At 31.9% G+C, this 121,896-nt stretch overlaps 3 protein-coding genes across 15 annotated transcripts in view; 1 reads left to right on the top strand and 2 right to left on the bottom strand.

Annotated features, from left to right (window-relative positions):
• The first annotated feature begins 8,117 nt into the window (after positions 1 to 8,117).
• LOC125064025 lies at positions 8,118 to 16,980 on the top strand. Its single transcript, XM_047670797.1, has 5 exons — positions 8,118 to 8,758; positions 10,713 to 10,810; positions 13,948 to 14,019; positions 14,115 to 14,231; positions 14,318 to 16,980. Exons 1-5 carry the CDS (start codon positions 8,545 to 8,547, stop codon positions 14,753 to 14,755), a joined length of 939 nt encoding a protein of 312 aa, XP_047526753.1. The 5' UTR covers positions 8,118 to 8,544; the 3' UTR covers positions 14,756 to 16,980.
• Positions 16,981 to 19,584: 2,604 nt separating this feature from the next.
• Positions 19,585 to 100,996, bottom strand: LOC125063932. 13 transcript variants are annotated; one of them, XM_047670649.1, is made up of 42 exons: positions 100,914 to 100,996; positions 100,195 to 100,342; positions 98,093 to 98,277; positions 97,172 to 97,290; positions 96,677 to 96,807; positions 96,446 to 96,528; positions 94,828 to 94,986; positions 94,430 to 94,560; positions 93,549 to 93,731; positions 91,895 to 92,009; positions 89,024 to 89,243; positions 88,107 to 88,320; positions 87,603 to 87,789; positions 87,263 to 87,319; positions 86,699 to 86,810; positions 78,587 to 78,664; positions 78,191 to 78,241; positions 74,101 to 74,301; positions 71,302 to 71,434; positions 45,155 to 45,303; positions 43,308 to 43,587; positions 43,098 to 43,229; positions 41,350 to 41,532; positions 39,620 to 39,820; positions 38,255 to 38,479; positions 37,858 to 38,044; positions 37,197 to 37,311; positions 34,646 to 34,800; positions 31,869 to 31,978; positions 31,322 to 31,519; positions 30,235 to 30,429; positions 29,879 to 29,987; positions 29,619 to 29,798; positions 29,363 to 29,500; positions 29,132 to 29,289; positions 28,475 to 28,662; positions 27,946 to 28,105; positions 26,647 to 26,733; positions 26,387 to 26,504; positions 25,834 to 25,984; positions 25,452 to 25,555; positions 19,585 to 22,656 (listed from the first exon to the last, which is right to left on the bottom strand). In XM_047670649.1, exons 2-42 carry the CDS (start codon positions 100,302 to 100,304, stop codon positions 22,484 to 22,486), a joined length of 6,165 nt encoding a protein of 2,054 aa, XP_047526605.1. In that variant the 5' UTR covers positions 100,305 to 100,342; positions 100,914 to 100,996; the 3' UTR covers positions 19,585 to 22,483. The 13 variants fall into 13 exon arrangements, with proteins under 13 accessions (XP_047526605.1, XP_047526609.1, XP_047526610.1 ...); XM_047670653.1 differs by having other exon boundaries at positions 31,322 to 31,492; positions 89,039 to 89,243; XM_047670641.1 differs by lacking the exon at positions 19,585 to 22,656 and having other exon boundaries at positions 23,844 to 25,555.
• A 17,831-nt stretch (positions 100,997 to 118,827) lies between these two features.
• Positions 118,828 to 121,896, bottom strand: part of LOC125064285 (protein lin-28 homolog) — a 10,834-nt gene continuing 7,765 nt past the window's right edge. Inside the window, exons 3-5 of the mRNA XM_047671246.1 lie at positions 119,572 to 119,744; positions 119,266 to 119,386; positions 118,828 to 119,077 (exon numbers count right to left, since the gene is read on the bottom strand). Of these exons, the coding sequence (XP_047527202.1) occupies positions 118,994 to 119,077; positions 119,266 to 119,386; positions 119,572 to 119,744 (378 nt within the window). The 3' untranslated portion in view covers positions 118,828 to 118,993. The remainder of the gene's footprint in view (positions 119,078 to 119,265; positions 119,387 to 119,571; positions 119,745 to 121,896) is intronic.

Here is a 121,896-nt window from a genome sequence, read left to right as displayed (position 1 = left end):
TTGAAGTTCGGATGTTTTTGAATTTCAATAGCCTCGCGTATCATTCTAGGAATGAATCTGTGTTCTCTAGCGAGGATCTGTGGTTTATCAAATCGAATAAAATGGTTAGGTTTATCCAGAGCATGTTCACAGACTGCAGACTTTGAAGAACGCCTATTTTTGACATCTCCTATATGTTCCTTGACCCTAGTACCGATACTTCTCTTTGTTTGGCCTATGTAAGATAAACCACACTCACATTCGAGTTTATATACTCCCGCAGTTTGTAAAGTGATATTACTCTTGATAGGTCTCAAGAACTGGCTCACTTTCTTATGAGGCTTGTAAATGGTTTTAATCGAAGCTCGCTTCAAGATATTGCCAATCCTGTCTGTAACTCCCTTCACATATGGTAGAAATGCAGGTTGTCGCTCAACTGTGGGTGGCTTGATACGGCTTCTGCGATGCTGGCGAGGCACGGGCAGCTTGTTCTGGTGGAGTGCAAGCTTGACCTGAAGTAGCTCGTCCTCTAGGTGTTCAGCATCGCAGAGATGGTGGGCTCTCTGAAACAAAGATTTGCCAACGGTAGCTAACTGACTAGGGTGGTGGTGCGAGTCACCATTGAGGTATTTATTAGTGTGTGTGGGTTTCCTATAAACTGTGTGACTTAATGTATTGTCAGGATTCCTGATAATAAGGATGTCAAGGAAAGCTAAAGAATTATTTGCCTCTAATTCCATAGTAAATTGAATGTTTTTATTTATAGAATTGAGATGTACTAAAAATGCAGATGTCAGATCACTAGGTAGTATTGTGAAAGTGTCATCTACGTACCGTTTATAAAACCTAGGCGTTATTGGTCCGGAGCGAAGAGCCCTCTCCTCTAGGTCTTCCATGAATAAATCAGCGACCACGGGGGATACTGGGGAACCCATGGCTACTCCGTCAACTTGTACATAGAATTCATTCCACAATAAATAACCAGATGTGAGGCAGTGATGTAACAGCTCTGCATATTCAATAGGCATGTTGTGTGTCTGTAGCTTCCTCTTGACAATTTCGATGCAGTCTTGTATGGGTAAGGATGTAAACAATGACTGGACATCAAAACTAACCATTGTCTCATTGTTGGTTAATTTAAGGTCTTTGATTTCACCAACAAACTGGTAAGAATCCTTGACATACGCCGCAGTGTGTCCTCGGAGGGGTGATAATATCCTTGCTATGTGTTGAGCCAATCTATATGTTGGTGTATCGATTTGGCTTACAATAGGACGCAGCGGAGCACCAGTTTTATGGATCTTAGGTAACCCATACAGTTTAGGTGGCTTTGCACATGTAGGCACGAGTGATTTTTTGTCCAGATTTAATTTTTCTTGATGTTTGGATATTAACGCGGATGTATTTTTAAGAATATTATTGGTAGGGTCTTTAGTTACTTTTTTATAAGTTTTTACATCCGATAAAATCGCGGAAATTTTCTGGTTATAATCACACGTATCCATCACAACGGTCGCGTTTCCCTTATCTGCTCGGAGGACTGTAATGTCTTTATTATTGCGTAAGTTCTTCAGTGCTATAGATTCATCACGAGTAAGGTTTCTTTTCGGTGGCCGGCTTCGACGTAAAACACTCGAAATGTCCTGTCGAATAGCTTCCGAGTCTTCCTTTGTGATGTTATTTTTGAAAAGACACTCCTCCACATTGCAAATAATGTCTTCAAACGGTATTGTGGATGGAGCCGGTGCACCCTAGTCAGTTAGCTACCGTTGGCAAATCTTTGTTTCAGAGAGCCCACCATCTCTGCGATGCTGAACACCTAGAGGACGAGCTACTTCAGGTCAAGCTTGCACTCCACCAGAACAAGCTGCCCGTGCCTCGCCAGCATCGCAGAAGCCGTATCAAGCCACCCACAGTTGAGCGACAACCTGCATTTCTACCATATGTGAAGGGAGTTACAGACAGGATTGGCAATATCTTGAAGCGAGCTTCGATTAAAACCATTTACAAGCCTCATAAGAAAGTGAGCCAGTTCTTGAGACCTATCAAGAGTAATATCCCTTTACAAACTGCGGGAGTATATAAACTCGAATGTGAGTGTGGTTTATCTTACATAGGCCAAACAAAGAGAAGTATCGGTACTAGGGTCAAGGAACATATAGGAGATGTCAAAAATAGGCGTTCTTCAAAGTCTGCAGTCTGTGAACATGCTCTGGATAAACCTAACCATTTTATTCGATTTGATAAACCACAGATCCTCGCTAGAGAACACAGATTCATTCCTAGAATGATACGCGAGGCTATTGAAATTCAAAAACATCCGAACTTCAATAGAGAAGATGGTTGGAGACTTTCTAACACTTGGGATCCACTTATTAAAAATTTAAAATCCCAAATCCAACAGACTGCAAGACCTAAAGATACAGTTAGTGCCTTCTGCGTGCAACCGGAACGCTACTCAAGATACCAATTAAGAAATCGTTGGCGGTAGTTGTAAATAATATTTCTTTTTAATTCGAACAGACAAATGTCCCCTTAGTCTGCCCGTGACCACGAACACTGCAAAGTGCTCGAAACGTCGGGATGTTAAAATAATTAATATACGCGATTAAATCCGTTAAAAACTAGTTTTATTTCAATGGAGTCCATTGTAAACTGCCAGCTCCTGCGGTATCTAGAGTAGTACCAGCTGATTAGTGACCACCCGTCAGTACGGTTTCCGTCGGGGTCGCTCAGCCGGTGATCTTCTAGTTTACGTTACTCATAAATGGGCGGAAGCAGTTGAGAGCAAGGGGGAGGCATTAGCAGCCAGTCTGGACATAGCGAAGGCCTTCGGTCGCGTGTGGCACAAAGCACTTCTTTTGAAGCTTCCTTCCTATGGACTTCCCGGGAAATTATGCAATTGGATTACCAGCTTTTTGGCAGATCGGAGCATCAAGGTCGTTGTCGACGGTGCATGCTCCGACCAAAAATTCGTCAATGCTGGTGATCCACAAGGCTGCGTTCTATCACCCAATCTGTTTCTTCTGCATATCAATAACTTGTTGCAAATCAGGAATATTCCCTGCTATGCAGACGACAGTACCGTAGACACCTCATACACCGGCCGTGCTAATATTATTTAATATTTTTGATGGTAAAGGAAGACGTCGAGAGAATACCTGTCTATTTTAGCTATTTTCGAATAATATCTGTGAAGTTTAAGGTAACAAACTTTTACCATCATCAAATTGAACTAGACCAGCATGTTGTGTTATAGCCTAACTCTTCCTATACCGAGAAAACTCGTGAATAGTAGTGGGGTGGCTTATAAAAATCAAACTCAAACTAACTTACATTTTAACCATTTTGGTGTTTTATTTCTGTCATTTGGGATTTATCAATTGCTACAGTGTAATTGTGAAATGTAAGCTACTAGAATGAAGACAAACCTGTATGTGGAATGTTAACCCAATTTCTCTCCTTAGGTGTAAAACATCCAAAAACGCTTAAATGCGAATCAACTCATTTTTAATCAGTAGCCCAAAAATATAGTTTCCTGCTTCTAACTTCAAAAATGACGGACTTCCAGACTATCCTATATAAGAAATGTCTACCCAATTTCCCTCCTTAGACGTAAAATATCCAAAAACGCTTAAATGCGAATCAACTCATTTTTAATCGATATCCCAAAAATAAAGTCTCCTGCTTCTAACATCAAAAATGACGGTCTTGCAGGCTATCTTATATACGAAATGTCACCTCTATTTCTCTTCTTAGGCGTAAAATATCCAGAATTGTTTAAATAGGTATCAACTCATTTTTAGTCGGTATCCTAAAAATAAAGTAGTTCTAGTTACTAACTTCAAAAATGACGAACTTCCAAACTATCCTATAAACGAAAATCTTCTCCTTAGGCATAAAATATCCAAAAACGCTTAAATGCGAATCAACTCATTTTTAATCAGTGGCACAAAAATAAAATTTCATGCCTCTAACTTCAAAAATGACGGACTTCCAGACTATCCTATATACGAAATGTCTTAATCGGTAGCCAAAAAATAAAATTTCATGCTTCTAACTTCAAAAATGACGAACTTCGAGACTAACCTGAATACGAAATGTTAAAACAATTTTCCTCCTTAGGTATACAATATCCAGAAACGTTTTAATACGTATCAACGCATTTTTAATCGGTAGCCGAAAAATAAAATTTTATGCTTCTAACTTTAAAAATGACGAACTTCCAGACTAACCTGTATACGATATGTCAACCCCTATTTATTCCTTTAGGCTTAAAATATCAAGAAACGCTTAAATACGTATCTACTCATTTTTAATCAGTATTCCAAAAATAAATTTCATGTTTCTATCTTCAAAAATGACGGACTTTCGTACAAACTTTCAACACTTATTTCACCCCCGTAGGAGTAGAATATGCAGAAACACTTAAATAAGTATCTACTACTTTTTAATCAGTATACCAAAAATAAAGTTTCATGTTTCTAACTTAAAAAATAACGGATTTCCATACAAACGTTCAACCCCTATTTCACCCCTTTAGGGGTAGAATATCCAAAATTCGTTGCTTAGTGGGTGTCATGATATGTTACTTTATAAGTGTACATATAAGTTTTATGCTTCTAATTCTAAAAATAACAATACTTTATACAACTTACAACCTTTCATTCCCCTTTTCAACTCTTTACAGCCCTTTTTTCCAAATAAAAAGTAGCCTGTGTCCTTTCTCAGGCTCTAGACTATTTGTGTACCAAATTTCATTAAAATCGGTCCAGTAGTTTTGGCGTGAAAGCGAGACAGACAGACAGAGTTACTTTCGCATTTATAATATTAAATAAAAGTATATCAAGTTTCCATATTTCACTACAATCACAAATCTTGTAATCACTGATGGATATCTCTAAGGAAAAGCCTCTAAAGTTTTTCATTCCCAATTTAAACTTATTATTACTTTACCACCACTAAAACAACACTACGTAGTATTGTTGTGTTTAGATTTATAGAGCGAGTGAGCCAGTATAATTACAGACAAAAGGGACATAACTCCTTAGTTAGATTGGTTAACTTTTCTTACAGCGCCAATGCCTATGGGCATACCACTCACGATGAGGTAGCCTAACCCCTAATTTCATCTTCAAGACAAAATCTTTTCTTGGGATTCAAGCATAAAGTACTGTAAATGTCCCACTATTGATTACTTACCAGGAAAATTTATATCCACTTGACTTTTTAGCTCAGTTCATACGGTCATATTTTCGGAAACTGAAATCAATACAAGAACAGTAATGTATAATCTCGGAGAGATTAGTTTAATAACATATTATTAATGGTAAGCAGATTATTTATATTATAAATTCCTAAAATATACCAATTGGTTGTATAAAAAACAAATGTATAATTTGAAAAAAGAAGACAAATGATTACCAACCTTAACAACCAAGAGTTAGTATTTATCTATTTAAAAAATATCATAATAACAGTAGCTTTCACGATAGATATAAATCTTCAACGAATGACTTCTTTGTACTTAAATCGAAAATAAAAAGAATAGTAAAAGTGAGCCACGTGCGAGACGGACCTGCGCACCGAGGATTCCTTACAATATATAACTTAAAAGTAAGAAAGGGTTTCGTTAATTTATTTTTCGTCAAAGTTACTACTAATAATTTAGCCGAGATCTGGCCGGTTGTTTCAAATTGAGTTTAGAGCAGAGTAGAGTGTAAACAACACTACTTTTTTTATTTTTTCTATATATACTAAAACTATTAATTTTATACTTATTATCAATAAGCAATATTTCATAGAAAATAGGGATAATAAACTCAGATATTTTAAAAATATAAATGAAATTATTGATGTTGTACTTAAGACTGGATAGGGAAGTATGTACGTTATAGAAGGAGCAACAACCGTAGTGTTTTAAAATATTGACAAACAGACAATCAATATATGTACATCGTTTTAATAATTTGATTAAACAGAAACTGTATTCTATAATCAGCTGTTAGCATATTGTCCACAATAAATAAAGTTTGTACTGGTTACCTAAAATCAGTATAAGCTTATAGATTAATAAATTTGATTAAAACCACGTATTAAACATTAAGTATGTGACGTATTTTAGACAACGTTTAAAGGTTTATTTGTAGTTTGTTTAAGATAAAATATTTTAAAACTTTTGTAATCGGCTTAATCAATATAAGCAAACATTCATTATGTGTTTACAAGACATTATAGTGACACAATAAAATTCATGAAAACAAAAAATAAACATGACTTGGCATTATATTTTTTAATATTTATTTCATTAATGATTCACAATAGTTATTGCAATGAATAAAATGTAAATTATCATTAGTCTTGTCTGTTATAAATAAACATTTAGTTATATTGAAATAATATTAGACATTTATTGTGATAAATAAGATCCGTCCTTGCAGGTGACTTTAAAACAACCTTCGATTTATTGAATACTTTCCAACTGAGGTCGCCATCTTCATAAACTTTTGTATAAGATTGTATAAAATATAAACTTTATAACTGTACAAAAAATTAAGGTTGCCTATAATTTTTCTTATTGAATTAAAAAAATACTTATGATAAACATATAAAAACTTAAAAATGCATCAAGAATTATTATTGCTTATTATTCTCGCTAAAATTCCACTGCATAAGTACGCTATTCTTTGCATCGTGGAGTGATGTATGAAGTGTAGATAGCTTGTGGATATATGTGAAGGCGTTCGAGGAAGCCCCTTAATGCGGAGACAGCTCCGTTGGGACGCTATTGATCGTCATCCGCCGTCAGTGGCCGAGGCGCCCCTATTGATTCGCCGCAATCTGCATGATAACCCGCGCCTGGCTTCTCTACTCGCTACACAACGTATCATTAGGACTTAACTGCTCAACAGTCTGTCATATTGTACCAAAAATATTAACTATAATAATAATAAATTCACATTGAAATACTCATAATATATCACACGTCATTCGATATCGTACAGCTAAGTACTTTAAATTACATTAAAAAAGTATTTAATCAATCAATTTAAATTATTTACTTCCAACATGAAGATTGAATTTCAATTGAAAAAGTTTAGTAAAAGAGTTTCAATTCAAAATTTTCGCGCGTCAAATGTCTGTTTTATATCTGTTAGTACACCGTTTGGCGCGAAATCAGCATTCGAATGTAGATGTAGACATTGGTGTTCAACTATAAATTTTTTAGTACCTGCAATGCTAAAGAACATATTTTTATTGCTAGTCCCTGCTGTAATTAGGTAACAGAGAATCAATAGAAATGTTTATTGATCAATGAGTGAAAGTGAAGCTGTGAACTATGTAGGCGCCCAATATGTAGACCGTAGCTAAAGTTACGTAGTTATACGTTGTATTTATGGCTAACCTCTACTAAATCTTTAATACTAGTGTCTTAAATTTAATTTATTTTCGACTTCATTCCCGAATATCTTAATCATTAAGCCATAAGCACATTCATGATGTAATGTTTGACTTAAGATAAGGTGATTTTTCGAGTTTGTAATGTTTTTTTCAGCGCTTTAACAAGATGCAATTGTAGAGCTGTTATTAAGAAGTTAGACAATCGAATTAAAAGTTTAAAATGACCAGTTTCTCGGAAGGACGTAGGGTGGTGCGTAGTTCGTCGCATAACTATAATTGACCGTAATGTGGGTCACTGTCGCCTACGCGCAATACGATAAAACTTTGCAACTATCATTTACTTACTAGCTACGCACCTAATATTATATTCATTAATTAAATCCGTGTTTATCCGTGTATATACTTACATAAAATTTAAGCCGATGGTAAAAAAAATAAACAACATTAAGCAACTTTCGATGCGTATGTTTCAAAAGCTTCAAGTAATATAAAATTTGCACCAAAAAATTCTAATATGAATAAAAGTTTGTTATGAAAGAGTACCGTTGGAGGGCGAAAGTGTGTACTAATTAATAGTGCAAAGTATTGATCAATTGTTTCACCATGGTTCTAAATATAAAATTTCGTGGAGAAAGACAAAGTTCGCGCGCAATACGGGCGCGGGCAGGTAGAGCGGGCGCGGGCACGCGGCGGCAGCGTATCGATTCCGCGGCGCCTTCAGTCGGCGTCCGTCGAGCGCCGCGCTGCGCCGAGCCGCCGGCGAGCGGGCGTCGCCCCTCCCGCGGCCCGCACCCTCTACCCCGGCCCTCGTTTACTGAATCTCTCGCTGTCGCCGCTTCGCCGGCAAACTCGACCGACCTCTTTTAGCTAGCTAACGTCGCAACCGCGTTCGTTTCCCGCCGCGAAACTGCGTTCGAACTCTACGTGATTTTGCTGCACTGATTTGAACTTTTTAAAGCGGCCAAATTGTTTAAAGTTTTATTTGATTCCTAGAATTCTTAATTCGAACGATGAATATTTTTTATTTGTAATGTATTTGGAGCGCGGCAAAGTACGGTAGTACGGACAGATAATTTAGAGAGCATGAGTGCGATGCGTGTAAGTGCGCGCGGTTGCGGACGAGCATGGCCGGACGCGTTGCCGGCTGCGTAGGCGCAGGCAGCGATGGACTGCTGCAACTACGGCGAGTACCGCGGGCAAGCGCACGCACAGTACGGTGCGAGCCCCGGTTGGGAGGGCTACGGTTACGCACCGCTGCCTTACACGCCCTACGCGCACGCCTACTACTCACCGCACGCGCACGACCCCTATACGCGCTATTACCGCTACGATTATCCCGCGCACCACGTGCACCACAGCGACCATGCCATGTCCATGGGTTGGTATTTTTTTTTAATCTTTCATTTATTTTAATATAATCTCTGAAAGAACATGTACATTTATCAAAATAATCTCTAACATTTCATTCAAAATTCTGGGTATGAAAGTTATTCAATCTAAATGTAATTTTTCATCATTGATAGAAAAAAAATTAATTTCACCTTTTTTAAAATCTATAAATCATGAAAAGATTTTTTACCATTTACAAGTATCAGTACAATATCAGTATCACTTGTTTGTTACTAAAACAAGTTAACAACAAATACGAATATCACATCCATGTAAAACATGCCTTTTGCCAATTTATAAATTTTATATCTAATATTCTCAAAGGCACAATTGATTTCCTAAGTGTAACATTGTGTTTTTTGTATTGCGTAAACTAAATATATTTATGTATTTTAATTTAATTATTGAAGGATTGCAATTAAAAATTTAAGAAGCTTAAAATGCTTATATTTTTATAACCTCTATACCTTTTAATATTTACTCCTAATATATTGTTTGAGAACTAAGATATATTAAATACTAAAATTTAAACGTAAAATAAATTTTACCATTTTAAGTTAAAGGGTGAAAGAATTATATGAATGTGATTTAATAAACGTGTATCTAGAATGTGTAATTATTCGTTACAACCTACGTAAGTTTTAAATTGTGAAAGTTCATTAGATTTATTACTTTACAAATGTTAGTTGAGGTTGTTTCGTTAAGAGGTGATGTTTGTTTACCAATATTCGAGAGATCGGAATCCACGCGCGTGGTGAGGCGACATTCTGTACAATGAAGAATGAAGTAAGAATTAATGTTTACGTTTGGGCGGATTTCTCGACGCGCGACGTCTGCCGCACGTGTCGACGGAGGGGCGGGCGGGGTCGCGCTACAGGTGGTCCCCCGACCCCGCAACCCGCGCTCGGGATTGATTGCCCGCACGGCGCACAGCCACTCTACATATTGACCGGGGTGCTAACACCCGCGTCTCCTCTCACTATGAACTTTACAGGCTACGTGAATACGACCGAGTCAGTTTTGTAACTATGCATCTATATACAAGCAAACGATATGTGTATTACTTTAACTTTGCTCTGTATTCGATTTTGTAAAAGATTTTAGAAATTAAGCTGAAACGAATTTAATTTATTTAACATTAAAAATGTTGAAGTTTTTGTCGCATAAAGTTTACAGCCGAATAAACAAAATAAATGAATATGGAAATGGCATTCCTAGTCACGCGATTAAACGCGAGCTTGACAGTGAGCAATTTGTATTTTAATTTCATTATTTACATAGAATATCTCGCGAAGGAAATTGTGACAATGTAGCGTAAGTTACAACAGATCAATGAAGTATACAATTTTTATTGGCGAGATAAAACGGTACAAAAATATTTATTTATAAGGCTTTGTGTAAGTAATATAAAGCACACAGTTTTAAATTTTATTAATGCTCAAATAAATTATTATTATATTTATAAATTTAAAAAATTTAGAAGTTTTTGAATTACGATTTAGTGTACCTATAACTAAAGAGTTATGGGTTCAATACTTTATACTTAGAAGCACCTTACATGTATTATATATTTTATTTATAGAATATTATGGGTTAAATAATCTCAGTCTGAATAGATGTTTATATTGATGACTAAAACTGTTCATCTATTAAATATTCGTAGCAGGTATTTAATAGACGTTTAAAAACGAAGTTTTGATGTCTATCAACAGACATTATATAATGCAGTGAAGGGCTAATAATAAAAAATATGAATAGTTTCATAATCTTACAGGTTCTAAAATAGATCAAATATAAACTGATTTAATAAGAATAATTATTTTATTGAATACTTAAATCCATAAAATAATTTGATATTTTATTTTATTACAGTTGTTTGACAAGTTAGAAATAAACTTAAGGTAAAAATAAAAAATAATAATTGTGCACTATATTTGTGTCAGATTACGGCGCCTACGCGCTGAAGGAGGCGCGGACGAGACGAGCCTTGGCGAGGCGCGAGCTACGCACGCATCCCGCGCATTTGCCCTTACCGCATACGGTAATTATGTATTATTTATAGTTTATTACTAAATCTGATTGATTATTATGTATTGAATTTAATTGTTTTTAATTTCTCATGAATTAACGTTTATTTTCTCTCGTTCATACTAATTTAATACTTAATAGCTTAATCAATAGCAAAGAAGACTAGTTTTATTTTCTATATTATGTAAAGTCTATTATTGACAGGAGGAAATTTCATATCAATATTTGCTACCTACTTTAGTTTAATTAAACGACTATGTGTTTTTTTTTAAACTGGAAAATTCTACAAAAGTATGTAGTATATAGTACACGTTGCATATTTACAGTTATGTTTTTATAACTAAATGAATATGTTTATTATAATTTAAATCAAAACAATTGATTAGAACAGCACTACAAAACTTCATATTAAGTACTACTAATTACTGCTGCTGTACGCACATTTCGAGTGTGAAATATCGTTGCGGTGCGCGGCGTCCACTCCTGAATATATAGGTCAGTGTCAGAGGACAGTCTACGTTTGTACAATGTCCACGTCGCGAAACTTAACTTCATTCATTCTAATCTTTATTAACCTTATAATTGGCGCTTTAGAGTTCAATTTTGCTTGCTATCTTTTATAACCTATGTATTAGTTTCAGCTTTTTGCCAAATTAAGGTTACTATTTATCAAGTTTTGGCAAATGTTTCATCCGAATTAATCGTATTTAGCTTGATCGGTGTCATTGACATTTTACTGCTACATTTTATCATCTTGTCAGCTGACGGGATGTCTAATCTGTCGAGTAATTATTAGATTTGGGGATGGAGGCTTTTGTATATTCTTAAGACCGCGTATTTTTCTTAAATAATTCGTAACTAAATTAGTAAAGTATTTTTATGACGACGTTTATGAGTAATAAGAAAATGGTCCTACATTATATATTATAATTCCTGTTAAAGTTATCTTAACATTTGAATATTATTGAACAGTTTTGACTAACATAAGAAACAAAAACTTATTTTTTGAGAGATGGGACTAAAAGTTTACAATATTGAACGAAATATTTGTGTACTTAGCTAAAGACTTTATTTTGGAAAACGGAAGTAGTTTTAAAGTGGTATTATTTACGGTGTTATATTATGAGGAATAGAGGTACAAAGGCGCTAATGAGGGCGGCGGGTGGCGCGGGGTGGTAGCCCATGAAAGCTGTCAGCGGTTGATTTTTCCGAGTGTCGTGGGCGCGCTGATCGATAAGTCACGTGGTTCGCGCCGCGCTCGCCGGTTACCGCTCGATAGTTAGCCTCCGCAAATCTCCCGCCACTACTCTAATGTACCGTATGACTAGTTTTCAGCTCCACATGCATTGCGTAATTACGTATGTACAAGGTTGTCCATATAGATATGAACCTTACTATACATAAATAGAATTTTATTAATAATTATTTGCAAGATTTTTTTGCTTTAAAAACTTAATCTAGCATTCTGTCTCCTCGATTTTTATACCTTAGCCACAAGTCTACGGTCTGTAATAAAGTTCTCCGCTATAATATTCATAACCTCCCAAAAGTTCCGTCGCGTTGAATGCTGTAAAAAGTTATGATTTATGAATCGATATAATACTTATATCTGATATCGTTAATAAAAATCTTGTTTATTTGATTTTCACATACATTTCATATGTACTTCAAATAAATATCTTAGTCATCATATACAAATACGTCTTATTAAAATAAATGAATTTGAATTTGAAACTACGAAATATTGTTTATAGAAAACGTATTGTATACTAAATAACTTGGAAATTAATATTAATTCTAGTTAAAGTTTACAACTAAATGAATGTGAATCATTTAATGGCTATATCATACACAAAAATGGAAGAAATATAAGAGAAGGCAAATAAGAAGGTGTAGGGTTTTCCCAAGATGTGACGGATGCAGTACTGCAACGCAGAAGTGCAGAGGGAGTGACGGACATCGATCGTGGCGCGCCGCCCCACCCCATCCAACACTAAACGTTATCTCGTATATACATACATACGTTCTACTAGTTTTATATACGGGTATATTAAAGGACTAATCGTGTGTTTAATATGTGATACTCGATAAAATATTTGTTAGTATTAAGCATCGAATTGTTACCCACTATCGAATGACTGTTCGAGTCCCGCTGTCCTAAGATACGCGTTGAGAATTAATTTGAAATAACGGAAATACAAATAAAGCTCTTATTATGTGTAATTATTTAACGCATTTAGTATTTCGTGTATTTTATTTCGTTACGTTTGATTCTTCAATATTCTTCGATTTAAATAAAGGATGACTGCGCTGAGGTCATGCAAAGACGTTGTCCATGAGTTGTGGACTTCATTCCCGCGTGTCGATGTTACTTGATAGTCTAAACTTACATAGGCTGATACATTTATTTATCAAAAGCATGTTTCTTGTTCATACGAATGAAACGAAATATATCTTGACAGTATATTATTATTATTAAATCTGTTTGAAAGTCTTACTCTATAGACCGTGTTTTTCAAATCTTAAACTATTGAATGTTAGAACGACCTATTTTAACTATTCCTCGTATACACACACCTATGTCTGTATAATGTATTTACATTTCATAATAATCAATTAAAAAATATCAACTCTAAATAATAAAAAATAAAGTATTTTCAAGTTAAAAACTAAATGGCTTATAACGACGGCAGCTGAGTAAATCGGCATTGATTGTGCTAAGTTTATGTTATCGATTGCTCGTTTATCGTCATCAGTTCGCTATGTAACGCGCCGTTTACTTCACTCGAAGCTTGAATCGATACTCGCGAAACGTTCTCTTCGGCCCCTAACAAATGACACACTAGTTTACACCTCTGCGCTCAAATAAATGTATTATGATTTAGAAAATTTTATGTTGTTCTTAGGTAGCAAATATTGGAATGGTTGGTCGTTGCATATGTCATATTGCGTTCATTTCCTTACGGTATTTTATTGTTTATATAAACAAAATTTTGTTTTATGTTTTTATTTTCTACGTGACTCTACTTCGTGAATCACCTGTTAATATCAGTATTTGTTCCAAATTCTATGAATTGTATTTTTCGTAGTCTATTAAGATTATCTTAATATGAATTTAATGTATTAAACCTATTTTATATGTTCTTTCAGCCACCTTTAGAATGTGGCATAAATGGCCGTGGTCAAGGCTACTGCGAACCGCAAATGTGGTCTCCTTACCAGGTAACTGAACATTCTCGTAAAACACATTGTAATGTTACGTAACTTATGCCTGAGTAAAGAACGAATTTAACTGAAGTATTTGATACGTTTTACAGATGGGTATGATGGGAGGAGGCTGGAGTGGGATTAATCCTGCTAACGGTTCATGGGCTTCCCGAAGTATGTGTTCGCGGGAACCAATGCGTTACGCCTCTGATTGTAGATTGATAAAAGTAAATAATAATATTAATAATATATTTCAAAGATTTTCCACATATGGGACAAGAGAAAAATATCATAATATCTCTAACATTTTCAGGGTTCAAACATGCATCATCAAAATCAAGTTTGTGCTCAGGATGGAAGGTCAACGCCTTATCCGACGTACGAAGAACCACATTACAATAGGGAAAATGGACCGAAGCAAGCTAACATTCAAGAGTTTCCAGGGCGAAATATGATACCGTCCGAGGCGGCGCGACCGACTCGCGATCACTTCTATGCAGAGCAGCGACGTTCTCCGCCAGAAGAAAAGCGACCACCAGTAGTCCCTCTACCGGCTTTTCAACAAGCCTTCGGGTCTACTGAGATAGGTAAATTTGCCGAAGCCTTTAGTCGGGCAGAGGTCGCACATGAAACGGAGGATTCCACTGACAATTTTATGTTCGAGTCGTTTCAAGACTGGGAAGCTTCACCCGACCCACAATGGACGTCACAATCGGCAACCCGGGAAATAAAATGTGAAGAAAATTTTTGAGGATAACTTTGTCTTCTCGCTAGTGCTAATTTTGGGCGATTCCGCCTCGTAGTTAATTAGATAATTTTTTAGTTTCACCACCACGTTGCCAAAATGATGTAGTTCGATGTCGGAGATACCACGATATCTTAGAACTAGGATGTGATACCAAATTTTTTAAAGTGTATGAAGTCAACTGAACAAATAGTGGTGTGACTTTTAATCGATATACATATGATATGATATAATATAATAGAAAAATTAGTTATTCCCTTTGACTAGTTTTAGACAGACCTTAAAAGACAAGAAATTAAACTATTAGTGTGGAACGACGGAGGAGTAGGTAGGAATGGCAATGAGTAGGAAAAATGAATCACTTTTCAATGTGCCTTTAATTGGAGAGCCCAGCCGCAGTACGCGCGGCGTCGCGCCCCTCGCCGCTCGCTCCGTGTCGATATCATCATTACAATAGCTATCTTAGGGACCAACGTTTAGACAAATATACACGACCCTGTCGCGTACACGACCTATGCGCAATAAGCTCAACGAAACGAATGTGAACGTTCTCTCAGGGAGTTTAACGAAATTTATAGGAACCCTAGTTGAATGTTATTAAATTACTCGATAAATTAAAAAAACAGATCTAGCTGTCTGTTGTAATTATTAATCTATTTTGTAAAAAAATATCGTTAGTATAACAAAATACAAGTTTATGGTGGTTATTGATTATATAGTAATCGTAAATTTACAAATAACTAATTATTATTATAGCTAAATGCAATACATATGGCATTAGGCGGTTTTGCTTTCGTCAACTACTTTAAATAAAAAAAACGCTGTGAGCTTACCAAAAATAACAAATGAGTTTTGAAAAACTTTTTGTTTTTACATTTTGGTTTTTTTCAATCAAACTAGCAGGATTATAGAAAAGATTTTTGTCATTTGACAACATTTAAATTATAATTTTAAAGGGGCTTTAAAGACGCCGCGCGGTATCATGTAACCTTTGAAATAATTAATGAGTAATGAAAGTCATGTAAGTATATTTAGGTAGGTAAATTTTTAAAGAGATTACTATGAATAAGACAGCTTTTTGAAAAAATGCTAGGGGTCCAATCAAGTTGAAATAAATACCTATTACGGTCTTACATAACAATGTCACAATCTTCTAAATGTCCCGCTGCACTTACTGGATAGATCAATTTTGTGCGTCTTATAAGGACTCTTCGTTTTAATAAAATTGGACCTGATCGTTTCGTGTACTCACAATTTACATTAAATTGCATTAAGTGTTTTATAAAATCCACGAATTCCCTTTCAAATTACTATTATTTTTGTATCTGTGATATATTTTCTGTGTTTTTATTTATTTAAATTTAAAGTGTATGGTTCTGTGCAATCGTTATTAGAGTATTTACATAAATCTCACAAATAGTTAATTGATAGTAAAACATTTCCACTGCTTGTTCGTTTATCATATGCTTAACTATTTCTAAACTTAATGTCTTTCAAATATACATACGTACTCGATGTTATTCGTGTACATTACAAAAACTTCCAATCGTCTTCGGTTTACAATAAGAATCTACGTGTCTGTATCTGAACCTCTTTCGACAAATCTGCAAAATTAAAGGAGTGCCTTATGTAATTATTATAATATGAAACTAGGTGGAAGAATTTTATTCTAGTCTAATTTGATGAAACACCATATTATAGTTAATAATGAAACCTCTTTTAAACCGAGAATTTCATGTATAAGTAGATGTGATAATAAACTTATATAAAGTTATTTGACATATACATGTAATAGCGCGCGTATTATATATATTAAATAATTAAACTTATTTAATGTGTGCGCTATCATAAATTACAATAGATACGAGTATATACAAAGTGATTTGTTATATAATAACAGTTTAATTTGTGTGGATATTTATCAAGTTATGAGATTAAGTTTTAATTTACGTTGTACTGATTTATTTTTAGGAATGTTGTTTTGATTGAAGAGTTGATGCTAACTAGATGTTATGTTGACCTTTACTGATGTAGCTGCTTAGATAATGGTTAAAATTGAAGATTAGTCAAGACTCTTAGTATAAACTGTCACAACGTTTGATTCAGTATTCTACAGATGTAGCATGTTATACAATTATCATACAGAATATACGGAGATTCATGAAATGTCATGACATATTACGTTCATTTATTCTTTTTCAACGTAGACAACTTAAATGCTAATAAATATTTTGTGCGTTAAACATTTTTTTCTTAACTTCTTTTTTAATTGAGATACAGATATATAATTTTTTGTTCGTTTACATTATTATAAAACGTAGTCTGTGCCACATAATATAATGTATATACAATATACATTTCTTTAGATAGTTCTATTGTTATTTATTTAAGTTAGGAGTTTATAATTTATACTGTAGAGAGTTGTACAGAACGTATTTTAAAATATTCTAAGTGTTTCACTTAATATAGAGCTTCCCGATTGACTATCCTACAATTTTGTCTACCACCAGAGTTAGTTTTACCATTATTGTAATATCATTCTAGTTTTCATATCAATTTATTATTTTTAAATAAATTAGCGAATGAATTCAATTTCGTTCATTTTTTATAAGGTCATTTAACATATTTGTCAACTGTAACATTATTTTAAAAGTGTCAAAATAATAGTACAAAAGTACACAATCATCATAATTTATAACCTGAGTGAATTTATAATTTATATATATATATATATATATATATTCAGAAAAATAGAGAAAATACGATTGGTAAATTAGACAATGAATATAAGTTAAGAGTAGCGATGGCAACAAATCGTTCAAAAAAAGATTTATCAAGGAAAATTTCTAAAGAAAAATGTAATGAATACAAATACTTCTAGTTAATGTCATTATTGTAAATATTTAATTATGTTTTAAATGTTTAATTCATATCAATTTAGAGAAACTGTTTTAATAGCAAATTGTAAGATTTTGAATCCAAATTCACTGAAGTTTGATTTAATATTGACGTCGATGTACAATTAAAATAAAACATTTTACTGAACCTTAAATGTAGTGTTATTTAAATGATTTGTAAAAACCTCTATTTATTTAATCTTTTAAAATATATATAAAATTATTTGTCTAACTACTATTTTATAATGAAATATTTATTAATTACCGTCAACATTTTATACCTACGTATTATATAATACATAATATGTAATTAGAAGGTATTAATTATTTTACAAGACAAAAGTTTTCGTAAAAAAATATTTCGACCAAATATGCATGATGTTATCTACGCAGTTTGGTATTTTTATATGTATATCTGTAGTTAGAAGATTAGAAGTAACCGAAGTTTATGAATATCGAAAGCTATATACGAGACAACAATGCTGTCATTTTTATGTGTCTTATTAATTTAGCTACCCACGCAAAATACTCTTTAAAGGCTCTCTCTTATTCACATGTTGCAAAAATAGAATATTGTCACGTGATTGTAGCCCTGCCTATACGGCGCTCAGCAGTTATAGTTTTTGGTCACTTTACTGGCATGTGTATTCTGGCTTTACTCTCATATATTCCCACAAGCGGCAATACGATTGTAGAGAGCTCGAGGATGCATCCAGGGGAGAGTATCGCCGCTTACGTCGTAACTCCATGTTAATAGTTGCAATTAAATATTATTAATATTTTAAGTAGATAAAATTAGAAAAAAAACTTTAATCACAAATATAATTAAAGAATATGGTATTTGTCGATTTTGGATAACGACATTATTATGATCATTATATTTTATTAAAAATTACTTTCAATGCACACTGTTAATTAATTGTTATCATAGAAAATTTGAATGTAATTTTAAATCTCCAAATATATTTTCAGTACTAACGTGATATCCATACATAGTTATACTTAGTCATAAAGGTAGATGGAAAAAAAATTACATATATATTTTATATTTATTCATAAGCAATAAAAAGTAATTTCCATAATATGTGTCACAAAATTGAACTTATCGATACTTACAAAACGAATAGGAATGCATACATCAATAAAATTTACAAATCAATGAATACTAACGGAATCACTAAAATTACGAGAGCAAGGAAAAAACTCAAGGAATACAAACATTTTGACAAACTACTATCAAACCGCACGACGGTAGCCCGACAGATGCGCGTGCACTTACGTTCAGTGTTCACGAAATACGTAAAGGCACTTTTAATTTAGGCGTATTAATAAAATGAATTCGATAATAAAAATATCAAAATGTCTACCAGCGTCCTGTTGTTTCGTAGGCGGACGTTGTGATAGAAAATGTTCGCTAATATTTCAAATACGTCACGCTAATTTGATGTAGTTTGAAAATATTTTAGAGGAACGAGGAGGCGATGTAACTGAACTAACAAACTATATAAGGTTAAATTATAAAAGTACAATACTTATAATAACATTAGTTACATTCGTATTTTACTTCAATAAGTCTTTCTAAATATTCATTCATTTTCCTACGTTACTTCCAAATGTCATTGAAGTATGAAATACAATCGCAATTAATGAGCACATTCTTCATTTCATTATTCACTCATATTTGTTTATTCTTTTTATTAATTATATTTTCTTAGTATAACAATATCTATAAATTGATTGTATAAGTTCGTAATTATTAAATTCGAATATTTTAACATATGTATATTAATAAACAGGTTTTATTTAATAAATCACAAAACAATTTTCGAACCGATACTTAAAATTTGAAATATCATTGCAATATGTGTTTGTGTGATAATAATAATAAATATTACAATATCTACACAGTATTGATACATAATATACAATAAATTTAAAAATTACCGTAAAACATTTAATATAATATTATTAAAACCACAATATAGCATAGTAACTGAACTCGCCGGCGTCGGTGATATGTCCCAACTTATAATTATTAAACATCTTCAATTATAAACAATATACTCATATATCAAATCAATATAAAATTTCAATAAGAACGACCAAAGTCCAAGACCAAGTCAAAAAAAGTATACAAAATTAACATTATAACACAAGGCAAGGAGGTAAATATTGTGTATCTGTCTTCATAAAAACGATACTAAAATATAAAATACTGCGTATATTGTAAAAGCAGTTCAGTTTCGAGTTATATGGTGGTTTTGAATAACATATCTATAATTCAATATCTGTACGTTAAAGAAATGTGTTTTTAATTATTTCTCAACGGGTAAATAATACAAACCGAGACATGGATATATGTTATATAATTCGCCTAACCTATGATAGAAATTTCGAATTTGATCACGAAGAGAAATTATTATCAAAACTACCTAGTGTACTTTTTCCATAAGGTAATGTGCATATTCAACTATAGGGTAGTTAAGTGATTGCGTTGCCAATGTGAGCAAATGAAACGCAAATAGATTACAGCTAACTACTTTCACGATATATTTACTCCGTACTATGTTAACAGTGAGTATAAAAAGCATGGATATGGGTATGTGGAATAACCCAGTTTGGCACAGAATACATATTAGAAATTTCATTTTTGGCAAATACGTTTTTATTAAACTAAGTCAATTGTATGACATTATTTATATATTTAAAAGCGTAGTATCTATAACAGAGACAAATAATTAGTAATAAATGTAAACACATACCTTCCGAAATGAATATACAAATATACTAAATTAATATATTACAATAATTGGCGTCTATTTAGCTATGAATTAGTTTAGTAGATGTGGTTTTGAGTAAACAATATATAGACCTACGCTTTTAAATAATAAAATTTAATTTAATATTATTTTTATAAAATATGAAACCGACATTGTAATGGAAGGTAAATAAATCTGTTGATATTGTCATTTTATATTTACGGGCTTGACTTACTGACTTAAAGAGATTCTCGTTAGACCTAACATGAATAAATAAAACTTAACGCCTATCTGAGACTATTTTCGTTATATTTTAATAAACGGTAATTTCTAGGGAGGTGTGCGATGTAGCACATTCACAATATCAATGAGGGATATTATTTGGGGTAAGTAACCTTATATAGGCAACGGTATATACATATCTATGTGGATACTTCTCAACAGATTTGATTTAATTGAAGGTTTCTATAGTTATTCAATGTCTTCATACCACAGACGAGACGCACACAGTCTTATATTGGAAACAATATAAAGTCTTTGAGCATAAAACAAATTATGTTAATTTTACGGAGAACATATAAATAAGTAAAATCTTTGAGCTTTAAGCAATTGCCGTTGAAAATTTTCTACTGGTACTAAAAACATTATTCTCTTGAATATACGCATTATATCTAAAATATTAGTTTGCAAGTTTAATAAACAAACTGAGTGTTACTTTTTACAAAATTTCTACAATCATGACTCTACCATCTGACTCTACCGACCACTCGTCATTGCCGTGTCCAGAGATATAGTAACGGAGGTGCACGACGCCAATATAAATATAATTAAGTCTTTAATATTGTAAATAAGACGACAAACGTTTGTAAATAAACAATTTTAATAAATATTTTTTTCAATTACTTGCTGTTTTTCTTTTCTATATAATGTGCAATCAATTACTATATTTCCGTGGTTATATTTGAAAATATCCGAATTAAATTGAATAGTTTAAATGTAGTTCGAGTTTAATGATTATTTTTCTTATCGATTAGCTGTATATATTTCATATTTAATTCCTTCCATAATATATATATTTTCATTCGTTTCTAAATTAATACACTTTTCATTAGTTTAGTTACTTTAGTTTCGTAGTCTTTTATTTAGATACTGTAAAAATGAAATAATCTTATATGTCATTGCTTAACATATAAATTGTGCAATATATAGCTGTCATATTTCAAATCCATGGAAACATCGATATGTAATCGATGTATCGATTATCATCAGAAATAAAAGTTCAGTAATGATTTAAAACGCTCTGCAAGTATCTGGCTTATGAGCCTTATTTTATTGTTTATAATATTTAGATGTTTATTTTAAATGCAGCTTTTTAAATCCTTACAGTTATCAAGGTCTGTTTAGAAGTTACGACAAATTTCTAAGTTTACTAAAAAACGCAATGATAGTTAATATTTGCAAGTTGATAATAAATTATAAATAGCAATTTCAAGCAATTAAATATGAGATCATTTAATTTCATAATTGGAAGCATAAGATGGAAGTTATAGAACAAGGAGACGATCCAAGTCTGAGGAGTATTATAGTGGCGGCGTAGACTCGATAAGGTTGGAGCGTCAAGTACCTTTGAAACATTTAAAAACTCTCTATTTTCTTCATAAGACTCATTTCATTTATTTTTATTGAAAATTATAGAAAGTTTTTATTGATATTAATCAATATCATATCAATCGCCGATAATTGTTAATATATCATTCATTCGTTGTTGATAAATATTTTTTTATAAAATGCCATTAATTAAAGGGATATATAAAATAATGTAATTTGAAAGGAAAGGATCATTTTGATTTATATTCACTCTCACGTTCGGAATTGATAGGATATTTTCAATGGTACTAAACTCATACGCCCATCCAAATTTTGAAATGTGGGGTACTAAAATATTTAGTCCGTTCCGATCCGATCCGTGAATAGGATACTTAGTGACCGAAGGTGTCATGCGTGATATAGGTAGGTTGCTCGAAGAAATGGTCGAACCGAATCGGAAGCAGAGGGTAAGGTTCGTTTCGAGTGGCGGTTTAGTGGCGGTGGTCCGGCGCGAGCGACTTGCGGCTGGCGGAGAGGTGCGGTGCGCGGGGCGCGGGGCGCTGCGAGCGCGGCAGCGTGGTGGGCGCGGGCGCGGGGAGCGGCGCGGGCGCGGGGGCCGCGGCCGCCTCGCTCGCCACGTCGCGCGGTTTCCACACGGGCGACCCTACAACACACCAAACACCGAACTCTTTTACACGTCGCTCTCGTCCGTGACGCGTCCTGGACGTTCCGTCGGATTTTTTTGGAATTCGCACCGATCGCCGGGTTGCTGCGGCTCCGCGAAAAGAGTTGAATGTTTGATGAATGTTGTCGTCGTCGCCTCGTCCGCTTGCGCATCGCAATATGTGAAACGAAATCGCGACTCGAAACGTATGGTGCACGTCTCGTGCGCGTCGTGCGCTTGGTGCGCGTAGTGCGCACGTGTGCTCTTGGCCGTGTAAGGACCGTTCGGTTGCGATTTCGTTTCGGCTGCGTTGACACATTGTGAATCGGGCCCGTAAATATGCGAGTGAACGTAGTAGAAAAAGCTAAAAAGCTTTGAAGCTGTGCCCTTAAAGCAGCTAGTCATGATTCGGAGGTCAACATTGTCATCGAACATTCAAAAAGCTTCGGCGGTGTCGTAACTATTGTGATCGATACTATAGGTATATTAATATAATTTATAGCTATGTCATGATTATATATTTTCATAGTAATTATAAATCTAGAGTGCACCAGTACATAGATGTTTGATTAATTTTACTCTTTCACGACACTAAGTTTTGGGAGTTTAATACGTGCGATATCTAGAGGTCATCACACGGATAGAGTGCATATCTAGTTGCTAAGTAATAAGTTATTTTAACGAATATTTTCTCTACTTTTATTAATAGGTTATTATGTCGTTAGTGTATTATTATGATGCACTTTAAATGCTTTACGGCTAGCCTATTATACGATATTTAGTATGATAATTGAGTATTATATTTGTTATAGCATGCACATAGATCATATAATTATCGATTTACTATAATAGTATAAGTAGTTATTTAATTGCAGAAAACACATTAACAGCATTGCTTCATATTCTAGTTGATATTGTAGTTTGCGATAATAGTTTAAATTAGAAAGAAGGATTATTTTAATTTCATGATCGTGATAATAATAATATTTAGCATAGTAAACAGTAAACTTAAATCTAACTTGAGCAGGCACAGAATAAATAATAAAAAAATAAATTAATATTATTAATTATATAGGTATTTCGAAATGGAAGACTTAATGGTACAAATCCATAGCAATGTATGTACGTAATAATAACAATATGCTACTTATATAATGAAATTTGTAATAAGAATATTAGAAGTGAAATGATTTAATAAGATAAACACTAGGACAAGTTGATTAAGGATTATCATCAGTACGATTCCACAGCCATTAAATGTAACACTTAGCTCTTGAGGACTAGAGTAAAGGGTTTTTTTTTTTAAATTTAGATTTATTATGGATCCATTATATGTCTACATATATTTTTAATTTATGTAATTCAACATATTTTACCCTAGAAGGGGTTGAATCGAGTAATGTTATTGTAAATAGTAATGATTACGTATACGTAATTTGAACCTTGCCAGTTGTCTCAAGCTTCATCTTGCAGTCGAGTATTTTCTACGATTAGATTAAATTAGTTGGTGTCATCTACTTAATACGTAGTGAGATTATGTCTACGGTTTAAAACGAATCTAGGAATTTTTAAGTTACTATCTAATCACTTAAAATAACTTTCTTTTATCTTTCTCTAATCAATTCCATTCTTTAGTATTCCATAATATTAGCCCTTGGTCATGTCATAAGCACGAGTAATAGCGACATCGCTTCATATCGACCAATTTCTTTATTCTCGCAATCGGTTTAGATAACTTTCTGATAAATTAACGCCCAAATAAGGTACGTAGTAGTTATAAAACCCAAATTAATAGCGGTTGCAAGCTGTGGACTAAGCGATAAAGGGCAGGTTACAAGTAACCATGATTTATTAAAGTGACATGCATTAGAGCAATCGTTTCATTCGAAAATTAGAAGCCGCTTAGTCAACGGTGTGCAACAGTTGTCAAGAAAATTAAACATGTATTTGATCGAAATCATTCTTCAGGCAATGTCGGGAGGAAGGGCAACGGCCGCGCTCGTGCCCGGAGCCGTCTAGAGTCTCAACACTGCTGCGATCTGATGTTACCAGAATCGATTGAGACGCTAAAGACTTCCGGCGAGGTTTGGGCTGCTTGCCCTTCCCCTTATGCTAGGAGGTTTTACTTTGTTTCTTCCCCGAGAGATAACATTCAACGCAGGTCGGATGTTCGATAGCTTTTGCGATAGATTCGGTCGATTTGGAAACAACGATACCCATTTTTATTGCTTTATCTTCGGCTTTCGCCAGTTGTGAGTAGTGTGTCATTCTATCGAGGGAATTAGTTCCTAGTTTAGCTAACTTTTCCCCGCTGGATTTAGAAGATCGACGACTCGTATTCGGTGATTTGCATGGAGATCTGTCAAAACTAGCCTGTGGAGTGCGCATTATGCCCTTCTTGGGAACTGGTTTTGGCGACTTTGCTCGATCAAGACTACTCTCTCTCGATTTCATTATACTACCACGAGGAGATCTAGAGCCATCGAAGCTCTGTTGAGGTGACCGAGATTTGTCAATTGATTCTCGAGGAGATTTAGATTGATCAAAACTGCCTCTCGGTGATCGATGGAGCGTCTTACTACTTTGCTTTAAGCTAGACTTGTTTGGGGATTTGCAAATAATAACTTTCGTCACACGGTCTCTGTCGGGTGAAATGTGTTCGGTGGATCGCATAGGAGATCTATCTCTATTAATGCTGCTGCCACTTCCTGAGCGGATTACTTTGATCTTTTTCTCTGAAGCAGACGAGCCCCTCCTCTCTGGTGAAGATTTAAGCGATTGAGATCCATGCTTACCTAGCTCTCTGACCATGGTAGGTTGGTACTGGGTAGGTTGATGCGAAGATTGGATAAGTCTGGCCTGGCTTCCCGTACTTCCAGCGCTTAACGTCGATGTCGTGCTGCAAAATATTTTATAAAATTTATTTAAAAAAACTTTGAAATAATATTGACTATTTAATCATATAAAATACAACAAAACAATAGAATCAATGTAAAGATGAGTTATTCTTAGATTTCAGCTATATCTAAAAGGGGTGACATATGTATGAGAAACAAGCGAACCTACGTCACATTACAGTCATAAACATAAATTTAGAGTCGGTACGTGTATAGTCAGCGAGTGGGTTCCAATCGCGCAGGCGGTGTCGGTGTGGTTAGCCCATACATATGTTGGTACCTGAGGGTGAGGTGGTTGGGAGTGCGGCCTAACCCTCGCTTGGCGGGCGGCGGCGGCGGTTCGTCCTCGCCTTCGGACTTGGAGCCCTCGGCACCCGCGCCCGCTCCGCTCGAGCTCGAAGCACTCGGCGCCGACCGCTTGCTCATATCTGCTGGTTAGCGTAAGTCACACATTTCACTTTTTTCAAATTAAAACAGAAATTGGAAGAAGATAAAAAAGAAATAGAGATGCAAGATTAATAATAAATTGTCACAAATTTTAAGGGAGAAAACATGCAGGGTAAATTCTATCCTTTCATCTGTTATGTTATGACCAAATCGCACCGCTGCAAATTTGTATGAAGGATGTCTCAAATAGTAATTGTTTACTATTTGAGACATCCTTCATACAAATTCATAATTATTCATAATTATTAAAAATATAAGAATTAAGTGCTTGTTAACAATACAATATCTCATTTTCATAAATCATTGTCTCTTATAACATCTATTGTAATCAAAAAATATATGTATTTAAATGCTGCTTTGAATTATATATTATATTTTTTTCTTACCTGCTGTATCGCCAAGCGTCTTGCTTCTCTGTCTAAATGTAGTTTCATCTGATGATACCTCAGACATTTGCGGTGGTTCTTCAGCTTCCTGTGAGTTCTCTCTAGACAAATCACCGACCTAGCGAATATTAAAAATATTAATATTAACTAAAATATTAAATATATCTGATTATTAGTTAAATAAAATTATCCAAACTATAGAATATATACATAAATCTACAATAGGACTTTGTTTTCAAAGTGTTTACATTTTTGTATACCTCGATATTGCCAGCAGAGAGGCGTTGTCCAGTAGTTTTGGGTTTCTTCGTTTTTCCAAGTGTTTGAGAACCTTGCATGACCTGCACCTGTAAAATAATAAACACTATATATAATCAAACTGCCTCACAATAAAACAAGGAATACATTTAAGCTTATACGTATAATCAATGATAACATTTACTTTATGGTGCCGCGAAATCCTTTAAACAAAAATAATTAATTACACGAGGTATTTATGTTCTAAATACTTGGACTGAATATTTTTAATGATTTGTCATTCTGTCAAACTCCAATTTAATTATATTATATTTAAATTATACGAAGAATTTTACTAGCCAAGACTGAAATATTGCAAAGGAAACAGAAAAATGTCTCTATCGTAATTATTGTATTATTCCAACATAAATTTGTATGGTTTTATTCGGCTGCAGCTATTATTTCACTACCCTGTTCATGTAACTCAAGAATACCGGTTTTTTAAATCTAAATAAATTTATTAATATTTAATTGAAAGTTATACATCATTTTAATTTTTAGTAACAGTAAAGTAACATTTAAAACACTTTCGGTCATAATATTCGATTTTATATTGCAGTCCAAGTTTGAAAAGTTACCTGAATCTAGAAAAAGTTTCTCCTCAAAGTTTCAGACTGGCTAATGAGAAAAACTTTTTCAGTAATACACATTTCAAAATCTGTGGCTACCCATGGCTTCGCCTATTATTCAAGTCTTGCCCAACAGTCCTATAGAATGAAATGTAAGTATGATATATGTATAGTCAGACGACTGCTGATAAAATTCAATGAACGAAAGAGAATAGGAACTTTGTTATGTAGTAGTCCTTTCTTAAGTGAAACTTTAATATCTATCAGAATACAGATTTTTTAAAGTTCAAAGTACTCATGTTTCTTAGTTAAAATTTTTTAATACCTATCTGCTTTCTGGCTTACCCAAGACTAAACTACAAAAACTTTTTTATAAGGAAATTTCAGTTATCTCTGAGTATTTAACGGCATTACAAAGATAACTCATCTGTCAATGGTATAAGACCCATAAATCCATATTTAATCAAATTAATGGTGCACGATAATGATATGCTACTATATAATATTCTAATGTATTTAAAGATTTGCGTAAAAAATGTACGATATGGGTTTCTTGGTTTAATACTAAAGTACTTACGTAGCACTATAAATATATTTATATATGTATGCATTCGAATAGTAAATAGGTATTAAGTCATTGTACAATTTGCTTTATCGAGACGTGAATTCGTTATTCGGTAGTAGAATCGTCACCTGGTGCTTGGGTCGGTCGAGCGTGTGGTGCGCGTGGTGCGCGTGCGGCGCGCGCGGCGGTGCGGGCGCGGGCCGCGCGCTCGGCAGCGACATGTTGCGGACCGACTCGCGGATGATCTGCCGAATTGTCTTGAGGAACGCGTTGCGGAAGTCCGCAGTGCTGTCGATAGATCTTCTATTTAGCGAAATGGCGCTGATATCGGATTCGGATTATTCGGGGGGAAAGTAGGATTACAATTTTGTTAGCGGAGTTTTTGAGATATTTGAATATTTATCATTATAAAACGCTAAATTAGGTATACTTAGTGGTTCAATTTGTATTCTTTCTATCGTTCATTCACTAAATTTATTTATTTTTCTTCTTGGTTTAATAAATTATATCCTTTTTGAAATTATTAATTTATGACTAAACACTTTTCACGGTCCTTTAACGATTTAATTGGTGCCTTGTCAAGTTTTTTTGTCATAGCTGTCATATTGAAGTATAATTCAAATTAATTTACATAAAGACAGAGCTGTATTATCTTACCTGTTCGATAAAACGTAAACTTTTTCGGATCGTCGCTGGAGCTGACTGCGTAAGTGGATAAGTTCCCACAGGAAGTGGCTGTCCATATCCTTAGCTGAAGAGGCTCGTACTTGTACTTCCGTTACCGGTATCAAAACTTGGTAACGAATTATTTCTACCTCGTTAGAATTATTTTTGGAGGAAACCCCCTACAATTTAATAATGAAGTTTAAAAATCACATACTAAGCTCATCCTAGATCAAATTAAGAATATATATGTGAAAAGTAATATCAAAGTACTTTTAGATAACAAGATATTGCAAAAATACGAGTAATTTTAGACGACAGTAAAACAACCAATGTTTTCGTTTCAGATTTTATATTAAATCCTAAATAAATGTAAAGATCAACAGAGTAAGCTAACTAGAGAGGCGCTGGAAGTTCATTATGAGCCTTTGGTTAACTCACAAATTAAGAGTGCTATGTTTTTTTACAACAAAACAAGAGTTACAAACGCATTTACTTTTCGCTACGAAGTAATCTCAGTTATTTTCAGTGAAAATTGAAGTTTTTACATACATAATTTATTAGAAACTAAAGAACGGGATATAAGTAGCGCAAAATTTGTGAAACGTTCGCAGGAAAAGTATTATAAATATTCAAAGACAAGAAGCTCACCATTAACTTCTTTTTCTGTCTCAGTCTTTCTTTGCATAGGAAGACAACGGCTGATTTAAAAACAAAACACATAGCGTGCAATTCTAGTCCCTTCTTTATTTTACCTAAAAAGTCTGATATATTCAACCATTCTACGCCTCCATAGTACAATAAATCACCTGAAAATATTCACGATAGTATTTATTGCTTATAGGTTTGTTTTATTTTATTTTTATTACGCAATGATCTAACCAGGGCTCAGGTCAATTGGTTGCTTGCAAGACTTCTGGTGTTGTCTAAACAAATGATCGAATATAGCACCGTATTCTTCGTGTATACGTTGCATTTCATTTATATGCTCTGCAACTTTTTCCATTCCCTTTAAGGCTTCTGTAAAATGAATAAAAAATACATCATTTATAAAATCTATTTACAGTGTTTGATAATTTATATGTTAATATTATTATATCGAAAATTAACATGTCTATTGTAATATTTCACCCCTTACCCACTAAATGAAGATGTTCTTCCGAATTCACGTCAGTCAAATTTCGCAACTGTTGCAGAAGTAATGGATATTTGAGGATTCTTTGAATAGGTTTAATTAAGTACGATTCTAAAGTAGAAGAATGTTGTTGTTTTGGATTGCGGGCTGCCAAGAATTCTTGTAACGCTTGGTTACCTTCGTCTGTTAGCAATAAAAAATAATTTATTATAAAAAAATATTTTAAAATAAATTTAAAAAAAAACTTATAGGTTAAAACTTACTCGGATGTAAAACTTTCTGTGCCTTACTGTGACTGGCGCAGAAAGAACTGTATAATTTGAAATGGTTGACGTAATATAGAAAAGCATTTCCCACTGCGAAGAGAACGTTCTGAAAAGTTGTATGAAAATGCTTAAATTTTACGGAAATTTTAAAGCTATGTGTCCTTCTAATGTTGCTTTTAATAAAATTATAATCTAACGTTTTATTACAACTATTAAAATAAACACGTCATTCGATAGTCACAAGTATTTTTTTTAAATACAATTTTATTTGTTTATCTGTCATATCAAATGTTAATAAGTAATAAATATTGAAGGTTCATATATAATAGATTGAATATATATCGTATACACACCTTGAATTGATTAGAGAATTCGAAATGGTTAAAATTGAGTTCAGCCTCCAGCGCTTCTTCTAAGTTTAGCAGGAATTGTCTTTGGAAAGTTACTATCTCCTGAATATTTCCGAACAAAGCGTTGATTTCGGCGTTCGATAAAAAAGTTTCCTTTTTCAGCGGTTCCAAGTAATTCTCCAACAAGTTATTCAGATGCTGTAATTATTGGTTAAGTCTGAAACACGGTCGATAACTCCAACCAGAGCGATACAAATGTTTTATGTAAGCCGACAGTTAGACAGTTGTTCGGGTGTTGGTTTTATAAAGCTATAAATTCACCTCAACTTTAAGAAATTACCCATTTATTTCACATAATTATTATCTCGGAAAATTAAATATTTGCTCGGCCGAATAAAAAAGGCTACATCGATATAAAAAAGTAAACTTTAATATTTTTTCTCACAACACGACGCTCTAAACACCGTTATAAGTTACGCGGAAATTGCTTATAAACTTAATTCCGAGTCTCCGTCCGCAACTTCGTTAAATCTCTCCGTATGTGACGAGTAAGAATGATAATTCTATTACTTTTAATCTTGCTATTTATAAATAGCTACTTTACGAAAGCCATTAAAGTTTTCGACGTAAAAGGAATTGTCATTAATTACGTAGCAATTGATATGTTTGGTGCTTATTAAATAAAAAGTTACATTATTAATAGGCGTTATAATTTAAAGAAATCAAATAAATACAGCTTGAATAGCTGTAAAAGGAATGTTATTGTATTTATTATACAACTCAGAGGAAAATCCATACACGAATTATTGATGTATCAGATAAAAAGGGATGCGAGCGATCGCCCGACAAAATGATATATTTTGCACGTCGTAGATCCAATCGAGTAATCGGCCGTGAAAGCGCAGTCGGCTGAGTATTATGACACGTTTTTACCACCTCAAATCTTTCGATAAGCCGCAACATCGGTTCGTTCGGAGATGCGAGATCGATGATGATAGATAATAACTTACACTGTCGATGGATGCGTCCTCGACGTCGAGTCTCCGAACGTGGATGTATACGGGTTCGGACACATAGAACCTTGACAAACCTTGACGTAAGCGCGCTCGGTGTCGACGAGCTCCATGAGGACCTTACGCAGCTTGTCCGCGTCGGAGAGATGTCGCGATGGTGTGACGGCTGCGCTGGTCAGGCTGCCGGTGGGGCTGCCACGGCGTGTGTCAGCCGGCGACCTGCACCAGCCCGTCACCTGCTCCGCACTCTGCCGCACACGCACACGCCCACACTTCTATTTATGCCCACGGATTAAAAGCTATTATTGCTACGTAGCGAATGTTCAGATGATTACGAAACAATGATTACGGGGGAGGAAACATGCTGGAGCGTTTCTGTACGAAAGTTTGTTTCTTCCGAGTATGATTACTCTTGTACTTGAAACCGTTAGTTCGATCTTAGAAATCGAGACCAATATAAGGTTGATTAAATAATCATTAGGAAACGGATTTCGTATCGAAGCGAGAGCCCTCGAGTAGTCGGCGGAAAAGGTTACGTAGATTGTTGAGACGTCGAGTCAAGCGGGTGAAGGGTGCAGGAGTGAGCAAAGAAGCTTTTTAAGTGAAGTCTTCCTTATTAAGCACCTTGAGGAGGTTCTCGATCTCGAAGGAGTTAGTCCGAGAGCTAACTTTAGGCGGGCCCGTGGTCGTCGCGTCGCCGTGTGTTTCCGCTTCTGGGCTGTACAGTTCTTTACCTGTTAAAATTCAAATTCTTATTTCTTTAAAAGTAAAATATTTATTTTTTATTATTAAGGACGGGCAAATGGGCCACATGATGGTATGCGGTCACCACCGCCCATAGATAAGGGCGCTGCTAGAAATATTCCATAGAAATAACTCATTCCTTACATCATCAACTTGCGCTACCAACTTTGGGAATTAAGATATTATGACCGTTGTTCTGCCTGTAGTTACACTGGCTTACTCACCCTTCAAACCGGAACACAACAATTTTTCATATGGTCGGTACATACCCAGACGGATTTACTTACACATACTTTTCTTATAATTTTTAAAAAATCTTGAGGTTTAAAAATAATCTATTGTAGTATTAATAATAATAAATATTAATTAATTTTATTAAGGACGTCTTATTTTTATAAAATATCTAGTATTTTATACTTGATACACTTTGGACTATAGTGTAAACGCAATAAATTAAAAAAAAAGTATATTACCGTTGCACCCATATTGAAATCGAAAAAAAATTAATCTTAACCAATACCTAATCATATATTGCTCGTTAGATAATAGTGTATTAAAATATATACGGGGGAAATTAAAATCATTCCAGCGGAACGTCAATTATAATTACTATATGATATTCAAAATGTAGTTAATATTGGAATATAACATAAAGTACACAGTGAAATAAAGCCGCCCTAAATTGCTATAAAGTACCACGTCTGAGTCATGACGAGCCTCAGCATCACCGGCGAGATGAAATACGAAACGTAATTATTTATTTGGGACTTTGATAAGGCAGCAGATTTCAACATTAACGGCTAAATTACAACTTACGTACCCAGCTCGTATTGTGATAAGAATTGACACAATGAGTTTTTTGGTCGAGGTAAGTCGACATCAGGGGCGAGCAAATAGCCCAGGGGAAAGGGTCGCGACCTTTATTTGGAGGCCGCGATGAGTGGTTTTTGCTTTCAGTTTTTAATTTGCCGTAACCTATTTCGTAATCTAAAACACTAGGCTTAAGGAACATGTTATCGGTTGTGCTTTGTACGACAAAAATACTATATTTGTTAGTGGTAAATGTCAAAATAATTAATTTAGACCAATATGCGTAGAAATTTTATGACACTTCGATGAAAATAAATTACGTTAAACTTTTGATTTATTATAGTTTTACAGGATTGAAAATTACACAATTTAAAACAAAAGTGTCTCCATTACAGTGATATAAAAGATAAAACTGAATAAGGCTTCTCTGTTTGAATGTGGCAACAATCATAGCGCGTAATAAGGATTTATGCGGTCGATGAGGCTTATTGTTCCGAGTTCATATTCTCTATCGTAGCATCAAGTATCGCCTCGCATGTCAAACCAATACGGTATTATAATTGCCTCTTGTGTTGCAGACCCTCGTACTGAAATAAATCACAGCGACTGAATCAAGAGCGTAGCAATTTCGGGCTTGTTCTAAATAGTGACCACACCGCTACCGTTACAACGATACCGTTTCGGGAGACAAAGAGCTCCATTTGTAATTAACTTTTGAAACGAATTGATACGAGTTCCATATATTTTTTTATTCAAGCCTATTTCGAATGCTTTTATTTAAATTTAGAAGTATCAATAGATAGATCTTTTTTAATTTTATTTATACAAGCTATTTTGTATTACGTTTAAAAGCATCCTTGCCGATAGAATATCTAATTAATACGAATACTACATGATACACAATGATCATGTATTTCTAATTTAAAAAATATCTTATTCAAATTTGACCTATTTATAAAGTACACATAACAATCAGTAAGAGCATATAATAACCAGAACTTTATAGTATAGAAAGTAGCATTGGGAATCGATAACCGCAAATTGAAATGATGCTAATTGTAATACTTCGTTGTACTAATAACAATACTGGCTGACAGCCACGATATTGGAAGCTAATGAAATTTTGGTATAGCAGAATCGTTGCCAAGTATTACGTAGACGAAAAAACTGAAGTTGCTTGTTAAGCATTAATTGTGAGATAAAAATAAAAGCTTTTTTTTGTTCATATTGTTAACAACGAAATAAATTGGTAACAATATAAAATATTTACGATTATTTGCTGCGATTTGAATATTTTATTTGTGATTATTGCGACTCTCATTACTAAACATATATGTAAATGAAGTTTCAGATCAACGAAATAATAGCGTGTACGCTTGGGCATCATATCTCGTCAGTGTAGGCACGGACATGTTCGTTATGCTTTAATTGAATTCTAACAACATAACGCTTCGTTAGTTCGAAGGATTAAGTGTTGCTATGGTCGCTGAGTGTTGCAGGTTGAAAATATAAGAGCAATTTCTATACAACGTGCACGTTGAATGCACGTCTGGATTTTAAATTTTATGACCGTAAACATATAATATCTAAAACATACTGTAATCAATGTAAGGTTTAATGTTGTTTGGTCAGACGCGAAGACCTCGCTGAAATTTAATTATTATTTAAACTCACAATCATCTCGTTATCGTCATATACGGTTCATTTAATGTTCCAGGTAAGCAAATAAATATTCTACCACATCAAACGCTAAAATTTATTATCATAGCCTAAATAAATGCTCTTAAAATCAATATCTGAAATGATCGATACGGGTGTCAGACAAGGAGTATAAACAATGTACTCACTCCAAGCGGGCGCCGGCACGATGAGGCCGGATATCATGTCGTCGGAGATGACGGGCGGTTCGCTGGGCGGTGGCGGGCACACCAACGAATCGATTATATCGTCCGTGGCCGCGCGCATCACGCCGCTCAGCTCCGGCGGCTCCGTCCGCGACGACCTGCGACCAAACCGCTGTGTTCACGATCCCTCTGCATTTATTATTTCCTCGCGATTCTTATCGCGCAGCTGACCGTCTTTCTTTTATACATCGAGAGAAGATTTTAATAGTCAGTTTGTAAGAGGGTGCGATCGTTGGCTAACCTGTGTTCGATCTTGGCGTATTCAAATTAGATTGTAAATATAATTTTAAAATGTACAAACTAAATAAGTCCTATATAAAGTTAATACTTTTATAAATCCCTCTATTTAAAATCTATACAATAAATGTTTTTCACGAGATTTACAAGCGTAATGCTCGTGAAAAACATTTATTGTTTGTAATAATCAGTTATGATTATATTCCGATCTTAATTGTTGATAGAAAAGAAAATAAATAATTGTTATAAATGTAAAATAAATGTAATGCTATAAGTGAAGTAAAAATTTCAGAATTAGATATTATTTGGCAACAAAAAATTTTAATGTATTTTTTTTATATTGTTGTCTATAAATAAAAAGTTTGTCTATAATAAAAATCTAATGAAAATGAAGTCCCACTTGTATTTAAATTTAGGTCCTGATATCTAATTCATTGCACTATTGCTGATCGCGTGCAGGCTGTCATCCATTTCCGACAGTTCCGTGAGCGCAGAGTTGTATGTAAATTGCATCCACTATACAGACATCTGCTCCCTGCGTTTAGAACGCTCTAGTGTTTGAATTAGAACAGCGAGAAAGTAGGTTGGAATAAGCGTAACAGTTTCTTATGTAAGTTCGACTTAATGAAAATGCAGCACTTTAATGCTGTAGAATGAATTTAATTAATCCGTTTATTGAGGCCTAAACCTAGAATACTATTTTAAGGCTCGCTTGCCAAATACATATGAAGAGTTCACATGAATTATGTTATTATATATACACAAAGGTAGTAAGTAAATTATCTATACATATATCATAATAAATCACATTGTGAGCTTAGTGTGGAGTTAGTAGGTACATAGCATAATAATAAAACGGGTACAATAATTCGTATTTTGATAGCATCTTGATAGCATGCATAGTAAGCATTAGAAATACTTATTTTGGAATAAATAACAATTTCAAAAGTGATCTCAATGATCATTTAATCATATTCTCATTTATTATGGAATTTGATGGGCTATCACATCTTAAATTCATATCGGTTCAATTGAAATCGTTAAAGAGAAATTATGTCTTTAATTGATTTTTTTTTTATTATTTAATTTAAGAGGCCTGATTAAATCGGCGGCTTTAGAGAAGAAAATACGTTTGAAACTAAACAAAAGTTTTATTACAAGGACAATGGGTTTGCTTTTGTGAAAGATGTTTTTATTTTCAGGAGTACATAGATAAAAGGTATCATGATGATTCTGCGACGGGGATGCGAAGATTTCGTCACACTTACCACAATTAACTAGACTAATTTCTTGTCAGGTTTAATATGCGGACGAGAAGCTCAGTTGGTGTAAAAGTTGCCAACGCTCATTCAATATGGGGCTGTAATAATAATAATTCACGCGCGACGTCAAGAGGCTCGGCTGCGGCGCGCACAATGGCGTGCGCGAGACGCGGGTGAGGGCCGCAGGCGAGCGATAGGGTTGCCAGATTTTTTCAGGAACAAACATTCTAGACCCAGTGACTTTAGTTTTATGTAGTTATTTATATGCTGATACTTAATCGGTATTTTTTTAAAAGAAAGATTCATTTCTTTTAAAAGTATACCCATTTAAAAATTAAAGATATTATTCATCTTGTAACCGAGGAACTATACCATTTTGTAACATACGTTTTAAGTTGAAAGTAACCTTACTGATTATACTTATTTTTACGTGGTTTTCCACAACTTTAAATTCGTCTTTCCTTAGTAAATGTATTGAAATTATTTTCAGATTTCACAAATTTATTTCAAAGATTGTGGACTTTTAAATAATTAAAATAACAGGTCGATAGTGTTTTTTAAAGGACGTTAAAATTTCTAACTCCTATTCAGTATTTAATTTATCGGCCTCTTGGTTAACCTAGCGAGGGAGCATGTAGGTCGTTGCGAGCGCTTCAGTAAACTTGTCGCGGTCGAAAGGTCAGGTGTATGAGGGCGGGAAATGCCGACGCGAGCCTTCCACCCTGCGAGACTTCCACACAAGGAGCGCTTCGCCACGCTTTGACTTCCGTTTTATTAGGTCCCACGACCCGCTTTCCAGTTACGCTCCGGGCTACTCTCACAAAGCCACGAGAAGCCTTTTATTCATAACGAACTCGACCTCGCTGCATCGAATTATGCGAATCGATGCTAACGAATGCACGCGAAGACCGTTGATTAATGAACAGCGGCTTACTCACCTACCGATCGGCGAAATTGCATGAAAGTGATAATTAATAGACGAGTTTAAACCTTACCTCATCATCATAACCAGCGAGAGTTCCTCTTGTAGCACGCTCTCCAAATACATCATATCTAGGTCAGATACGATCGCTCCATTAATTACCATTATTTCGTCGCCTTTGATTATACCTGACAACAAATTGATTGCATAACATTTTTTAAACAGGGTGTTTGGATTCCAGTGCTTATAGAACGATCTAAGAGTTGCAACCTTGATAATAACTTAATTTATCAACGATTTTCAGTTTTGGTTCCATATCATTGTTAATTTATCAAAGAATGTTCTATCGAGTTTTGAAAACGAAACACCTGTACATATAAATATTTTTTAACAATTCACTGGCCTGATTGTTATATACAATTCAATCACTATTTTGAATCAGGGATCACTAAATGACGAATCGAAAAGAAATAGTATTTGTTACATTATCCTAAGTATATCTTCACACACAGAAAATATAGATGTATAAATAAGTTCAGATTCAGAAAAATACAACTTAAGAGTTTGTCTTGTTTTTTTCAAAGACTAACAAGAAGTCTAGTACTTACAAGTGAGCGCCCTTTCGTATTCTTACCGAACAGAACGTCGTTATCGACCGAAGCATCTTTGCTAGTTATATAAGTTTCTTGTACCTGTAATTAATAAAGGCAATGACTTTGTGAAGGTTATGTTACCATTCTGCATGGCGACGCTCTTGTCCTCGACGCGGCTGACGTAGCAGCAGAGTTCGTCCTGGCGCTCTGCGTTCTCGATGAGCTCGGCCTCCACACTAAAGCCCCACATCTGCTCAAGTGTAGTGCGTTGCAACTCCACTTGATACAGGATTTTGGCGCACACTTCAACCACTTCATGAGTGTGGAGCTACATCAATCATCATGATTAGTTATTGTCATATATAATATTCATTTATTCCCTTTTTTTAATTAAGAACATTGACGTATCAGAAAAAATATAATAGGTATATATTATTAATTTAATATCAATAAATATAAATAGTTATTTTATTAAATAATGTAACATATGTTATAATTGCTTTCGACGTTGTCGATTGAGAATCATAGACGAACTTACATAAGTCTCAATGAGATCACTTCTGTGCGGCACGAAGTAGTTGTGGTCTTCCATGTCACGCCGTTTCTTGACCCTCACGAAGTGCTCGAGCGGGTTGAGCGAGCGCCGGGCGCAGGCAGCCGCAAGGAACTCCTCGACCGACATCCCTTCGCGTACGCCCACAGTTGCAGTGGTACCTTCGGGTAATGAAACCCTCACGGCGGCTTCGCCTTCTTCACGCGACATCTGTTTTACAATAGGAACATCACAAAAGAACGCCCACATAAAAGTCTCAGTCCATATTTTTAAAAAAGCGAAAAAAGGAAACAAAAAACCTTGGCGTAATAGACAAAAGGACTTCCAACGGGAATATATAAAGTTCCTGAAATATAGTGGTTAGTTGTATATAGGGATTGTTTAAAATGCATGGATATTGTAATGACGTGGCTTAAACCTCGTTACCGAATAACCTTAATAAACGTTTTTTATGAATACATCTGCTACTGTTCATAGTTTTGTGTACAAAAACCGTCACAGTAAAACTTAATTTGGGTAGTAAAGCTGCTGTGTTTGCTCGAGGGCAATTTACCGCTTTCCTTAATAGAACCGTGCTCGTAATTTGTTCTAGTAACAAGGGCGAAATGTCTAATGACAGGCAGTCGGCGGCTGCGAGTAACTAAGTAATCGTCGCTTTTCGTGACGGTGTATATTACAAGTTCTTAAGATATTAGGCGGCACGCCACCTCGATATTCTAGAGTTAAAGTTTTCCTAAACTCTGAGGAATGTTTTGTGTTTTTTTTTATCTTTATAACACTGTAGAACATATAATTAGGAACAAAATATTGTTAAAAAATCTTTTGAAAACAAGAACATATATTTATATCATAAACCGCAATTAATAATGGTATTCAAGAATTACCATTTTCAAATAAAATATTAAAATGTTGTAAGCTACTGGACAGCAATGAACAGTGCTTCATCTAATTGGGTACGACAGCCTCAGCGCCGCATTCGCCTTTGTAATTCAATTTTTCACGATAATGGATACTTTATTTATACGAGTAATTCTGTGATGTAATTTAAAATCAAAAATCCAAATCAAAATATACTTTATTTATTCAAGTAAGCTCTTTACAAGCACTTTTGAAATGTCATTTTACAAGGTTAAATTTAATATTAAACTTGCAAGGGTTGTGTATTCGAAGCGGCAAAAAACTTAGTAGATACTCTTTTTAATGAAAAAATATTTACATATATATAATCGTATATCATTATAATATTTATGAATCATCAAATAGTAACTCATGATAGGTTATAAAAAAGGCACACAATATTGAATTTTTAAAAAAATACGTGTGTGAAAATATAGGAAGAATATTACCGACCTGCATGGAACGTCGACTGGAGCCAGAGTTCGATCGTGACAGGTTAGGAGCCCTGCGCTTGGTCGCGCCACGACCAGCGAGCAAGTTGTTCAGCAGCGAAGGGGAGCGCGCGCAGATGAACGCGTGGAATGATGACACGGTGAACACGCCCAGCTTGTTCAGTGTGCTTTTGGTGCCACGCGACACGTGTGTCAGCAATGACTGGAACATTACTTACACTTAGTTCTATGCAACTTATTATCAAACAGATCTACCACAGGATTAACTAGAGGACGAATCGGGTAAAAAAAATCTCGTTATTTCATTCGCATATAAAATTTATAAAAATGTACAAAATATGCATAACTATTATATTGTAGATTTAATAAAATGCTTAACTGTGTTTTAACTAGGCTTTAAAATATTGAATATATAAAATATAGAAAGTTTTAAAAAACGTTTAAACTATCCAAGAAGTTTGAATTTGAAAAAATAAAATCTCCTATAATCTCATCATAAAGATTTACACTGTGATCTGAACTATATAATTAGGTTACTAGATTTATCAGCCGATTGTATTTGCGGTAGACGTTACGCATCTCAAACCTTCCAGAACCATGTCACTCACGCAGCGTGTGTATTGATCGTTATTGTGATTAAAACTATCTTACCCTTAACATTAATGTTAATAACTAATTATATATTTGAAATCTATTTTCATTTCAATAAATTGCTTTTTGTTAGTAATAATGAAACAAAGTTTGAATCGAGAAACTATTTTCTCAAAATATTTCAAATTAAAGTTTAAGTATTGGAATTAACAAAAAAGTTTAAGTTTAAAATGTTAGCGTTTACGGAGCGAATAATTCCGATCAGATCATAGAGATCTTAACTGAGTAGTACTTATTAAAGTGTATATATGTTCCGCCCAGTTACATATATAGCATTATATAAGTGTGTAATATATGAGGATGATTCAATCGAATTTAAAGTAATTACGCTATTCAAACTCCATCAAGCTTGATTTTGTAGCGATATCGCGAATATCTCCCATATTTAAATTGTTAAATGAATGTTGACATAACGAAATCAAAGATAGTATGGATGCGTCGCTGTAATTGAGTCGAGTATTACGTTCGAACGAGGCCGACATATGGAAATATTGTAGTCATTTTTATTCCGATTGTTGAGAGGCAATTTATAGAGGCGTGACATGGGTCGGCGTAACAGATACGATCCTCCTCCCGGTCAACGGATCTGTCAATTTGGGCAGCGAAGCTAACAAATATCACTTTTCTGTCAACTCGATAAAATCATTTCACAACATTTTTATGACTCATATTGATAGGTTCATTTTTTCTATTATGATATTCATAAATCTTAGGGGAGGTATTCGTGACCTTTCTGAAATATATATTAATGCGCATACTGTATTACGTTCATAGCTTGGACTAAACCATTGTTTATTAAAAATGTTTTTTTTTTTTTTATTTTGGACATTGCTGTTGGCCAGAGTGGCCTCTACAGCGTCACCGGGCGGGTGGGCGAGTCGCGGAAGACTCTGCCGGAATAAAAAATGAAACCTGACTATTACATTTTATCTTCAAGGTTGTTTTTTTTTATTATTTCCTTAAAAATACTCAAAAGTAAACAGGTTTATTAAAAATTCAAAAGTTTTCTTATAACCAATGATTAAATGATAGATTCCTAAGTAATAGAGGTTTTTAATTTCGATCAATGGAAACCTTTACCTTAGGATTAGGTAACTCGCCGCTCTGCAGGCTGGCCATGTAGCATCGAAGTCGGAATTGTTCGCAGTGTAGTCTTTCCAGATTTTCTTCCCATTGCAGCATTTGTACTGCCAACTGCGCTCTCGTTTCCGGATCCGATACAACAGATTGTTGCAGATCTGCCATATGTTTCAACTTGTGATCCTAGATAAAATATATTATAGTTACAAAAATGGTATATTTTCCAAATTTTTTTAATATTATTTTAGCGAGTCAATAAATACGTTTTAACTGGGTCCTAAATTATGCAACATACATATGTCATACTTCAGCTACGGTTAAAGATAGCTCAGTATGACACAATTTGTCGGCAGGCGCGGCCCTCAAACTGTACCAGGGCACGAGGTATTCCATGAATATTAATGAGCGCGCGCCACATGCCTGCGATCACTATAACCCGCGATAAACTACACATCTTACACGAAATTTCGGCGGCATTCATTCATCCATCAAATATATTATTATAATCACGCTTTTCATTTTGGTTTATGTTATTATAAGGAAAATTCAATGTTGCTTATTTGAATCGAATGTAATCAAATGGTAGAATATGAAGATAATCGACCGTCTCGAATCGCAATTATGCAATGTAAATGTCAGTTAAGATATTAGGTCACAGGGGTATTACTGTTATTGAGGTATTACTGCTAGGTACATAATCGATCTTAACGATTTTATTGTCACTATATAGTGACATACTATATATTTAAATTTCACTATACATACATATAAATAAAAGATGGAACAATCCTAAACGATATCCTCCGCTAATTCTAATCCAAGCGTTTAATTCAGTTAATTTTATTGTTAACACAAGGAATGTTTATTTGATAAATGTGCGAATGTTTAAATAATAATTAATTTCCTTTTCTAATTTAAATATAGCCCATATGGTAGGATTTCTAAGAATTAAAGCATTTACACGTTTGTGGTGAACGTGTAATGATCAGATACTGCGGCAAAGGCTTTGATGCGTGTTGCGGTTAAGCGATGCGGGTCAGAAATTGGCTCGATTTGCACGAGAAACGTCGTAGACCACACGCCGCTAGCACACGCTAAGCGTACATACACTCTCTGGTATATAACGTTTAAATACTACTTGAAAATATAAATATTTCGTAGTAAATTACTTAATAAATCCGACGGAAGTTCAGGAATGAGAAAGTAATTAATATAAAAAGACAATCTAATCTGATATTAGAGTTTTATTTTTCAAATGTTTACTTTATATTTTTATGCTATCACAATGTTTTTATCTCAGCGTGATATTTAAAATGTTTCTATTATATGTATATAAGTAGGTATTTTTTGCTAACTGGAAGCAAGAATGATATTTATGTGCATAAATAGTGAATGCTTTTGATCCGGTACATTGTACACACTTCAAGTCTTATACCGAACACTGGAGAACTCATATTTATTAAAAAAAGACTCTTCATGCAATGCTTTAAAGTTGAAAATCGTAAGAATCTATATTAGTTTACAAAAAAGTGAGTGATTCCTACTAGTCAAACAATAGTTCTGTTGGTTCAGACCGACGAGCGGTGGAGGTCGAGCCTTGCATAATATCTCAGTATCCGCATTGTATCATTGTATTCAGCACCTTTCGAATGCAGACTGAAGTGATCTATAATCCCTAACATCTAAGCTTACTGCTGTTTTAAATTAACAGAAAATATCTACCTACATTCTTTTTATTATTTACTTACGGATTCAATCGCTTTCTCTAGACGGTAAATTTCTTCTTGAAGTAGGTGAAGCGTTCCCGTTTTGCCGCGATGCCGAGCAAATGCCGCAGCACATGCACTATGTATACTGTTCACCCAGTTTTCGAGCTCAATCTAGGGAATTTGAAAAATAATTCTAGACAAAATTGATTTGCTGTGAATTTCTATTTTTAAATATAAAAGTCAACTGACCTGACACGGCGCTTGAAATAGATATGCATCACCAAAAGCCGTACTCAAACAGAATATGTAATCACGTTTGGGATGTTCAGGTATAGGTTGCATGATGGCTCCGTCGACAATAATGAGATGTTTTGGTGCCGCTTCCACAGAACGGCCTTCACGAGAGTCGCAAGGGTAAAAAAGTAAAGTTGTGCCCTTTAGGCAGACCCAGTAGCCCTTCCATCCTCGCTTACGAGCAAGCTCAATTTGGTGTTTCTTGCGTAGCAACCACTTTTTCACGCTTAAAAATCTATTAGGAATAAATTTATTATATTAATATATACATATTTTTTAAATATTCGAAATCACCATTAAAGTATAAATCAACTACGACTTTATAAATTCAAGAGTGACAAACAAAAAGTGGATTGGAAAGTTAATGTACGTACATTAATTTTAGTCATTTTGTACAAAAAACATTTAATAATTACAATTAAAAATTTGCTTCTTACTTCTAAGTGATTTACTGATATAATGTACATATTTTAAAATCTAGTTATTGAAATAAATATAATTAGCAATTAATAACTGACCATTGTAAGACTAATGTACTGTATTATAAATTTTGAAAAAACAACCAAGATATTTTCTATGAAGTACCTTAATTATATCAAACAATACATTTATTTTATACTAAATGCATTTACATTTACATTTATTTTATACTAAATGCATGAAAATAAAAATAGTTCGCCTTATTCTTTGGTTCCTTTGCTAATAGGCTGATTAATATCTAAAGAGGTATATACAATAACTTTTTTTAATATAGGTTGTCAAATGGGCCACCTGATGGTAAGTAACACCGCCCATAGACATTATCGCCAATGTGCCAAAGACCTTAGGAGTCCAGATATTATGTCCCTCGTGCATGTAACACGGGTTCACCCACCCTTATAACCTGTAACAATACTAAGTATTGCTTGCTACTTGACGATAGAATATATGGTAAGTGGGTGGTACCTACCCAAAGTACTTGCCATAAGTTCTTACACCATTAATGCGCTACAACCATTGATCTAAGATATATCCCGTGTACCTTTCATTATACTGGTTTAGTTGAACCTTGAAATACAGTAACCCGAATGTTTGTGGTTGAATAGTAATAATTTGGTGAAATCGACCCAAACAGGCCTACACAAAGCCTTACCACCGTTAAGTTGTTATGCGAAATATAACATCAGTTTGGTGAAAATTTGTCAAAATTATACATAAATTAACTAATTGGTTCAATTTTGCTGAACACTGTTATAAATTTATAAAGCATAATTTTATGTATATAATTAATTTGAATATTAAATAAAATTCAGAGGCCATTTAGAAAATGAGTTTTTTATTTAGACAAATTACTGAATAATCTTTTATACTGATTAAAAAGGTGCTACTTAAATGACTTTCCGTAAAAGAAATTAGTCCTCGAAGGAACTCGTCGAAGGTAAGATATCCTGTCGTCTTACACAACGTTTTTACAGCGTCTTTGAATGGGTCACGGCTAAGATTTCCCTCCGGTCATTTGGGATTCATGGGACAGGAATTGTTGCCTTAAGGAATATAAAAGACGCTGTAGGCTCTAGGAAACTCGTCAACTTTCTACGATATCACTTTTCTTTGTTTTTTTATCTTTTCCCATCCTTTTACAATAATTTTAAGTCTTAGGATACCCAGGTGCTTTCAGAGCAGTTTTGTTTATATCTATGTAGTGGAAGTGTAGGCTTTCCTTTTAAATAAGAATCCTTTTACTTGTAATTCCATGTCAAAAGTATGGAAACGGAATATTAATTTAATTAATTAAAAATATGGAATTAAACATTGTAAGTTACCCAGCCTTCCTGACAGCACCAGTACAATTGAAAGAAGCGGCAGCGGCGCCTGTCTGTTTGCCTTTGTATGGAGAGTTCATTGCGCTCTCACCGGGTTCCTCTTCATCAGATACGGCTGTGGTCAGCGACATGCGGTCATCATCCGATATCTGTGTAGGTATTAATATAAGAGTGAAATGAGGATTAAACACAGCTTATAGTTTATTAAGGATATTTGGTTAAAATATTACAGAGTTTAAGATTACGATAAGACAATGTATGATAATGTTTTTATGTCAAATATACATAATATGTATGTATATTTTACATATATTTTTTTTTGCATTAGCAGCTCGTATATGTCCCACTGCTGGGATAAAGGCCTCCTCTCCCTTTGAGGAGAAGGTTTGGAGCATATTCCACCACGCTGCTCCACTGCGGGTTGGCGGAATACACATGTGGATTGAATGATGATGTGAATTTCGTTGAAATTACACACATGCAGGTTTCCTCACGATGTTTTCCTTCACCGCCGAGCACGAGATGAATTATAAACACAAATTAAGCACATGAAATTTCAGTAGTTCCTGCCTGGGTTTGAACCCGAAATCATCGGTTAAGATGCACGCGTTTTAGCCACTGGGCCATCTCGGCTCTTACATAAATACTTACGTAAAAAAATCGAACAAGTATATTGCTCTTGTTCAATATTGCTTTATTTAAAACATGTGTAAAGTCAGGACATAATGTAATTTTGAAACGTTTTAAAAATTAATCCAACGAAATAAAGAAGTTTATTTTTCTTTTCGAGCTTAGCGACGCTTATAGCACTGTATTGCTGAAGTCGCGACATTTAATACCATCCTTGAAATTACGTCTTTAGAAATACATAACATGGCCGATAAAACGCTGTACAGCGGCGAAATGAGAGTTTTCCTGGTACTCGTAAGAATTTCTTTAACCTTCATAGGATGCTTTTAAGCATTTGCAGGATTAATTTATTAAAGGCAGCTAAGCCTTGTTACGAACTGCATTGTGTGTCTTCTGTACTGTTAACAAGTAGCATATAGGCGCCCAGCTGTTTTGGCATATAGTAAATATTCTCAAAGATATTTATCTTAGTGATTTATTTACCAATACCTTATTTCTATAATTCATTATTAATAATTTTTTTAATCATCATCGTAATAAATTACGCTGTGAACAATAATTTAACCTTACTAGTATTTTACCCTACCGAATATTATAAATTTAAGTGTGCCAATTATTGGACTGTGTTTTATTTTCATAATACCCATAAAACCCACAAGTGTTAACAGTACGGACTTATATAAGAGTACCTATTTAATGTGAAACGAGCATATTTATTGCATTACCCTTAATACTGTGGCACTCTACACACATAAACACTGCGTCACTATTGGGATCGTGTAACGTAAGCATAAAATAATATCGAAAAATAAATTGTGTTTGTGCTTTATGTAAAAACAATTTTTACTGAACCGTCGTGAATACACACTTTAAAAATAATTTTAAAATGTAAAAATTTACAAAGAAGAAAAACATACGTTTATGTATTCTTGCTATATTTCACAGTATAACGCAATTTACCGGCACTCGCGCCCTCATTTCCAGCACTGAAAATTGTTACCTCTCTTGCCGTCTGCAGCTAGATATAAATAAATACATACTACAGTTAAGTTATAATTTTTATTATAGAATAATTTAATTAAATAATTAATAAATTATTAACGCTGATCCGTGATCATAATTGTGTATCACGTGTGTTATTTTGAAAGTGTGTTAGGCAAACGGTTAATTATACTGTAATATTTTAAATATTTTTGTAGAGTTATTAACATTTAAATCAGATAAACTTACTGGCGTTCTCACAGTAAGTTTATTTGAAAAAGATAAATACTGTTTTATCGTTATTGATTATATGATTAAGGCATAAAATGTATTTACTTAACTAAGAGATTTATTAGCCTCTTATACTTCCTTCCCGCATTAATAAATAACACTACTACTTTACTCTGAGACGAAAAAAAATTAGCAATTGTTATATTACCTTTATATTTACTGAAAAAACTTCATTAATCTTTATATAAGCATAGGCATAAGATTAGTGAAGGCGGACAAGTCGTTGGAAAAATATAATGTAAACGACAACTTAAACGTACATATCGTAATCAAAAACTCTTCAACATTTTAATAAGCGGAAATATAGAAATAAGGGTGCAAGATTTATTTACATACAAAGTTACAGGAGTAGCTTATAAAACGTGTTAATAAGGAAGGTTCTTTTTATAAAGCGCATGCAGGGTTCAGCACCATGCACTCCGCTCGATGGCACTCGACGTCGCTGCCGTACTTTTGAAAACAATGAGATATATATTCCATGTAAAAACCCAAACAAAGTTGACCATGCTATGAATAATTAATAGAAAAGAAAAAAGTTTTAGCTTAAAAGAATTATATATGACGACTCAATATTTCATTCTCATTGTTATATTAGATGTATTTATTCGAGCGAAAAGAATGAGTAGAACTCATACACCGAACATCATAATGACGCAAAGTCGATATTTATCGTCAACTTAATCTAATTTTCTTTTATGCAAAGTATTGTATTACCGTATCAGTCATTCGAATATTCTTTTCCTAAAATTCCTTATAGGAATCCGAAAGAGAGCCTTCATGTTCGCATTTTGTGCTCGGCAGTTAAGGAAAACACCGTGAAACCTGAATTTGTCAGACGACACTCTGCACATGTTCCGAAAATCCAATCCAAGATTAAATTCATCAATATATTTCTATATTTACATGTAAGTTACATTTCATTTACCGAAAATGGAAGGTGAAGTTTTAATGTTTTGGATTATTAGTAACATAAAACGAGATCGCAAATTATTCTGCAACTTTATAATGAAATACCTATTTATAGCAAGCTTAGTTGAAGGCAGAATTCATAGTTTCGAAACTAACTTTTGCATTGCTAAATCGTTTGCGTGTAGTTGAGTAGCTATATATCGTCAAATCCGAGTTCTCAGTTGGTAATAAGTAACGTTTTACTTACAAACCATTCCGCTCCTTAGAAACTTGAATCTGAGAATTTGATTAATTATATGGAAACAACAGTAAATTGTATAATTGAGAAATTGTTCCTGCCAACAAATAAATTACACCTACAGATTCTTTTATTTACAAAAACTTAACTTTTTAAAATTTTATTTTTACTCTCAGTTCTGAAAGATTATATCTATTATACCAATCCTTGTGCGAATGCTCGTAAATTAATAATAAAAGTGATAAAATATATTTTTTTTATATTCTTTCTTGATAAATTGTATAATATTTGGTTATTAAATAGTATATTGCTTATATAATTCAACGCCGGATATCTGATACAATATATTTAACATGTCAACGCGCTACTAATAATTTTCATTTAAATGACTAGTTCAAAAATACTATATATTTTCTTTATAATTACCAGCCAACAAAAGATATTAATAGAACAATTAATAGATTTAAAAAATATCAATCATTAAGAGCTAACTTATTTCAATTCTTTTAGCCGATATTATCTGTGGCGCGAAGAATAGTCGAAAAATGCGAAAAGAGATACTTAGGTTCAGCTATAGAGTAGTAAATAAAAGGCCTCATTAGTAGAAAAGGAAATTGCAGCCTCGTGGAGGAATCTAAAATAAGGTCAAAATGTTAGCTATATTTTACTGGCTTTTATTCTTCAAGCCATCCATTGTAAAGGTTATTGTGAAACCTATTGAGCTTCACAGGTACACAAGTGGAACTTTTAAAGCAACCTGCAGTAGACAATGTGTCTTTATATATAAGACTTAAGCTTATTTTAGCTCACATAAATGTATAACTCATATTACCATCACATTAATAAATTTGTTTATACACAGAATATTAACTTTTTTGCTACATAATATTTTTAATTTATAATTTAGATTAAAAAATTATGAACTCACCTTCCTGAGAAATGCTTCATTGCAAGTTTGGGCTGTTCCTTTCCAATGATAATGTCGAAACCTTACATTCCCTAACAGCTTTGCACCGTGTAACGTTGATACTTCATATACAATTCTTCGTATGTTAAGAACATCAGTACGTTTCTTATACTTGTTTAACTTACGCCGACGAACTATACGTTCGTCTGGCTCGGAGTACTCGCCGGTGCTCGTAAGACCTTCCTCTGCAGCCCACGCACTTAGTACGCTTTCTATGAAACTGAACAATTGTTGCACATTGGGTTCTAATTTGCTAGGTATATAGAGGTAAGGCGAAACGGTTTTCTTTGGTACCAGAGATATTTCTTCACGATCGTCTTCTGGAGGAGGTGCAACATCGTGATAAGGACAGGAGTGTACCTTGTGGTGATGGTGATGATGATGATGGTGGTGGTGTTTTGCTTTGCGCTTTGGTTCCTTTGTTACCGAACCGCTACCGCCTTCTCCTTTGTCTGCGGTTTCGCCACCACTCGAATGAGAGTCTGCACTCCGCTCCCGGTGCGGTTTCGGCCGTCCGTTTGACGTCAGAGCCACGAGGGCACCAGCAGCCAAGCAGCAATGGTGTGCGACACAACAGAAGCGTGCGTCTCCTTTGGTGACACCGGTATGAGCTTTATGACAAAAGGAAATATCCGGCACTCTTGCTCCGAGCGCTGCTAAGTGGGCACGGTCGGCGCAAACCTGCATGAGGAGATTTTCTCCAAAGTGTACAGTCTTGTGGCGTCGGCGGCGGAGGTGCATCACTGTGCCGCTGCCAGATAGCGAGGGTGGCGCGGAAGCAGACGCAGGTTTTCCACGATGCTCGGGCACGCGCGCACATCGGGGCGGCGGCACGCGTTGCGTCTCCACCATCATTGGCGAGGAGCGGCGTCAGCGGCCGGCGCGTGAGCGTCACCTCATCACGAGCAACAAGTAATTCGCTTCTTTTTTCTGTTCTCTCTTCACGTCTACTACACTTAACTTTGTTGTATCACATTTTGCATCTTACAGATATTTTAAAATTTAAAGTCATCTTGAATACTAAGATGGTTGAAGTTTCATTGAAGTGGTTATAAGGCAAGATAAACGGAGCCGTTTCAGTGTCTAAATTGCTGAAAGGCTCTGTGGAATTTATGTACATTATGGTATGTGATCAACGTGACAATAAATTCTGATTATTTTGTGTTATTGAAACATAATTTCAGTAAACAAACATAAGGTATGCACTTATTTAGGATTATTCATGAAATGTGAATTAATATAAAGTAATTAATAAATGGCATTAAAATGTAATATTAAAAAGTACAAGACATTAGCTAAAGACCCGGCAAAATGATTTTAATAAAACATTTTATTTTTGTTTCGATCATTTTTACAAAAAAATGTAATGGAAAATATAAGCGGAATAACAAGTTGTCGAAGACCCAATGCAAAATTTAAGCGGGTCTGCATTTGAAATAGCTTACTCTCTGAAATGGACGCTAACAAGCTGTCAAGGAATTGTGGTAAAGCGAAATAAATCATACAGTTTATAGTATTAATAAAAGATTTCTAACATGGTAATTGTTTTACAAGTTCTCTTTCTTATTGTTGTTTTTCCTATATAAATATATATTGATTTGTTGTTAAAAATACTGTTAAATTAAATAGTTTTTGATGTAGAATAGTACGTCAATATTTATTAATCAAGGTTCAAAGTTAAATAATAAATATATATCTATTTTATATTTCAAATTCCAAAGCTAAAGACGTATAAAAAAGAAAAGGTTCAATAAATATGAACTAAGTCATATTTATTCCCAATTGCGGCTACATAGTCAAGTATTCTTTACTTAAGTATATTATATATTATAAGATTATAATTATTTTATATTATAATTAATATTTATAAAATATATTTTTTCGTTCTTCTTGTTTTATAGACACTTTACATTATATAACATGAGTATATATCGAAGAAGTATTTCTACTACAGTTACTTATGTAATTAAAATTGTTTCAAGTAACTAGTTTTAGAAGAAGACCTTAGAGAAAACTAGACTATGAATAATTACGATGCAAGTCGAGGATCGTTAGGGAAAAAAACAAAACGAACGCTGATGCAAATCGGTCAAATTAGGTGTGCTGCGAGATAGCTATAAATGAATTATAACTTTTTCAAATTAAATGTCATTCTATTATTGAACGGGGAATATTCAATTGCACGTCGTATATATAAATATAATTTGAATCATATTACAAACAATATTATAGATACAATTATATGACTCCACTACAAAAACAGTATTGGTAAGCAAACCTTGTAATATAACCCTAAATATTATAACCAACAAACAAAAATTACATTAGAATATTCATTTGTTTTGATAATTCATAGCATCAGTCTAAATTATTATAATATCTAACAGGAATATAATTTTTTAATAAAAAACTATGACTTCATAATAAGAAATATAAATAAACATATATATAAAGAAAAATAAACATCATACAATTCTTTATCGAATTTACCGTGACGTCATTTACATTTAGTTTAATCTAATAAAGTGTAGTCATAATCATGACTGATAAATGTACGTTTCATTTGAATTTAACAATTTAACTATTTAAAAGCTGTTTCTATGTAATAAATTTGGTATTCAATTTTTTGTTGTGAATAAACGATATTATTGTGAATAAGCGTTCGGTATTCGTTCAGATATTAATCGGTCATTACATGTAATTCAGATTTGCATGTCATTTGAAATATGTATGGAGAATTTGTGTGCATATTTTATGTACAATTAATATTTTAAATAGAAAACTAGTACATTTGATAAAGTAACGACTATTCTGATGTGTGGTCATTTACTAGCTGTATAAAACAGACGCCGCCGCCTTCATCGTGTGATTTATTCCGTTTCTAATTACAACCAAAAAGGACATACTAATTTTACTTCCCTTTTTTGAAATTTATTAATCATTTGACTAAGATATGAGATAGAAATCACGATATAACAACGATATAGAGAAATAATAATAATTTAGAAATGTATACTGTACTAAATAATATTAAATTATATTTCAAGCTTTTAAATGTCGCATAAATTGCAATTCTTATGACAATGATTAAGAGAATAATAATAGCGATTCAACAGGCGCAAATAATGAAGGATTACTCTGATCATGTAAGTTACGTTCTTTATATTATAGTAGTGGTAACTAGATTTATAACCTAAATTAAGTAATACAGAAAAAATCTAATGTGCTATTTTGTGCTCACTCATGGCGTGAAAATGATGTATTTCTTATAGTTTTGTCACGTTTTAATTAAGCTAACAGCCGGCGCGTCCCAAGGGAAGTAGGGCGTGTTATACCACAGCAAAGCGACATTGCATTTGGTCTATCGAGTCGACATCGTGTACGACCTATAAGTGGATCTCAAATCTATTTATAGTATTTCAATAAACAATACATATTTTCAGCTTTATATAGCTCAGTTTCATCTGGTATATAATTTATATATCATTGTAATTGTAGGTTTTAAGTGAGCCCCAAGGAATCACACATCCCAAGACAGCTATTACTGTTGACGATGTCTACGTTTACAAAGTTACAACTAGTTAATTGCTTACAATTTTCATGTAATTAAAGCCAACAGTTAAACTTGAGTTATTGTTAGATGCGGTAGACTGTTTGAAACTTGTGCTTTGTGATGTCGTTAAAATATCGGAAGGTTTTAATTACGAAGCTTAAGGAACAATTGGTAGATTCGTTGCAGATAAGACGCAAGTCTGAATCTAATAGCCTCATTGTTATTTTTAAATGAGTTGAGAATAATATTCAATTACGCTTTTTACTGAATATCGGTAAATTAAATTATTAGCTTTATTTTTAATTAATAAATAGTAGTTAGAAGGCTGAGATGAAATGAGACGTTTTGTTTCGTGTAAAGCCATGTAAAATTAACGTTGTAATTAATTTAATCTTTGTTAAACTTTATGTTTGAGATAATCAAACTGAGTCACTCAAAAATAAGATTATATTGGATTAAAAATATATAGAATTACATACTTAAATGTAATCTTATATCTGTCTTATTACGTATGGTATAATATATATAACTATATGTCCCTAAACAAGTTGTAAACTAACTACTTAAAATAATTATATTTAAATATTCCAAATGTTAGACAGAAACTTTCGTTCAAAATAAATACTTCGTACATGCAATTATATATGTGTCATTAAGTTAATTGGTATAAGGTTTGGTATTTAAAATTGTGAATTTGTTCATTATTTTTATGCCAAATATAAAAACCGGTAATTAAATTTACCTAATTAAACGTAAATTCATGCCTACAACATATGTACATAATTTGATGTCGTTAATTTAAGCCAAATTGTTTATATAATTATGCAATCTATAATTAAACATTATACATATATTTTTGAAAGAAAATTATTATAGAATATAGGCAAAAATATCGCTTATATATTATAACTGGAGTGCTGAATAGTAAATTATCCCGAACAGAGTTATAGAATGTTTGATTCCGTATATGTGAGAAAACGTTATATTATATATTTAAACCTTATGTTAAAGCACATTACCAAATAAGGTTTAATACACAATACAATAACTTATTAACGATAAAAACGGACATAAAGAACGAACACTATATTACGGGGTTTATAAATTAGATTGTATTTAATTTACAATGAATTTTTATTTGAGAAAATGAGTCTCTTACCGTTTCTGATTAGAATCTGCTTTTTGAACCAGTGGTACTTTACATTAAAATTATTCCTGTACATTCATAAATACGTGAGCCTACATGAATAAAGTATTTCTTGATTTTGAATTGACGGAAGTGACCCGGCGGCGTTTTTTTGCAACTAAACTACAAATTGGATTAAAGTGAAGGTGTGCAACGCAAAAAATAAACCTCAAGATTAGATAGAATTCTCTGTGTACGCTTTTAGGTCAAGTATTGTCGCCGAGCTTTGCATCATACAAATGTTTGACACTTGTGTTTGCTGATTCTACACAAGTTTAAAGTGCTGAAAGCTCTTCACTTATTTACGAGATAATCCTGCTTTACCTTGATCTCTCTAAAATATTATCTGCAATTTAAATCTATTATTTGATAATCTATTTTCGAAATAAGACAGATAAAAGATTGCAATTCAAGTAACACTTTACTCAATAAATACATGCTATTGTTTAGTACTCAAAATCACATACTTATTCATTATGAAAAATAGCATTATATTTTTGAAAGGAAATAAATTTATCATTCCTTTGTTTATAATGGAAAATTAAAATCGAACGAAGGGTAACGACTCATTGATTTTATCAAATAATAATTACACTATTGTTGTCTGTAATTTGTATCAATGAGGGCACTGAAACGATCTAGGTGTAAATTTATGTTTTGTATTGTCAAAGGTTCTTAGCTAAGGCATATTTTTGTATATAATTCGAGTGAATTTATTTAAAAACCATTAACAGGTCTGAAAGCTGTGAACAACTATATAGATCTTTTCATACAAGCGTCCTGCATTGCGCCAAATTTCTATTTGTGTTGTTCTATTTGTTCTTTTAATTGGAACAGCAATTACGAGCATGGCCCGGCATGTGACAAATTAAAAATGTTCATTGTATTCCGAATCATTTAGATCGTTGACAAGTTTTTAAACTATTAATTTTATTTGACACGTCTCATGTTATAAAATATGACCTTACGTTTAAATAACACAATTTAAAAAATATATAAATGAATACGTCGATCACAATAAAATTGAAACAACATTTTTGAACGAAATGATAAACCTGTGCCAATGTCTATAGCCGCGAGGATAGGCGGAGGTACACATCACTTTAACACACGCTATCGGAAATTATATCTAATTGGATTTCAACATCATACTCTGCAATTTTATCACAAATGTCTCTAAAGATATTTTTAAGTTGATAAATAAATAAGTTTATTCAGTTACATAACCGAGCACTGGGTACACGGAAAACTGTTCCAACGCCCAGGCGGCCCTCACTGCGACTGGATCCGGCACGCGTCGACAGAGGGTGGCTGCGATCGTCGAACTTCGTTACGATTCGGAGAGAAACGATCGTAAGTCCTCGGGCGGTTTCGGGACACGCGCGCCTGCGGGCGGGCGGCACCGCGGCGCCTGTGTGCCCTGCATTACTCGCCTAGTACTACACAACGCCGACCAAGCCTTTCATTAAATTTCCTTAAATCGAACGATATGAATGTATTACTTATCAAATCTCTATTAAGAAAAGTTAGCTCGTTCATGGAAATTGGTTCATTTTGACTCGACTACATTTTATATATATTTTTTAATTTTGTATATGATATACTAACCAATGATGATATTTACAGAAATGTAATTTTTACTAAAAAGTAAAAATTATGTTTACTAATTTCAATATAAATAATTTATTAAGTATGTCTAATTAGAATTATAGATTTTTTATTATCCAGTGTATTTTGTTTAAATAGAAGGAATAACTCAAACCGATTGTACGTAAGTACCGAAGTGTACAAAAACTGACCGAAGACTAGGTATTGTAAAATTGTCATATAAAGTACTTGACAATATTGATTTACCATGTAATATAAAATACTTTTTATTTGATTATTTCGAAACATAAAAATGTTTCCAAATGAAAGTATTGCAAAAGTTTGTTCGCAAACGACAGCTATAATCTAATTTGCTATAGTAAATTATCTTGAGGCCGTGACATCTATTAAGTGAGGTTCAAACGAGACATAATTTTACTCTCTATTTTATAAAAATAGAAAGCAGAAAGTTATAAAATGGTATTTATATTTGCGAATGAAGGCAGGATGAAAGCATCTGTACCGGTATTTACACAATAAAGATTCATAGAATATATAATACGAACAGATATTGATTGATGTAAATTTTGCCCGTTTTTTCACGTCTTTCGTTTATTATGATCACGATGACATCATAAAAACGGTTGTAATGATCGTTCATCAAATTAAGGTTATCGCCGAGCTTGACATTAAATTTAGGAAAATTCGCAAATTCATGTCTTCAAATATGGTGACTTTATTTCACGAAACAAATTATTACATTAAAATATCACGTTTGATTTTTTAATAAGATATAATAAAACACATAGTGGCGGTCATTATGTAGTGGTTATTATAGTATATTTATATTATAAAGCTCATAATATTATATGAAAGAAAGCTCGAGAACTACAAGTATCTTCTGAATCTGTCCGGTATTTTTTATTAGGTTAAATAGTCGTTAACGTAACTTCTAGTCAATATAATTAAAAATCGGAACGGAATCCATAAACGACAATCAATATAAATGTGTATGATTCCGGTTAATAGGATCCAAATTCAATATAAGTTAACCGGAGCATATCTAGAATAATATAAAAAAATGTATGTCGACGATCGTAGATAAAATACGAGTGCAAGAATATGCACGATAACGGAACATACTTATGTATGTCATAATAATATTGGAACATAATAACATGCATGTGCAGCGAGGCTTGTAAAATGTGTCTGGAAATAAGGGTGGATGACATCCCCTTTGAAAATTTGTTATTATATCTTTCTTCATCCTTTTATATTATTTGTTAAATAGAATAAAGTTTTGATAAATAATTTTATTTATGCATACTGCCTGATTTGTTATAGCTGTCTACATTTTTTATTAAAATGATGTATGAATATAACATAGTTCTTGTTTAAGTCTAATGAAGTATTAAGAGTATTTATGTGTCCCTTATATATCTTTTTGTATGTGGACAGATTACGAGTTTTTATCTCTATAAGCATCTAATATAATTTAACTGATAAATTAACTAATAAATTAGAATGATATGTGATCGTGGTTAACGTAAAATCAAAATATAATCGACATTATCTCATTTTTTTTAGGCAATGTTTTTTTTAAGCATGACTTATTAATTTGATACGAGTATGTATGTGTTTTTAAATATATAAGTCAATATACGATCGGCCATTAAATGGCTATTTTTTTGTTATTATTCACTTTACATGCCATATAAAAAATAATCGTATGAATTTGTACCATATAATGTTTTTAAATGTATGGTTAGAAAAATAAATTGCCCGAGAAATATAGGTCGCTGGCAGGTTGAGCTTGTAAAGTACTGATTAGGGGTCAAATTGAATCAGTTGTTGAGGTCCTTGGATTGACATTATGAATAAAAGTAACTATATTTTTGTGACCTATATAATATAGCTTCATATTAATAATACAAAATACTATCAACTATCAAGTATCAACTATATCTATCTTCATAGGATATAAATACTTTTGAATAAAACTTTGAATTCACGTCGTCATTGAGTCATCTAATATATTAAAGATAATTGAACGAGCAAACGAACCGAAAGTACGTTACAAGGGAATAATATGGCGTTGGTTGCTAAGCGCAGGCGTGAGTTCCTGCCTCCCTGCACCGTGCACGGAGTGAGGCGATGCGACATCAGGCCCACCGCCAGCATCAGAAGCGTCAGAGCCCCCCAACTTTAACACTAACTTGGATTTCGCAACCCACTGCATTGACGCCTAAAGGGAGTAGAAGCGGTAGTACGTAATGAGACTAAATTTAAACTCGAAACCTCATCGAATAACCTGTCAAGTATATTACGTCACAATATCTGCTCTAATTATAATTATATTCTACACTGTATGGAATTAGGTATTATAGCGGCATGTTTATGCCTTGAATTAGATTTTGGCTTGAATTAAAAGATAAATATAATTTTTAATAACTTGCTTTGGCTATTTCATTACAAACGACGACCAGGTGTATTTATATTTTTATTAAATAAATTTAGAAAAATAAAAAACTCGAGTAAAAATTGCAAATATACGATAATACGACTAGGAAGTATTTTATTGACCTTCTTAAAAATGCTTTTTCCTAGTCATGAATATTCAAGCATATTGTTTATTTTCGTCGAGGACTTAAGAAAAAGAAAATACTACAGTACGATTCACTATTACCATTAGGATAGGTAAGCCGTGTCGTATATTTCTAAAAGCTTTTACCATTTGGCTGAAACATTGCCGAAATGTGAGAAAATAAAGAAAAAAAACCGTATTCAGTATGGAGTAGGTACATTCTCTTCGCTCTGGTCCTAACTCAAAACTTTAGTTTTAAAAAAAATAAAATATCATGCGTACTTACAGTTGAAGGTCGATATCTTGTATTTACTTACCTGAAAAAGAGATATATGTAATTAGACAGAGTGCAAAACAAAAGAAAATAAAGTCTAAAAAAGCCCATAAAATTTATACTAAAATTTAACCTAAAACTTATATCTTTAGCAGATAACTAGCCGAATGTAGTCCTCCCATAGATAGCGGCTCGGGCAGAAGATACCAGGGCAAAAACCATATTTTAAACGACTGCATTGATCGCTCGGATCAGTCAAACATGTGATTTAAGATGTGAAAACACTCGTGACTACAATTACAACAGTAATAACATTTCTCACATTTCAAACACGAACACAGCAATACAATGTATTAAACACATTTGCTACTTAGGATTTTACGTCATATGATAACTGGGGTATTTCCGGAGAAAAATGTCTAGAAAAAGCAAGTTTTTCTGTCCATTTGTTACGTCAGCAATAAAAAATTACGCCTATTTGTTTTGAACTCGTACAATAGACATTTATGTCTTCATTTGTTTGTAAGGAATTGTTGATATATTCAGACAATTCAAGGTTTCAATTTAGCTATACATAGGTTTTACTATAACATACAATACTCCATAATTGAAGTCTTTAACTATTACATTAACCTATTAAATAATAATAATTAACTTAATAAAAATACTATTTAATGGTGGTATTCATAAGGGTTGTATATGGGGATGCTTGTTGTAATACGCGGTGAATTGCTTATTCTTGCTATGAAAGCGTAGCTCAGTATATCAAATGAAATCCGTAATATTAAAAATAATCAATTAGTTATTTATTTAACACATAAATACATACCAAAAATACGACACAAACTAAGTTTTACTGTTTTGCGGTATACTGCGATAAGTGAGTGATACCTAACCGGACGGCCTGCACAAAGCCCCATTATCACACATCTCCAATATTAATGGAACCCGTTAAGAGAACAAAGTAATAAGTAAGGAACAAGTTTGTCTCACTAAGCGATCGACTTTTCTATTTAACGTCATTATACAACTTTTTAATATTGTAAAATATAAGTTTCATAATCGAGTAAGATTACGAAACAATTCTCAATATATGCAAAAAACTGCCCTTTCGTTAAAATACATAAATATTTAGTACATACTTTTTAATAACATCGTCACGGTATAAATATTTGTCAACATGAACTTTCGAAAATTCGGACCAAAAGGATCAAAGGAAGGAAGAAAGGGCACGTATCAATGCTTTAAGATTTCTTCGAACAAGAACTTCCGAATGGTGAAACTTATAAATTTAGGAAATATTCATTTCATTTTCAGAAAAAAACTATAAGAATAATATTTTGGTTATTATGAAATTCAAACAAAAAAAAATTAAAAAAATAAGTCACTTATAATAACATATTATACACATGTGTGACTATGTCACCGTCATTTTCAATAGCGTTAGATTATAGTCTCTGTATGTCGAAAAATTAAGAACCGTAACATACTGCTTACTAATAATGTACCACTTTAACACATTATAATATACGAAATAAATAAATGTTATATTGACAATTTTACGTTCAAATTGATAGGTCTACTCTTAATGCTTTTAATACGTCGCTATAGTTTTAAAAGGTTGCTTTTTGGCAAAAACTCCTAATTTCTGAGGAGTTAGTGCGCCCTGTTACTTAAATCGAGAGGACGAATTATCAGTATAATTGAGCCTTAAATTAACAAAGACAAAGGCAAGTTAACAACGACGTTAAGGAAATATGGACGTACAACTTATTGAACTGATTATGAAGATTAATTTTGTACTGCTGAAAGTAAAGGATAAAGTTCTTCTTCATTTTCTATTAAAACAAACATTTATTATTGAATCTGGATGAATTATTATATAATTCATCAATAACTTATTAAATAAAGATAGAGCTAAACGTATCATTTAGGCTTTTGTTTTAACATAAACATGGTTGACATGTTTAATTAAAAAATGTGAAACGTATCAAGTATTTGAAAGGCTTGTAAGAAAAAATAAAGATTAGTTATTTTGCAAGTGATATGATAGTTCGTAAATCAATAAAATGAAAGTTATGTGTTACATTGAATAAATGCTGTGAAGCGTTCAAACTTAGCGGAACTACAGTAAAAGTAGAAAGTTCGTCCGTCTCTACTCGACAATAACATCAATCGAGTATATATATAGCTTATTACTATATGAGAATACAATTATTCTAATTACAAGGTAATTTATGTACTATTTAACAAAGAAATATATTTAAAAGTGTACCTTTATCAAAAGTGAACTTAAATATTCATAGAATAAATGAAAGAAACGACGTGAAAAGCAAACTACGTCGTAACCCTTGCTTCGTTTAATCAAATAAATCTTGTCCGTCGATATCTGTTTTCGACAAGCTCTTTAACAATGCTACCGTAACTGCAAGCGAGGAATAGGAAAAGTAGTCGGATGAATGCTTGTGACTAATACGTCTTTTAAAATCTAAACTCTCTTTGAACAATTTAAATCCGCTTAAAGCAATTTATAGCCATTATAGCTTCTTATACTAACGTTAACAATTCACTATGATCTAGGTTAAATTTTTAAGTCAAGGGAAGGTTTACTGGGGTGTAAGGTTGTCGTTGTGTTGTGTATATAACGTGTATCTTTGTAATAGATAAATAACAAAATATTTCGGCCCGTTTAAAGTACTATCAGCAAGAAACAAGACTATTTTTTTTATTTTAAACGTTGAATAAATTAAGAAGCCATCCTTTACCGAGGGGGTAAATGATAAATTTAATGAGACTATAATAAATAAGTGTACCTTACCCACTTCTACAAAAGATTTATTTTTTGCGCAGTTAAAAAGATATATTTTAAGATGATAAAACAAAAGCTTGATTTAAATTTATATTCTTCAAACGATTCTTTGTTCAAAAAGTTGTCACTGTGTGCAATGGGCTGAGAAACATTATTATTCCGTTTATTAATTAGTCCCGTTCTAAGCGGAAAAGACAGTGAACGGCTCGGTTGTCGCAGTGAAGAAGTGAGATCAATAGGAACCGACCGTGACACAATTTTCAGTATCCGTAAGGCAGACAGGGTTGCGGCGTTCAAAAATAAACATTCAGTATCTATATCCCGTTACATAGCGAACGCTGTCGAACAAAGTGTAATTTTTTCAGTTTGCATAATAGAGTTTGCACTCTACGGTTATTATATTTGTGCGCCTAATATAATGTTTTCGTATATAAAAAAAGCTTTTATTAAGATGAACGATTCAAGAGATTACTCTTTTGAACATTAAACTATAGTTGAGTAACAGAAACTATGTTACGAAGTTTTATAAATATTCGCCTTTTTCTTGTTTAAAATATTCACTTAAGTCGATAAGGAAATACTGCTTTATACAATTTATATACTATGTATAGTCGGATTTAATCAATCATAGTAATCCGGAGCCACCAGGCTGCGAAGCCGGTACTCAGACAGATGTTCCCTAGAATGTATCCTATTCACGCCTCACGTAATTTATCTTATTTGTTTTCCATTTAATATTTTTAAAATACAGTACTATATTGAATAATTTATTTTGATAAAGATAAAGAAAGTAAATAACATATAAATTTGGGTTTATTATTTCAAATACATTTATAAACTACATAGAGATAAAAAAACTACCCGTTAATATACATAATATATTATTTATTGTTATGTAATAACACTAAAAAGCGGTACGTTTGCATTAACCGAAGAATGCGGGCTCAATTTAATGTGTTTAATTTTTGATTGTTAGTAAAAAAACATACAGACGAAGCCCACATAGGTTGGATGAAAATCACACGTATAATATTTACCAATTTGGATAGGTGTGGTGGTATAAGATCAAATCATATACGCAATAGGAGCGAAGGGTTTGCCAAATAGTGTGACATTTACTGCTGTTAGCAAACATTACAATCATATAAAACAATTTCTTTTAACAATATAGTTTGTATAATAAAAGTTTGGATTAACAAATACAATTTGTATCAGAAATTCCCTTACAGAAGCGGTAAACGCTACTCGACTTACCTAGTTTAGGTATCATACAATTTCCAGCGTAACTATATGACCTACTTACATAAACAATGAATAGGTTAATAAAGAGTTGTATAACAGAACCATCACAAGCTATAATGAGACATTTTTAAAATACCTAAGTAAAATTTTGCTTTTTAAGATGAAATAAAAATGTAAATAGCTTTCTTACTTATTAATCAATCTACATCCATTAAAATAGCTTAGAATTCATTTAGAATTTAAACAAATAGAACCGTGTAATATGATATTATTACCTTACACACTCAAACTTCGTGAAATATAACAAAAAATATCACAAATAATAATTAATTTAAATAAAAATCCAGATATATAAATCATAACTAAGGAATTAGTAATTTTTTTATAAAGCTAAAAAACTAAGGAAGGAAATCGATCTCCGTAAAGATAATATTTGGAATAAATTTAATATAACTTTAGTGTATTTTATTATTTGTTGCAACTGTGTAATTCCAGAAAACCTCAAAACTCAAAAGTTCTACGTCAGATTTCATCACGTATGTACGCATATATATTATACATAAACCATGTAATTTACGCCTGTCAAGGAAAATAATAATTATTCGATATTAAATAACGATATAAGTTAAAAGACAACGTCGTTGCATACATTTGAATTTACTCGAAAGCGTTTCATTATCTTGTTATATGATTGGCATTATTATAAGAAGTGAAACAAAATGAAACTAACAGGTGGACCTCATTACGCTCTTAAGTTATAATGATGATGTTCAGGACGCCTGACGCGATATAACGACAAGAGACGGATAAAAGAAAAGGCACAATGGTCCAGTCGGACCAAATGGCAAGAGAATTAGTACAGGACGGCCTGAGAAACGTTGGACAGATGACTAGCTATGGCGGGCGCACAATGGATTATAAAGGCGAAAAACAAAAAACTGGATGAAGCTGGAGGAGTCCTATATCCAAAGAGGGGAAAGTGAAAAGCAAATTCTAAATTTTAAAGTCACCATTATTCCAACCAATGATTTATTTATTATATAGGTTGACGCACGGGCAAATGGGCCACCTGATGATAAGTGGTCAGCACTGCCCATATTAAACATTAGATCGCCAATACACCACCACCCATGTAAACTAAGATGCAATGTCATGTATATTTAAAGCTGCACGTGAAATAGCTTATTCACGTGTATACTGTATGTAGCAATATTAGTTTTCATAAGGAAAGCACTCTACTCACAAATTTGTTCCTTATAATTAGCAATTGTTTATTTCTGTACTTTATATGTTATCCCGTAATGTAATAATTTAATTGTAATAAAAAATAAAGTTTCCAGCGTAACGCGGCTCGCGGCGCTGTTTAACTATTTATACGCTCTACGGAGCGTTTACGGGGTGCTACGACGATTTTAATTTTATCTCACCGCGAGTTGTTTTTAAATCTGTTGTTCTTTTTAAATACAAACTTAAATTGGTGAATACGAAAGTAGTGATTTAAATGAAAAACCAAGTCATCCGGAAAAAATATATACGTAAACTTTTTTAGATATTAAATTTATGCCATGTCATGTTAAGCTGTTGAATAGATATACTATGTTTTCGTCTTTCAAGTCACCATACTTGGATTTCACTAATATCACTGCTTCGTTTGATTCAACGATAATAGATTATATAAAAAATATTATTATTATTTTAATAGAAAAGGTTACATAATTTTATGTATTACTACATTTCCGATTAATAAGGGATCTTCAACTATAAACCTATGAATCAATATAAAAAAACCTAAGAATAGTAATACTGGCACATAATAAGTGTTATTGGAGGTACATTAAAAAAAATAAGCTAATTGCTTGGATACTAGGTGTGGTGGCGAGTATAGAATAACATGGAAGGAGTAAACACTAATTTTCCCATGTTTGTATTTAGGGAGGGTATATGACATAGAGAGGCTTGAAATTTCGGAACGAAAGGACGCACTAAAACAGGTTTATTAATATTATTTTAAGGGGCCAAGCAGACCCTTCAACTTCAAAGTTATAATCAATAGAACAAGATAAACGAACTCACAAATAATTAAAAGCAAACACAGATCGTCAGCTACGTTTCCTTTTTGAATCTATGCATAATCTTTTTGCACCTTAAATGCAGAAACTTTATTTTTCAACGTCGGAGAATTTAAATGTTATATTAGTTATTAAGTTGTAGTGTCATGTGAATTAAAAAGGTTTTATTAATGGCCTTACATTATAAAATATTTAAATAATTATATTACTAAGGGTCATATCACATTTTATTATTAACAGCTATAAATATAAAAGAAATATTTTTATTTACTTTAGATGCTTGATTATTATAGTGGCCATTATGTGTGGCCAGAAAACTTAAACATTTCTAATATACATGTACATACATATATATGTATGTACATATGTGTAAAAAATCAATATTGTCAGGTTCAAATTAATTGCAAATAGCTTCAGTGGAGGTAAAACCATAATAAAGCCAAAGGCTAATTAAAATCATATATTTGATACAAATGACAATAGCATCTGTATAAACCGCAGTTTTTGTATATGTGTATATACACAGTTATTCTATTATATGATAGATTTATATAAAAACTAATCATCAGCTGCTTAGTTCGTTGATCATCAAGTGGTAGGCATAAAAATTTTTAATAAAATTAATCGGCAAATTCAGAAAATATAATTATTATATTTAATGAATAGATTTTACTTAGTATCATATATAAACGATGTGAGTTAAAGAAAACGAAACACACATTTACCGCTAATAATTAAAACAATAATTTAACTTTATCAAAATTAAAAAAAAAAACGCACACACACACAAAAATAAATACTCAGATTAATTTCGAAGGCGGTGTTAGATAAAGGGGGACAAATTTTCGTAATTAAAATCGTCGATTCCTAATGTAACGACTGAATATCGTAGATATTTGACTTTAAACTTCATATTAAGTTACATTTAGTAGTGAATAATACTATTTTATCTTGTATGAATTTGTGACAGACTAGTTGTCGCCCGCAATTGCGTTTGTTTGGTAGAAAGTAGAAATTATAAAAGTAGCCTATTTCCTTCCTTGGAGTTCAAATTTCATCGAATTCGGTCAAGTGGTTTGGCCGATAAAAAGAGCGACAGACAGACAGATTTGTTACTTTCACATATTAGTATAGATAAATATCTCTGAAGAGTACATAGAAAAATATCATATTTAATTTTATTTGAATTTGAAATATATTAACGAAAATAGTTTCATTATAATTACATGAATGAAACAAACAAATATTTCAGATAACGACGAATAAACAATGAACAGCAAAATGTACAAACACGACATAAAGATATAAAATATATTCTACTTAAGAACGAGGTCTAAAAAGAAACTTTTTAAGTACGGCATGTGCTTACGAACATACAAGAGAACTTCCGTACTGTACGCAGTCGCTTTTAAATGCATCACGAATCCATTACAATGATGTACAAAATACTATTTGGCTTAATGCAATACAGAAGAGCAACAATAATGTTCAGCGAATAAAGCGCCCAAAACTACTGTTTCATTACTCAAACCAGCTAGAATGTTTGAATTGTATGAAAATTCAATATAGATTTTATATTACTTTAAATTTATGTATTAAAATCAATCATTTTTATGACTTCATTAAGAATATATATATTAAATATGCTATATGAATAAGGTCATAAAAAATAGTAATAATATATGGATATAGATTCATTAAATAACTTAAAAAAGGGTTAAAGGAGGTTCTCCTTTAACCCTTTTTTAAGTTGTGCTTAGCAGATTTTTGTGCGGTCTTATTTTTTTTTTAATTTATTCAAGAGTATTTTTAGATAGTGTAGAGCATTTTTGTACTTTGTTATATTAAAATAGTTGAATTTTAAACTGAGATATACATAAATAAAAATATAAAAAGTATAATAATAAACATAAGTAATATAGTATAAGTATAGTATAAAAAGCAATCTTGCATTTTGTCTAGTAATAATCATTGTATTTAATATCACATATCAATGACATTCGTACTTCAAAAGTTCACATAATAAATTAAATAATAATTTATTTTAAAAACAAATAGTATATATTCTTAATATGAATAGTGGCACAAATATTATATGTATTTTGATGTTGCATAGCTTATACAAACACAGGAAATAAAAACTTACCCTATTATATCAGTAACGAGTCAGAGATAGTTATTGCTAAAAAGTTTATAAAGGTTAGGAAAACTAAGTTTTTGTTTAATGAGACAAACAAGTTGCTATGAAGATTTAAGAAGATAATGAACAAGAGTTATATTGGAAGTAATTAAAAACGACACAAAGTAAAATTATTACAAGGTGCTTTGATTTTGATTTGGCAAAAATGAATAACTCAGAAATATATGAATATCGAATCTTAAAATTTTATACTCATGGTATACACTATCAACAAGATAATATTTTTAAATATTAAGTGATATTTATACATATTTGGACTTTATTTTGATATAAATATGACGATTATACTCGTTTTACACACAACTTCTCTATATTTAAACATGTGTATACCGTTTCTTTAACATTTACTTTGTTAGATTGTAATATAAATAACGTTTTGCAAATTATCATATTTTTCTTCATATTATTATCGAATGTAAAAAACATAAAGAGTTCCAATGAAAAGAGTTCTTACTTCTCATTGATAACAAGTTACTTAGATTTCTTTTAGGACTTGGAATTTGTTTATTATAGTTTTTCTAACTTGAATGATTGAGTTAAGTTGTTGAGTGAATGTATGAATGATTTAAGATGAAAATGTCTACATTATTAAGAATCATTGTTTACCTTTATAAAACCAGCATTCTTCGATTTGATGGCCCCCATGCAGTTATCATATAATCTTTTTATTAGCACCTTATACTATATATTATTTAATAATATTTCACATATATAAATAAGAACTTTGAGGATAGTTAACATACAACGTTCAACAATAGGTATATATAGAACTATTACACATAAAACATTTTTTTATACTATATTCCTAATTGTTTTAGTTATTATCAATTCCTAATATTAAACGCAATTTAGCATAAAACGATGATTCTAAGGATTTTTTATTGTTTATATTTTTAACGGCAGTCGAAAAGTTATTCACAAAAGTCCATAATCACTTAAGAAAGAATATCACAGGTGGATTAAGCGACATACAAGCGAGACTTCTAATATTTAAAAATCTATAACATTTATTTCTAAACAACTCTACAAGAACACTGTAACATGAGATAGGCCCTACAATTGACGCAGGATATGTTTATACAACACGATAACTCTATAAAATAAATTTTATCATCAGTCTACAGTTCAACTGTATTGTAACAACCATCAGAAATAATATCCATTAACGACAAACGCAGTGAGGATGATAAAATCTTCTTTGTCCGTGCACTTGATAGTAAAAGCTTTGTATTTACACAAATAAAACGTCTCAGTTTTCGGTGCAAAGTTCTCTTTCGCGACATTCGACACGTCAGTGTTTAAACGAATCGAAGCTTTCAGGACACACGTTTGTCATCAGTTCATTTTATTGTGAGTAGAGAAAGTTAACCTCAAAATAATATTTTTAATGCTACGTTTAGGAAACGATTGTGGTGCCTACGGCGCAACGCCGAGCGCCGCGGTCTGCGCACACTCCGCCGAGCATCCCCGAGCTCTCCCAGATCTTACTCCGATATTACCTCGGGCTATTTTGCTAGTAGGTACTTCATCTATTTTATGTAGACATATTAAACGAGATCAGGTAAAATATGAATTACTAGCCTCCACATCGACCCGCCCACCCTCTAATACTGTTATCTGACAATGATATACAACGCTTGAAAAGAAAAATACAAATAAGGTATGTTATAGAAATGACCGCTGTTATTGATTTATCTTTTCAGTGACTGAATAGCCGCTTGAATTCAATGTACATGAAGTACCAGATATTCTGTGAAGGAAGGGATTTGTTTTGTATTTGCTGGACTCAATTAGCTTCAGAAATACACGAATGTATGTATAAATAAAAATTAATACACATTAGGACTAATTTGCATTAAATATATCTTAAAATGTATTTTTTTTATTAAAATACATGTTAAATGCCGTCTTTTATCATCATTTCAATAATTTATGCCTTGTTTTATTTAATTAAGTTTGAGTTTTAATTATGCTATTAGTTTTAACAGCCTACAATCACCATCTAAACTCTACGATTCTTAGGAGTAAGGCGTTAGAAGATTAGATAAGAAAATAATGATATTATTAGATATTTGTGGTTTCAAACGGAACTTACGGCTTAACGTGAGGTCGTTAAGTCCGGATTAAGCTGACCCGAGCTGTAATCAAACCCGCGACCCAACGTATAATCCGGGTTCAGTACTCTGTACATCCTTAGTTAAATTATAGAATAAGCTAGACGGACATTATTTTTCAAAGAATTGTGTGTATCTTACAATCATAGAAATAAGACGTTTACCATATTTTTTACCTTTACATCAAACATCAGGTACTTTTTGAACTTATATATGTCATAAGTTCTTGTTAAAGTATGTTTTTGAGATGTTTATCGTTTAATTATGCTTGAAGCGCTGGAAGGGTTATGAAAACTGACATAAAAGTCGATTATGTGCGAAGTAGGACATAAACTCCCGTTTTAATTTATTTTTATTTTATAAAAAATATAATGTCATTTATAAAGCAAGAAATTGAATTGATCAAGTCTAATATAACGCTTGGGGTTATATATTTAATAAAGTCTAAATCATAATTCATTTCGAAAAAGATTAATATTCTGACGCAATATTACGCCCCGAGGTAAAAATTAATCAGGTTGCGCAATTTTAGGGTTAATTATAACATTTCGGTATATTTACGTATTTTGTATTTTGTTATTTCATATTTACGTGCAATTTTAGTGCGATCGCAAAAATACAAACCGAACTTTAAATATTCTATATATTATTATTATATTAAATAATGAATAACACTACATTTAAATCTTAATTGTAATAAATTATAATATATAATAAATTGTTTAAATATTTACATTTAATAAGGGCTTGTATATGGAGTGAATAATTAAATAAAAAAAAAAACGGACTGCAAAGAGATGGAAGCGTCAAAGAAGCTTTATATTCTTGATTTGGATTACCAAGTATGTCTCACATTAGTAAGACCTAGCTATTCTGTTGAAGAAAGAAAAATTCTTTCGCCTCATCTTGCATCTACAGCTCTAGTTTTGTTCACAGTTGGGATTTTGTTATTTTATAGTTTATGTTTTAAATCAATAATCAAAAATTGTAAATTATGTAAGAATGTATGTTTTATTAAAACTAATCTGTATACATATAGAATTAATAAAAACTTGGAACTGTTCTTTATATACGAGTAAATATTTTAGTCAGTGTATTTAACGATTTTTAATAAAATTTGCAAAAGGACATTAAAGACGGTTGCTAAACTATCCATTTACAACACCTCATAAAACTAATTTCATCGAGGCGAGGCGAGGCTAAAGAGTGTGTCAAAAAAATCGTCATCCATATTTTCTTCTGGGATAGTCGGGTAAATACTCTACAGCGACAAAAATAAATTAAAACTGGTCTTTTTTAGCAACTGATTTTAACGTCCCTTTACTAATATTATTAAAAATTGTTAAGATTCCCTGTCTATTTAATTAATTTTAACAATGCCCAGTATTTATTGAATACCTTTGAAATTGCCATGAAAAGAAATTCGATAAAGAAAAGCGATTCAATATATTTTAATAAATAAAAAAAACAACACAACATAATATAAACTGATATTCAGATAATATTTATGGAAAGAGGATGTAGTATTTTCTTTAATAATCTCTTATTGGGTTGAAAGTAGTCTGAAAGACATCATTCGAGACTAGATTAGAGACCAGAAGCTCACGTAAAGTAATTCAATCAATGCATTGGGATGCTATTTGATAAATGAAGTAGTGTCAAGTGCTGAATTCTCAATTAAACCAATGACTGAATCGTGAGTTTCACCATACACTTCAAGCTGCTTTCTGCAGATAGATTCGAATAGATAATTAAATGGAACGACAAATAATACCCACAAAACAGACTTGTATAATACGTATATAATTTAAATCAATATCAAATGTATATTAAAGAAGAAATTACAGTGTCTAGTCGAAAAGTTATTTGAATAACTTGAGCTCCGAAAGGTTTTATAAAGTAAAAGCCTAATTTCCAAAGCATTTTCTGTCTGCAATTTATCCCTCGTTATGTTCTATTGATGCAAGATAAAATGTTAGAGTTTACCGCATCGCAACCTTTTCTACATGGCTCCGTACGTTTAAGTGCTCATGAGGCTTAATAACTCCATGATACTTAAAAAGGCGCTCCCTATTTTTAGACGTAAATGCGTAATGAAATCGTTTGGAGAGCACTGCAAAATGGACGAACGAGCATTTATCTCTCAATTTATCGAATCAACCAACGACTTATCTAAAAATATTTTATTTTACTAAATTTCAATTATTATTTTTTAACTATATAAATATTTATATTTTGTTAATGTTCGAAAGAATCTAAATAAATAAATAAATACCTATATCTCACAGTAAAATGATACTTATTTTATAAGTAGTATAAGAGAAGTGAATATCCAGTAAGAGGAAATGAATACTACTTCATATTTATAAAATTTCAAGTGTTTGTATTAGGCTGACAATTTATTTTATTTTAGCCTTCGTTGACAGAAAAATTTTGAAACTCATAATACAGATTGTAAGTTTTTAATATAAGTTTTTACAAAAAAATACACTCCAAGAAAAATTGTAACTTACCTCACTAGAAGTCAGGTAACAAATCCTGGAGTCGGTGCTGTCGATAGAGGCTTGCTGCACGATGCCATAACGGGATGACTCGCGATCGCTCGCATACTCCGACCGCACACTGTCTTGTCGATCGAAAACTCCTCTGTAACCAAATTAATTCGCATTTTTCTTCTCTCTAGAATTGAAAGACTTTGAGTTACAAATTAAATAAATAAAAATAAATATAATCGATTTCGGTATTTCACCCAGTAGAAGGAGATTGATTAGAGGTTGAAATCTAAGTGCCTTTATCTACTTATAAAGTATTTAAAATAAAGCATAAGCTGACGTTCTACGAGTTTAGTAATTGCAATTATTTCATTTTGTCACTTGACGTGAAACTGTGTGCGACAATACCGGATTACATCTGTGTGTCCTATAAAATCACACACTGAACAAGGAACGTAATAAAAGTTGGGGTAATGTTCTTACTACGTGACAACTAAAGGAAAATAAAAAAGTAATGGGTATTTTTACAGCTTTCTCCAATACTTCTTTTACTTAGGCTTTATTAGTTTTTGTCAACGTGATGTATGTTACCGTTATTTCTATAAAATTTTGCGTTTCAATAACGATATATTTTTTTATTTTTTATTATAGTAATTACGATAATTGTTTATCTATTTGACTAAACACACTCATTTGCTTGAGAATTTTATCTTCCATTATTCCTTATTATTGTGAATTACTGCAGTCATTGTCACTTCTATTTCCATACAAAATAGAATTCAGTCGGTCAGAAACAAAGATACATATATATAAAGATATATAGCCTACCTATACCAAATCTGATAAAAATGACCACAAATAAAGAAATAAGAAGAAAGTCAAGCATAAGAAGCATGAAGCCGAAGCTTTAAGGAACCATTAAATATACCTATTATTTACATACACGAGAACTTATGGCTATTACACTTAACTTGTTAACTTATTTTATACTCCTAGTCTGTAGTTACATAATCATATATAGAATATATCACAATTGAAATATCTATTTAAGCTTCGTCTTAAGCGTCAGTCATGAGTGGTTTTGGTCTACGAGATAATACGTAGATCGGTTTCGTAGAGCTTCGCAACAAGTCGAGACATGAATTACAGTTCTAACTATTGTTTAGCAAAAGCTGATCAAGGATAAAAGGCTACTATTGTCTTTGAGATTAAATGTAGAAATTCAACCTTTATAATTTTGTAACAATTATTATATATTATAAATAGGTAGAAAGAAGAAGCTAAAAATATAAGGAATACGAGTATAAGTATAAATAATTTTAGAACCTTTATTTCTAATACTTTTCATGAAAAAATCCAAATAAGGCTACGATTACAGAACACGTGTAACTCGCATACACCATATCAATATAATTATTATAAAGTTATCGTTTATATATAAAGTCTACGTAAAATTTAAATCAAATCGGGCTGATGGAAATTGGTTTAATAAAAAAGGTAAAAATTATATTAGCGCGTTTTCCACGTGACACGAACGAGTCGATTGAATTAAGTTTAAGATTTAAGGGGTGTAGCCTTCCTAAAATCAAAATTTTGCTGATTATACTCATGTTGAATTTTACGAAACAAAGGTATATAGTTTAAACTGTTCGTTAACAAACAGTTATTAAAGACATTGTCTTTTACGTATATATTTAAGGCTTGTAAAGTTTTGTGTACCCAACCCTGGACTAGTATGGTTTTGACGGCTTAAGAAATTTATATTCGTTATACCTATATAACATTTATACAACTTTATTATCATATACTAATAAAAGCATGTATATAATATAATATGATCTTGTATTAAGCGACATTCTTCATTTATTTTTACGATTTTTTAACAAAAACGTATTGACAGAAGTAGAAGTATACTTTATATTATGTATAAATGAGTACTTCGCCCAAAAACATGTATTGTCTTTACGGAATTGGAATATTTTATTTGTAGTGTGATCATACCTTAATTTAATATATTAAATTAATTCAATTAGCGGTTTCTGAGCTATCAAGTTTCAGTCATTATGTTAACGAAGGGACCTAAGGGGTAAGTTTAACCTGAGCAGTTTGTTAGTTTACAGTATAGTTTTATTATTAAATGTATACTTCTATTTGCGAACACATCATATTAACCCCGATCAATCTTGCTTATAATGAAATAACGAAATGTCTACATAGTATAAAATAAAGTCGCTTCCCGTTTATATGCTTAGATCTTTTAATCTACGCAATGAATTTTCATTACTACAAGTATTTAAAACGGCATATTTACCATGTATTTTATTTTTATTTGGTGGAGCTCGATATTTCGACATTATCTACGAATGTCCTGTTTACGAGACACACTTTAAAATCTTATATGGATTTTCATGTCGATTTTTATCAATAAATCAAATAAATTCCTAAGTAAGTAAGAGTTCCTTGGCACAAAACTTCGAGAAATTTTCTCTTCAAGATTGTTCAATCTAAAAGTTGTATATACATATAGGTACCCTTACTGTACCCGTTTGAACTATTATCGTCTAGTACACCTAAAACTAGATAATAAGAGGGTATACAAAACATTGTAACAAATTCACCTTCAGTTTCTAAAACGATGAATGAAACTTTATAAAGATTTACAAATCTATGTTAATACTAAACTCATTTGGTGGCCTATTGAGCCATAGGCCATATTAAATTTGACGTTTATTAGAATTTCATAAGTTTTTGGTCATGCAGTCAGTAACTGAAATTTTTAAATAATAAAGGTAAAATTTATTTAATGAATAAAACACTTACCGCTGCTCAAAGCTATCAGCTCTATTGCTTCTATAACCGGAATCGTTGAGGCTTCCTTCATGTCGGAGACTGGGTAAGGAGTCCCACGGTGAGCGACGAGGCCCAGGCGGCGGGGCGCCGCGCCAGCCGTCAGAGTGGCGATACCAAGCGGAGCGCGCCGACTCTCCGATACATGATGCGCAACGAGACGCGCTTACGAAACTAAAACAGATTCAGCAATTTAATGTGTAGTCTTAATAGTAAGTAATATTTTTCGTTTATATCAATACAAATGCAATTTTTTTATTAAAAACTCTTTGAATGAAATTAGGAAAATTTTTGAATAAAAACTTGATTTCAGGTTTCTTTGCTAATAGACGATTAATATATGGGTAGTTCATGTGATAAAAAATTAAATTATTTATGATTGTAAGTATGAACAAATAAAATAAGTAGTACATTGTATTTTGAATATCATATAATAATATACAAATTATTATACATTTCTTTAAAAGCTTTAAACTAAATGGAACTTGAACCTGAAATTTTCACGTAACGCAGGATTCAAGCACATTAATATATTCATAAACTTTTGTAGTTAAGGTGAACAATGAACATTCAATATAGCGCTACATAACAAACCCGAGATGGTTAAGGCGAGATAGTCAAGATAATGCGCTATTTCAATGCATTTAACGCAACCGTTCTCTTTTCCACTCGAATGAGATGACTATACACATGTTCCATATTAAGTCAGTCCATTTTTCAAATGCTTTTATTAATCCAAATGTTACGCTACACGACATAGTCGATTTAGAAAAACGAGGTTATTCATTCGATCTCATTTTGTTTTTATGTGTATGTTAATCGAACGCTTCACTGCTTGTAAGCCGATTTAATGCCCTGAGGATGATCATAGATTAATTAGGAAATTTGATTGTAATTTGTTCTGTTTTCGCAATATATATATGCCAATTGTAAACCAATTTTGGACACCAAATGGAATACAAAACACGTTTAATTTCGTTATACATTCGTTATACATATTTAAGTCCATTATACATAAAGCAACCTTTTAAATATAAATATAATAAAAGGTTTTTTTATATATATTTAAAATAATAAAAATAAACATGCACTGATTTTTTTATAATTCTTGTTGAATAATCAAATACCAATGGATACTATCAAATGAATAATAAAATATAAATTGCGAACTTTAAACTTCTCTAAAAATATATTCACAAATGCAAATAAAAGCAAAAGTACGAGCTTCTATCCCTCCCGTAAAAAGGCAAAGTGAAAAAGTAATCACAAAATAAAATAAAGAGGAAAATCAAACCGTTTCCTACATTGGGTAACCTAATTTAGAATGGACGTTTCGACAATCCCCAAGAGTCACAACAGCTTCGTGTCAGGTTGAAACTCGCTTCGAATCTATTACGAGTTTAACAGCATCGGTATTATGAGAGGAAATGTACGGGCGAGCGCTTCTGTGCCTAAATATACCTTTTACGTGATTTACTCGAAGTGAATTTCATATTTTAAAAATATTTTTCCAATTTCCTTTACAAAGTTGTTTTGAAAAATGCGTTTCTTGTACGTATCGATTTAATTTTATGATTTTACTAATTCCTTGGAATGAATTTTAATATAAACCTTTTTATAAAAAATCATTTTGTGTTATTTTTCATACCAAACTTTGGATTTTTTTAGCAAGTACATACATAGTTTTAAAATAAAAATTCCGTTTTATCTGTTTGTACAATTTATAAGATTTTAGCTATCTATCTCATTCGTGAAATTAATTCAAACAGTCCAATGAACAGAAAAAAATATCAAAACATGTTTTTATTATTACAGAAACTAAAGAAAAGAAGAAAAAATAATTTATAGCGCAAATAATACAGAACCATTAATTAAACATAATACGACGATGATCAATAATAATCATATAATAATGACGAAACGAACACATCTTTATTTGTTATATCAAATATATATATTTTAATTCAAACTGTAGTGATTATTTTTATATCTATTAGCGAATCAGCATTTCTTTTATATTATATTTTTTCTTTAAACGAAGGAACTGTACTATACAGCGTATGATTCAAACATTTTTGTAATACGTCCATTTCTAAATAAGGACAAATCTGAGATAAGAAGGCCGAGTAGCGCCCCGCAGCGGAGACCGTCCTATAAAGAATACGGGTGCTCTTTAATAGAATTGAAAATAGTGTGATGCTTTTTATCCTATTCTAGGGGATTAAATAGCTTTGCGATATAGTTTCAGACACCTTATTGAGTGCTAAGGTTTCAGCTGAACAAAAAATACTGTAAGGTTTTATCGAAGCACTGTATTTACGTTTTAAATATATGCTTTAATAAAAAAAATTGGAAATTTAAATTATGTCAAACATTACTGAGTATTTATATGCGTATGCGTATTTGTATTTAATGCTGAGTAATTATATAATATAAAATAAATTACATTCTTAGCGTGAAAAGGAAAAACATCGACAGGAAATCGCCTTGTGTTGGATGACTACCACTGGTGCTGTAGGAGTATACGCCTCATATCTACTACTTTAGAGAAGTTTTATCCATCATTTTTCTACATATATATTTTTTTAGTTTTAGTTTTAACATCATCGAGTTATATTCAAAAACGCTTCATTGTGAAGTTTACTTGAATAAAATTGTTTTGAATTGAATTGAATTACTAAAGAAATTTCCTATTACAGTTTATTTAAAACAAAAAAAAAGACAAACATTAACATTATTACTTAAAGGCAATGCACGCAAGCGTGGCACTAAACTTAAAAACTCGCATCTCATAAATTATTATTTATTACTAAAAGGTTTCGCTACGTCATGTATCAAGTTATTGAAGTTTATTTACATTCAAGTATTTATTTTATAAAGCCATAATGCAGGTAATAAATATTTTTTATAAGAATTTATTACGAACTTTATTAGTTTGTCTCATTCAAATCTTATTTGATCAGCTGATTTTATGCCAGTTCAATCCAACAACGGATAATGCCAAGAATATAATCACATCAAGTTATATCGACAGGAACTCTGAATTTTGACTACGGCGATCAATCTTAAGGACTAGTCTATTGCAAGTGTATGGTATGTGTAGTGTGTATCGGCACGGAAAGGCTTAAATAAGGTTCTTACATTCTTTCCGACACTCGGGAATGTGAAACTGTCAACTTCCGGGCGGACAGTTTTAACTATTTGACTCGAAATTAGAAGCTAAGGCCTTATATTATACAGCCAAACAAGCTGCCCTTAGAACATTGTGTTCAAGGAGAAAAATATGATGAAATATTTTTACATTTTACATGAAACTGTATCATGAATATTAAGGTTAGATAGAAAAGAAAAGAAATTAATGAATACAGTAAGAAAAGTTTTTACGTTTTATGACGAAATTTGAAAAATACATATCATTAATACTATAGATAAAAAATAAATATAGTCAATTTATAATGGTTTACAACCTTGTAGACTAAAAAATATGTAGCACAGTACTCTGTTTTTTAATGTAGATTTTTTTTTGTATTCATCCTGATCATTAACAGTGATGTCACACAATAGTTTTAACCATTTTCATGATTGTTTTTAAAATTATGTATTTTTAATATTATTTAATATGCATGTCCGATTTTTTAGTCTGATTTTAGTTTTGGTCCAAGTAATGTATTCGTATTTGATATTCGTGTAAATACATTTATGTTTAATTATATTAATGAACTTATTTTTTTTTTATTACAATTACTTACATTGGAATAAATATTTGACAAAATCGAAAGTTAAATGTTTATAACGCATCAAGTATTCCAAGTATGCGTTTTAATAAGATATGAAGCTATATGCTAGAAAAATATAAGCTTTTTTTTATATATGTTGTATAGTTTAAAATTAAGAGAAATTTACCAGCAAATGAGTCGACAAGCAACTCAAAATATTCCAGTAATCGGTTAAAATATCTTCAAAAAATTATATAAATATAATAACAGAGATTTAAGCAAAATTTTACTTTTTTATTGACTAAAGGAACAGTTAAAATAATAATCGACCTTATAATTTCACTCACCTTGACTGATGGTCACTTAGATATCCTTGATCTCGATCTCGTATACGATCCCTATAAAAAACGAGCTGTTATTATATTAATAAAAGTAATAATAAGATAACAATAAAAAAACAGTTTATTTAGAAAAAAATTTACTTTACTTTTGTCTGCAAAATTGATATAAGTAGGAGTGTGCTTGTATATAAATAGATAATATATACTTTGGCTTATATTACATTATTACAATATATTACATTAATGTTTCGTTAAGCATTTTATCGCAACTATCCGATAAAAAACCTTTTAAAGTAATAAATAAAATAAAAAAAACTCTCGATAAGAATTTCTTAAGGAACTAGTTATTAGAAGGAGAAGCAAATTTCTTTGTTTCCTCATTCAGATGGGACACAAACAGACCTCGTATTGTGGTCGCTGAGATAGCCGCGCTCGCGCTCGCGGTCTCTCTCGCGCTCCCGCATCAGCTCGTTGCGATCACTAGAACAATGGCAGATTTTAATCAACTCGTAGATTAAAAATGAATCGATTTATAAGAATAAATACGAAAATTAGAAATCATTACGATCAAGGATGAGATATTGTACGATTTTTTAACGATTAATACAAGTATTTGCGATATTTGCTTTTATTATTCGAAATAACGGAATATCTTATTGTACTTTAATTATAACTCTTTGCAAGTTTCTTTTTATAAGGAGAGTATTCGTCTTCCATGTATTTCTCTATGAAGGTAAAATATCACGACTCTCCTCGAGATTAATTTATAACTAGTGTAGCAAACCATTCTGTTGTTTATAACATATTGCAATTTTATTTGCCGAACAGTGACCACAGAACCTTGAGAACGTTTTAACGTTTTTACTATTTCATTTGTAAGCGTTAATTGGTTAATAATAAAGGGAAATATGAATAAACTCATTTAAATAATACGGCTTATCGTCGTTTCAAGATGGCTTTTGCAATATTAAATCAAAGACGAAATATTATACTTTATTTAAGTAGGCTCTTACATCGTTTTTGTCATTTTACTAAAATGTAAAGGTATTCATTGCTAATGACTATTTAAGTACTTTAAGTAATTATGCTGATTATATAAATATCTTATTCCGAAAACTTTAAATATAACCAATAAACCATTAATGAAATACCTCGTAATTTTCGTATAAAACGCGATATAACGTACTAACCGATAACATAATTTTACATAGTATTATATGATAAATTGTGTAACTCCTTGTATCATCAATACTATTATAACAGTCATACAGGCATCTTTAAAAATATATATCAAAAGTAAAACATTTAAGAATTTATTTTTGTTCTTATTATTATAATTTAGTATTTCTCTGAGTATCATTTATTTAAATTCCTGCGTCGCATCCTCTCAACAATAGTAAATTTTATTCTTTAAAGTTAAGTTTATGATATTGGTATTAGTTATAACTATGAATATCTTTATATGTGTAAATAATCTGTACATACATAAATGTAACTGAATTCCTCCTAAACGGTTGCACCGATTTCCATGAAAACTTTTTCGTATATTTGAGTGGGTCCGTGTATTGTTTAGATGGACTCCATACGTGACGCTGCGATCGGGAAGAAAATAAATTCTTATTTCTCCAGAACGCAGGCGAAACGGGCAGCTAATGTTTCTTCATAAATGTAGTTAGTAGTAAACTTTTTTAATAAAACTAAAGCTCGAACAGTGACCGAAATTCAACTAGAATAATTATTGAAGTTTTGAGGAAAACATATATGAATATGTTTTATGTTATATATATTTATAATATATTTAAGGTTTGATTATATATTTTCCGATTTTATTTCCTTTTTTCATTGATGTTAAAAATGCTGATTAATAGCTACGAAATGATAAAAGAGGAAAATCGGTTGACAAACAGAGAAGAAACTGCTTTGTCTTTGCCTATTTATATATAGATAAAAATAAATAGCGGCGCGCAACCGGGCACCTAAGCTCCTGCGGGATCTAAATTGTAAGAAATAGCTCCGTCTACAGACGTTACATCACCGTAAGCGCTTTAATAGGTGTGAGTTTGAAGGTCAACTAAAAACTTGTATATCAAGACGCTATATTTCCTTATAACATTATGTAAACCATACCCACGTTAAACACGAACTTCTGCGGCTTTTATTTCGTATCAATAGACTCCTGGGGTACAGAATAGATTATTTATTCATAATATACTGTTAAAATACATCAATTTATTCTAACTTAACTGTATTTCTACAGGAGATACAATTAAACAATAAGCATGAATCATACGTGATACACAGATCAGGGAAATAGTTAAAGGATGTTTTACCTACTAAAGCTAAACTCAAGCGTATTTGGCTGCAATTAAAGATATTCTTCTTATTATTAAATTCGTGTAATTATTGCAGCAGTTTTTTTATAGTTATATACAATAACAACCTGATTCGGAGATTGTTTTCAGTGAAAATTGAGAATTTTGTTTATTATTTTTACCCTCTCATCTTCTTAATCTGCTAAATTTGTAAGTAAATATAAAGTTAAGAGACTATGTTTATGATAGGCGTAAACTCCTATAGCCTCTTTCCAAAATATTTAAAAAATAATTTTTAAGAATTATTTCTAGTTTAGTTAGTATTTTTGGATAACTTAAATTGGGAAGTTAAAATGTAACTGTTACGTTAGTTTATCTTGGTTAAACTTGGAAAATATAATTTATATAAGTATGCATTTAAAACACATGTGATTACACATGGATACAGGTTTTAATTGAAAGCAAAAGTACTCATATTAAGCCTTTGCCGGGCAGTGGGACGTTAACAAGCTGGTTTTTTTTTAATTTATAATAGTAAATTCCTATACTAATGCTTATAATTTCAAATTTATACCTTTACAATTAAAGCCGAATATAGGAAAAAAATGGTTCACTCTCAAGGCGCTTATGAATGCTATGTTTTACGAGCCTTGTCATATTAACAAAATTAATTAATAATACAGACTGTAAATAACACAATGAATCGTTAATCTAGTTTTTTACATTATCGAGTACCAACAGTTAGAAATGTATTTTATTTTTAATATACCTTACATAAAATCAACATATCCTAATTCCATGCGGTTACCAAATAGAAGTGTATTACAGTGTAGCATTAATTTTTATGCTAAGATTAATTTAGATAATATTCTCGTTCTCTAGACTGCAGCTAAGATTTTGTTGATATAAAAACTCGATGGGATAAACAGGACAGTCAAATTAAGATTACATTTACATACATACGTATTATTGAAACAAAGTTAAATCACAATTCTAATCTATATTGCCGTTATTTGTATTGCCAAATGTCTAGGGATCTCCTACTAAAGTTCTATTCAACGGAAAAGCCACAATATCACACTCGCCATTATCATGTATCTCGGTTTCTAACATCGAAGTAAGATAAACAATAACCTATATCGAAGTTTATTGCTATATGTACATCCATATATGTATATATACTAGAATATTGTAAAGCAATAATCGAATATAAATACATGTTAGTTTCAAGAGCTGACATGGCTCAGTGATTAGAACACGGGAATCATAACCAAAAGATTTCACGCTCAAACGGGCACGGCTTAATTTTCAAGTACTTATTCTATTTATAATTCATCTCGTGATCGGCGATTATCGAAAACGTCGTGAGAAAACTTTCTTGTGGTGGATGAAAGTCTGTTACCCGCAATTGAGCAGCGTGGTGGAACATGCTGAAAGCTTACACGGTGAAATTTTCGGGCTACTACTCACTTTAATAAAAGTAATAACTAAATACTAAAATTTGAAGAAATCAGTAATTTTGTCGCTTCTAGACGGTGCTAGATAAAGCGAGACAAATCTACGTAATGAACGTCGTTGATTCCAAAAGTAACTGATTTAATATTGTAAATACTTAAATTTAGGAGTGAATAATGACATCGTACCTTGTACAAATTTACATTTAAAAAGCATACGTTCAAGCTTGCTTTATACCAATTTTCGTCAAATTTAGTAGTTTTTCCGTGAAATTGTAACAGATTTTAGTATAGATAACACTTCTTCAAAATGGTACGTAACGTACATATTTCTATATAAAATTTTCATTATGAAGTTGACGAATTTCTTAACATCATCAAATATAATTATCTAGCTTATATAGAGATTATATATACTTGTATATAGTTGTAATAACATTAAATACAAATTTGTAGTATCTTGCATTATTATGTATCTTTCTTATATGTATATATAATATATACTTACATATAAATCAGATAGACTAGATCTAAATTTACAAGAGACTGGTTGCCTCTATTAGATGACAAATTCATTGAACTGAAAGATGATCTGTCTATCCATACCAAACTATAAACCTACGTATCATAAACGAACTGCAATTCGTTTTCCACTGTCTGCCCTCATTCGAGACAGTCGAGACAGTCGAACGAAAATAATTCTTTCATTTTATATTAAAATTATTTATAACAAGTCTAACAACTCCTTTAATAAATCAATTGGATAAAATTAGATATTAAAGGAATTATGAAAAACAAAAATAAAACGATTTGTTCACGGTGAGTGTTCTTTATCAAAAATTGAAGAAGATACACTTTAAAATTGTAAAGGAACGTAGCAGTTCTTATGCGCCAGGTTGTCAAGATCGGAAATGATAAAAGACATTTGGATTTCCATCTTTATAAGTGCCGTCAGTGACTAATATTAAAATATATTAATATTTGACCAATGATGTGCTAGCAAATTTTTGAACTTAGACCTTCATAAAAAGCAGAAACGAGCATTTTGAACCAGTATAGTACATATATGTTTTAATATTTCGTTAATTTGAATTATAAAGTTTTTGATCAGTAACATTTTATGTAAATGTTTGAAATTTTCGTAAATAAACATAATTTTCCGCAAAATTAAGGCAAATTGTAATTTCGAGTATTTACTAATTGGCTTAAAAAACTAAGTATATTTAGGTCATGTTTAAACTTACGGAACATGCAAAGAATTAACGAACAAAAGTTGTTTTCATTTAATTCCATAAGACAAGAACGTTTGATTTTTTTAAATATATATGGTTTGGGGTGTAAAGATCAAATATATTCTTCCCGACATACATAAAAATCAGAATTTGTATAAAAAAACTAAAAGAAAATTTTTTTCTTTACATTTATACCTTTATGATTTTGCACTTAAAAAATTAAATGAGTAATTTAAATGAAAAATTAAACGAAGAAGATTTTGTCTTTAGATTTATTGTATTAAGATTAGCTAGTAACGCAGTGGAATTATAATGACTTGTATAAATACAAATGCTAGTTCTTGAGCACTAAGCACGTTCACCTATTTAAACCAATGTATTAATATATAAATATCAATAATTAATTAAGAGCTAGAGACAACAATTAATATTACTTTTTTGTTTTTAGTTAGGACGTTAAGTGAATAATATTTATTTTCTAAGAGTTGTCCTTTGCCCTTAGACATTCATTACCATTGTATGTGATTAAAAGGAATTAAACCTGAGATGTCAACTCTGATTACTCTAACTGGTTCACCCGAAACGATCGCATCCAGCATTTTTTTTTCTTTTTCTTACATGTACGAATCTACGCTAGTTGATTTATAAAATCAATCATTGGCAGTTGTCAAATTCAGATATATACAATTGTTGAGAAGTAATAATATACAGACACTCGTTCGGCTAATTAGCCACCTCTTCTAGACGACCCAATTAAAGATAAATTCAAATATGGAAACATAAGTTGTGTCACAAATGCACTCATAAATATTTATATTTGAAAAATATGATATACAGCCATCATAAAAATAATTGGAAGCACGTAGATATTCATATATTTGGAAAAATATATATATATATATATATATAAGAACAAAAACAAATCAATCAATTTCCTACATGAGCTATTTAAAGATATTACTTAATTTGAAAAAAGAAATGTTTCAATTGTGTAAAGCCGAATCTCAAAGACTTTCACGACCTGGAATTTTAATTGAAAACGGTAAAATATATGACGAATTTACGTCTATAAATGATGTTATTGTATTTCCAAGTCTATTATTTTCGAAACTTCAAAGACAAGGTAACAATAGCGAAATAGCAGATATATTGTAAGAACTGCGCTAAGAAATCTTACTTCGAATACTGACGACATTAGAAGGTCGACAAGTGACAATGAACATGAACATTTTAAGAAGTCTTGGAATTATAGCACCATATGCTGAAATAGGGGACAATAGGTTAATTTGTTGCTTAAATCGAAATTGAGAAGATGATACGTCGAAAGTGTTATTCCTCTATGACAATTTTCCCTTTTGACTATAAAATTGTTGGAGAGATGTTGTTGAATAGGGTTCTTGAAGGATCATATTTAACGGTACGAGGAGTAATTTGCATATTTTAATACATTGCCCCATGAAATAACTTGTTCTATAAAGCTAGTATTGTTATTTAGAACAAAGCTTTTAGCTATCAACCCTCATATCATATTTGGATTTTCAAATATAATAACATGCCAATTATGACAAATACTAGGTTTAAAGTATCTAATGCCTTTTCACTTCGTCAGAATGTATATGTATTTATGCAAGATCTATATGACATGTTTATTTAGTAAGAATTCAAAAGTGTTTTATACAACTTTGTTTTAGGTTAACAAATGATTTTTAATGGAATATGAATATACACTCTTAATGTGCTGTGACGTAAGCCTTATAAGAAATTAAACAAATGAAATGTGTACCTACGTTATGCTGTCAAAGGAATAATTCTATAAAAATACTCATATTTATGACCAAGATTGAGAACTGTTTACGAATACTAAATCATGTCATATTTTTTCACACACAGATAGATCAAATTAGACTAGCTGTGGCTCGAACGTAGGCAAAGAAAAATTCGTGGAGTCGACGTTGGAGAGGCTGGAACATCCATTCACAATATGACCAGTGCAATTTTATTTTATTTTATTTTTGACATAGAGAATGCTTTATGCTTGTGTTTTACATACATCTCGTGACAATCTCGAAGCGAATCGATAGAGAGGGGTGAAGAAAAATATTGTGAACATCTTCATGAATCGGAAAAAAGGCAAAAATAAAATGCCGTATTTATAAAAGTTAAGTACTTTTAGAATTCGTGACTTTAAGTGAAGTAAATACTTTTAGAATTGGTACAACAATTAAGTATAAAACAAAATAACCAAACAGTGTTTTCATCAAACACAAAACTTATATCAATATCCCAATATTATTATTATAAAGCGTGGTTATAGCAATTGATAAGTATTATGCAATATTAAAATCAGCTATAGCTACCAGACTAATTTAAGATAATGAGTTATCAATACATTCACAGCAAAATTATTAGATTACAATCTTTAATTATAAGAATCTTCTTGGTTTGTGACTTGAGTTTCTATACCATTAGTCCGATTGCGATGAAACTTTTGGTATCTTATTGTGCGTAAGCCAGCGACTATTTCTACAGGGTCAAAGGTTACATCGGGTACTTTTATTAAAAATAAATTAAGGGACTAACAATACACCAAAAACATGAACCATGTTTGGTTATAAAAATCGATGTCCCATTAAATGATGATGATGTCGTCCTGGCCGATTATGTGAGATCAATCTCAAGTGAGACCAGCCATCTACGGAGGACATATTATTGTGCGCAAACAAAGGTGCACTCTCTATTCCCTCACTTTCATAGTCCAATCTGACACGACCGGAAGGATTCCATGCGCAGGACCAAGGGCTTCACGTGCTTTCCAAGGCACGAGTGTATTCCAATTTCGACTTCAGGGTGAAGTCGAAATTGGAATTAAGTACACTTTACTTTATTGAGAAATTCTATAGAAAAGCCCAATAACTATTTATCGGTCAGGTCGACCTGAGCTTTGAACCCAGGATCTCGAGAACTGCGACTTCGTATAGCAACTTGAACAATGAGGCAGTCCCCATCAAATAGAATTAGAGTAAATTAACTATCTTATAATGATATTTTTTTGTATATTGTTATAATGATATTACTTCTATAAGAAAAGAACGAAAACTGCGTACATGAGTAATGACACTATACTTCTTTATTTCATTAACGTATTAATGAAATTAAAATATTTTATAGCGACATCGTATAGAATAAATTATTATAGTTAGTTATATACACTGTTATATATACTTGGTGTTAGGGTTTCGTGCAAGCCTGTCTGTGTAGGTGCTACCTTGAGTAGGTAGCACCTACACAGACAGGCTTGCGATACTTAGTGAGTACTTGAGTGAACTGATGTAACTGTAGGCACAAGGGACATAACATTTTAGCGGCCAAGGTTGGTGGCGCATTGGTGTGAATTGCTTACTGTGCTGATCACTTGTTATCAGTTGGCCCATTTGACCGTCCGCCTACCTATTACATAAAAAAGACGATCAAAAGCCACTGCGGGGTAACGGCGGAAGATTATGAGCGAAGAGGTACCTGTAGTATCCGTCGCGATCGGCGCGGGAGGGGTGCGGGCGCTCGGCGAGGCGGTGCGGCAGTGGCAGCGTGGACGAGCGGCTGCCCGCACCCGAGCACTGCGACGCGGGGCCTGGGGGACATTTTAGTGATCGCCTACTTTGTTTTGAACATTATGAATACATTACTATATAGAGACTAGCGTTACTATACAATTTACAAAGCCTGGTATTGATTACCATTGACCATTAACGGATATTTCACAAAACGTCCTATATACACAAAGAACCAATCCTGTTTACCGTTATGTGTATCAACTAGCATTTATGCTGTTGGAGAAGACATACTACATGAAAAAAATACCTGGATATCCCAGAAAACTGTTATATTCACCATCTTTTGTGTCAACTACAATTTATTTTGATGGAGAAAACTTGGCTTACTATATAGGTAATTAGTAAGTAGGTTTCCTAAAGCCATTTCTGTCAAACGGATTTCGTTGCATTACACATACATATAAAGAAAAGTAAGATACAAAAATTGGTACTTTTGTATCTTACTACGTATAATAATAGTAATACTAACGTCGACGTGGTGGGTACGGACTTCGCTGATTCGAAGGCGGCATATTGTCGCTGTATTCTAGACCAGAAAGAGAACCATGTTAATCAATGCAATTGCGTTTCTTTTAAATTAAAAGTGTGTACTTATTATTTAAGAGTATATACCCAATATGTGAAAGTTCAGATAAAAGTGCATATCTTCAAGTGCTTAGCGATATCCAATAATCCCATAACATAGCATTAGCTCTAATATACGAGTACTAAGAGAATCACGTCAATAAGTGTCATGCCTCTTCGTCTTTTGCAAGTTATCTATTCAAAGTGCAACTTTTGTACTTAGCACATAAATTTGGATATCTCACCCAAATCCTCCATACTCTGGCTCAAGAGAGCTTCGAATGTATGTAGGCTATAACTCTCGGCGTCCATACCCTTGGCGAGCGTATTGCGGAGGTGCATCTCATACTCGAGCAGCAGCCGCGATGTCGGCGACCCGGGGGCCGGCGTCGCGCTGGACTGCGACGCCTGGCGCGACAGGCACGGCTTTTGCTGTTGACAGACACACCTTTGTAAGGATTTCATACATTACAAGCTCTTAACCTTTTGAAATATCGTTTGATATACAGATGTAATACTAAGAAGAATAAAGAAAACCAATTTTATTTGGACAACATTATTATTTTTTCATATTGTAATACTACATAAATATGAATTTACATATTAGGCTAAGATACATACTGCCTAAAAAAATGTTTTGCTATTAACGTAACCTGTACTTTGTTTAGATAGAAATAACACGTATTGTATATATACATAGGTTGCGGTATCATAATATGAACGAGAATAATATTGTACAATATACTCACTCCGTGGTGATGTTGCCTAGGGTCTCGGTCGCGGCGCTGGCACGGCTCCTGGTCGGAGTTCCCATTGGAAGACGAAGGCGTCGTCGCGTAGCACTGGTTATCGAACATGACGTTATCAGACGGCGGCGACAGGTCACGCTCGCCGCCACCCAGCTCCAGGTAAAGGCCACGGCCCGGGTAGCCGCTCGGGGCTGCGCCCACGCCCACGCCTCGGCTACGAGATATAAGCATTTAATTACAAGTTTCCTACTAATAATTACATTCGTTTTTTGACGAATTTGTAAAGACCTTCATTTCTCACGATAAACATAGCAGGGTTGATAGTTTTAGTAGTATGTTTTGTATATAAATGCGTACCTTACGTCATGCTCTTTTTTGTGAAATTGGTCTAGTTGTAGACACTACTTCTAGATAGTCTAGTGTAGGCATTAACTACAGAGCTTATACCCTGTAGTACAGTAAAGGGTATAAGCTATGTACTAGACTACAAGGTCTGAATAAATAAAAAATAATAATAAATATTGGACAACATCACATATATTACTCTGATCCCAATGTAAGTAGCTTATGGAAAATCAGAAGTACCACTAACACCCAGACCCAAGATAACATAGAAAACTAATGAACTTTTTCTACTTTGACTCGGCCGGGAATCGAACCCGGGACCTCAGAGTGGCGTGGCCATGAATACTGGCGTACACACTATTAGACCACGGAGGTCGTCATAAGTGAATATTGTTTAGTATATTAGTTTAACATAAATTTTATGTGCAAATATCAATTCGTCGGCTTTAAGCTTATATTATAACCTTTTATAAATTATCTTTTTATGTTATTAATTCGATACCAAATAATAATATTTTTACTGAGTGTATTTTAAAGCATTTGTTAATTATTTATACATAAGTATATATCACCTAGCCGAAGAATACCGTTGTGAGCCCTGTCGGCTATTGTTGTTGACGACGTGAGCGTAGTGTCCATGGTGCATGTGCTGTGGGTGACGATGGCCATGAGACCCACATGTCGGTGGGCACGGTCCGGCACCGCCGTATCGACGGCGGCCCATCTCCGGCGAGGTCACTGGGCTTTCCGTTGACGGCATTGGCTTCAGCATTCGTTTCAGTGTGCTCGAATCTAAATTGGGAATATTATTTAAATTTACTATTGTATCAATCAAATATTAAACTCATGAATGACTCGAAGAAGATTTCTTATTATTCCTATTAAAAATATTTATTTAATAATAGAAATATAATATAATATCATGGATTATTTTCTTTTCAAAATAAATATTATCATTAAACTACAGAGGATCGAATAAAACTGTTTGTACTTTGTTATTTGCTTCAGCCAAATTCAAGTCATATAATTTTTTTTTATATATATTATAATCAAAACCTAAATACACACGTAGGGCTGTTTTCAAAACTATTTCACAATTATTATTGAAATATTCAACATAAAGATAAATGTGCCAATTTTAAGGCTCTAAAGTTAAATAGAATTCGTAGAAAAGTAAGTCAACCACTCAACTCAAACAAAAATACAACAATATAAAGTATTACTACTTGGCTACTGCCAAAAATATAAATTAAAAAGATTAATAGAATATAGCTAAAATTTTGGTAAATTAATTTTATAGTGTGACTGTAATGAATATTAGTGTAATGCGATTTTTTTATACAAAGTGTATCGATAGAAATATATTCAGTCACAGTATTTATAGATCATGTTTTAAAGCCTACATAATTAAGGTATTATACGTAAATATCTATATTATTAAGAGAATAAAGAAAATATGATAAAATGTTTTTTTTTTTATATATTTTATTAAATTTCATATAATTGGTTTCATGACACCCAACGATAGTTAATTTACGGTAAGACGTTTTCGGAGTAGTCCTCGGCGGTCACATAGTGACTGATAGTAGTAATTTATTCAAGTAGAATTATTTACATATCGTTCGATTCGAACTTAAATGAACAACCGCCGATTATAATAATTTCATTTATACTACTTAAGGCAAATAAAATAATTCGACAAAATGATTTACATATTAGCAGTTTTTTAAAGGCAAGAAGCATTAATATGCATAAAATAATCTCTTAACATCCCACAGCTGGGCAAAGGCCACCTTTTACTCTTGAGGCTTGTAAATTATTTCACCAAGATGCTCCGATGTGGTTGGGTTAACTCAAGTACAGTTTCGTACTCAAGTACATGACAGCCTGGTAGAACTTGCCTAGGTTATAACAGGCAGGCTCGGTTAAGATTCACGTGTACAAACCACTGGGTCACCTCGGCTCTCAATAACCAAAACATGACCAAATGACATTTGTAAATAAACAGCCGAGTATATACCGACTAACGCGGTACATTGGATTGCGGTTAATGGTGCACGAGGTTTGAGGTTAATGCCTGACGTTAGATCGATAGCTAGACTAGGAATGACATAATATGACTACATTTCCGATGTAATAAATATTTTAGACGTGTAAAGATGAATGAGAAATTAAAGACATCGATTTTTCACATGGAAACGCAAACCCTGGTAGGTTATTATTTATAGATTTCATTTCATACGATATGTAAGAATTCTCGCTAGGTTTTAAATATTAATAAAAAATGATTGTTAGGGCCATCTTCGACATACAGCAATAAGGCATTCTAGGTCAGTTTTCCTTGATATATTATAAGTGTGCAATCATCTGAATACTCAGTGAAGATAATAATCAAGACTATATCATTTCGCTACTTTTATATATACGATATGGCATACGATGAAATTTCACGTCATGACCTGTTCATGATACCAACAATTGTAATGCGTTTTGAAAGTAATTTATTGCCAAACTAATGGAGGTAAAAAAATAAATATCTGTGATGATGTTTCGAACAGTATTTATAAATGGTTCCACGAGACGTAGTACAACAAATTCACCTAGGTTTTGGTTTTGTGGCCTATTCTCATCTTAACCTAAGTATGGAAAACCATTGAGTACACATTTGTAATCTACATCAATACAAGGTAAAAATCTTATACAAAATTTAACGATTGTTGGCAATAGATTGAAGAAATCTGCATCTTACTTTAGTAGGAAAAATTTTATCGTGAATTCTTATATTTTCGGCTAGTTTTAACAGCATTTTTGAATGTCAAAAGTTTTTATCTTTGTCGTTTTAGGTACATTAACTACAAAGATAAAAAAATAGGTTTAAAAACAAAAACATAACTACAAATTATTTAGTCATGTATTTTTTTGTAAAGTCACAAATTATCAGGTTTCGTTAAAAAGTTTTTCAAATAAATAATGATTAAATTAAAAATCCTGTAAAATGATTAGCCCCGTCTTCATAGTGCAAATTCAAAAAATTCAAAAAATTCAAAAATAATATAATATAACACATTGAGGAAAAATTATACAAAAAATGACTACTTAGGTTATTTGGAAATGGATTCGTTAACGTTATTGTCAATATTGAGTACTGAAATAAATAGATAAATTTAACGCTATTATAGAGAACTTATCTAGTAGTTAGTAGGTCGATAAACGGACATATTTTATTTTAGAGGCATGGTATTCTATAAAACCTAAAATAATAAATAAGCTTAATACAAAATTAAAATTAACTTAATAATAGGCTACTAGGATTTTTTTAATTCAGCAAAGCCCAGTGCCCATTAGTTGAAAGAAACGCCGTAGTAAATGTCCTTTCATGCCCCGGTAGCTTAGTTAATAAAACAGGATTTAACCACTTTTGGTGCGAATGAAAAAAGTCTTACCCATATTCATATCCTCTGTGCTCTTAGACTTTGTACGTCGCGATCCGGACGTATTGTTATTGATAACGTTGTGGTTGTGCATAGTATGTTCTCTATGCCGGTCTTGTTCTCGAGACTGTAAAGCAGAATAATGAAAGATATATATAATAGTTTACCAGTCAATTTAATTGGTATTTAGGATAAATATTAAATATTAATAGCTATTACGTTTTACTTGGCTTTATACAAGCCCGCCTGGGTAGATACCAACCACTCATCAGATATTCTACCACTATAGCAATACTTAGAGTTTTTGTATTCTGATCTGAAGGGTGAAGTGCCAATATAACTAGAGGCACAAGGGACATAACATCTTAGCTACGAGGTTGGTGACGCATTGGTGTGATGTAATGAATGGTTATTATTTCTTATACCGTCAATGTGGTGGTGACCACCCTCAGGTGGCCCATTTACCCATCCGGCAAAAAATAAAGACATCTATTAAAACTCAGATTTTCATGATGTTATGACACGGCTCCACAAATTGTTTTTGTTTTATAGTTGTATAATTCGCTAGCAGGTATAAAAACGGTCGACCCTGTTCTTTTTAGAACTCTATCGCAATCTTAGGTATCTTACTCTATGATAGAAAATATTAGCGAATTTAGGAAACTATTCGAATAACTTTATCCATGAAAAATACATATGTTGAATCGGGATACAAATAAAAATTTCCGTCGAGAACTTTTCACTTGACTAGTGAGACATTTACACTGTTATTAAGTACTATACAATTATTCAAAGGTTGTTCTCAAAAAGGTGACAGCGCGCAAATATTATTATTATTAATTTATTTAAAGTGTTTCCAAAATGTAAGAACAGCATAGTTGCAATAACTTATAAAATGCTGCTTATTAAAAAAACGTTAGAGTAATCCGTTTATCTAGTGTAGATTAGGAAGTAAGTTTCAGAAAATGTATCACTTAAAACATCAAATTAGTCTTGCATCAATCTTTATACTACTACCAGATTGCCTATTATTACATATTAATAATCGATAGAAATAGAAAACTGAACTATCAAATACATAATACAAAAAATTTGGTTGTTTAATGCATCATTGGTAAACATTGTTTCATTTTAATTTTGATTCAAGAACAAACATGTCTCAGATATTTACGAAAAAATACCAATAGCTTCGCTTAAACAGGATTGAACACGTGTGGAATGATCCTGCTACAGTGTACATGTACATGTACACGGTGCCGAAACCGTGAACCATGCAGAAAATATTCATTTTCTTCTTTAAATAAGCAACGCAGTATTATTTGCGAAGCGTTACTTAACATTTAAACATTTCTGACACTACTTTAAGTGCCTTTTAGGTATATTTAACATATTTAAAGCGAGAATAGCACCGTCTAAAAGTAATATTATTTAACTAACTCAGATTAGGAGATTGATTTTTTTAAACAGAAAATACTTTTGCAGTATATAAGAAATAAGAAACTTCACTTCACAAGTCAGGGGTAAGCTCACAAAACCGTATTGTTGCCATTTGTCAAAATGGATGCATATTCATGTCAAAATTTTACTGATAATTGCATTGTTTTTTTTTCTGGTAAGTTTTTATGATACTTAATTTTTAACAAAAGCAATAAAAACAAACACTCACAGACTCGTTTCCATCGCCGTAATCGACGCTCTTAGGCATGTGTTGCAGATGATCTTTGGAGCGTGTGGAGGTACCAGAAGACTTAGAAGAAGTCAGTGTGCCTCCTGCTTGAACGCCTTCTGATTTAAGATCTTGACCATGCTGAGTTGTCTGGCCATTGTTTGTTTGAGATTCTTCGTTGGTCTGAAATATATAAAAAAGCTTTTACTATGTGTGAAGTATGAAATAGTGAGAATTACATTCAACACTGGCGAGAGAGATATATTATATAAAAGAAATAATAAAACACCGCGTCGACAGTTTTTTATACTTTATTTTAAAAATTAAATTAATAACTTAATTTTAATAATAAGAAGTAGTTTATATTTCTACATGCTATGAGATAAACGCACATAATCTTTACGTTAATTTTGGAACAATTATGTGCGTTGTGATAAATTAAATTTCCTCTTGCATGAATTTTATTAAAATATCGTTTAAATAAACACCGATTACTCATCTGAATACTTGATGTATTAATTAACAATAGTATACAAAAAGCACCTTTCGTTATAGTTTTGTTTTTTTACAAAAATGTAGTAAATTTATTATACTAATGTTTATTCATGATTTCAGCACCCAAATGATTGGTCCTTTTGATGCTGAATAATAACAAACATGTTTTGGGAATCGGTCTGGTGGAACTAATTTAAAATTTAGTTGTAATAATTGACTCATACCAACTAATAAGGTTTTATTAAACAAAAGCATATAAAAAACGTGCCTTCACAGAAATACTTTGAACATAAAATATAACATTGTTTAATATTATTAATTGATGTTATACGTTAACTGGCACAACATTCCATATAAACAGTAAGCAATACGATCAATGAACTCACATTTGTGCCATGTGTGCCTACAGAAGCAGTAACGGTCTTTGGAGCAGTTGAGGTGTTAGTCGTCATGGTCGAGGTCTCCTGTGATTTTGGAGGACGTGTAGGTGGCTGAGTATCAGTTTGCCGAGCAGCCGCTGCAGGAACAAAGGTCGAATAATAAAAACAATGTTTGTATAACACACAACATAACTATAAGGAGGTATAATATTATAATTAAGCTATCTGTGAATTATAAATAGATGATTATAATTATAAATAAAAAATATATCATAATAAAATAATAAACAATTGTGGAATGGAATGGATTTAAAAACAAATAATCATTATTATTTGTTTTTAAATCCATCAATATAATCTTGTATTGGACAGAATTCCTTATTAAATTAATCAGAAGAAATTACGTTTAGGTGGCGCTTGATTGGCGGGTTGAGAGCTGGTGACGTTGTCATAGAGCGAGGTAGAAGAGGTTGCGGCTGCAACCTTGTCGGAGCGGCCGGCGGCACTCGCTCCCGCATCTGTTTCAATGGCACGTGTAGTTGTACGCGGCAGAGTAGACGAGCCTATTCCAAAAGAACACAGGATTCTTGATTGTCAAACTTTTCTAATATTGTACAGTTTGACTTTAAATTTTACATATCAATACTGAAAGTAAACTTTCAGAGATGTTAATAGGCTTTTTTGTGACTAATGGCACAATATTTTTATTGGACCTGCAAATGCTGGAGACAGAACGTAAGTCAAGATATTTTGTGTTACGAATTCTTATTTCAGTATTTTTTTTTTTAATTTAAATTGATTAGAGATTAGACGATAACAATAACTGTCAATATTTAAAACAAAATGCAAAGAGAGCAAAGTCATGATTAATTAATAATCGGACTAAATTTTGAATGCCGATTGATCTTCTATTGCGTCATCGACTACTATGATAGTAGTCGATTTCTTACTATGATAGTAGTCTATTCTCGCTGACTGATGTCAGCGAGAATTCAACTACAGCCGAACATTCAATCCGAATTGAATCAGCGTTACTGAAATTTGAGGATAATCATGTCAATCAAATGCTATCAAAATAATTAATATTTGTGTGAATAATATTGTGTATTTTCTAAAAAGCTCTAAACCTCAAAGAATCTTAATATTTGTGGAATTTATTTAGCCGTTAAGAACCGGCTGAGAAAATCTCAGGTCTTCAAACATATTTGAACCGAAATTAATATCTATATTGAATAAAAACTGACATTAACAACAAATATTTATTGTTCTACCTATCATAATCATCATAAATCATATCAATAAAAAAAAAGACATTTCGTATTACTGCATCAGCCGTGTCGCTAAAAAGATCCATTTCTGGTTATTCATGTCTATCATTAAAACAACTAAACAAATATGCTAATTTTTAACGACATACTTCTACGTTTGTATATGTTTATACGAGACTCCAGAATTATCAATTCAAGATACATCTGGATGAAGTCGATTATACCCACTCGCATAAAATATTACAACATCATTTCTAATTTTAAATTCTTACTGTCTGTGCGCGGTTACTGGAATAATAAACGAAAATAAAAATATGCATATCGACTACAGCTTTCGGCTTGTATAATAATTATTATGTATAATATGTTTTTTTCTCACAATGAACAAGTGTTTCCCTATTAGTGCATCCTTATTAGGAAATCTAACGATTCCCAGGGATGATTTACCTATTCTCGTGTACTTGAAATTCTTTATAACAGTAATCCTTTTATTATTTAAGATTGACAATCGATAGACATGTAATAAATATTATATCACAATTCCGCCACCAGGCATGGGAACTAAGACGTTATGTCCCTTGTGCTTGAAATTACACTGGCTCAATAGCCCTTTGAATCGGAACACAACAATACTAGGTACTGCTGTTTGGTAGTAGAATATGTGATCAGTAGGTCGTACGTGCCTAGAAGCTCGCCCTACCAAAAAGTAAATTAAATAAAAAATAATTCATCTTGCGATGTCACTTTTACTCACGGTATCGTGGATCTTGGGCCCTTAACCTGGCATACTGTTCTTGAGTCATGCAGGTGCATTGTGGTTCGCGGCCGTAGGTTAGACTGTAAAAGGTAAGCATATAATTATTATATATATATTTTTTTTTAATTAGTTATTATTAAAAATAAGTATCTTATTCATGGTTGTTTCAACAAATCTTAAAACTGTCCGTTAGATTTATATTATAAAGCTTATCTGGTTTTTAGTTACCTTGATCGATTTGGACTGGCCGGTGTAGATACTGGTTTCCTCTTGGTTTTGAATTTCTGTTTACTGCCCGGTGGCTCCAACTTGAGGCTGTAGCTCGATGAAGCCTTACGTGAGAATTTGAATGACGGTGACTAAAAGCATAAAACGGCAGCAGTTCGTTAACCGTTTTTATTTTATGTTTAATCTACTTTTTACATTACCCACGCTTAATACGTGAACTGACAAAGCAAATTTTTCAATATCAAAAGTTTTCGAAGTGGAAAAATGAATTACTTAAATCAAGATGGAGTTTTAGTGTATTGTTTTCATGAGTGACGTTTCAAAATCTAAAAGCAAATTACAAACACAGTTTCCTTATATCACCTGTACTAATTCGCAAATCCTCTTTTTGTATAGACATATAAAACGTATCGTATAATATCAATAGTAGTAAGTCTTTAATAAAATTGTCTTCTTTTTAATATCCGTTTCTTAGTAGTCTTTAAAACAACTTACGCAACATTCTCTGAATTGTTTAGCGTCGATGGGAGAAGTGAAGTTAAGACCCCATGTGTCGTTGGTCATTGGATCTTTCCAGTAGACGAAGCATTCTGAAGCCTGGCCGATGCGAGTGCCTGAAAGAAATTATAAAACTATTTAATACTATTTATTCAAATATATTTAAATATTTACAGTGACGTAATATTTAAATGATTCATATTTGTACTTAAATAATAATATGACATTCCAAATTTTATTTAGAAATAAATCTTAAGTGTGTTTTAAATCGTAAATGTCGATTTTATATTCCAAGACGCTACGTTGTGCTCCAGATACCGTTAAAACGATCTATACACGTCGAAATGAATGAATTATAAATAGTTACGAAGTAAGAGTAGGTTTAAATCAATAACGCACTTCAATGATTACACAGAGTGAAGCTAGAGAGATACAGAGATAACGTTAAATCGCTTGATTACAAGACTTTCGAATTAATAATAACTTCCAGCGTACAAAAGGAAATACTAGATTCAATATTCAGTTTCACGTATATGTGAATTTCGGTCAATTATACCATCTAGTGTAAATTTAAAACTAGGTTACAGCGGCCGCCATTGCTACTTTTGGATTTGCTCGTAAAAGTCACTACTGTGTAGTTTAAAACAAAACATTTGGATCAATTTAAAATTTATCAAAATGTTAATGAGATTTTAAAAACAGTTTTTTTTTAACCCAAAACTATAAATATATAATTTTACGTGTATCATATTTATGAATATATTATTATCGAATTAATATTAATAATCAATAATTATTAAATTATTCATGAAAATATTAAATATGTAAATATCTTATTTATATATATTGAAATATATATATATATATATATATATATATATATATATATATATATATATATATATAGTGCAAACATACCAGGTTGCAGTAGTCTGACGTCGAGAATTTTGTCGACTTGCGAATTGTAAGCAGTGATGTGAAACACGCACTCGGGCGAATCTTGTATGCAGGTGATGTTCACTGGCACCAAGTCCTCGGAAACCTGCTGCCATTTTACGGTGCCGGCGCCGCTTGCTGATACGTGAAATACTTCGGCCCATAGTCTGAAAGTTTAACATTTACATTTGTTCGAATCTTATAAAACAGAAAAAATGAGGCGACTGTTTTTTTTTTAAATAACTTAAATGTAGACGTCGGCGGCTAATGTCAAAGCTAACTAACAACGCAAGACATATTAAAGTACTCTAATGTAGAAGTATGTAGAAGTGAACATCCGTGAAGTCTCTTCCTCAATTGTCATAGTCTAATTGCATGGCAATCCAACACAACCAGAGAGGGACACGTGAATGACTAACGCAACGGCGTAACATACCTTTCGTGGCACAAAAGTTTAACAGTAAACTATCTGTTAACTCCGGGCTATCAAATTATTTTGGACATAAAAATCTTATAGTTCATTTTTTTTTTGTTGAATTTGGATTTGAGGCTAGAATATCAGGATTCGGGAATCGTCAATAGATTTTGTAAAAAAAATTAAGCAGGACTAAAACTTACGCAATAAGCAAGTCATTACACAATCATTATTTTATATTCTTGTATGAACCAAATGTCTCCACTGGGATTACGTGCTCATCGCATGGGTTACTCTATAAATATTTTATTACTGAACATGCACATGAGAAATGAATAGCCGAGAAACCGACAATACTACCACAATTACATCAAATATTCAGATTTTCAATTTTCATTTCATTCCGTTAAAAAAATATTTTTAATTATTATAGTTGTTGTGAAACCTAGTATGTAATATGTATTCGTGCAAATGATAGCTTGATACGCTGTAAGCCTTTTAATTCAATATACATATTGTGATCATAATTAACTTGATAGCCTGATCGTATGATAATATTTTTTCCTTAAATATTGAGTCAATGACAAGTATTGTTTGATTGGGCAACATGACGTATATTTTTATTTGATTTTGAAAACTTCTATAAAATATTATTCGTTATTAATATTTTAATAATAATAACAAATATTATAAGCCCTAAAACAAATACGCTCTTTAACACGACGTTACTGGTTGTAATATATCATAAAATTACAATTGTTGTGCGAAATGAATTCTAGCTTAGTTTTCATGATCATAATGCTGTTGTGACCCTTTTCGGAAACGCACATAACAGAGACTAAACAGCTGCGCAGGAGACATTATAACACACGAATGTGCGTGCGAACACAGATGCACGGTTTATTTCCTCAACCTCCCTATCTAATGGGATGGAAAATGACAGTTTTCCGAAATTCAGACAAAGAATCAACCGCTTAACGTGCTTTCTGAGACACACTGCGAACTCCCAAACGTTGCGATGCTAGAATTTCTTGGCAGAAAAAACCTAATTACATTTTATTGGCCTGTCCAGGGACTTAAATACGGGATCTTGATTTGCAATTTTATAAGCTAGGAACTAAACTAGCGAGGCAATGAATATCATATATTAAAATAAGAAGTATGCTTATAACCCTATAGAGAATAAAATATTGTTATTAGTTTTTAAATTAATACTTCTAACTGAAATATTTAATCACACTATAAAAGATAATAAAATATGAGTAGAGTGCGCGAGTTGCAAACACTGAAGGTAGAATATTTGAAACAGTTATTTGATAATGATATTATTATATTTACTAAATAGTTTGCTTTTAAAAATAAGGCATATTTTTTCCAGGAGGTTTGAATTGATTGAATTGAATGGTTTGATAATTTCAATTGATATCGAATTGGAGTGGACATATCAACCCCTGGGTGTCCATAAGAGTTGTAAAAGAAACTAAATCACCAGCTAAAGTATTTTTAACAAGGGGTTGGCGTCACGCGGCCAGTCGCCCTTAACATATCGCCAAATCCCTTTTTTTTTACAGTTACACACTGCGAAACCCTAAATAAATGTGATAAGATTGCCCTTAATAGGTTGCGTGAATGATGATAATTGCTGATAACGTAGCTTGGAAAATGTTACCGTAATAGATGTCCATCTCGTCGGCGGGAGTTCTGCCACGGGCTGTCTTCGTAGCGGTACGCCTTGCGGAGGATGGGCGCGCACGAACACGATGATAGTTTGTTACCCATCGTGCGCTGGCCGCACTCGGCGCACGTTACTACGCTGCCTATAACATTTTTATTTAATAAATTTTTCAATATTTGCCTTTACTGTATTGTTACAACTAATTAAGGAATCCTAATTAGGTTAAATTCTTAATCAAAATAATAAAAAAGGAAGTAAAAGAAAATTTTGTAATATTCATATATAATATTCAGGATAATTAATCTCAATATACTTGTACGAAATTAGCTCATTACAGTTTTAGAAAACTCGGAACGTATTGATTATTCCCTTATGGGTCTTTAATTACTATAAACTACATAATAGTTGCCTTATTTCGGTAGACATAAGTGTATTTTATATCATCAAATAATTTTAATTTACATTATAATGTGATGTGTAATAATGAACATGAATAAACATAAAAAATATCATAATCAATTGACACAGAACTTCTCGTACATCCAATAATTTCACACCAGATTCGTTATTGAATACCTAATATATTTCTTACTCAAATTTTCGTACCAAGGAAATCAGCCGAATCGAAACTTCACTCTTCTTAAAAGCCGGTTAAATATAAATTTCCACCTAAGTGTTTAATATAATTTAATTTTTTGTAAAAATTAAAATACCCGTGGTCCCGTGATGTCACCAGGTGCCATCGGAGCGCGAGAGCGAGTGTCCACGATTAAGACTCTGCGAGCGCTGAGTGCCGTGTCTGTGATGATGTTTCGCTACTCCATGCTGCAACCATATACACATTGAATATCGCTGTTACGTAAACCTAAATGTACTCCTTTTATTATTTAAAATAAACATCTTTACCAGTACTTTCCAAAACGCTCCGTGTTGCAATCATTATTAAGAAACTTTTAATTGTAACGGTGTTAGTAAGACATTTTGGTAGTCGATACATTTACACAAAAAAAAATTATTAACACACAAAAACTCTTTTACAATACACGGTAAGAATGTTTATAAGTACTTTAAATATTGTCATAAATATTTATTTATTTTACATTATTATAAGCATTAATACCATTTCACTAAAAGCATGCTCGTAAAGAAAATCATTCGCAACTACATTAGAGATCTATGAATATTTGATTTCGGATTAATGATTCAAAAAAAAATATCAGTTGTAGCAGCGGATGAAGTGCTTTACCTCGTGTTTTGTTTAAACTGGATCATGTGTTTATGTTAAATGAAGTGAACATGCATGAAAATTACAAAATAACATTTAACTTTAAAAATTATTAACTTAAATCAAATCATATCAATGAATGAAATATTAAAGTGTAAACAAAAATCGTATACGATGAGTCACATTCAATTCACATCATTTTGTAAGCTTTTGTTTATTTTACATTTTATTGAAAACAATATGTCTATTAAATAGCTACTTACGTCATACTTCTATGTCTAGTCAATGCAGGAATATATTTATTATTAACTATAGAAGTGCAATATTTTTCTATAAATATTCCTACGTTTTTGACAAATGCGTTTACTGCTTTTCTATGTATGGCTTATTGAATATTAATAGCACGAAATATGTGTTGATAATAAACCCCATTCATAATCGATTTAGATTGACGTTTTTGAAATTCTCTATTTTGATATGGATAAGAAGCCTTAGTAGTTCAGTCTGGAATGCGCGACCTCGATTTCTAGGCATCAGGTAACCCAATAACGTAACACAAATCGTGTAATCTATGATTATTGTTTGATTATTTAAAGCGATCTTTTGGATACAATTACTTTTATCTGCATAAAATAAAGGTTCATACAATATTCTAATATGATGAATGAGTAGTTAAGATTAAATTATATTTCATATCCAATCATATATTTAAAAGTAATTTAAATTCAAGAGCCGCATTACAGTATGTGGGTCAACTCAGTTTGGCTTCAGTCTAAATTAAATAGAGTTGTAGATATTAACTGATTTTTGTTGCATGATAAGATAAGCTTAGATGCAAACATTTAGTATACTTTTAAAATGAATACATATAGAGGCGCATTATTGTAAATTATTCCTTATTGTTACGTTACATGCTCATTTTAGCGACTTTTTTTTTATGAAACACCTATCGTCGATAATCATTTGATATTGTTGAAATCATAATTAAGAGTAGTATTTATTGAATAATTTATTCCATGTTGTTATAATATTTAAGACGTATTTACATATGAATTTCATATTTAGTTTAAGGTAATATTTATAATTTCATATTTAGCCATTAATTTAATCATAATGTGTACATGCATAGGGTTGCGTTGCTTTACTGTGCATAAAATTTATGAGGTATTATGTTTAATTCAAGTAATTTCACTTTATTTAATATTCAATGCCCACAATACAAAAATACACGAGGACGAAGGGGAAACAAACACTCCATGTGCAAATTAATTTAAAGGTACTACGAACCTCGAAATTGTTCCAATTTTGCGCAGAAAATTTAGCAGCCTCCACGCTTTCTTTAGCACCCATACTTATGTATTTGTGATATCACTCGAATGAACTATGACAATTCGGTTTCGATGCGTATGCTGTACGTTTCGTGACACTGTGACAATGTGCGCTACAACTGTGCTCACTGTAGAGATTCGGGTTGAATAACTATTAAATACCTCTAAGTCGCTGGTTCGTATATTAAAAATTTCACAGCGTCGAATAGTATATGAAGGGTGTCCGTTGCAGCGAGCAAGCGCACGGGTAGAGTGACTCGCGGGTGCAGGCGCGGCGTGTAAACACCGCCAGCTGGCTCCGGAGCGCTCGCCCCGTTCGCCGCAGCCCGAGCTGCTCGCGCCGCACGCGCGTGCCCGATTGACCTCTGCACTACCGCAACGACTACCTACAACGACTATGCTATTCAACGCTAACAGTCCTAACACTGCTATAGAAAACACCTTTTTTGTCTATAAAAATGCGCACAATTTAATTTGCGGCGGCACAGTAAAGCGGATAAATCGACACGGCGACACCGGCGACTTCGTAAAACGTCAGAGCGGACTGGGTCGCGAGGCGAGCGTGCGTGGCGGCGCTGTCGCGCACGGTTGCCGGCCGCCGCCGCGCACCGTCCGCCCGCCGAAAGCCGAGACGCAGCGACGCCCAAACTTAGCGAATACGGCGGCCAGCGCCCACCATTACTAAATATTAGTAACTCAGCAATTAATTCAAAACACTGATTATGCCTGTAAACTGTTCTATAAGAATTTGATCATTTTAATACTATTACTTAACTATAAAATTACCATCGATAGGTTGCATACGAATAATGTTCATAAAGTATATTGAGATTAAGAAGATCATCAATGGGCGTTTGGAGCGGTGCGGTGCGAGAGGGGGATGCGCGCGCAATTTTCCCGAGACATTCGATTTTGGTCCATGACTGTAGGATGCTTACTGTGGCCCACCGAGTGATTTAATAGTTCATTCTAAACCATGACGCGACTTGGGTGTTCATCAAATTTTAAGTAATCTAATGAAATTGACACTTATCTTTAAGATACATGTCTCTTAATGAGACATTTGTTACTAATGATAATTTGTAATAATATAATATATAATTAGTTACCGGTCAAAGTTAAAGTATTTATTATATTACTTTACAATATAAATCTATAGATATTCTTTTGACGGAAAAAATCATACACCTCCTATCTACACATGCATATTCCGTAACATTCGATAAGGTGTATCTATTTTAAAACGCAACCATGTTTTTAGTCTACTGCGAAACGCAAAAGATGGTAAAAGGAATTGCACGTTAACTACGGAATTAACATCTTAAATATAATGTTAAAACTCACACAGATTATAATAATATAAAAACAAATAATATGTTTTGTGAACTACCGACACATTTTAATTTGTAATTTAAATCGAGATAGTAGTATATAGAAAATTGTTCGTTAATGAAACAAAATGCTATAATATAAAATACACAGTCTTTTACTAAGATAATGTCAAAGTTTTCATACTTGTTAATGTTTATATTTAAATGTATAAAGACACAATATTTTGATTTAAATACAAATATCCTAAAATACTATATTTAATACTCGTGTCAGAAATATACTTGAGTTCATACACGGTGTGTGTGTCCTTGTTGTTGTTATAGTTTTTACTTTTATTCATTTTATTTACACTTTATACTCTGTACTCAACTTAAGGTTGACTGGAAGAGAATGAGAAATTTGGCACTTATTCAGCCTTGCATAATTTGTGCAAATAAATAAATGAATCTTATTAAAATTTATAGTACACGAAAAAATCGGTCAAGTACAAGTAAAACTCGCGCACTTAGCATTCCACGTTTTACGCATTACGCGTTTTCAACCTTATTTCATACAGAAAAATAAGTATTTCTTATTCACACAAATAATAATAAAATCTATAATATTATTTTTGTTACAATATAATGCTTTTAATTTTAAAAAGTAACATTGTTTTATTTTTATATTATTTATTTTATTATTTATTTTTTTTTACAGCACGAGTAGTAAAATAGATAAAGTTTGTTTCTAGTCGAAACAAAAAATATGTCATATCCGTCACTGAAATTTTGCAAAATTTTCTGAGTGCCTAGTTTTTAATTGATCGCATGATCTGCAATTTTCGCAATTAATTTACAAGCCATGTCTATTTTAGATTTAAAAAGTAAAGAACTCGGTAACATAGTCCTGTTCAAGCTCTATAGCTTAAGTACGTATGTACAAGAAGAAAATTATCCTAAAATACGTAATTGACGTTGCCGTCGCCGTTCCTACTTTACAGCTTATTATTTATAATAGTTCTTCTTTTACAACAAGATTAAGAAAAACATTTATGCTTGCATGCAATTTAAACATGCATGCATAAAAAATGTCAAATAATATATCTGCCAAATAAAATTCTCATTGATCTTAGATTTCTTCTAAGCAGAAATTCTGATCTTTAACCTACTATATACCTAAGTAATACTAATGTGTAGACATTAGTATTACTTTTGCAGCTTTATAGTATGTGAAAATTATTAAACGCCACTACCAAAGTTCAGGGCATAATATGTCGTCCTGACCGATGTCAGCCACGGCAGCGAATCTCAAGAGAGATCAGAAAATTAGGCAGGACATGGTATAGTGCACAAATGTATGCTAAAAATAGGTGCACTCTCTATATCCTCACTCTCGTAATCCGATGGAACGGCGAATCCGACACGACCGGAAAGATTTTAGGCGCAGGACCGACGGCTTTTATACGGCTGTATTAAAAGACGTGCAAATAAAGGTATATAAATTGAACAATTATAAAGATATGCTTCGCACAAATAAAAATACGCACGACTAAAAATATTTTTTTTAGATTGAAAATATTATCCTGCTTCACATATAACTTTCAAACTAGGACAGTTCGTAACTAGTAGATTACTGCACCATAAATAGCTTAATATATAAAGGCAACCGTTTCTCTCAAAAAATATAAAAATGATATGGCCTACAGAAAGTATTACGAATTTGAATAATAGGTTAAACAATATTATAAGCGTTAACAGCAAGGTTCATTAGATTTAAAAAAAAATACTTTTAATTTAATTTGTCGATTATTAAAAATACATCTTTATTAGACATAAATAAGTGTTTTTCTTTTGCAATCCCTAGTTGAAGAAACTACTAAGTCAAGATACAGAAAACTTCTACCAGATGATGTAGTGCGTTTCGTAGAAGGTATAATAATATAAAAGTAGCTACGCTTTGTATTTTCATCCGCTTTAAAATTAGACTACTGACGTGCAAGCGTGAATTTTATTTAGTACCTGTATTTTATAAAATGAATACTATCGACAAGCCATTATGAAACCTTAATGACCGTTTCATCTAAACTATATAAGATTAATTAATGGTAAAGCGTCGATAGCCTTTATGATATAAATATATACAATAATGTCAAGAAGTCAAGTTCAGATATGAGTATAATTTACTTTTTATAATCCTACAATTCATGATTATTTATTTAATTATATATAATTATAAGAAAGATAAGTGATATAGAAGACAAATTATTAGATACGATAGAATTTTTAAGTTAGATTTTTCATCGGATGTACGAAACGCTAAGTATAATTATAATAACAATAAAATTAAAAAACAATAACTTATTATTACATAAAACAATTATTATGATGTCTCAAATAATAAGATTTGTATTAGATTGGAAATTTAATTTATTAGGAATTGGAATATTTTTGTTCCTATAACATTTTAAATTATTTGAAATAAATATAAATCCGAAACGAATATAAATATCTATAATTATATTACCAAGCTCGGTACTTTGTATCGTTGAAAGCGTTAATCGCATGAGCCAGACCGATTTGAATAATTCTTTTTCCGTTAGCTAGGCCGTTTATTCAGGTAGAATAGATTATATAACTTTATACTACGATCCTAAGCAGCAGTCTAACCGATGGGTGAAACTGTAAGTAACTTATATAAAAATATAATAATCCAAATTCAACGAGGATGAAACCTCGTAATACTACTGGTTATGTAATAAAGGACGTATTTCATTGTTCCATATATACCCATTTAACTCTCAATACATGACAATATTATGCTTAAGCCATAACTACAGTTAGACCAGAGGAGTAGGTATGCTGGCTAGTGATAAGGCGGCTGCCAACTGCGAGTACATCACCTCGATATCACGAACTAGTTTTGTGGAGTGGTTATACTATTTTATATAAGACATATTTTATTAATTTTCATTTCAATGGATTAATATTTTAATAATTCTAATAAGAAAACTAGGAGTCTCTCAATACATGACAATATTATGCTTAAGCCATAACTACAGTTAGACAAGAGGAGTAGGTATGCTGGCTAGTGATAAGGCGGCTGCCAACTGCGAGTACATCACCTCGATATCACGAACTAGTTTTGTGGAGTGGTTATACTATTTTATATAAGACATATTTTATTAATTTTCATTTCAATGGATTAATATTTTAATAATTCTAATAAGAAAACTAGGAGTCTATTCACCACAATGCTCTAATGCGGTTCGGTAGATATAGATGATTCCAAATTTATTGCGACACATGCGGGTATCCTCACTTTGTTTGTTTTCACCACTGAGTTTTACTATAATTGAGCTCTAAAAAAACTGATTGATGTATTCCGCGCTCTAAGACATATGTATATGTACATATGGACAATAACCTATAGGACAATTTCTAGTGTTATATTAATGGTGTACATACTCGAATCTTTTTTAAAGCTTAAGAAGAAAAATCATGAATTATTTAATGTGTGATTTGTATTGATCTACAAATTTATGAAATCAAATTTGAGAAAAGCTCAGGTCAATACGAATATGAATTAATTTGGCCAAAGCAATTAATATTAACAACATTAACATTAATTCATTGTTAACACAATAAACCTATTAATTAAAAACAAAGGGGTTTTAAAAGATTTTCTTATATCTGCCAATGAGGTTGATGGTCAAAACCATCTAAGAGATGAAGAAAACCAATGAGGCCTGAGACCTGTCTTTAAAACATGAAGTAGTAAACAATAAATTGGTGTTGATTTTTTTAATGGAATTCTATTACAAACTAATTGCGACTGTCGAAATAAAAAATTACTACACACAGACTGAGACTACTCGGACTGTTTCAGATTTACAATTTTCTTAAATTCCAAAAAATAGTTTTTGATCGTTCATATGATACACGAATCGAAAGGACTTGAATCTTAAACTTAGTATATAACATAGAATATTTTCATGGTAAAAAAGAAAGTATCATAAAACTGCCCTCAATGTGGAAGTCCACTTTATCGATTTTCTTCAATTTCAGTATTAATCTATTTTTAACAATTTGCATTTCTATTGTCATTGTTACAATTAATTATAATAATATAGCGGCGGACACGGTTTTCGATTTATTAACAATTGCTGTCTCATGACCTCAAAAAATTTCTTAGTCGATTAACCTAACCCTAACGTTGATTTTATAACATATTTCTTTTATTTAACATGCTCTTTAATTTACAAGTGAATAAAAAGTACATATGTATGTATATATATCACACAATATTTAGTTCATTAGACATGATAAATTGTGTGTAATGCATTCTTAGAGTGAACTTTTTACAATGGTTAAAATAGATTTCAACGTAAGTTTATTAATATTTTGATAAGACTTTTTGACCTTAGAACTTATTTAATCATAGTGTTTAAGACAATTTAGTAAATTTTCATAAAGGTACAATGATTTGCTAATAACATATCTAAATATTTATTACATAATATTTATTTATTTATTATATTTTATATATTTAATTATATACGTACATACGTATTTCTATAGCACATATGGAAATAATAAAAAAAAATCTTGATATGTCGTTTTTGTAAATAATTGAAATTGCTCGGAGAAAGTTAAAATTAAAACATCATTTTACTCAAAAAATGATTACTGGCGTTTTTTTAACATTCTAATAATAACCAGTTCAATAACTTCGTAGAAGGTTACAAGTACCTACTCTATAGTATTTATTAACACGTATAAAAATTATCAATATTTAAGTTGAGCTGTTTATAAAATTAACTATAATTTATACGCCCAATAATTATTTTTTTATGAATAAATAGTTATTTTAGAATCAGGTCAAAGAATGTAATATTATTTGCTTTAGATTTAATACTATAAATCACTTGTGTTAAATCATTGGATATAAAGAAAATAGCTGAAATCGGTTAAGGTAATCAGTTCGATGTTAATGTAATTGCATCTCATTCAGTCTACACTGTTCATACTAAAACTATAAATATTATCGCGCTGTCTTTCTGTTATGTTTTCTGTTAAGCCACTGAACCGATTTTGATGAAATTTTGGTATTGGTACCGCTAGATCTAGCTTACTCCACACAAAATAACTTATATATACTGCATACAACCCGAATGCAAGATTTTCCATTTTGAAGTTTATAAAATGTACGATATCTAGGATAGCCTAAATACCGTACATATTAATGGGAAAAAGTTATAAAATGCTATTATAATGGGTAGTAATAGGGTATGAAAAATAGTAGGGCCCCATAGAGTGTTAGTACTTGGTTAAGATAGACATATGAGCACTAATATTTAGGCTTTTTGGTACAAATAACAAAAGTGATATCAAGAATTAGGCCTTAAAGTTTTAATAATACTCTTATAGTTATTAGAAAATTTTATAACCCAAACGTATTTTTATTTTGAAGTATTTCAGTTACGAATCATTCCACGCGAGTAAAGCGCGGCTAGCTTATGATAATTATATTTTTAGTGGATTTTTTGCCGACGTAATGAAATATAGTATCTGCATTTACATTAATTCCAAATTTTAAATTAGATAGTTCTAATCTTTACTAAGACCTATCTCGGTACTACCATCTCTTAGTAAGATTTTAGTATATTTTTTAAACAAATGTAAGTAAATTTTATAACATACAAATTGCTACACAAAAACAATTTGGTTCTACGAGAAGTTGCTTGACCACCGATATAAAGCCTGGGTAGAATTAACTGGATGCTTTAAGAATATGTGATTTGTCTAAGGCCTATGATTATGAGTAGCATATAACACCGGTCAGGAAGCAAGGTCACTAGAGAATAAAAAAAAGATAGAGAAACTGCATAGTCTTCTTATTTTGTACCTGAGCAATTCAATTTAGAGGTTTACGATGGATCTATGAGATGTCTAGTTGATAAGGGGGGAACTAACAGGAATCTCTTCTTTATTAATTTCTCCACCTCGTTTATATAGTTATATAAATCAGTTGATTTGGCTCATATTTTAGGTAAAAAACGTGGGATAGTATTGTTGGCTAATGAAACTTCTTTTATTTTCAAAATAAATGACGTAGAACTCTCTTTTTCCAAAATAATGCATTGATTAAGTGCTTATATTTATAAAATAACTTTATATTAAACAGTAATAAAACAAAATGAATGAAATTCACTACGCCTAAAGTTATATGTATAACCTTATACACTTGTACCTTATACAAATACTATATACGGGTGTATTAAACGTTCTACTACTATGATGATGATGATTGTCCCAGGGGTCATGTAAATATACATTATATGATAGCGGAGGCAAATATATTTTTGTTCTGCAAAATTAAGCTATTAATGGAGTTTAGCCTGGGCTTATAAGATTGATTAAGATGTTTAAGCTTAAATAAGAATTATATACAATAAGATTTATATAATTTTAGATTTTAGATTTATATAATAAGAAACATGATGAAGTGGAATGGTCCCAACATTTCCCCGTCGAATCCAAAAAAACATGATATCAGTTGTTTTGCATAATTATCATCTTTATTAATTAATAAATTATTAAAGAAATTAAAATAGTTTCTGACAATTCTCATTACAAATTTGGTTGTTATTTTTATACGCAAAAACCTTAAAGATTTTCCAGAAACTGACGTACTACATACTGTGAAGTAAAAAGCAAGTACCTTTTTATTTCTTTCACAATCTTAGGCTTTTACAAAAGATGTTAAAAAATTCAATTGTAAAATTTAACAGACATACATGCTAACGGCTAATGAAATGATAAAATATATATCAAGATCAACGACTTTTTAAATTATAGTAAATCTAGCTGTAAGCCATATTAATTATTATCATTGAAAAAAATAAACGTGCTACTGTGTTCCTTTCATTGACTGGCATCGTTGGTCTAAAGTCTATCTGGTTGCATTTTTCACAATCAAAAAGATGTGTGACTCTTGTTCTGTATATAGTTAAGAAAATAAAGTTGTATATTTATAAGTATGTAACGAACTATATTTATAAATAAATGACAAAGACAGCATAGTGATAGAAAACGTGAATCATAACCGAAAAATTCAAGATCTTCAGCTTCAGCTTCAGATCCCGACAAGCACCATCGGTTTTTGTATGTTTAATTTTTACTTTATTATGTATGTCGCATAATTATATAAGGTTCACAACATTACATTTTACAGTTAAGGAAACCCTTGTTTAGCTCGTATTGAAGGACATTCGCGGAATATTTGAAATATTTAATACTGAACCATTTATTGAATTTATACTTGAAACTACGACCCCACGAAACATTTGAGCTCTAACAAAATTAGTGTTGCTTTAATTTACAATGATAAATAATATATGTATAATACATTACGCATAATTAATCGCCTACAATTTTTTTTCGTTTCATTTAAAATGTATTTAATAATATTAAAAACAGCAGTTTTCTGCATACCTTAAATATTCAAAATTAAACAAATCTCATATGATATTAATTATTATTGCGCCAAAGTACACTACGAAATTATGTAAATATTGAACAACAATAGAGCAAGTTTTATAATATTAGTTTTCTATAAAGTCATATTATAATATTTTGTAACTACCTTTTAATTCATGTGTGTGGTTGATTCTAAGCTTTATATGTACTTTTTCGTAAATTATACTAAAAGAATAGTAATAAAGTATCGATAAATTGAGGCAAATAAAATTAATTATAAAATTCGGGTTATGTAAACAGTAACTGAAAAAATATTCAGCTGTAAGTATAAAATTTACGGCTAAAGTTGCTTCAGTAGCTTCAAGTTACCATTTAAGAGATTTTCTTTTTTAATTATTTGTGCGTTATTGGTACAAAATTCATTTTGAAGAAAAATAATATAAATAAAAATTTAATTGAAGCACGTTTAAAAAAATTGAATAAGTTATTTGTTGTTGGACGACATATATGTATGATACTGATATTATATTTATAATGATTATTAAAAAAGCATAATTGTTATAATATGTTACCAGACTAGCTGAACTTCTCGACTTAGGACGGCTATAAGTCATACAAAGTAACGTATTTGTCCCCCTTAAAGTTGACGTTCCAAAAAATCCTTTCTATGCGAATTCTGGCGTCATAAATATACCTATTTTTAAATTTGAACTTTCTAGTTCGACTTAGTAGTTTTGACTGTGCATTGATAGTCAGTCAAGATAAACGATTTTTTTTTTATACTCCGTTGTCATTGTCTATGTTATGATTATGAAAAAAATATGTATCAGTATAAGAAGCATAATCATCGTATGGCCAGTAATATAAATAGATTTCAGATACGATTGTTACGAGAGGAATTTACATTATTGTATTAAGATCTGTTTATAGAAAAACTGCTCCGACTATAAACGGGTAAAATTCAAATGTTAGTCAACCCTCTCGAAATCTCCTTTAAAGTTGAAATTTACAAAAATCCTTGCTTACATCTATTTGCTAATGTACGTTCCAAATTTCAGCTTTCTAATACTCAGTACGTATAATAGCGCATTGATAGTCAATTTAGACCAACGATTTAATTCTATGGATACACTATTTAAATCGTCTGAAAACAGATAAATAAAAAAATAAAAATTTTGTGCTACTCCCGTATGCAATTAAATAAATTGTTTTTTTGTTTATATAACTATATTATTGTATACTAACCGTTTATCATTAGTAGAGTAATTGAACGAAATCCTGAAAAAATTGTGAGTAAAAAATGATTACATCTTAAGTAATTGAATGACAATAAATGATACAAAAACCAATGAAATATTTGAAACTATGAAGGTAACCTCTGAGTCTTATCTATTTTTATGAAATAATTAATAGATGAGTGAGCTAAGTATCTAAATAAATGTAAGAGCTAAGCACATCGCAATATCTTGCTAAAAATTAGTATTAGTTATGTTGATACAACGTGGCATGTTTCGAATCGAATGTATTATTCATCCTGATTCGGGTCGTTACACAGGCGCGTTTACATCCATGCGAGCAAAACTGCAGGCTTAACTAGTTTAAGTATTGAAATGCGAGAAAGAACTCCAGGTAGGATTGAGCAATATCTAATTAAAAGTAGAATGATCCTATTGACATTATATATGTATTAATATCTGACATTTTCAGTCAACTCATTAGATAATTGCTTTGATTATAGTATATGATTAAAAGGCATTACAGTTACTACAGAATATGTTCTACATGCTATACTAACATTCAACTAATTATCTTCTTGAAATGTTAACAGCCTGTGAGGTGAACTCACCATATTATTTTAATGGTAGCATATACAGTCTAAAATGAATACCATTTTTACTCTATAAATAAGACTACTTCATGGTTGTGAATGATTGTTTTTATGTTTTATAATCAAATGCTTTAGTTCTTCAGATTGAAGTATTGAATGTATGATGCTTCTAATGACTAAAAAGCTTAATCGTCAACTACCTACATTTGGATCAGACACTTAACTTACCATAAGCACATTAATGCCAATTATTGTCCAAATTTGATATAATTTTTGAACTGTTCGACGATCTACGTACACATCGCATTTCGATACCCTATTGATTAAGATATATCTGTGTAGATTAATTTAAATGTGAACTAAATGTAATATAGACTATTATATCATTCACAAGACAACTTTGAATCCTTGTTCTCTTATAAACATATCATATATATGTATTACATAAACTTGAATGTACATAGCTCTATTAAGATGCAACGCTACAGAATCTAATTTGATGAGAATTTCAAATTACAAGCAATTGCCTTATTGCTAGACGGGCAATGGAAACAATATATTAGATTGACAGATATGTTGATATGCCGGTATCAGATATATAAAAGAAAAAAAATTGATCCACAATTCACTCGACAGATATATCTTAAGCACACCACGTAAACCTTAAAACTTTATTACAGAAAAAAAAAAAAAACATAAATAGTTTTAAACCGAAAACCCTAAAAATAATAATCGATATGCTAAGACTCTAAACGGCGCTGAAAAGGAGATTTTGCAACGCTGTTAACGAGAAGTTATCGAGGAATGACATCGATGCATCCGGCTAGGGGGCGGGTCGGACCCTAAGATAAGGGAAAGCACATGAGCGCGTGTACAGCCTCGTTATGCACCTTTTAATAGATCTCGATACCGAATCTCTGATGGTCCAGAAAGTGAAACGTCAAATGATTTGCACTAAAGACTAGCGGGCGCGTGAGTGATGCCCAGTCGGTCGGAGCGCGGCGCGGCACACACTAGGGCGGGCGGACACGGCAGCGTTACGTCAGCGAGGGGCACGGGGCGGCGGGGCGTGTGAGGTCGAAGAGGGGGCGAGGGGAGCCCCGCACTGCTGCATCCTCGGGCGCCTATCTTCACCCGACTCGCCTGAAAAACGTGACATCTCTAGCCACCGACTGCCTCGATGTTCTCCAAGGACCGTGACGATCCACACGCATTGTAAAATTTCTAAGAGAATTTTCTGTGCATTACATCAAATGTACTAGTTAGAGTTAATAATAAATAAGTGTTAGTATGTAAAATTAAAGTATTATTTCTAAACGTGCATTTTTATGACGATAAATATTAATTTAATTAAATCAATTATTATTAAATGAATAACATTTAAATCATTGGTGTTAGTGAATTATGAATAAAATGTACGACTATATTTTATAGTTTAAACTAGCTATGTACGCGTTAGGATATCGCTTCGGAAATCACTGTGACGTTGGTAATTTACGTATTAACAAAAGCCTAAGCATGAATTTCCAAGTCTCAAACTTAAAAAAAATTTGAAATTCCATACCGATTTTTCTAAGTTTCAAAAATGACGAAATTCCATCCAAATATTCATCCTAAGTTTCATCTTCTTAGGTGATGAGTTTTCAAAAACTCTTTAGCATATATATTCAAAGCATTACCAAAAGCTGATTTAGAAGATATATTCAATAATTACCGTGTGAAATGTCGTCCTAACTACTGGTTTAAGCGGTAAATTGTATATCAAATAGTCATTTCACAATTTTATTTAGTTGATATTTATCTGTAAGAACGTTTGAAAAATAGTTTTGATAACCTTAGAACCTAAAATTGTACAGTATTAGTTATAGATACATACATACATAATTATTATTTTCAGTGTGGGTTTATTCACAATTAATTTCTTTAAACGAGTAGTTTCTCATTTGGGTTAAATAACAAAAAATAGTAGTAGTAACTAAGGCGAAGATGTAAGGATACATGAATCTTTACTGTTTGACCAGCACAAACAAATTTCCGCATGTTTAATTTGTGTTTGTAAGTTATCACGTACTCGACATGCGGAACCTGCATGTGTCGGATGAAAAATTGCCATATAAATTTCTTAATACGAACACTTATTGAATCTCTATACCTTCTTCTCAAAGGGCGCCTTTGTTCAGCAATCGGACATTTGCAGATTTTACGTTTTTTTATAATAACAATAAATAAAGCTATCAAAGGTTTTATGTTTTGTTTCGAAAATTATTATGTATGATATTTTATGCACTCATGATTGCGAGTGCATAAAATATGTGCATGTTCCTGAGAACGTGAATAAAATATTGATAAGATAAATATAATTTTTTTAGTAAGTACATACTGCATTTCCTTGTCTTTCATATCGTTGAACCAAAAAAAGGTTGCCGAGTTTTCCCATCAAGAAATAACAACCCGAAGTTCGGGTGTACGAGCCTTAAAACATATATTGGGGTAAGAACTGTGCTTGCGTCTGAACTTCCATCCCTTCAGATTATGGGAGAGAGCGTCTAGATAGCGACCTATGTTTTGAGCATCAATTTATGTACTGCCACTGTGGTCGAAACTAATTAGCAGAAAAACTCTTTATTTACATGTTTTGGAAATAAAAAAGCACATTGGTGTTATCGAACTGAATCAAAATACAGCTTGACTGTTGCACAGAATTGACAAAACTAAAAACATTGCAATATTCATCTTATTTGTGGGGTTAAGCAGGATAGCAAATCCTCGAGTCCTGTGTCTTTGATGTTGTATACAGAAATCACCATTAATGTTCGTCTTATTTTAAATTTTCAGCTCAAGCGTTCCAATAACAAATGATTTTTTACGAGGAACGTAAAGTGTAGACACAGATCAAGATAGAGTTCTAGTGCTATAAAAAATATATAGTGTTTGTTAGTGCATGGTAAGTGATAGTAAGTAACGCAAGAAATGAAAGACCAATTACATTTTATAATTTATTTTTCTTTGAAAAATAAAAAGAAAACAAAATTTAAACTCTAAACATAAGACATACAAAACCTTCAATCATTCGACATTCAAAGATAGAATGAAAATAATAGCTAGACTTTGTATACGTTTACAATATTAACTTATCAATAAACTCTAAATTTTATTAAATTATGAGGTAGATGATTTCAAATAGTCTTTAAAATCTTATAAATAACTACATTATGCCTATATATTAAAATAAGAAACCCGTATTTGTAATACCTAAATTTAGATTTCTCTTCAATGTATTGCTTACTGTTTGAAACATTCTTTTAAAATACAAATTAAAGTTACCAATACGTTATGCATAAATATCTGTTTAGAAGATTTTTTTTTTGTTACTACTATGTCAGACTAATTCAAAAATAAATCCTTTTTTATATATAACTAAACTTTTATAAATGTTATGAAGGAACAAATTAGACTTTAGAGCAAACAATGTAAGAGGTAAGATTATGACAACCATTTTACAGGTAATTAATATTCCTTGTAAGTTATTTCTAAATGTTATGAACGATGTAGGCAATTTATCAAAATGTAAATGTATATATTTCTTTGATATTATAGTAACAAATGTTTAATGTATTCATTTGGAAAATTAAAACTAGTCAAAAACTAAAGGCTAATGTTGAAATAATTTTTTATCAAATAGTTTTCTGATATATTTTCCAACCATGTAATATTTGTTGTTTTTTTTATTTAAAAATCACTTAGAATACTTAACCTAGTTATTAAGAAAATCGATGGGTCTTTGTATTATTGGCATTGTTAAAAACATTAATAATTTTAACCGAATGCTTACAGATTATATAAAAAAATGTTTAAGCAGAAATTGGTAAATTTGTTTGCTTATTTTTTAAAGTTTTAAAATTAAAACTATTTTAATCGCTGGCATCATAGCTAAAAACGGTCAATTGTGTAATAAATTGACGCAAATAATTACAATCTAAAAATTATTAAAATATTGCAAAAGCATTCAATCCACTTTGGCACATTGAGTTGCACTTTAGTGACTTTTATATCGTTATATAAAAAGTTTATGTTTTGTTTGGCTATCTGAAGTTCCATAGTATTCCATAATATTCGTTTTTAATTAGTACGTTGACTATAATGTTTCTTAACGGATTTAACTTAAGCTGGTTATAACTTAGACAAATGAAAAACAACGGTAAATAATAATATAGTTTCCACTGAACACTTTTAGTCCTCCACTCTTAGTCCTTCTAACCCTTTGAAACATTCCCTTCCCTACTTAGACTTCAACTTTTCTCTACTTAGACTATTTCAACAAGAAGTTCTTATCATTTTTATATCAGTAATATCAAAACACAGCAATATAATTTTTTTTTTTATCTTTTTCGTTAGTCCCAAAATCATGATTGCATAACCTCAACGAACGGAAAGAGCAATAAATAAAGGTAGTTTTTCTTAATAATAAAGCAAATCGTTACTGTTATTGCAAATATCCGAATGTAAAATTATATCATATTTTATATTTTCTTAATGACAACTGACATTTTACCTTCTTCATTTGAGAAAAGTAATAATTACTGAGTGTCTTAATTACATTCCAAACCATGGATTCAATTTAATCCTGTAACATGACGATTCATATGGGTTTATACGAGCCAAGTGGTATATAAAATATTTTGATTTTGAACAATAAAATAGACGTAAATATGTTTCTTTCCATTGTTTCCATAATAACTAAAACATTATAATTATAAATAATAATATTAAAGTAACATACGTAATTTTACAGGTTCAAATTGGGTTCAAAGAAGATATAAAAACTTCATGTTAAAATATCAAGTAAACATCTTTGTAGCACACATACTACAATAAAATTAAATCCGTAAAAATAGATTTGATTATGAATCTGTCATCTCTAACCACCAAGCATTGATATTATGAGCAAAGTCAGATTTAGTAATGTACTGATATACTAAAGGGTCAAACGTCACCTATGACGCTATCAGCCACGAAAAAGTCATTTAGATTAAGTCAAATTAGTTAATATAATTTTGTTCAGTGTTTTAGAAATTGCAAGTAAATAATTCGTTATTTTGGTAATTGCTGCTCCAGAGAGTTAAAGGTCGTTGAAGGGACATATAAATCGAAATGATTTTTTGCATTTTTACCATAACCATGTATAGGTCAAATTAAAAATAGCTTTAAACTAAATTATTACTTAAAATCGATTGTAATAGAATATAGTAACAAAATTAATAATAATTATACAAACACACACAACTTTGGGTATACAATATCATGTAATATTAAAGGTATCGAACACTCGAACACATAAAATTTGTACTACGTTACATTTTGCAAACTTAAATCATAAAATCTTAGAGTAAAATAGATTTGTACTGATCAGTCTTCTACTTTTAAATGTATATTGAATCTTTGTAAAAATGAGGTAGATAGTTATTAAAATTAAGTATACGAACGCTATTCACGTCGATTTTCGTCATCTGTTCCGCTGTTCGTCCTAAATTATTTATAAAATATTAAATGCCACCAGAAAGTAAGAAATTGAATAAAATTTAAAAATTTAAATCAAACATGAACGACGTATTATATTGTAATGTTACGGCTGCTGAGGGCTACCCTGCGGGCTTTCCTGGGAGCTGCTTGAATTCTTCGATTGCGAGTCATCCTTCCTTTTCTCCACCTTAAATTTAAAAAATACGTCGTTATGGTACGCACTTATAACTCATACCACGAATATTAAAAACAATTATATAATCTTAAACTCTGTACGTTATATAATAATGTATGATATAGGAGTTGCTATTCATTAGGTTTTTACTTATATATCTACTGCTATTCAACTTATCAAATGTTTAAATAAACAGGTACCTTTACAGGACAGTCAGCAATGAGGTGATCCTCGCTCTTGCAATTATGGCATCTCTTTGGTTGTGGGCCCATGCTGCACTTGGCGGCTATGTGATTTGCGAATTCGCCACAGTTGTAGCAACTAAAATAAATCGTAATAGTTATCGTAATCGTAATCGTAGACAGTTAATTTAACATGTAATCCTAAACTTGATTAATGACAAATTATTATTGTGTATATATTCAGAAAATCAGTGAAAATTTCGTTTTTAAATAGAAAAATATCTTTGAATTACAAAAGATTTATCGTCGGTTTATATTATTTACCGTATCTTTCTGAATCGTTTTTTCGACAGCGGACGCCGATGTGAACCTTGGCAATCGACAGCGGATGGCCCAGAGACACGCGTTGCTTCCAGTCCCTTATCTGACTCCTTGCATTCAAACTCCACAAGTTCTTCGTCTCCCAACGATCTAAAGCCAGGCATCTGGATGACACTCTGAAAAATAATGTAATACGTAACTTCGTGAGTGACATGACAAAATTACTTATCCAGATAAATTTCTATTACTATAAAATAAACTCAGTGTAAAAGATGTAATATTTTAAGAAATCATAATGTCATGGTTTAATTCATACGAAACTCAACTCATTTTTGCACATATAAAAATCTTATACATTTCTTCTATATTTAAGGAAATTAAGGACACTATCTTCCATTCACTTGATTAAATTAAGGCTACATGAGACGACATTAATAGTGCTAACAAAATATTAAAAAAATATCCAACGGTATTCAGATAAATAAAAATTCCAAATTATTTATAAATGCCTTAAAAACTCTTTTGTCAAACACCTTCTCTTATAATATCTTTTTTTTAAATTATACTACAAAGTTATTCTATTATGGATATGTTTACGGTTAGGGATAGTATCCATTCCCTCGTTTCCCCTTATTACGAAAAAAAAAACACATTAGACAATCCATATTCATTGTTCGCTATAAATCATAATTTAACGTATCCTTTGTTACTAATTAAACGTTTTTAAAAATAAGCCAGAAGTGATCGCAGTAATAACATAAATTGCCTGAAGTATGGAAATTGTTTTAAATCAATATCGTATTCATTAACATAAACGGCAACTTAGCATAATTAACTATATGTATAAAAAATCACGAAATAATGTCAATCTATACGTACACCAATAAGCGATACTAGTTAAATATTTTAATAAATATCTGAGTCTTCGTAACATATAACTGCATCAACATGTATTTATATATTTATCCCGAAAAAATCAACAACGGGAAAAATATTTAAAACATTGTATTGTCAACTCGTTGATGCTCGTATTTTATATCTATTAATATCGGCCTTTTGACAACATATGTTTATATCAATATAAAAAGTAATATTTAATTAACTCAATACCAAAGATTTATTCGTGATTACTTTTAAATCTGCTATAATATTTTATGAATGATTATTATTTATGCTTATTGTTTATTCGTATTCTTCGCGTTTGGGTATCATTTACATGATATCGCAGAAACTTTGTACCGTACGCGATTATAGATTACTACACAATATATTAAGAAAAAAAGGCATTTCAAAGCATGCCGACCATTAACCACTGTAACATATTATAAATCAATTGCTGAAAAATACTCTAGAATAAATAACTCTATGACGGGCTTATTAGTCAAAAAAAATGTATAAAACGGAGACAATATCGCGGCAAATAACATACTATGCTAAGATATCATTTTTTCTGCCAATCGTACAAACTGTTTAACATCAATGTGTCGTTCTCACGACCCAACTTCATACCATCGACAGCCAGTTTGAATTCCAACATTGACCGGATTGATTTAATTTTTAGTTTAGATTAGGCTCGATAATGTAATTTTAGTGAATAAATTTAAGTTACCCTTCGAAAACCGCCTTAATTAGTTGCTTCACTTGTATATTAACAACAACATTATGTACGTCAAAAATATATGTATGATATTCGACAATGACTTTGGACAGAAAACCTGTTATTCCGAGATGTTATTGTTAGTTTTAAAATCTCTATTTACTTTAAATAAGACGAACCTTCTCGAGGTTTTAGGAGGTAAGTATTTGTAGGTGCGAAAACTATATTTTCGAAAAGACTTTTTAAACAGTAATCGGCTTCATAAAAAGTTCTATATATGTAAATGCATATTTATTTACACATTCCACATATCTACTGACAAAAATATATTTATGCAAAATCACTTGTAATAAATAAATAAATTTTATTAACTACGATTAGTAGTTTTATTATAAGAGATGTTTCTTAATCTGGTATAAATGTATTTTGATATCATTTTCAATGATATATAAATAGGAACTATCCGTTTACCTCCTTTGAGTATACAAAGTTGATGTAGCACGCAAGCAAGGTAATTGGCAATTTAGTTTAGACAAGATGCAATATTGGATATTTTCCCAACATAAAGAGAAATGTTATAAGTTGCTTTGTCGTATTAAGATATCATAGTTATATATATTAAATGTCGTTTTCTTTCATATTTGTGTGTTTCTAATATCTATTTTGGGTTATTTAGTCTTAAACTACCTTAACTACTTATACATGCTAACATTATTACTATACTTTTTGAG

This window comes from Vanessa atalanta, chromosome 5 (genome assembly GCF_905147765.1).
Source record: "Vanessa atalanta chromosome 5, ilVanAtal1.2, whole genome shotgun sequence".
Classification (NCBI taxonomy): domain Eukaryota; kingdom Metazoa; phylum Arthropoda; class Insecta; order Lepidoptera; family Nymphalidae; genus Vanessa; species Vanessa atalanta.
Note: the sequence above shows the minus strand (reverse complement) of the source record. Positions and strands in the feature narration are given on the sequence as shown.

Bases quoted from the DNA above. Each gene is read 5' to 3' on its own strand.
- LOC125064025 (XM_047670797.1), top strand. From the start codon at position 8,545: ATGGACTGCTGCAACTACGGCGAGTACCGCGGGCAAGCGCACGCACAG. The intron at 10,811-13,947 runs GTAATTATGTAT...ATGTTCTTTCAG, and splicing joins ATTTGCCCTTACCGCATACG to CCACCTTTAGAATGTGGCAT. The intron at 14,232-14,317 runs GTAAATAATAAT...TAACATTTTCAG, and splicing joins CTGATTGTAGATTGATAAAA to GGTTCAAACATGCATCATCA.
- LOC125063932 (XM_047670641.1), bottom strand. From the start codon at position 100,304: ATGGGTAACAAACTATCATCGTGTTCGTGCGCGCCCATCCTCCGCAAG. The intron at 94,987-96,445 runs GTGAGTAAAAGT...CTTTTGGAATAG, and splicing joins GGCCCAAGATCCACGATACC to GCTCGTCTACTCTGCCGCGT. The intron at 31,979-34,645 runs GTGAGTACATTG...GAATTTTAACAG, and splicing joins CGTGCCGGCGCCCGCTTGGA to GTAAAGAACTGTACAGCCCA.